We start from the raw sequence: 144179 nt of genomic DNA, 5'->3' as shown, positions 1-144179 counted from the left end.
AACCTTGACTGTCATGTAATAAGCTATGAAGAAATGTTACCCTTAGTATTACTTTACAGCTGGTGAAATACAGTGACTGGTGTAGTTAGTCCAGTTGAATAAAGAGATCCTGTGCAGTTAGTCCTGACAATTAAGCCTGTGAAAAATAAATATTCTGTCATTTCGTTTTAGACTATTTATGCTATATTAGCCTTTGACTGCAGAGCGAACATTCTGGATAGCACAGACTTCTGAATTGGGATAAAGAGAGCAAAAGTGTGATGTGCTTCCAATATGCACCAGGGGAATTGTCTCTTAGGACCTAGAATCAGGCCCCCATAGATAGTATCATGAGCCTGCCACAGCCCATAGTCACATGTAGAAGGGAATAACTCTCCCAAGAAAAATACTCCTTATCCCTTGAGAGGAGCAGAGAGGAGCATTTGGAAAGCACCTTGGTAGAGCAGAGGCATCAACACTTAGGTTTCTCTCTTATGAGGCTCACTTTCTCCAACTCTCATTATTGTTGTTTGCCTCCCTGTCTCTCCCCTCTCTCTCAGTTACTCTCATTTTACTAAAACATAATGTGTACATTTTATAGAAAAGTAGAAAACACGGATAAATAATAAATCTTCTCAATTCTCACTAGCCAGAAACAACTACTAATGCATTCTTGTTAAGTGAAAGTCCCTCAATCGTGTCCAACTCTCTGCGAACCCATGGACTATGGCGTGCCAGGCTCCTCTGTTCGTGGAATTCTCCAGACCAGAATACTGGAGTGGGTAGCTGTTCCCTTCTCCAGGGGATCTTCCCAACCCAGAGACCGAATGCAGGTCACCTGCATTGCAGGAAGATTCTATACCATCTAAGCGACCAGAAAAGCCCAAGAATACTGAAATGGATAGCCTATGCCTTCTCCATGGGATCTTTCTGACCCAGGAATCTACTCAGGAGCTACCAGGAATGCCCAAATTTTTATTACTTCCTCCAAATACTTTTTGTATGCAAATATATGAATGTTTAACAATAATATTATATATTATGGTTTTACCCAGAGTATACTTCACAGTATGTTATAAATAGGGGGCTTTTCAGATGTCTCAGTGGTAAAGAACCTGCTTGCTAATGCAGGAGACATGGGAGATACAGGCTCAGTCACTAGGTGGAGAAGATTCCCTGAAGGAAGAAATGGGAACCCACTCCAGTATTCTTGCCTGGAGAATCTCATGAACAGAGGAGCATGGCAGGCTATGCAGTCCATGGAGTCACAAAGAGTTGGACACAACTGAGCACACACACCACAACCATGCTATAAATAGTTTTTGTAAAGAGTTTTATTTGAACTATAGTGGTTTCTACATTCTTCTAAGCTATCTTATCCTAGAAATCTATTGTGGCAGCCATATATCTTTTGACTCACATAGATTTTTTTTGTCTTTTTCTACATATTTTAACATTTGGGAGGTTTACTCTATGCCTGTCCATTTTTTTTCCTTTTTTTTAAAGTAATTTTGAGGGAGAGTAATCTCAATTGTACAAGGATTCAAAATTAATTTTTAAATCATGTTATTTTATTCCTCAGATTATTCAGAATTAAGTCAAGTGAACTGGGGGGAAAAGCAACATATTCAATATTTGTTTAATCTTTCCACCAAGGCATGTGCTTTTTGTGTCCATTCATTCAAGCTTACTTCTAAATAAGTATCTGATAAGGGGTTCATCCCCAAATCATGTTAAGGAGCTCCTACAGTAGCTAAAAACAAAGACAAATCAAGTCTGATAAACTCATTTTACTATGTGCTATGGAGTTAAATGAAAGTTTCTCCAGAGAGGATATACAAATGGCCAACAAGTATATGAAAAAAAAAAGATCAATGTCATTAATCATCAGGAAAATCCATATTGAAAACACAATGAGATATTACCACACATCTGTCGAGATGGCTATTAAATAATAATAATAAAAAAAAATAACAACAAAAGACGGCAAATGTTGGGAAGGATGTCAGTCACTTGCACACAGTTTTTTGGAATGTAAAATAGCGCAATTGCGATGGAAAGCAGTACGGAGTTGCTACAAAATTAAAATTTTGTAGAAATTTTGCAAAATTAAAAAAATTCTACAAAATTAAAAGTAGGACTACTTGTCATATATTCTTGGGGAAAAGAATTATTTGACCATTGTGACAGTGTTCCCAAGGTAATAAGTAACTTTTTCTATGCTAATTCAATTTAAAAATGGATAAAATAAACACATGGAACAAAATGAGGGATTGATTTTAAGGAGACACATTTGTGGATTTTTTGTAAAATTTGAGCTTTTTTTTTTTTTTTGGACAAACTACAATTCAGTGTAACTTGCCAAAACCTGCTGACTTCAGTCTTAAGTAGTGCCAGGCTGTCATCAAATATCTGGTGGAAAAAATCCTAAGAGTAGATTTCTGAGCAAAAAAAAGTTTAAAAGATTGTCAAAGCAGGTCTTGAAAACCCCAATTTGTGAAGTAATAGTAAATATCCAATGACTTTTTTCCTTTCCATGTGCCTCTGGCTTAAAACTTGGTTCCCACTAGCATTCGACCAATCCTCCTTCTAATCTCTTTGGTTTTGATGGAATAGATGACTGGGTTGAGCATGGGAGGCACAAAGAGATAAATGAGGGACATGACTGTGTGCACAAATCGGGGGGCATGCCTCCCATAGCGGGCAGTCATGGACACACCAATCTTAGGAACATAGAATACGAGCACAGCACACAGATGTGACACACACGTGTTGAGTGTCTTTAACCGTTCCTCCCGAGATGCAATGGCAAGTACACAGCGCAGGATGAGCACGTATGAGAAGAGAATGAGTGCAGCGTCCAGGCCGAAGGTAGACATAACAATGATGAGACCGAAAATATTGTTGATGGTGATGTCACCACAGGGAAGATGGATGAGATCTGGATGAAGGCAGTAGGCATGAGAGAGTATATTGGCCTTGCAGAAAGACAACCTCTTCAGAAGGAGAGGCAGTGGGAAAATCATACAGAAGCTGCGGATGATGGCCCACAAGCCCATGCATACAACACGGGAATCTGTGAGCATGGTGGTGTAGCGCAGAGGGTTACAGATGGCCACATAGCGGTCAAAACTCATAACCAGCAGGACCCCAGACTCCATGAAAGAGAAGAAGTGGATAAAGAACATTTGAGCCATGCAAGAATCAAAGCTGATCTTCCTTAAGTGGAAGCAAAATGTGGCTAGCACGGTGGGCAGTGTGGAGAAAGACACACCTAGATCATTAACTGAGAGCAGGGATAGGAAGTAGTACATAGGCTGATGCAAACTCTGCTCCTCCTTGACAATGAAAAGGATAAGGGCATTGCCCACAATGGAGACAATGTAGAGGGTACCGAGGAGCAAGAACATCCAGTGTTGGGAGTTCTCCAGCCCTGGGAGCCCTGTCAGGGTGAACGTTGGCAACTCTGAGCTGTTGTAGAGGATACCTCCCATGCTGGAGGGACTTGTACTGTAAGACTTGTACTGTAGGACCACCACCTGTAGAGAAGACAGACGTACAGTTTATTGATGACCTATTTTAAGTCTCTCTTATGCCATCCAGACCCTTACTTTAGAGCTTAATCAATTTTGTTTACCACATCACTCCTTGCCCCTCTTGCTCCCCGTGGTTTCTGGAATTGTCTAAGTGTTTTCAGGTTATCCAGCTGGCTCAACAGGTCACATTACCTTCCTCTGTACCTGTGCCTATCCCCACCATGCTCTTCCTCACATTCAAAGCTATGAACTTGTTATCAATCAACAGGCATCACTTTGCACAAGACCTAAGACATCATTCTCCTGATGACTACTTCCTGGACTGTTCTGTGCATTCCAATTATTCATCAAACTGTAAACTTTTCCTTTTTCCATTCTCTCACTTTACTGTCTCTACTGATAAGTAACATTTGCTCATTATCATGACTCTCGGGCTTTCTTACTTCTACACAGTCTCCCAGTTCTTTCTTGCATTTATCCATACAGAAGATAGATGGACAGGAAGATATAGCTCCATAGAGACAATCTTCCAGACATACATCAAAATGCACTAGGACTCCCTTATATCCACTCATCTATTCATTCTTCAGTCCACCTTATGGCATTCATTTTCACCATGAATAACCTAATATACTAAAGTACTTTCTTAATAATTTCCTTCAGATCTAAATAGAACCTGTAAGTCACAAGACTAATAATCAGTTCTCTTATCCATGGCTATACAGATAATTGGCTCTTATGTATGTTTTCCATATCTTCAAATAATATTATTATGACTAAGTTCGAGACACAAAATTTAAAGATCACATTGCCATGTTCTTTCTTTTTATGTTGTTATTGTTGTTGTTCAGTCACTAAGTTGCAGCCCATTTTTTGAGACCCAAAGAAGGCAGCACGCCAAACTCCCCTGTTCTTCACCATCTCTTGGAATTTGCTGAAATTCATGTCTATTGAGTTGGTGATGCCATCCAACCACCTCATCCTCTGTCACCCTCTTCTCCTTTTGCCTTCAATCTTTCCCAGCATCAGGTTCTTTTCCAATGAGTTGGCTCTTCACATTAAGTGACCAAAGTATTGGAGATTCAGCTTCAGCATCAGTCTTTCTAATGAATATTCAGGACTGATTTCCTTTAGGATCGACTGTTTTGATTTCCTTGCTGTCCAAGGGACTCTCAACAGTCTTCTCCACAATCTGAAAGCATCAGTTCTTCAGCACTCAGCCTTCTTTATGGTCCAACTCACATCCATACATGACTACTGGAAAAATCATAACTTTGGCTGGCAGACTTTTGTTGGCAAACTGATGTCTCTGCTTTTTAATACCTTGTCTAGATTTGTCATAATTTTCCTTCCAAGGAGAAAGCATCTTTTAATTTTATGGCTGCAATGACATCCACAGTGATTTTGGAGCCCAGGAAAATAAAATCTGTTACTGTTTTCACTTTTCCCCATATATTTGCCATGAAGTAATGGGATCAGATGCCATGATCTTTATTTTTTAATGTTTAGTTTCATGTTCTCTTTCACCCTTATCAAGAGACTCTTTACATCCTTCAGCTACTATATTAAATGGGTCAAGATAAGGAAAACAATGACCCAGCAGCCTCTGCCAGCACTTTAGCCCATTTGTTATTTAACTTATATGCAGAGTACATCATGAGAAATGCTGGACTGGAAGAAACACAAGCTGGAATCAAGATTGCTGGGAGAAATACCAATAACCTCAGATATTCAGATGACACCATCCTTACGGCAGAAAGTGAAGAGGAACTAAAGAGCCTCTTGATGAAAGTGAAAGAGGAGAGTGGAAAAGTTGGCTTAAAGCTCAACATTCAGAAAACTGATCACGGCATCTGGTCCCATCACTTCATGGGAAATAGATGGGGAAACAGTGGAAACAGTGTCAGACTTTATTTTTCTGGGCTCCAAAATCACTGCACATGGTGATTGCAACCATGACATTAAAAGACGCTTACTCCTTGGAAGGAAAGTTATGACCAACCTAGATAGCATATTCAAAAGCAGAGACATTACTTTGCCAACAAGGGTCCATCTAGTCAAAGCTATGGTTTTTTCCAGTAGTCATGTATAGATGTGAGAGTTGGACTGTGAAGAAAGCTGAGCGCCAAAGAATTGATGCTTTTGAACTGTGGTGTTGGGGAAGACTCTTGAGAGTCCCTTGGACTGCAAGGAGATCCAACCAGTCCATTCTAAAGGAGATCAGTTCTGGGTGTTCGTTGGAAGGACTGATGCTGAAGCTGAAACTCCAATACTTTGGCCACCTCATGTGAAAAGTTGACTCACTGAAAAAGACTCTGATGCTGGGAGGGATTGGGGGCAGGAGGAGAAGGGGATGACGTAGGATGAGATGGCTGCATGGCATCACTGACTCGATGGACATGAGTTTGAGTAAACTCCAGGAGCTGGTGATGGACAGGGAGGCCTGGCATGCTGCGATTCATGGGGTTGCATATTCAGACACGACTGAGCGACTAAACTGAACTGATAGCCTCACACTTCAGATCCAAGAAATCACATTTTTATACCATAACAATCTTATTCTAGTGAATGCCATGGCTCTATTTCATTCTTTATTCTGGTTAGGATAATATTTCCACAGGGCAGATTTGAAAATGGCACTTTTTTGATTAGAAACCTTGAATGCCCCCTCATTATCAAACAGTTCAAACCTAACTCATAAGCCTAGGAATAAAGGTCCTCTGTGGTCAGTACTAAATCAATATTTCTGTTCTCAGTTCTCAACATTTTCCTTCAGTTCAGTACAGTTCAGTCACTCAGTCGTGTCCGACTCTTTGCAACCCCATGAATCGCAGCACGCCAGGCCTCTCTGTCCATCACCAACTCCCGGAGTTCACCCAGACTCATGTCCATCGAGTCAGTGATGCCATCCAGCCATCTCATCCTCTGTCGTCCCCTTCTCCTCCTGCCCCCAGTCCCTCCCAGCATCACAGTCTTTTCCAATGAGTCAACTCTTCACATGAGGTGGCCAGAGTACTGGAGTTTCAGCTTTAGCATCATTCATTCCAAAGAAATCCTAGGACTGGTCTCCTTTAGAATGGACTGGTTGGATCTCCTTGCAGTCCAAGGGACTCTCAAGAGTCTTCTCCAACACCACAGTTCAAAAGCATCAATTCTTCGGCTCTTCCTAAACATTTCTGATTGTCCCTGTATACAATATGCAGATACCCTTGATTTGGAGGGGGGTTTTTTTAGCACTACTTAGGGTCTTGCCAAGTGTCTTCCAAAGCAATCAGTCTTTTTATAACCATCCACCCCATTCATTTATTCTAAGAAATGAGTGAGGGAGTGAGGCGGTGCTTATTCTTAGAAGACATCTACATCCAAACTACAGCCTAATAAGGGAGAATCCCTGCAGAGAAAGGAATATATGAAATGGAAATCATGGCAAGATTTCAGAGAACAAGAATAACAAATGGAAAATAGAGAACCATAAAGTGATTCTTTAAAGTGAAAATACGCAGAAAAGAAATTTAAAAATCTGGCTCCTGTAAAAACAGCCTTTCTGTCTTCATATTGTCATATTATAACAATCAGAATTTCTAAGCTAGTCAAAGTGTCTCAGAGCCTGAGTCTGGAGTGTCTGACACTTCACTTTACCTACCTGAAAGATCTCTGTGCATGGAGGTTGCAGGGAAGGAAGGGCAATTGGGGCCCTGCCCATACCCCCCACCTCCTCTGCCAACTCCCTGGCTTGAGCAATATAAGGCTGTATCCATGAATTCCCTTGAGTATTTATCAGCCCAGGAGATCATGGACTGCTGAGAATATGGAGCGTCTGCTGTGCCCCTCCCTCACTGACTTGGTAGTTCATTGCTCAAAGGGATATTTAGAAACAGAATGATCAGAACTGGAAGTGACATGTAAGAATATTGTATCTAGTCCCTCATTTTATAGAAGATGTCCTTAAAACTTAGAAAGAAAAAGAGTTACTGCAATTTTATACAGCTTTTTAGTGGCAGAATATTTAAACCTACATCTTCTAAGTTAGTTTATGGCCTTTCCACTCTATAACTATGACCAATACCCACAAGAAATGCTGTGTCCTATCTGTGTCTTAGGCAGATATTATTATTATCTATATTTTGCACATAAGGAAACTGAGGCACAGTGAATTAAGTAAAATTTTCAAAGTCACAAAATATATAAGTGGCAGGACTAACATTTGAACATAGGTGCTCTGAACCCTTATGTTGTATGTCCATACTGTGAGTTCAGATGGTAAGTGCCTCTGTTTCCTTCTCCATGGATTCTTTCTTAGCTTACCATGGGACTGGCACACCAAGGATGCTCAATAAACAACCACTGAATGAGTAGACGTGACTTCTTTGTCACTTGGTATCTCCCAGGTCTCCAGTGAAACTAAGACCATCGATGTTACATATGTTTAACCAGAGAAAGCAATACACATAAAGGATAAGAATTGCAACATTTTTCAAAGCAGCACCACTGATTGAAATCACACCAACTTGGATTTGGGAATCAAAATGTCTGAGTTCACCTCCTGTCCTTCACTGACTAGCTATGTGATCCTGGTCAATTAATCTGTACTGTGCATCTTAGCATCTTCACCTCTAACGCAAGAATAATAATTTAGCTACTTCATAGGCTTGAGGATAAGACATAATGAGTGTTAATAATAAAACATATAATAAAATAACCTTTGAACCTTGACTGTCACATAATAAGCTACCAAGAAATGTTATCCTTAGTATACTTTGCAGCTGGTAAAATGAGCATGGTCCTTGCTGTGCTTAGACTACTTTAAATGACTGGTGTAGTTAATCCAGTTGAATAAAGAGACCCTTTGCCTGACAATTGGACCTGCAACAAATAGAAATACTGTTATTTTGTTTTAAACTAATTATCCTATATTATCCTTTGACTGCAGAGTAGGTTTCTGGTGAATTTGGATAAATGGAGCAAAAGTTTGAGGTGTTTCCACTATGCACCAGGGAAAATGAGTCTCTTGGGGCCCAGAATCAGGCCCCATAGACAGAGACATGGGCCCATCACAGCCCATAGTCACATCCGAAAGGGAATAGCTCTCCCAGGATAGAACCATTTATCACTTGAGAGGGCCATGTGGAAAGCACTTTGGTAGGATGTCAGCACGGGCACCAACACTCAGACTTCTCCCTTATGAGGCTCACCTTCTATAACTCTCAGGTTATTTTTATTTGCCTCCTTCCCTCTCTTTCTCTCTCTCCCCACCCCCTCACTCTCACTCTGATTTTACCAAAACTTGTGTACATTCTTTAGCAAAGTAGAAAACACAGATAAATAAGTAATAAATCTCAATGCTCACTAACCAGAAACAACTATTAATATTTTTTACATGTTCCAAATACTTTTTCTATGGAAATATATGAATGTTTAACAATATTATATCTTAGAATGTTTACCAACAAAATATCTTGAGAGTATGGTATAAAAACTTTTCATAAAATGTTTTATTTAAAATATGACTTTACAGTGGTTTATACATTCTTCTAAGCTATCTTATCCTAGAAACTATTGTTGCAGCCAGATCTCCCTTTTTGATTAGTAATTTTTTTTTCTTCATATTTTAACATTTGAGAGGTGAAAATGAAAGTCACTTCAGTCGTGTCTGACTCTTTGCGACCCCATGGACTATATAGTCCATGGAATTCTCCATGGCAGAATACTGGAGTGGGTAGCCTTTCCGTTTTCCAGGGGATCCTCCCAACACAGGGATTGAAAAGGCAGATTCTTTACCAGCTGAACCACAAGGAAAGCCCATTTGGGAAATCTACTCTAATTCTGTCTCATTTCTTCTTTTTTTTTTTTTTAGAAATGTTGGTGGCAGGGGGTGTGATCTCTATTTTACAAGAGTTCTAAATTAATGTTTAAATCATGTTGTAGTACCCAGATTATTCAGAATTAAGTCAAATTTACTGGGCGGGAGGGGAGGAATTGCACTTTCAATATCTTTCCACCAAGGCATTCATGAATGTGTCCATTCATTCAGTTTTACTTCTAAGTAAGCATCTGATGAGGGGTTCACCTCCCAAACATGTAATGAACTCCTACAGTAGCAAAAACAAAAACAGAAACATACCTGGTAATCACATTTTACTATGCACTGAGGAGTTGAATGGAAATTTCTCCAAAGAAAATATACAAAAGGCAACAAGTATAGGAAAGAAAATGCTCAGTGTCACTGATCATCAGGAAAATGCATATTTAAAACATATGCCTGTATGTCTGCATCTGTGCTCAGTTACTTCAGTCGTGTCTGATTCTTTGCAGCCCTATGAACTGTAGCCCACCAGGCTCTTTGGTCCATGGGATTCTCCAGGCAAGAATACTGGAGTGGGTTGCCATTTCCCCCTCCAGGGGATTTTCCCCACCCAGGAACTGAACCAACATCTCTTGCTGTTCCTGCATTACAGGCGGATTCTTACTGCAGAGCCACCAGGGAAGCCCCTATGAAAGCACAAGGGCTATTAAAAACAACAACAGAAGATAAGAGGTGTTGATGAGGACCATTGCACAATGTTGTTGGAAATGCAAAATAATGCAACTGCTATGGAAAGCAGTATGAAGAGTCTACAAAGAATTAAAAATAGAACTACCTTCAACATAGACTTGGGGGGAAAGACTCACTAACCATTATAACAATGGTCCCATTGTAATTAGTCATTTTTTCTGTGATGATTCACTTTAACCATGGACAATAGAAATGCATTGTGATAAAATGAAGGACTAATTTTCAAGATGTGCATTTTGGGATTAAAAAAGAAAATTGAACAATTATTTTTCTAAATTACAACCCAGTGTACCTCGCCAAAACCTTTTGGCAGATCTTAACTAGTACAAGGTCATCATATCTGGTGGCAGAAATACGAAAAGGAAGTTTAAGAAATTGTTAAAACAGGTTATGGAAACTCCAATTTATGGAGTAATAGTAAATATCCTTTGAGGTTTGGACTTTCCATGTTTCTGGCTTAAAACTTGGTTCCCACTAGCATTCGAACAAGCCTCCTTCTAATCTCTTTGGTTTTGATGGAATAGATGACAGGGTTGAGCATGGGAGGCACAAAGAGGTAAATGAGGGACATGACTGTGTGCACAAGTAGGGGGGCATGCCTCCCATAGCGGGCAGTCATGGACACACCAACCATGGGAACATAGAATATGAGCACAGCACACAGATGTGACACACACGTGTTGAATGTCTTTAACCTTTCCTCCCGAGATGCAATGGCAAGTACAGAATGCAGGATGAGCACGTATGAGAAGAGAATGAGTGCAGAGTCCAGGCCAAAGGTAGACACGACAATGAAGAGACCGAAAATATTGTTGACGGTGATGTCACCACAGGGAAGGTGGATGAGATCTGGATGAAGGCAGTAGGCATGGGACAGTATATTGGCCTTGCAGAAAGACAACCTCTTCAGAAGGAAAGGCAGTGGGAAAACCATGCAAAAACTGCGGGTAATTACCCACAAGCCCATGCATACAACACGGGAATCTGTGAGCATGGTGGTGTAGCGCAGAGGGTTACAGATGGCCACATAGCGGTCAAAACTCATAACCAGCAGGACCCCAGACTCCATGAAAGAGAAGAAGTGGATAAAGAACATTTGAGCCATGCAAGAATCAAAGCTGATCTTCCTTAAATGGAAGCAAAATGTGGCTAGCACAGTGGGCAGTGTGGAGAAAGACACACCTAGATCATTAACTGAGAGCAGGGATAGGAAGTAGTACATAGGCTGATGCAAACTCTGCTCCTCCTTGACAATGAAAAGGATAAGGGCATTGCCCACAATGGAGACAATGTAGAGGGTACCGAGGAGCAAGAACATCCAGTGTTGGGAGTTCTCCAGCCCTGGGAGCCCTGTCAGGGTGAACGTTGGCAACTCTGAGCTGTTGTAGAGGATACCTCCCATGCTGGAGGGACTTGTACTGTAAGACTTGTACTGTAGGACCACCACCTGTAGAGAAGACAGACGTACAGTTTATTGATGACCTATTTTAAGTCTCTCTTATGCCATCCAGACCCTTACTTTAGAGCTTAATCAATTTTGTTTACCACATCACTCCTTGCCCTTCTTGCTCCCCGTGGTTTCTGGAATTGTCTAAGTGTTTTCAGGTTATCCAGCTGGCTCAACAGGTCACATTACCTTCCTCTGTACCTGTGCCTATCCCCACCATGCTCTTCTTCACATTCAAAGCTATGAACTTGTTATCAATCAACAGGCATCACTTTGCACAAGACCTAAGACATCATTCTCATGATGACTACTTCCTGGACTGTTCTGAACATTCCAATTACTTACCAAGCTGTAAACTTTTTCTATTTCCACTCTCTCACTCTACTGAATATGCTGCTTATCATGACTCCCCAGCTCTTTCACTCATATTTAGTCTCCCAGTTTTTCCTTCCATCCCTCTAGTTAGAAGGTAGATGAATAGAAAGATAACTGTCCACAGCACTAACCTTCCACACTTTCATCAGGATGCATTAGATGCCCCCACTTTATCTTTTCATCCTTCTATCCATTTATCCTATGGCATTAAGTTTCTGCCTGAATAACTTAGTATACTGGAAGTCTTTTCTTAATAATTTCCTTCCAACTGAATTGTATCTAGCTACTGAAAACCACAGCATTAATAATCAGTTCTATATATCATGGAACTGGTTCTTATCTGTGTTCTCCATTTCTTTGAATAATACTGTAATTGTGCCTGAGACTAAGACTCAGAAATCCAAACATTATATTGTTTCTGTCTTTCCTTTACTTACTACATTAAATTAGACCACAGTCAATGAAAATACTGAACCCTAAGTGCATCTGCCAGCACTTTTCTGCATTTCCTTCCACTTACATTCTTATACTTTGTATCGAAGACATCACATTCGTATGCCCATAATAATGTCCTCTTAATGAATCTCTTTCCTCTATATCATTCTCTAATCTGGAATAGGTCTAATATTTTCAAAGGGTAGCTCTGCAAATGGGACCATTCTGATAAGAAAGTTTGAATGCCCCTTCACTACCAAAGTGTCAAAACCAAACTCACAAGTCTAGAGTTAAAGGTACTCTGTAGTCCAGTACTATATCAATATTTTTGGTCGCAATTCTCAGAACTTCCTACTTGTACCTCAAACACCCAGACTGGTTATCCATATTAATAATAGCAATATTCTTTGCTATTATTCAAACATTAACTACAGCTCCCCAGCTTCCAGAGTTTCCCAGAATGTCTGAACATATCTATTTAACCCATCATCTGTGGCCAAGGATCAACTATGCCCTCCTCTTCTGTTAAAATCTGACCAGTCATTGTAATGGAGATAACTGCTCTCCTCTCCTCACCACTCTCAGAAGCTGTAGATTTGCATCACTTTTTGTGCCTATTTCTCTGCCTGTTCTGCATTAGAGCTTCCTGTTATGGAGTTATGATAGTTCCTGTTGAATTATGAAACTTATCTCCCCTTCTGACTCACCAGCTTCAAGAGATCAACACTGACACTTATTCATTGCTTCAGTCCCTGCTGTGCTCAGTGCAAGGCCAAACACAGGAGATGCACTCAGTAAGTCACTGATCCCACAGGATTTTGATTCTCTTTGTTTGTAAATTGGAGAGGCTAAGGAACTTTGCTAATGGGGTAGTGAAAATCCAAAAGTAAACTACTGTGAAAACCCTTAGGATCAAATACTTTGCAACTCTGAGTTCTAAACCTGCTCTAAATCCACACCTCCAGGCTTTCATCTGGCTTTGTCTCTCTACCTGTATTAGGACTCCTCTATCCTTTTTTCTCAGGGTGCGTTTTTCCCTCCATTCTGCATTCTTAAAATCTCTTTGTTTTTCCTATATGCAAGCTCTTCCTAAACATTTCTGTATGCAATATGCAATATCCCTGATTTGGATAATTTTTTAAGCACTAAATAGAGTCTTGCCAAGTGGTTTCCAAAGCAGCCAGTGTCTTTGTATAGACCACCCCCTTCCCCACCGCCATACCAGTTTGTTTTGAGAAATGAATAAGAGTGCTTATTTATTGCAGAACATCTACCTCCAAACTACAGCCCATTGTAGTATCCCTGCAGAGAAATGAATATCTGAATCTAAAAGCATGGGAAGATTTCAGAGAACCAGAGGACTAAGGAGAAAATATAGAACCAGGAAAGTGAAAATATGCAGAAAAATTAAAAAAAAAAAAAAAACCTGACTCCTATAGGGACCGCCTTTCTGTCTTCAGATTGTCATAGCACTCAGGATTTCTAAGCTGAGTCAGAGTCCCTTAGTGCTTGAGTCTGGAGTGTCTGACACTCCACCTTACCTACCTGAGAGAGCTCATGGAGGGTGCAGAGGAAGCAAGAGCAGTTGTGGAGGCCCTGCCCATAACGCCTGCCTCCTCTGCCAACTCCCTGGGCTGAGCAATATAAGGCTGCATCCAGGAAGTCCCTTGAGTATTTATCAGCTCAGGAGCTCGTGGACTGCTGGGAATATGGAGCATCTGCAGTGTTCTTTCCTCTCTGACTTAATAGTTTGTTGCTTACATGGGTATGTGGGAATAGGAATGATCAGAACTGGAAATGACATGCGAGGATATTGTATCTAGTTGCTCATTTTATAAAAGAGATCATTAGAGCCTAGAAAGGAAAAGAGGCATCTCAATTTTATACAGTTTGTTAGTGGCAGAACATGTAAAACTAGGTCTTCTAGGTTAGTTTATGGCTTTTCCATTTTACAACTATGATCAATACATACAAGAAATGCTATATCCTACAAAAAGTGCTTAAAACCCATGTAAGTCAGCCATTTGGATTTATTATATCTTGTGAAATTCTCTCCTGGATTATCCTTGAAATTGACCCCAAGCATGATAAGAAGCACTGGTTTACTGTGGCTGACCAGACACATTGCATAATTACAGGTCAAATTATAAAAAGTATTTGGCTCGATTAAGAAAGTGTTAATGTATACAGCTGCCTTCTTCACAAATATTTATTGAACACCTACTAGGGTGACAACACAGGTAATGAGGATTAACTGATAAGGTTTTGAGCTCAGTGTACCTGAGCTTCAGTCCACTTACCTTGAGAAAGTTTCCAACATACATGCAGCCTCATTTCTTTACCTGTAAAATAGGTTCTAATTATACTTTAGTCACAGACTGATCAGGATGACTAAGCAACAGAAAATAGGCAAAAATATTTAACCTATTGGCTGCCATATAACACTTAATAGATGGTGACCAAAATACTGAAGCTCCAGTATTTTGGTCACCTGATCCAAACAGCTGACTCACTGGAAAAGTCCCTGATGCTGGGAAAGACTGAGGGCAGAAGAAGAGGATATCAGAGGATGAGATGTCTGGATGGCATCACCAATGCAATGGACATGAACTTAAGCAAACTTCAGAAGATGGTAAGGGACAAAGATGCTCTGGTGTGCTACAGTCCATGGGGGTCAGAGTCGGACATGGCTAGGTGACTGACCAACAAGTGGTTATTTAAACCCTAAACATTTTAAAGAAGATGTGGTACATATATACAATGGAATATTACTCAGCCATAAAAAAGAACAAGCTAATGCCATTTGCAGCAACATGGATTGACCTAGAGTGTGTCATACTGAGTGAAGTATGTCAGAGAGAAAAGGAGAAAAATCATATGATATTCCTTGCATGTGGAATCTACAAAGTGATACAACATGAACTTACAAAATAGAGACAGACTTAGAGAACAAACTTACGGTTGCCAGGAGGAAAGGGATAATTAGGGAGTTTGGGATGGGCCTGTACACACTGCTCTATTTAAAATGGATAACCAACAAGGGCCTATTGTATAGTACAGGGAACTCTGGTCAATGTTATGCGGCAGGCTGGATGGGAGGGGAGTTTGGGGGAGAATGGATGCATGTATATGTATGGCTGAGTCCCTTTGCTGTCTACCTGAAAGTATCACAACATTGTTTGTTAATTGGCTATAGCCCAACACAAAATAAAAAGTTAAAAATAAAATATAATATAAAAAGAAACTCAAACATTATGTCCTGAAAGTAAAACCACTGAGAGTGGGTATTAACCTAAGTATACCAAACAATAAGTTATTGAATAGCTTAAATAGCCCAGTTCTAGGAAGATACTGGCAGATATACCTAGAAGGAATAGTAATTAGTAGCAAAAGATGCATACTTGAACCAGATCAGGGAGGGTATAAAGGGTTGGGATTAGAAAGAACCTCTCATATACCTAATATTGATCTGAAACTAAACAGGTGGGAAAATGCAATAGCTTCTCAACAATCCCACTCATACATAAGTCAGATCAAAGGACTTAGCGCATCACCTAATATACCCCTAGATTTTCTCATAGTCACACTGATTGTCATGGGAAAAGGTCAGGAACCACCCAAGCCCTAATCAACAGGCATGGATTTATGTGAATTCTCTATTGTTCATTTTTCATTGGTCTTTTTTTTAAATTTTCTCAAATAAAAAAAAAGATACTTCATTTTTATTTATGACAAGGTCACAATCCCTACCCTACAGGTCTACAGTAGATATATGTTAACAAAAGTAACTATAAATCAAGTTATTTGCTTAGTACTAGACACAAATTTATTCCTGGGAATTTATAGATGAATCAATATAATAATTCATAGATCTGGGAGACTTCTAAGGAAACATTTATAATATCTCAGTGAAAGCGATAATAATAGATACAAGGAGATTTTAGAGAAGAACAAAGGAAGGGAATCTGCAATATTCTAGGGCAATCAGATGAGATTTCTAGGTGCATGTAATAGCTCTCCTGATTTTCAAAGAATGGGCAGATATTTTTAAAGTAAATGCAGTAGGAAGAATGTCAAAGGATGTCAAAATATGGCAGATGTAAAAGTATGAACACAGGTATGAGACCTTAAAAGGAAACACCAGAGAAGAATGGGTATAGAATTGTGTAGCTATATATTCAAAAAGGCAAAAGGTCGAATAACCCTCCACAGGACCCAGATCCAATACACTAATTCCTCCTATGCTCTATACTCCTCCAATCTTGTGGTTCCTGAAGGCTCTCCAAGAACCAGCAGCAATGGAGAAAATGTCTTCTCTTTCTGCTCCATAGAGTAAATATTCTGGCATTTGCTTCCAGTGGCTCAAGCAGACACATAGACTAGATGGACTCTGGACCCACTTCCAGCTCATAAAAGATGGGTGACCCTAATCTTGCTTAAAGAGACTAGGTATAATTCATCTTATAACTTTAAAAGAATGGAATATTAAACCAATAAAACTACATGAACAGTGGAAGTTAAATAATAGGAAGAGGCTAAAGAAGCCCAGGGTCTTCCCCTGGTAGCTCAGATGATAAAGAATCTGACTGCAATGTGGGAGACCTGCATTTGATCCCTGGGTCAAGAACATCCCCTGGAGAAGGGAATGGCCACCCACTCCAGTATTCTTGCCTGAAGAATCCCATGGACAGAGGAGCCTGCTGGCCTACAGTCCATGAAGTCACAAAGAGTCAGACATGACTGAGTGACTAAGCAGCAGCAGCAAAGAAGCCCAAAGCTCTCTTCAGATGTATCTGATGACCTGGCTGAGCAGAGCCCTATGATGGTGAGCAAATCACTGTAATCACAGTCCACACCAGCGAAAGTGGAACAGAGTCTGAGCCTTTTCTCCATGCTGGAAAGTTATAAATCCAGGCAGAGCCATTAACCTCCTACTTAATGTGCTAAATAGATAAAGACTGTCACCAGAAATCATCTGTTATTCCTCTTTCAGATGATGCAGATTTCTAAAGTCAAGAGAAGGATACTGAGTATCTTAATTTATAGAATGTGATGTGGAAAATATTAGCCCAGAAGTTCCCAAACAGCTTTTCACATGTATCTAAATGAGCCAAATTGTTGCTTTCAAGTCCCTCAGATTTAAAGAAGCAAGAAAAATACTGGCACTAAAAACATATCATCCACTTATTATGGCAGCAACTTCTTTATAAGTTATACTTGTAACAGAGCCAAAATCACTATACAGTAACATTCTTTCAAAGAATGTTTATTGATGCACCTATTAAAGGTGAGACACAATATTAGCACTCTATTAATCTATGGATATACTCTCTATAGTATATAAAGTCTGAGCAATATAAAAATATAAGATACATTTATGACATGTTTGAAGATTTCAAGTACAATTTATTTTTTATTCACTATATTCAGATTATAATGCATATAGTATTTACATAATAAACAATATGATCATTATATAAAATTATTCTTTAATGAGATTATGATCAGTTTTAGGGTAAAACATTGTACCATATGGTAATTCAGTGAAGCATAAAGAGATGGTTGGTATGCAAACATAATCATTTATTAACTCATTCCTCAACTACCGTATATGTTAGGTATGTTTCAAGCCCTTTGTTAGAGACTGAAGTGTACAAAGATAAATAAAACAGTCCCTGCCAAGAAATTGCTTACAATTTAGTTGAGGAGACAAAGTACCCAAACTTTCTGACATGACTATAGTACATTTCAAGTACAATTGAGACAGAAAGCATGTATAGAACAGTTCTACTCGGGATTCAAGAAAATCTTAGACAAAATACCTCTTCAGACTATGGCTGATGCACATGATATTTTGAAGCCAAACATTGAATTTTACATTGATTCTTGCTGAATAAAAATAATGAATCAATAAGTCATGTGTATTATTAAAATTATTATTACTACTTTAAAATTAAAAAATTTTAAACAGTTCATTTTATGTACTCCTTAAAACAAACATGTTAGGTAGATGAATCAGAGATCCCATTTTACAGATGAGGAAATTAAGACTGAGTTTAGTTCACTTATTCAAGAAGTCACCTCTATGGATGGATTAAGTAACCTTACTGTGGTGAAGATTTCACAGTACATATGTGCAGCAAATCATCACATTTTACACCTTGAACTTACTGCAAGTATATGTCAATTACATCTCAATAAATCTGGGAGAATACAAGAATAAGGGGAAAATATGTCACCTTTCATTTTCATTTCTCTCCGTTCAGGGAATTATGGAGCACAGAAGGAGAGGAAACATTTCCTAATATGAGATTCTGACTTAAGGAAATTCATTAATAATTCATATATTCATCTATTAATTTTTCACTCTTGATTTCCTTCTGCTATTCATTCATTATTGTTTACTCATCCTTTTTTTTCATTTATTCTTTTATATTGCTGTCACATCATTAGACACTATTTTAATGAAGGCTCTATAGTGGTCCAGTGTGGATGGACAAAGTTTTTGACACAGTTGCTCCTTTAGGGAGCTCAGATTTCTTGAAGGGAAGCAGATAGATATTAAAGAGTAGGAGAAAGTTTCAGGAGAGATATAAACAAAGGGTCATTAAGTTCAATGGACTTTGGCAGGGTCAAGTGCCTACATATTTCAGGGTCTCCCATGTGAAAAGAACATTCCCAGGAATCCTAAAATCTAGTTTTGACTGCTTAAATATTGTAACATTGTATTAGGGTGCTCCAGATAAACAGAACCAATAGAATATGTGTGTAACTAGATATCTTAAATTTATTATAATGAATTGGCTGTCACAATTACAGAGACCAAGAAGTCCAGACCCAGGAAAGTCAATGGTATAGTTCCTGTCCAAATTTGAAAGTTTGAGAATCCGAGAGCCAATGGTGTAAGTACAAATCTGAGACTGAAGGCAGGAGAAGACTAATGTCCCAATTCAAAAACATTCAGACAGAGATTCCTTTCTTATATACTCTGCTTTTTATTCTATTCAGGAATTCAGCAGTTTGCATAAGGCCCACCCATACTGGGGAGGGCAGTATGCTTTACTCAGTTTACCAATTCAAATAATAAACCCACCTAGAAATGCCCTCACTAAAACACCCATAAATAATGTTCAACCAAATACCTAGCCTTGAGACCTGCCGGGAGCCATCTCCCGGCATATTGCATATTGAATGCAGCACTTTCCACAGCATCATTTTTCAGGATCTGGAATAGCTCAACTGGAATTCTATCACTGCCGGGAGCCAGCGTGAGGAACTCCGCCCGTGGCAAAGGTCATGAGGAAGGAGGCTCGGCTTACGCAAAGGCGGGATCGAGCCTCAGGAGTCCCCCTGGAAATTCTCGAGCATCTACCCCCAAAACCAGAGTCTGCCTACTTTCTGCTTTGTGCTTTCACCTACACCTCTGACTTTACGGAGGGGGCTGTCCCCCACTACCTCTCTCTGAAAAAAGAGTTGACTTATAGCTCCAGTTAATAAAGTTCCTGGGTGTGATAGTGTTTCAACCTACAAACTCCTTTGGAAGTCCTCTAGCCTGCCTGAATAGGTTTTTCTGGCCACATGTGACTGCTCAGAACCTCCCAACTGGGAGAGGCATGAGATGTTCTAAACTGTCTAAATACAGAGTCCTTTGAGCAGTTAAAAGATTGATTAGAAATTGTATTGGTGAAGGGTTTTTCACTTTTTGGGCCAATGTTTGCTGCTAAGTCTCCATATCCCTTACCTGCTGTGTCCCTGGCAGTGTATTGATTAATATAATTGGTGTAAGTAGTAGCTTTAATGTTTGTAACCTTGGACCCTTGAGTTAATTCTTTTCTTGATTGAGCCCACCTCACCTTTGCCCTATAGGAATGCAACTTTATCCAATGCTTTTTTGGAGGCTGGCGCCTGACTTTAGAATAATTACCTTTAGAGAAAAATAAGTTTTCTGAAGAAAGGGTCTTAAAATGTTAACAGGCCTCCGGGCCAGAAGATGATGCAAATCACCTAAACTTTTGCATATGATAAGTTTGCAGGAAGAAAGCCTGGCTTACTGCATGACTCTACCCCTTCCCCCATTATCCTCTATGCATAACTTAAGGTATAAAAACTACTTTGGAAAATAAAGTGCGGGCCTTGTTCACCGAAACTTGGTCTCCCCATGTCATTCTTTCTCTCATCTTCTGGCTGAATTATTCAGCCTCTTTTCTCCACTGAATTTCCTCACTGAGCTATCCTCATTCTATTACTCTTTATATTTTTGATGAATATTTAAATAAATAGGTTGCCGATGCCATCTCTCCTTCAAATACCCTGGATCAGCCGGGGCTGGACCCCGGCAGAGGCCCAGTCAAATTAAATAAAATTAACCATCACAACTGTCGTACTCTAAAACTTTTCAAACAGCACCATAACAAGGTCTCTGGTTTCTGACAACATTGAAAATCAATCACCCAAGCTTAACTTGCATACTGGTAATGAAATGATAAACAGCCCATAATTATTCCAACTGTGCCTCTGTCTTTTTCAGAATTGTGCAGGCCCATAACCAGAAATCCCAGCCATATCACCAAGTGTCCTGAAATGAGTTCCAAGGAAAAAATCCCCTACCTTGTAGTGGTGTTTGTCATTCTCTAGTTTATTCTTAAAAAGAGACCATTTTTATGTCTCTAGAGAACATTGATATAGTTGATTTCTGGATAAAACCCAAGATGGTCCAGGCAAGAACTGGCCCAATATACTACAAGTTTGATCATAACATGTAAAGTGCAGAACCAGCATCCTCCAGAGTGACCCTCTCCTCTTTGGGTATCCAAATGATTTTGCCCCCCAACACCAAATCCTTCAGGGCTTCTAGATAAACCAGTCAGGACCTGACCCTGAAGAGCATCTTTAAAAGCTGTATCTCCTTTGTCTTAATGGAGTAGATGATGGGATTGAGCATGGGAGGCACAAAGAGGTAGATAAGAGACATGAGGGTGTGAACAGCATGGGGCAGGCCAGCACCAAAGCGATGTACGATGGACACACTCACCATAGGCACGTAGAAGATGAGCACAGCTAGGACATGGGACACACATGTGTTGAGTGTCTTGAGGCGCTCCCCTGGGGAGGCAATGGCTAGCACTGAGCGAAAGATAAGTACATAGGAGAGAAGAATGAGGGCAGAGTCCAGGCCAAAGGTGAAAAGCACAATGGACAGTCCGTAGTGGCTATTGAGGGAGACATCAGTGCATGCCAGCTTAATCATATCCACGTGAAGGCAGTAGGCATGGGAAAGGATGTTCCGGGGATGGCAGAAAGGTAGTCTGTGCAGCAGCAGTGGGAAGACCAGGATGAGAGCAAAGCTCCGTAGGACAGTACACAGGCCCATGGCCACAATGCAGGCATTGGTGAGCACAGTGGCATAGTGCAGTGGGTTGCAGATGGCGACGTAGCGATCGAAGCTCATGGCCAAGAGGATGCCAGACTCTGTCCAAGAGAAGAGGTGGATGAAAAACATCTGGGCTAAGCAGACATTAAAGGCAATCACCCGGGCCTGGAAGCAGAGGGCAGCCAGCACAGTCGGCAGTGTGGAAAAGGATACTCCCAAGTCGTTGACAGACAGTAGGGACAAGAAGTAGTACATGGGCTGGTGCAGACTCGGCTCCTCCTTAACAATGAGGAGGATCAGGATGTTTCCCACAATGGCGATGGCATAGAGCAGAAGGAGAGGAAAAGATAGCCAGGGCTCCATGGCCTCCGTTCCTGGGAAGCCCGTCAAGATAAAGAAGGGAGCATCAGAGACATTGATCTTGAAGTTGCCCATGAGAGGCTGGGGACAACTGTCATCAGCCAGTATGACTTTTTGGAGAAATTACATCATATGTCTAAGACTATATTGTTCCCAGGGAGGAAAAGAAACACTTAGGTTCATAAATCATGATTATTCATAGATTTTATTCTTAAAATACACTGGGAGGTTGACCAGGAGGTCATGAAATGCTAGTAGCTGAGAAAAAGAGTTCTTTCTTAGACATCTTTCAGAAAAGAGTCAATAAGTACTCAAGGTGGTTGACCAGCTCTTTAAGTCTTACTGGTAGTCTTCTAGTTGACTTCCTTATGATCATTATCACAGCTCCCCTTCAAATGTCCCCAGATTTCACAGTCATGATCTTAGGTACCTCCCAAGAGATGTAAACACTTAATATCCAGCCTGACAGACTGGGAACCAAGGGTGCAAGGAAGGAAAAGGAATTACTCCAGGTTTTCTTGGGAAGCAGTTACATGGCTAGAGCTGTAACTTAGTAATTCAGTTCCCATCCTGAGGTGACTTTGTGATCCAGAGTCCCACATTTCACACTGGAAGTATACATGAAGGAAGCCTGGGAAGTCAGCATGTCTCAAAAGGCATCATAGCTTTATTAGTACAGCATATAGAATCAGAACACACTGGGTTTGATTTCTAATGCTTTCACTTAATAGCACTGTGGCATTAGGTAGATTTCTTAAACTCTCTTCTTCAGTTTCTTTATTTTTTAGATAAAGATAAAGTAGAGTTGCCCTATGCATATGTGTATATGCTATATAAGATAAAAGGAGAGAGAAAAAAAAAAAACTTGAACTTGGAACATGTCCTATCCATAGTAAGAATTATAGAAGTACTGCTATTATTATCATTTAAAATCATTTTTAGATGGAAAATAAATTATATAGTATGCTTCCTTTGACAAGATTCATGGAATATATTTACATTAAACTTAAATATGCATTTTTAAGTCACATATTATCACATAATAAATTATGGTAGAGACAAGCAAAAGTAAATTGTAAAAGTTTAAGAAAAATTAGGAGAGAAAAAATTATAACATTAAAAACATCCTATCCATTAACTTATTTTTCCTATGAGTGGTTAAAAACAGCATTCTTTAATTTCCACAATAGATCATATTTTTTCATCTCACAGACTTTCAAATTTCAACCAGAGTAGATTATGAGAAATGTTTCCTTGACGCCGGACCAAATAAGGTTGTGAGAAGGGGTGCTAAAAGGGTAATCAATGCATCTTGCATTTTTTCCTTTGGTCTCTCGCACAGGGGAGTTTCAACTATCTGGGAAAGAAACTATATTTAGGAATATTTTATAATATTTCTGTGACATGTCCAAAACCCTTTAATACACTGTGATAAGTGACTCTGCCTATCTGTTTTAGAACTTGTTAGTTCCCCTTTGTCTCTCATGGATAATTTCTAACACTTCAGTGTAATTACCCACCACTGATTACTATTTTAAGTGACCCCTGGGGGAAATTTTGCTTTTTTTCTTCCAGAAGCTTAGTATCACATCAATGAAAAATCAGATTAGAAATCAGAGAGAAATTCTCTATCAGTGTGATAAGTGTCTGGAACAAAGTTTTCAGGGAATTACTGCTGAAGAATGGGGATGCTGAGTAGCAGCATTGGGTTTGAAGAATTAGGGAAGATGAGCCAGATAAGCCCTTGGAAACCTGTATAATGTAATGACCTCTCTAGTACACATAGAGAAACTGTCACTGAAGATTTTAGAGGAGACAATCTTAAGGACATGCGTGGGTCACCCACTTCTTGAGCACCCCACTCTTGAGTTCCACTTTATCATGTCACATGTTCTACTATAAGGAAGTCTAGAATTTCCTTAACTAAAAACTTCCTGCTCCAGAATAGGGCCAGTTTTAGTACCTCTTTCCTGTCCTAATTAGAGATGTTGCTTGAGTTCAGCAAGTGCTCTTCTCTGTTCCTTAATATTTTTTTCTCAACGTTCATGCCAAATAGAAAGTGGGGGCAGAAGATGGAGAGGGAAGTGATAGAAGGAGAAGGATTGAAGGGCAAGAAGAAACACAGAGAATGAGGAAGAGGCAGAGAACAGAAGGTAAATACAGGAGAAGTAACACAGAAAAGGGACAGCTTGGGTGAGAGAAAGGAAGTGTAAGACCAGAGAAGGGATTTTAGGTAGACAGTGGTTGGAAAATTAAAGCTAGAGAGGGAGAAGAAAAAGAAAATAAAAAAGAAGACAGAAGAACAGGGATAGGAAAATGCCCCAGCTGGACTCTGGTGCTCCAAGAGGATTGGGCTATGTTTTCTCCAAGCAAGGGCAAGGCTGTAGAAGATGCTACGCACATCACATTTTACAGGAACTGCCTCTCAGGCTCTGAGCCATGAAAGAGCTATAGTAAAGCCATAATGTCCCCAGCTAAACCCATTTGGGAATAGGCTCCTCACAGTGGGAGCCCAGTAGACACCTCTTGCAATCTATTCCCAAGGTTGTTTCAGACCTGTCTGCAAAGGCCAAGGCAACACAACTGTAACTGAGCAGGACCCTGTGGGGCCTTCCTAGGGCAGACTCCTCCCCCATGTCCTTTGCCTGCTTCTTTTTTGTACAAAAGCTGCAGTGTCCCAGGACTCCCCTGAGTTACAAAAAATTTGGCTCAAGAATTAATAATAATAATTGATATGAGCATGCAGTGACAAAAGTAGCAGTTGGGCCAGAACTGGTAACAATTCAATCAGAAGTATGGCAGTTACAGAATCTTTAGTTCCTCCCTGAAATACACAGTTGTATCTGATGCACATTTCCTGAGTGGTTAAACAGATGCTAAACCCCCCACCAAATGGAAGTTAACTACTGGATGACCATGAGCATGTAACCCCCAGTCTGGTTGGAGCCCAAAGACTGATAATGTTAACCCTGTGACACCGTCTTATACCTCACCATCAACCAATCAGAGAATTGTACACAAGCTGATCACAGACCCTGCAATCCCCCTCCCTCACCTTGCCTTTAAAAATGCTTTGCTGAAACCCATTGGGGAGTTCTGGGTTTTGAGCACTAGCTGCCCCAGACTCCTGCCTGGCACCTTCCTCCAACAATAAATGCTGAACCTTCCTTTACCACCAGCCAGCGTCAGTAGGTATCAGTGGACTGGCTTTACTGCCTGTAGGCAAGTGGACTTAAGTTTACCTTCAGTAACACCTTCTCTCCTCCCAGCTGAGCAGGGCTTAGCTGCCCCCACACCAGGTCCTCATGACCCCTTAGATCTTCTCCAGGATGGGTTCCAAGGGCTCTGAAAGATGAAGAGTATGGGTGCCAAGAATATAACTAATTCCTCCTGACCTTCAGCTCTAGGGTTTCTTTTCTCCATGCCAAGTCCCCCTTCTCTTCTTAAGGAATTTTCAGAAGCCAAAATGTAGAGTTGGTTAGAATTGTAAGTGATAGAAACACAGTAATCCTCAATAATACTCTGTGTTTATAATTTTCCTTGGACTCCATCAAGAAGTTCTTAAGCACTGTCACTTTCAATCTTAACAACCAAATTTGGAGAGAAATGTTATCTTCCCATTTTACTGGTGAGAGAAATTAATTGCCCAGGTGGTCAAATTAGGTTCAAAGTTATAATACCACTTGAACTGCTGGAGAAGGAAATGTCAACCCACTCCAGTATTCTTGCCTGGAGAATCTCACAGACTGAGGAGCCTGAGGAACTACATGGTGTCACAAAAAGTCAGACATGACTGAAGTGGCTGAGCAAAAGCAGAACTGCATTCAAACATAGATCACTCATTTAATCACTTAACATTTTCAGAAAACCTAATAAGAATTTTTATCCAGTAAAGACCCTGGAACATGTTTCATCTACCTGTTAATCATTACCATCTCTACCTTCTTTCCTTTTTATCCTTTTTTTCCTACTTAATTGATTGTCTTTCTGCTTGTGCTTCTCTCTGAAACATCCCTCAAAAATAGAGGAAACTAAAAAGGAAAAGAATAAAAGAAGCTAAATCAATCTTTCTCATTCTCATGATCACAAATTTCTGGCTTTCCCACAAGTCTACCAGCTAAGATCTGGGATACAAACCTGGCCCCTTCCTCTGTACCCTCCACCCAGATCCAGGGCTTGCCTTGTCTGTAGTATCACATATGTAAATGGATCCTAGGCAGTTGAACTTTCCAGTTTCAATGATTACACAATTCTATGATTTTTTAAAATTTTGTTATTAATATATAATTTATATACCATAAAAGTTGTAAATTCACTGTTTTTTAGCATATTTGCAAAGTTTGCAGAACATTTTTAATCACTCTAAAATGAAATCCCATTACCATTAGCAGTCACTCCTCATTCTCATTTATCCCAGACCCTGACAATAACTAATTTACTTTCAGTTTTTGTAGGCCTGTCTATTCTGAAAATTTTATTTAAATGCAAATTATTTATTTATTAGAAATAATTCTTCTTTAAATATTTGTAAACAAATTTTACGTGAAAATAAGTTTTTAGCTCTTTAGAGTATTTATTAATACCTAGCAATAAAAGTTCTGAGTCACTAGTAACTGTTTGAAATGTATATCTGTTTGAAAAAAAGCCTAACTGTTGTCCAAAGTGGTTTCACCAAAATTTACATTCCCACCTGCAAAGTATGAAGAATCCATTTTCTCCATTTGTTTCTAGCATTTGTTATTTTCTGATTTTGTTTTTTATTTTATTTTCATTTATAACCTTTTTAATGCATGGAGTGATATCTCATAGTGGTTTTGATTTGCATTTCCCTAATGATGGAGAAAGCACTGGCAACCCACTCCAGTATCTTGCCTGGAAACTCCCATGGACGGAGGAGCCTAGTGGGCTGCAGTCTCTGGGGTCGCTAAGAGTCGGACACACTGAGCGACTTCCCTTTCACTTTCCACTTTTATGCATTGGAGAAGGAAATGGCAACCCACTCCAGTGTTCTTGCCTTGAGAATCCCAGGGACAGAGGACCCTGATGGGCTGCCCTCTATGGGGTCGCAGAGTCGGACACGACTGAAGCGACTTAGCAGCAGCAGCAGCAGCAGTGACTAATGAAGCTGAACATCTCTTTTGTGCTTATTCACTATTTGTCTATCTCACTTTGCAGAAATGTATGTTCAAATCATTTGCCTATTTTTAATTGATTTGTCTTTTTGTTGTTGAGTTATAAGAGCTCTTCATATATTTTGGATATTAAATTCTTTTTTTATTAATCAATTTATTTTAATTGGAGGCTAATTACAATATTGTAGTGTGTTTTTTTTCCAGTTTTATTTATTTATTTTTTATTTTACTTTACAATATTGTATTGGTTTTGCCATACATTGAAATGAATCCTCCATGGGTGTACATGTGTTCCCCATCCTGAACCCTCCCCCCACCACCTCCCTCCCCATTCCATCCCTCTGGGTCATCCCAGTGCACCAGCCCCGAGCACCCTGTATCATGCATCGAACCTGGACTGGCGATTCATTTCACATATGATAATTTACATGTTTCAATGCTATTCTCCCATATCATCCCACCCTCGCCCCCTCCCACAGAGTCCAAAACACTGTTCTATACTATCTGTGTCTCTTTTGCTATCTTGCATACAGGTTATCGTTACCATCTTTCTAAATTCCATATATATGCATTAGTATACTGTATTGGTGTTTTTCTTTCTACCTTACTTCACTCGGTATAATAGGCTCCAGTTTCATCCACCTCATTAGAACTGATTCAAATTTATTCTTTTTAATGGCTGAGTAATACTCCATTGTGTATATGTACCATAGCTTTCTTATCCATTCATCTGCTGACGGACATCTAGGTTGCTTCCATGTCCTGGCTATTATAAACAGTGCTGCGATGAACATTGGGGTACATGTGTGTCTTTCAATTCTGGTTTCCTCGATGTGTATGGCCAGCAGTGGGATTGCTGGGTCATATGGCAGTTCTACTTCCAGATTGGAAAAGAAGAGGTAAAACTCTCACTGTCTGCAGATGACATGATCCTCACATAGAAAACCCTAAAGACTCCACCAGAAAATTACTAGAGCTAATCAATGAATATAGTAAAGTGGCAGGATATAAAATCAACACACAGAAATCCCTTGCATTCCTATACACTAACAATGTGTAAACAGAAAGGGAAATTAAGGAAACAATTCCAGTCACCATTGCAATGAAAAGAATAAAATACTTAGGAATATATCTACCTAAAGAAACAAAAGACCTATATGTAGAAAACTATAAAACACTGGTGAAAGAAATGAAAGAGGACACAAATAGATGGAGAAATATACCATGTTCATGGATCAGAAGAATCAATATAGTGAAAATGAGTATACTATCCAAAGCAATCTATATTTTTAATGCAATCCCTATCAAGCTACCAACGGTATTTTTCAGAGAACTAGAACAAATAATTTCGCAATTTATATGGAAATACTAAAAATCTCGAATAGCCAAAGCAATCTTGAGAAAGAAGAATGGAACTGGAAGAATCAACCTGCCTGACTTCAGTCTCTACTACAAAGCCACAGTCATCAAGACACTATGGTACTGGCACAAAGACAGAAATATAGATCAATGGAACAAAATAGAAAGCCCAGAGATAAATCCATGCACTTGTGAACACCTTATCTTTGACAAAGGAGGCAAGAATATACAATGGAGAAAAGACAATCTCTTTAACAAGTGGTGCTGGGAAAACTGGTCAACCACTTGTAAAAGAAGGAAACTAGAACACTTTCTAACACCTTACACAAAAATAAACTCAAAATGGATTAAAGATCTAAACGTAAGACCAGAAACTATAAAACTCCTAGAGGAAGACATAGGCAAAACACTCCAACACAAACCACAGTAGGATCCTCTATGACCCACCTCCCAGGATATTGTAAATAAAAGCAAAAATAAACAAATGGGACCTAATTAAACTTAAAAGCTTCAGCACAACAAAGGAAACTATAAGCAAGGTGAAAAGACAGCCTTCAGAATGGGAGAAAATAATAGCAAATGAAGCAACTGACAAAGAATTAATCTCAAAAATATACAAGCAATTCATGCAGCTCAATTCCAGAAATATAAACGACCCAATCAAAAAGTGGGCCAAAGAACTAAACAGACATTTCCCCAAAGAAGAAATACAGATGGCTAACAAACACATGAAAAGATGCTCAACATCACTCATTATCAGAGAAATGCAAATCAAAACCACTATGAGGTACCATTTCACGCCAGTCAAAATGGCTGCGATCCAAAAGTCTACAAGCAAGAAATGCTGGAGAGGGTGTGGAGAAAAGGGAACCCTCTTACACTGTAGTGGTTTTTGCCATCCATTGACATGAATCAGCCATGGTACTTATCAGGTATATGATTTGTAAAACTTCTCTCCCATTCTGTGGTTTGTCTTTTTCACTTTCTTGACACTGACTAAATACTAAAAATATATTTTTTATAAAGTCCAAATTATCTATTTTTCCCCCTTTGGTCCCTTGTGCTTTTGGTGTGTCATAAAATCACCATGTAACACAGGCACACAATGACTTATACTTAAGGTTTTTTCTAAAGATGTAGATTCATCTTACATTTAGATGTTTGATTCATTTTGAATTAAGTTTGAGAGAGGAGCCCAATTTCAGTCTTTTGCATATGGGTATCCAATTATCCTTGCTTCTTCCAAATCCCTAGAGCAATCCCCTTGGGTTTTCATACCTGAGAGTCACAGAGAGTTAATAAATAACTGCACTTACCAAGCCTGTTGACATGAGGAGGCTGGAACCCCCAAGCTAAGATGAACACACTCACTGAGGACAGATAAGACTTAAAACTGAGAAGAGATCAGACCTCAGATGTCATACTCAGATCCCACCATCCTCTAAATTATACTTGCACACATGCATGAAATCACAACTTTCACATCTCAAAAAAAAATTATATTCTGGAACATAATACCTGCACAAACCTCCACACACCCTCCCACAGAACCTCACACTCATTTGTGACATGCATTACAGAGTTCAACCTCAGTGCGCTTCACTTGTGAATGCATGCTAATCACACAGGTATGTTTTTTAATTGAAAATACTATGTTTTGAGAAAGAACTCCAAGTTCGGTGATTGAAGTTTATATCTTAGAAGGAGACCTCAAACACATAGCCATCATACTGACCCAGAAACAAGGCTGAGTGGGAAAAGTTGGAGACAATTCCCTCATTCCACCCAGAGTGGTGCTCTGGCACAATGTCTCTTTTCTGTGACTTTCCCTGGAAAGCAATCTTGATTATACCTAATCTTTCTGGTCCTCCTATCTATAGATGATCACAGAGTAGTAGATGCCTTAAAATGACCATTTGAAATCTTCCTCTGTGGGCAAGACTAGACTGGGTAAAGAGAGAAAGAGAAGAGACTCTAGCTCCCTTGTGTGGTACCCAAGCTTCTTTCCTTTAGTGGCTGGAGCCATCTGTGAAAATCTCAAAGCAGATAAGAGGAGCTTTTCACATTTATGTGACTCTTTGGAGTCCAGATAATGAATAACGGTATCATAGCAATGCAGATAATGACACTGGAGTGCCTTGAAACAAAAAGATAGAAAGTAAAATATTGGCCATATAAATGGACAGTTAAGTGAGGGGAAAACACCATACTTTGAATCAGGAGACCTAAGACTTAATTTCAGTTCTAAAGTAAGATATGTTATGATCTGAATTACATCAGTTCATTTCTCTGAACTTGGATTTCATTTTTCTAAGACAGAGATACAATTACTATATTCTGTTTCACTCCTATATGTGGCTATGGGACCAAGAGCTTGTAAAAAATGGGGAACACATTGTTTTTGGTGTACAAACTTAATAAAACTATATGCATTACCCTTCAATTAAAAATAAATAAATTTTTAAAAAGGACTATATGCTTTACTCTTTATCACCCATTAAAAAAGTAAGCCAGGTGTTTCCATTTCTAATTTATAAATACAAAAATTGAGTCTCAAAAATGTTGTGGTACTTTTTAATGCTAAATAGTGAATATGCAGAAAAGCTAAGATGAGGATTCCAGAATTGTTGCTTTTATAAACTGAGACTTCCCAGAGAAGGGAAGGGATTTTCTCAAGGTTAAGTAACACTCTTGTGACAAACTCAGAACTAAAGCTCAGGATTCCAGGCCTTTTACAAAGGATGCTTTCAGGTGTACAATGTTACTGAGGGAGGATGTAAATAATACTACCACTCTACAATAGTCATGTATTCACTCATCCAGGATGTCTACCGTGGGTGAATTTTAGGACACTCTACTCCTTCCCTCAATCTGCTTCTATCAGCACTTGGCATTCTTATCTGCTGTTATGTGCAACCATTAACTGGTGGGACTCTAAGACTTCAGGGTGACTTTGCGTAGTTTGAAGTGCTGTCTCCCTAGATAGCACGTCGACTACACCTCTTGCTTTCTTCCTCTGAACTCACATATGTACTCAAAATAATGTAGATATTCAGTTATTGAGTATTTGCATATATTCAGGCTGCCTAATCTCTTTATAGGCACTTCGGGTGAGACATAAAAATAAGTCATTTGGTGTGTATTTGGGCAGTTACCTTACAAACACAAAGTAAGCAAAATATTGTAGCATTAAGATAAGAAGTCAATACTATGTTGCTAAGAAGTTACTAGGATTAAGTCTTTTGGTGAATATTGATCAGACTTTCTAGGTACAGACACAGTCATGTTGTCTGGAGGTTGCAATTGCATAAGGATGCAGTCTCAGCTCAATAGGATTTTGGAAAGTGATGAATGAAGAGAAATAGACAACTAAGGACTAAGTTAGAGAGGGAAAGCTTTTGGAAGGCAAAGAGACTTGCCCAGAGTTTAAAAATTAGAGAGAAAGAAAAAGAAAAAGTCTCCTTGGGTAAAGGAAATACTGATATTGTAAACTTTAAAAAAGAGAGAGAGAGAATAAATATTCCTAGATGTATCAGGACAAAAAAACAACTGAAAGATGAGCAGAATGTGGTAGGAGATAAGTCTAGAGGGGTTAGACAGAGCAAATGCTTAAGTTCTTATCATGGTTCTTGGTATATAGAACTCAAAGCATGATTGATGAGTATAGGAATTAGCAGATGAAAAATTGATTTATGTTATAGAAACTTTTAAGATTCTTAAGCAAGTTATAACAATAAATATTTTTCTTAGCTTAAAAAAGATGACTTCACAGAAAAAATCATTTTATGTGAATGAACCAGATCTCTCATGCTGCAGGACAGGTGTACCCTCACCCCTTGGACAGAGCCCTTTATTTGACAAGCAGAATGCCAGCATCCAACATCAGCAATGATCGTCTCCCAGCCACTCTCTTCCTGACGGGCATCCCAGGGCTGGAGTGGGCTCATGTCTGGATTGCCATCCCCTTTTGTGCCATGTATATAGTAGCACTGGCTGGGAATGCCACCCTCATCCTGGTCATAGTGACAGACAGTGCCCTTCATGTGCCCATGTACCTCTTCCTTTGCCTCCTCTCACTCACTGACCTGGCTCTCAGCTCCACCACTGTGCCCAAAACGTTGGCTATTTTGTGGTTCCAAGCAGGTGAGATTTCCTTTGATGGGTGCCTGGCCCAGATGTTTTGTGTCCATTCTATTTATGCTTTAGAGTCCTCGGTTCTTCTTGCCATGGCCTTTGATCGATACGTGGCTATCTGCAACCCACTGAGATACACAACCATCCTCAACCATGCTGTCATAGGCAGAATCAGCCTTGTGGGTGTATTCAGGAGTATAGCTCTTGTCTCCCCCTTCATCTTCCTGTTGAGACGACTGCCCTACTGTCAGCACCATGTCATGACACACACATACTGTGAGCACATGGGCATTGCTCGACTGGCCTGTACCAACATCACTGTCAATATAGTCTATGGGCTAACTGTGGCCCTTCTGGCTGTGGGTCTGGATTCCATCCTCATTGCCGTTTCCTATGGCTTTATTCTCCACGCTGTCTTTCGTCTTCCATCTCAAGATGCCAGGCACAAGGCTCTGAGTACCTGTGGCTCCCACCTTGGAGTCATCCTGGTCTTCTACATCCCTGCCTTCTTCTCCTTCCTCACCCACCGTTTTGGCCAACGCCGAGTCCCCAGGCACGTGCACATCTTTCTGGCTAATCTCTATGTGCTGGTGCATCCTGTGCTCAACCCAATCATCTATGGGGCTAGGACCAAGGAGATTCGGAGTCGACTTCCAAGACTGCCTCACTTGTGGAAGGTCTCAGTATGAGTTCTTGCAGCAGTTGGAGATGAGAATGAAAGGTAAATAAGAAGGATAATTATCCAGCTACATTTACATAGATAAAGCCTATGATGTGATAGAAATGGTGATATGGGAGGAAGCACTTTATGAAGAATGATCTGATAAATGGGACATGTTAAGGATTACACTGAATATGCTCCTCAAGGTAATACGGTAGTTTCTGTATAATCTCAGAAGGGACAGTAGCTTTTCAAAATGCTAGTCAGTTCTGTTCTGGAGTGGACACTGAATCTCATGGTGGGTTTTTCTATTGGAATGTTAAGTGACAAAAAAAGAAAATCAAAGATGAAACATCTGGAGTGAACTTGAATCTGAACTCCGAAACTTTGGACAATGGTTAAGAGCACAAGATCTGAAATCAGAGGGCCTGAGTTTGAATGCTTTCTCCTTTATTGTTGGTTTTCTACTTTGAGCATGTTACTAAACATTTCTATGTCTATTTTGGTGAATTGTAAAATTGGGACAATGATTAATTATATCTAACTCTTGAATTATGGTGAGGATTAAATAAATTACTGAATGTATGTACAACATGTAGAACAATACCTGAAAATGCTCAATAAATAAATAAATGATTAAAAGCTTCTCTAAAAAGCTTCTGCACAGCAAACAAAACAAAAAGATAGCCTACAAAATGAGAACATATCTGAAAATCATATATCCAATAAGGGGTTAATATTGAAAATATGTAAATAACTCATACAACTTAACAGCAGAAAAACAAACAAACATATTAAAAGTGGACAGAGGTTCTGAATGGGCATTTTTCCAAAGAAGAGATTCAGATGTCCAACAGGCATACAAAAAGAGTTCAGTGTTACTTAATTACTACGGAAATAAAAGTTAGAAACACAATGAGATATCACTCATACTTGTTAGGATGATTAATATAAAAAATGACAAGACACTATTACATATAAAATAGATAACTAATAAGGACCTGCTATGTACCACAGGGAACTCTGTTCAATACTCTGCAATGCTCTATATGGGAAAAGAATCTTAAAAAGAGTGGATATATGTATTGTGTATGCATATGTATAACAGATTCACTTTGCTGTACACATGAAACTAACACAACATTGTATATCAATTATAGATAATTTTTTTTAAAAAAAGACACTGAGTCTGTTTTCCCAAGGCTCATAGAAAATCAAAAGAGATCAAATAAAATGATGATAATATTTATCCTTAAAATTATTTTTACCTTTATAAAAAGCTTCAGGATGAATCAGGTAACAAGTTGTTAAAGCTAAAAACTAAAACAGACAAGATAAACATGGTGAGGATATGGGGAAAGGGGGAACCCTGGGGCATTGTTTCTAGGAATGTACATTGATGCAGTCACAATGGAAAACAGTATGGAAATTCTTCAAAGACTTAAGAATAGGAAGACCATATGATCCAGCTTTTCAAATTTGGGTATTTATCAAAGAATACAAAAACACTAATTTGAAAAGATATGTGTGTGCTAGTCACTTAGTTGTGTCTGACTCTTGAGAGCCCATAGACTATACCCCACCAGGCTCCTCTGTCCACAGAATTCTCCAAGCAAGAATACTGGAGTGGTTTGCCATTCCCTTCTCCAGGGAATCTTCCTGACCCAGGGATCGAACCTGGGTGTCCCGCATTACAGGCAGATTCTTTCCCGTCTGAGTGACCAAAAGATACATAGACCACTAAGTGCACTGCAGTATTATTTACAACAGCTGAGATATGGAAACTAAGTTCCAATAAATAGATGAACGGATAAGGAAGATGCAGTGTGTATGTCGACTGGAATACTACTAAGTCATAAAAAAAACATGATATCTTTCCATTTGTGACAACATGGATGGACCTTGAGGGTATCATGTTAAGTGAAATAAACCAAACTGAGAAAGATAAATACCATATGATTTCACTCACATGTGAAATACACAAATAAATAAACAACCAGAGAAGCAAACCAATACAAACTAAAACAAACACATATATAGAGAGAAAAGAATAGTGATTACCAAAGAGGAAAGTGACTGGAAAAGGTTGGCTGACAGATGGAAACTAAAGTTTGATGCTGAGCAAGCTGCAGTGTACACAGAAGTTGAAATATAATGTTGTACACATGAAACTTATATAGGTTATAAATCAATAATATCTGTTTTTTTAATTAATAATATTTTAAGCATTTTAGGGCTTCCCTGGTGGCTCAGATGGTAAAGAATCCACCTGAAATGAAGGAGACCTGGATTTGATCCCTGGGTTAGGAAGATTCCCTGGAGAAAGGAAAAGCTACCCACTCCAGTATTCTGGTCTGGAGAATTCCATGGACTGTATAGTCCATGGGGTTGCAAAGAATAAGACATGACTGAGCAACTTGGCTAAACATTTGAGCCTAATGTTAAAGGAAACAAAAATTCCAACACACATAAAAATTACTATTACATGAATAAAAGAGTAATTATCATGAAAGACTCGTGTAAAAATATATGTGGGAAAATGGAGCAGAGTCAAGGAAACAAAGCAGTATATTAAATTCCTGACAGCTAAGAAAAGCTTGTTTATTTACTTTGAAATAAATAATGGTGAGTTAACGATTTCTAGGGCATAAAGAGTCCATACGGTCCACTTTAAATGGTCATATGGGAGTTTTAAATGTCAATATTCACAATATACTGAAAATTATGTCTATTTCTACCTTTTAAACTTTGAATGATAATTTTTAGTTGTCAAAGTTCTGAAGGGGGCATATACTGTTTTGAATATTCTTTTAGACACTCCAATGAAGACCACAGTTTGAAGTTATTCAAGAGAGGTCTATTAGAAGGAAAGTTACAGTATTCTGAAGTTATGGAGGAGAGAATAACTAGTCTTGGAAGGGGTTGATGGAAGCGATGCTTGTGCAGGACATGACAGATGGTTGATGTCAAGGGATCTTAGGTAATCTACCTGCAGCACTGATGTCATTCCCTATCAGGACTGGCTTCATGGGCATATGACCTGGGCAATTACATAACATCCATGCTCAGAATGGCCTCTGGCTTTCCTTACCACTCTGCTGTCATCATCATGAAATTCATGATAATTTTACCTTTGAACTTGTGTTTGTAAGTGAAATCTGATAGCACAATGATGTGTGCACAGGCCCACTACCATTACCTGCTGTCCCTTTCTCATGATTATCTCACCACGCCTCAAAAGCACAGAATTCTGGTGTACCCACAAGAGAGGGAGTTCAAGGAGACACACAGGAATAAAGCAAAGAGAAGAGAATGAGGATGGGGGAGGGGGAAGCAAGAAATTAGAAGGGAGAATAAAATATAATCCATCATACACTAGATGCTTAATTTCCACTTTCTTTGAAAAGTCATGAAGGAAAATTTCCCTTTCTTACCTCAGTTACTTTATCTACCTTCCTTTTCTTTCTGTCTCTCAAAAGGTGCACCAAATCCCTAGAGGAGTCCTCTTTGATTTCACACCTGAGCATCACGGGGAGAATCAATAAATAACCTTACTTACAAGTCCCTGGACCAGAGGAGGTGGGAACACAGAGATGAGCTGAGGACATATACTGAGCCCAGACACATCAGATAAAAGGTTACACATCTCAGCCCAGATTGCACATTCAGAGTCCTTTGCTTCCTTACTGCTCCCACTTGCACCTGCACAGAAACAGCTTTTACACACTTAAGTAACATTTTGTATTCACATACACACCTGCACAACCTTGCGTTCTATCCATACAGCCTCACACTCACATAGTACACACGCTCATAGGATTCAAACTCAATGTGGTCTACCTGCAAATGCACACCTGCCACACAGTTCTTGAAATCAGATTGCCTGATGTCTGTGTTCAGTGGAAAGACACAGAGCATAATTACTGAGGTCTTATGAGAGAAAGGAACCTCAAAGAACCAGATCCTGGACAATCTGGGAAGGATGCTCGCACTGTAGGCTAGAATGAAGCTCAAGTCCAATATCCTTATCCCATTGTTTCCCAAGGAGGAAAAATCCAGCTGAATTCTTATCTCAATCTTTTTCATCCTCAGACCCACAGATGGACACAGAGTAATGGCTGTCTTACTGTAACCACTTGATGTCTTCCTTAGGGGGCCATGAAAAAGCTGGGAAGAAAGGAGGCAGGAAGACGGTAGTGATTCCAGCCCTCTGCCCTCTACCATCCAAGCTTCTCTCCCCTGGTGTCTCAGTCCTGTGTACGGAGCCCAAAAGCATCTGATGTCTTCAGTGGAAGCCTCTACACAAATAGGGTGGGCTTCCTAATTCTCTTTGCCACTTTGGAATTCAGATAAGTAATAAAGTGATTGCAGCGTTTTGAATTATTGACATAATGCCTTGATCAAAAGACATAGGAATTCAGATATTGCTCATATTAATGGACATTTGGGTGAAGTAAAAGCTTGCAACTCTGAATCAGAACACATAAAATCTAATTTTAGTTTTGCAATTAACATGCTTTGACATCTGGATACATATATTCACCTCTCTGGACTTGGTCTTCCCAGTGATTAGGGGTTCAAATGGTAAGTATAGTCTATTATCTTTGTAGTATACAGAAAGTGTTAAAGAAACAAAGAAAGGAAGGAAGAGAAGATTATTTGGGATGTCCAAATTTGTAATCACATAAATACTATTTTAAGCTCTACCATAAAATCTTGTGAAGCTGGTAGATCAAGTGATGCCATTTCCAATTTAGAGACAAAAAACTAAAGGCAAAAAGTGTTGCAGCAATTGTTCCAATGCAGCAACATGAGCAGATAGAAAAGAGAGAGTCACTGCTCTTTCCAAATGAAGATTGGCTAGGAAAGAGAGAGATTTTTTTCCACTCACATATCAACTTTGTTACAGAAGCAGGGTTAAAATTCAAGCTTTTCCAAATTTCTACACAGACTTAAGGACACAATACAAATAACAGGGTCTGAACTGTGCAGATTCACTTATGAGTGGATTGTTCAATAATAAATACTGCAGTACTACTTACTGATCAGTGGTTGGTTGAATTCGTGAATGCTAAATAGTAGATATGATGAGCCACTTTATGAGAAACCTCTTATATGGAGGGCAGGTAATAAATTATATAAGAATCTTCAGCTGCCCAGATGATTGGCATCCATAACACCCTCATTGTTCAAGGGTCAACAGTATGCTATCAAGGAAGAGTGTCTGTAAATACTCGCTAGCCTTCAACAGCCAGAAACAGATTCTCTTTCAGGATATCTTCACTGTTAGCAACCTTGGGGCCACAGATTTTATCCCTTAGTCAGCCTCTGTGAGCACTTGGTATTCTGATCTAGCCAGGATATCCAGACATTACACTGGTGGGCATGCTGGACTTTGGCTGGCTTTGCCATAGTAGGGAGGGCTGTTTTGCCAACTAGCATGTTGATGTATATTTTGCTTTATTCTATTATACTTCTTGAATATTCAACTTGCTGTACATATTCAATCATGAGATATATAAGCATATTCATAATTTCCTATATTTTTTCTAGGCATTTCAAGTGAGATATACAAAGAGATTCTTTGGGTATATATCTGGGAAGGTGCATTACAAGCACACACACACAAAAACTGAACACATTATTATATCATTAAGTCTAAAAAGCAATGCAATGTTATTAAGTTGTCAAAATCGAGGCTTAATGAACAGTGACCAAAATGACTAGATATACTATTACAGTCAGTGTAGAAGATACCATAGCGAAGACATACTCTCACTCAATGGAATTTTGTAAGCAGAAGAATGGAAAAAAGAATGAGACAAGTATGGACATAAAAAATAAAAGGGTGTCAGGAAGACAGGGAAACTTTCACTGAAATTTAAAAAACATAGAAAAAAAGGGAAATAAAGAAGTCTCTGTAGGCGTGGGAAAAGAACACAGGAGATGACCCCTGAAGCATCAGGTTGAACAGATGCTTAAATACTTAGCTTGCTGCTTGGGATATAGAATTCAAAATATGATTGATGAGTATAGAAATCAGCAGAAGGGAAAGCATAAAATATGTGGAGGAGTATTTTAAGATCCTTAAGCAAGTTAATAACAAATATTTTTCTCAGCCTAAGAAAGACTACTTCACAGAAAGGTCATCATTTTATGTGAAGGAACCAGATCTCTCATGCTACAGGACAGGTGTCCCATCACCCTTTTATTTGCCAAGCAGAATGCCAGCTTCCAACATCAGTGATGACCGTCTCCCAGCCACTCTCTTCCTGACGGGGATCCCAGGGCTGGAGTGGGCTCACGTCTGGATTGCCATCCCCTTTTGTGCCATGTATATGGTAGCACTGGCTGGGAATGCCACCCTCATCCTGGTCATAGTGACAGACAGTGCCCTTCATGCGCCCATGTACCTCTTCCTTTGCCTCCTCTCACTCACTGACCTGGCTCTCAGCTCCACCACTGTGCCAAAAATGCTGGCCATTTTGTGGTTCCAAGCAGGTGAGATTTCCTTTGATGGGTGCCTGGCCCAGATGTTTTGTGTCCATTCTATTTATGCTCTAGAGTCCTCGGTTCTTCTTGCCATGGCCTTTGATCGATACGTGGCTATCTGCAACCCACTGAGATACACAGCCATCCTCAACCACACTGTCATAGGCAGAATCGGCCTTGTTGGGATACTTCGTAGTGTGGCCATTGTCTCCCCCTTCATCTTCCTGTTGAGACGACTGCCCTACTGTCAGCACCATGTCATGGCACACACATACTGTGAGCACATGGGCATTGCTCGACTGGCCTGTACCAACATCACTGTCAATATAGTCTATGGGCTAACCGTGGCCCTTCTGGCCATGGGTCTGGATTCTATTCTTATTTCTGTCTCCTATGGCTTCATCCTCCATGCTGTCTTTCACCTTCCATCCCGTGATGCCCAGTACAAGGCTCTGAGTACCTGTGGCTCCCACCTTGGGGTCATCCTGGTCTTCTACATCCCCGCTTTCTTCTCCTTCCTCACCCACCGTTTTGGCCAACACCGAGTCCCCAGGCATGTGCACATCTTCCTGGCTAATCTCTATGTTCTGGTGCCTCCTGTGCTCAACCCAATCATCTATGGGGCTAGGACCAAGGAGATTCGGAGTCGACTTCCAAGACTGCTTCACTTGGGGAAAATTTCAATATGAATTCTGAGCAGAGATCAGAAATGAGGGGGGAAAAAAGTATGTATGGCTATCTGAATGCATTTTCCTGGATAGAGACCTCTGATATAAGTGGAATGTGTTTCCATGCAAGGAAGCCCTGGAAGGCTAAAGAAAGGTGGAATGAACTGAAGTTGTTGATAATCACATTGACGATACCTTACTTCTGAGGCTCCTTGAGCAATTATGAATAACCCAGAAAGGTAATAATATTTTTACTTTTAGAAGAAGTTTTTAAATAGAAAAAATCATGTGTTGCATAAACCTCATTAGCTATGATACTGCTACTGCACAAAACTCCTAATATTTTTACCTTTGCCTTAAAGCATCTGTGATTTACTAGAAAGCAAAGCAGTTCCTGTTCTTAAAAAGTGTCTAGGTGCCACGGTGGGACTGTTTTCTGTGAGTCCTAGTAGAAAAGGACAAGAACATTTAATGTATATCTAATCCAAATCCAAGAAATTTGGGCAGTGATTAAAAACACATGGTCTAAAGTCAGAGTATCTGACTTATATACAATGGAATAATACTCAGCCATAAAAAAGTGTGAAATAAACCAATACAATATTGTAAAGTTAAAAAATAAAAAAATAAAATAAAAGAACTTCAAAAGAAAAAAAAATTTTAAGTGTGAAATAATGCTATTTGTAGCAACGTGGATGGATGTGGAGGTTATCATATTAAGTGAAGTAAGTCACACAGAGAAAGACAGATATTATATAATATCACTTGTATTCAGAACCTTGAAAAATTATACAAGTGAACTTATCTACAAAGAGAAATAGACTCACAGACTTAGAGAATAAATTTATGGCTACCAGAGGGGACAGGTTGGAGGTGGCAATAGACAGGAGTTTGGGATTGACATATATACACTGCTCTATTTAAATAGATAATCAACAGGGACTCACTGTATAACACAGGGAACTCTGCTCAATATTCTGTAGTAACCTAAATGGGAAAAGAATTTGAAAAAGAATGGAAAGAATAAAAATTAAATTTTTTGAACATGAAAAATAATGCATGTGCCAATCACTTTGCCACATACCTGAAATATTGTAAATCAACTGTACTTCGACTAAAAAAAAATGTGTGTGCATACACACACACAAAAAATAAATAAATTACATTAGAATATCTAGGTTTTCATCTTCCTTCTCCACTTACTAGTTTTGTGACCTTTGAGCATGCTGCTAAATATCTGTGCCTCAGTTTGGGCAATGATTAAATAGAGAATAATGTTAACATCTAACTGATAGCTCAGTTGGAAAAGAATACACCTGCAATGCAGGAGACCCCAGTTTGATTCCTGGGTCAGGAAGATCTGCTGGAGAAGGGATAGATAGGCTACCCACTTCAGTGTTTTTGGGCTTCCCTTGTGGCTCAGCTGGTAAAGAATCCGCCTGCAATGTGGGAGACCTAGGTTCAATCCCTGGCTTGGGAAGATCCTCTAGAGAAGGGAAAGACTACCCACTCCAGCATTCTGGCTTGGAGAATGCCATGGACTGTATAGTCCATGGGATCACAAAGAGTCGGACACGACTGAGTGACTTTCACTTCACTTCACTTCACTTCACTTCAATGTTGCAGTGAGGAATAGAGAAATCAATGAATGTCGAAAAGTTAAGACAGTGTCTAACATGTAAAATGCTCACTAAATAAATATGAGAAAGCTATGCAATCTCTCTAATATTGCTAGCTACATTGAAACATATTTAGGACTTTTTTATATTACTTCTCAGGCTTATTGTGATAATTATGCTATATAACTATATTAAAATGCTTAGTGCTTGGGATATGAATAGTGATCATTAAACTGTATTTTCTGCAAAATCAGCAGCTCAGTAAAATGGGAACTGGTTGCTTTTGACTTTAGTGGAATCCAAGAAATTGAGTGAATTGTATAAGGTATATCCACTCCAGTGGCAGTGATCTGGATATTCATTCCTGTTTACTCTCTTATCCAATGTTGCATAGCCCCTATATATTTTTTTTTAAATATAAAGTCAAGTTGGAAGATATCTGCCTAGATATTATTCTCCACATAGAGCAGATAGAAGTGCACAGCAGGGAGATACACACATCTTAATTCTTTAATCACTACACTTTTATTCTTGGATTATATTCTCTCACTTCTATATCTACATGCTTTTAAATAAGTTCAACATATATCTCTTACTTTTTCCTCAGCTCCCTTGTGTAGCTGACCTACTCCAGCCTTCTGCATCATTCCTTTGAATATCTGTCCTTTGCTCAACCCTTGGTCTTGTTTCTAGTGATCCTTCTGAAGAAGTTACTCCACAGACCACAACTATGATCCACTGATTTTAGCAGTCATAAGATTCCACACTTTGGGCAGAACCTTAAGTCTTTCCATCATCCTGATTAAAGTGATACAAATGAAATTATTTACAAAATAAAAATAGACTCACAGACTTTGAAGACAAAATTATGGCTACTAAAGGAGAAATGTGGCAAGGAGGGATACATTAGTTTAGGATTGATATATACACTCTACTATATATATAAATAGATAATCAACAAGGATCTCCTATACAGCACAGGGAACTCTACTCAATACTCTGTAATAACCTATTTGGGAAAAGAATCTGAAAGTAATGGATATATGTATATGTATAACTGAATCACTTGCTGTGCACCTGAAACTAACATAACATTGCAAATCAACTATACTCCAATATCAAATAAAAATTAAATTAATATTAATTTAAAAATAATAAAATAAATTCAAGCCTTTCCAATCTGACCAGATCTTTTTTCCCTTAATCGTCACTCTGAATCCCACACTCTCATCATCTGACTATCCTGTGCACAGAATAAGGATGCTGGAGCCAGGAAAATCAGCTTAGAATTTCAACCACAGGTGTGTGGGAAGTCACTTAACCCCTTGGAGTCTGTTTCTCTAGCTTTAAGATGAAAATAACTTTCATATCTTTTAGGAATTTCAAAGGAATAGCTATACTCTCTCAAAAGTGAATGGCTTCTCATTCTGACAGAGTGGTTGCTAGTTTTATTTTTATCCCCCAGCTCCCTGGGTTTTTGAGTACTCCCTCAAGTACTCTACATTGAAAGAAATCCAAGGAGTAACTTCTGAAATTCTCAATATTTTACTCCCAGTGAAAACTAACACTGACATTTAAGTCCTTAACTGTATTATATTAAGCAATACAGTCAATAATTTTAGTTTCATTTCCTAGAAAAACTGAAAAGCCAGTTTATCTTAATTTGTGGTTTTCAATTCTTTTTACATTTCTGTGTGTGAATAGAGGTCTGTGTGTTGGCTGTGTGTCAGATTGAAATTGTGTATGATTTTGTGATACACATCTACAACTGGTAGACATCCAATCAATAGCTGGTACTGAGTACAGATCATTTATCTTTGAGCCTCTAATTCTTGTGTCTGACTGAAAATTTATGCATAGGGCTATCAAGCTTATTTTCTACAGTATTATGATGATAGGACTGTGTGATATCCTCCATGTGTTCTAGTCTGACTTTAGGATTCAACTATACATCTCATGAACTGTATATTTCCTTGTGTTATTCTGGGGATTGATATATGCTCATGTGAACACTGTGGGAATTGATTCACCCATTCTGCCCAGCACCCTTCCTTCTTCCCTAAACCTTTAATCTCACTCCAACACTGATATTACAGAAAGGAGGAATTGTTTCAGCAAAGACCCTCCATCCAACCCTCTTCTCCAATTGTGGCTTTTTCAGCAGCATTTCACCTCCCCATGTTTTGTCTACAGAAATAATACGAGATGCAAGGACCACGCACTTGTTAATAGCCGGGTACATGGATCTAGCTATGGCCTTTACTCTGGGCTGATGACTTGTGGATGTAGCACAGGACTATTCTCCATAGTTTCCTATCTCTGACCAAAGTTCAGCTTTCACATACAATAAGTAACAGACGGAGGATTCTGCAGCCCTGGCTGCAAACTCTACTCCTTGAAGTTCTTCTAGGAATTTGGGTGGTGGGGGGTGGGGGTTTCTGTTGTTCTAATAATATTCTAAGGATAGAATGCAATAGTTCCTAGAAGGAGAAATTAATTTATAGAAACCAGTAGCTGCTACCAGCCGGGAGGTAGCCAAGTCCAGCTCCCAGGAGAACCGCCAACATTATTATTAAGGTCTGTTACTCCATTGAGGTGGATAGCAAAGGAGAAGCCCTAACTGAAAGGCAAGTTAAACAACTTTTCTGAAATATCAGGAGACAACCTCAAGACAGAGAAACATTGTCAAAGAATAGGTGGCTTTCAGAGTCTGTGAAGAAACCCATGGCTTCCAGGGAGAGCAAACGTCAGGATTCCTTCAGAATCACTGTGGAATTGGAATTGTGGTGATGATGGTAATGTTGGTGGAAAACTGCATTGCCCATTGGACAGGAGTAGATACTAAAAAGAACTCAGGGTTTCCCCCTACTCTGAGGAGATGGTTATGAGAATAGGTGAAGCCCAGACCCAAGGCTATGTAACATGATCCATCGCTCCCCCAAACATTCTCTTTGCCCACCTGCTCCGAAACTGACACAAGACACAAGATCCATGCAATCCTTTTTAATGTGGAATAGGTTTGGGATGTGAGGGGAGGCTGTGTGAGTGTGCACGTGATCTGAGCAGGAGAAATTCCCAAAATAAGCTACTCCCCCTCCCTCTCTTTCCCTTTCCTTTCCCTCCTCCTCTCCATGGGATGGTGCATTGCACATCAGCTGGAGGCACCTAGGCCTCCGGTATTCCCAGAAGCCTCTCAATGGCAGCATGAATGTCTCCTCCTGTGGCCATGAGGGCCTGAAGATTGGCATCACGATTAGCAAAGCCCATGGCCTTCAGATGCTCCAGTTCTTGCTGGTAGTGGTCTTCAGCAAGGGGACATGAGGACGATGAGGACTGGGTAGACTGAGGGCAGGCATTAGCCAGAGCATGGAGGAGCTGAAGAACAGCCAAGGTGGGCTGCACAGGGTCTGCTCTGTGACCCTGTCCTCCGCCCCTAGTTTCAGAAACTCCTCTGGCCCCATGTGGTCTACCTGGACACCATAAACATGGTCCCAACCCAGGTACCTCCCTGGACAATATCTGCAGGCCCTTTTCTATCTGGATCAATGCCTGCAGTGCCCGTGGGTTAGTGAGTATGGGAAGGAGTGGCATATGATGTCGCAGAGGGCTGCCTGTTGTCAGCTGGTGTAGCAGAGCTGGATTCTGCTGCAGGACATGTAAGCCTCTGCGCAAGACAGAGGGTGATGGTCTCAGCTGACTCGCTGGAGTGGCTTTCCCGATGGGCTGCTGGCTCTCCTGGGAGGGAAGATCCTGGCCTGAGTATAAGTCTGATAGTCCTGTCCTACAAACTGCATTGGCCTGGTTTGAAATCACAGCCCTTGCTTGAGCAGCTACTCCTGCACTGACTTCCTGTGCCAGTGGCCTGGCAGGTATGGAGACTGTGGGTGCCGTGGTGGTGATGTTAGGACAACTGTGGGGATTGATGCCCCTTCTGCAAGGCTCTGAATCTGGGTTGTGGCCTTTGGAGGCAACCAGAGGGGCCAGAGTGGACAGCATGAGATGCTGGATATCAGAGCAGACCGGACGCATAGCATTGTCCCCACCTGGCACTGCCTTCAAGGCTTCCAGCCCCCGCTTGTCCACCTGCAGGAGTTCCTGTTGCCGGGCCGGGTTCTGCAAGTTTTCCAGAGCCTTGAGAGCGGGCTCAGGTTTCGGTACTGGCCTTGAGGATTCAGGAACATAGCTGGCATTGGCTGGTTTCTCACTCACCGGACCTTGAACCACAGGGTCTTCCAGTGATGGCCCCATGGACTCAGGCACAACCATGAGGAGTTGAGCCAGCTGGCCAAAGAAGTCAGCTAATTCAGGAGAGGTCCGGGCCAGCTGGCCCAGCCTGGCTAGCATCCTAGTACTCTCTGAGGTGGATGGATCTGGACGATGGGTGCAGTGGCCAGCAGGGCTGGGCAGAGTGCTGGGACCAGGCAGAATGCCTTTCCCACGGCTCCTCACCACCAGGTGGACCGTGGTGCCATCAAGGATGCCTCGTTGGCTCAGTATGTCTTGATCCCGGAGGATCTTTCCAGTGAAGATGAGCACCAGTCTGTCAGTATCACAGTGAAAGCGTTTGGAGATCTGCTTCTTAAAGTGGCGGATGCTGCTATTTTCTGCCAGCATAAATTCCTGGCTGTCTTGTGGGGTCTTGACAGACACTCTGATGATGCGTGATGGTGGCTCCCGACCAGACACCAGCTGACTGTCCCCTGCTTCTTCCCTAGCCCGTGACATATTTCCTCGAGAGCAGAATTCAAGGCCCCCCGAGGACCTTAAGAAATCTAGATGTAGCACTGAGCACACCTGAGCACAGAGACCAGTAGGTGTCCCGTGATGTCTTCTCACCCAAGTCCTGTGGACACCACCTCCAAGTGTAGTCCCGGAGCCACCCAGCTCCCATGGGGTGGCAGCTGCCCTCTCCCGAGCAGGCTCAGGGGAGATGATGTCAGTGATGAGGTCACAGTTGAGAAGTAGACCTGAATGGGGGAAGGGCAGTAGTCTCTACCACCTGTCTAAAGTTGGCTTTCTATGAGATTTAATTTAAAAAACAGTAAAAATAATTTAGATGCTCCTGTTTAAAAACAGGACTTCCGAGGTGGCACAAGTGGTAAAGAACCTGCCTGCCAATGCAGGACACATAAGAGATGTGCATTCTATCCCTGGGTTGGAAAGATCCCCTGGAGGAGGAAACGGCAACCCACTCCAGTATTCTTGCCTGGAAAAATCCCATGCACTGAAGAGCCTGGAGGGCTACAGTCCATAGCCATAGGACTACAATCCATAGGAAAGACTGAAACACGACTGAAGCGACAGCATGCAGCACTTCTAAAAACATGTTTGGTGCCAATCTATCTCACTATTGAAAATCATACCACCTGGAGTTTGATAGATGAATATAGCTCAGCCAAAATGGTACTAATCTAATAACTAGCTTCAGTTAAGTTCAGTCACTCAGTCATGTCTGACTCTTTGTGACCCCATGAATCGCAGCATGCCAGGCCTCCCTGTCCATCACCAACTCCCAGAGTTCACTCAAACTTAAGTCCTTCGAGTCAGTGATGTCATCCACCCATCTCATCCTCTGTCATCCCCTTCTCCTCTTGCCCTCAATCCCTCCCAGCATCAGAGTCTTTTCCAATGAGTCAACTCTTCACATGAGATGGCCAAAGTACTGGAGTTTCTGCTTTAGCATCATTCCTTCCAAAGAAATCCCAGGGATGACCTCCTTCAGAATGGACTGGTTGGATCTCTTTGCAGTCCAAGGGACTGTCAAGAGTCTTCTCCAACACCACAGTTCAAAAGCATCAATTCTTTGGCCCTCAGCTTTCTTCACAGTCCAACTCTCACATCCATACATGACCACAAGAAAAACCATAGCCTTGACTAGACAGACCTTTGTTGGCAAAGTAATGTCTCTGCTTTTGAATATGCTATCTAGGTTGGTCATAACTTTCCTTCCAAGGGGCAAGTGTCTTTTAATTTCCTGGTTGCAATCACCATCTGCAGTGATTTTGGAGCCCAAAAAGTCTGCCACTGTTTCCACTGTTTCCCCGTTGATTTCCCATGAAGTGATGGGACCGCATGCCACGATCTTCATTTTCTGAATGTTGAGCTTTAAGCCAACTTTTTCACTCTCCACTTTCACTTTCATCAAGAGGCTTTTTAGTTCCTCTTCACTTTCTGCCATAAGGGTGGTGTCATCTGCATATCTGAGGTTATTGATATTTCTCCCGGCAATCTTGATTTCAGCTTGTGCTTCTTCCAGCCCAGCGTTTTTCATGATGTACTCTGCATAGAAGTTAAATAAGAAGGGTGACAGTATACAGCCTTGACGTACTCCTTTTCCTATTTAGAACCAGTCTGTTGTTCCATGTCCAGTTCTAACTGTTGCTTCCTGACCTACATACAGATTTCTCAAGAGGCAGGTCAGGTGGTCTGGTATTCCTATCTCTTTCAGAATTTTCCACAGTTGATTGTGATCCACACAGTCAAAGGCTTTGGCATAGTCAATAAAGCAGAAATAGATGTTTTTCTGGAACTCTCTTGCTTTTTCCATGATCCAGTGGAGGTTGGCAATTTGATCTCTGGTTCCTCTGCCTTTTCTAAAACCAGCTTGAACAGCAGGAAGTTCACGGTTCACATATTGCTGAAGCCTGGCTTGGAGAATTTTGAGCATTACTTTACTAGCATGTGAGATGAGTGCAATTGTGCGGTAGTTTGACCATTCTTTGGCATTACCTTTCTTTGGGATTGGAATGAAAACTGACCTTTTGCAGTCCTGTGGCCACTGCTGAGTTTTCCAAATTTGCTGGCATATGTGTGCAGCACTTTCACAGCATCATCTTTCAGGATTTGAAATAGCTCCACTGGAATTCCATCACCTCCACCAGCTTTGTTCGTAGTGATGCTTTCTAAGGCCCACTTGACTTCACATTCCAGGATGTCTGGCTCTAGGTCAGTGGTCACACCATTGTGATTATCTGGGTCATGAATATCTTTTTTGTACAGTTCTTCTGTGTATTCTTGCCACCTCTACTTAATATCTTCTGCTTCTGTTAGGTCCATACCATTTCTGTCCTTTATCGAGCCCATCTTTGCATGAAATGTTCCCTTGGTATCTCTAATTTTCTTGAAGAGATCTCTAGTCTTTCCCATTCTGTTGTTTTTGTCTATTTCTTTGTGTTGATCACTGAGGAAGGCTTTCTTATCTCTTCTTGCTATTATCTGGAACTCTGCATTCAGATGCTTATATCTTTCCTTTTCTCCTTTGCTTTTCACTTTTCTTCTTTTCACAGCTATTTGTAAGGCTTCCCCAGACAGCCATTTTGCTTTTTTGCATTTCTTTTCCATGGGAATGGTCATGATCCTGTCTCCTGTACAATGTCTCGAACCTCAGTCCATAGTTCATCAGGCACTCTATCTATCAGATCTAGGCCCTTAATCTATTTCTCACTTCCACTGTATAATCATAAGGGATTTGATTTAGGTCATACCTGAATGGTCTAGTTATTAGCTTAGGAAGGGCTAATTCTAGTCACCTATCTTGTACTAGGGCTTCCCAGGTAGCACAGTAGTAAAGAATCCACCTGCCAATACTGGAGACCAAAGAGACAAAGCTTCAGTCTGGGTCAGGAAGATATCCTGGAATAGGAAATGACAATCCACAAACCACTGTTCCTGCCTGGGAAATCCCGTGGACAGAGGAGCCTGGTGGGCTACACAGTCCATGGGTTGTAAAGAGTTGGACAGGACTGAGCATGTGTGTACGCACACACACACACACACACACACAACTTCTACTAAGTCACTATATACTACCTATGCCCTAGTCAGGCATAAAGTTTCTATTTCTATATGAAGAGACTCAAAATATGTATAATTAATCCACTCAGCCTCACAGGGGTCTTGAGGCAGCTTGCATTTCTGAGGCTCCCCAGGCTGGGTAACCCATCTGTTATACACGGTTTTAAGTAAGACGGCATAATGTTTGCAAAGAACTTGAAAATGCAGTTGTTCCCAGAGAGATAAACTATGATCTCAAATCCCAGAGGGTCAGAGCTAAAACAAGAGAAATTAATGAAAAAGTAACAGTTTGACTTAAGGTCTTTTTGACTTCAGTTCAGTTCAGTTCAGTTCAGTCACTCAGTCATGTATGACTCTTTGTGACCACATGGACTGCAGCACACCAGGCTTCCCTGTCTGTCACCAACTCCCAGAGTTTACTTAAACTCATGTCCATTGAGTTGGTGATGCCATCCAACCATCTCATCCTCTGCCATCCCCTTCTCCTCCTGCCTTCAATCTTTCCCAACATCAGGGTCTTTTCAAATGAGTCAGTTTTTTGCATCAGGTGGCCAAAGTATTGGAGTTTCAGCTTCAACATCAGTCCTTCCAATGAATATTCAGGACTGGTTTCCTTTAGGATGGACTGGATGGATCCTCATCTTTGACTGAAGTTACGTAATTTGAGGTATATATGACAAATAGAATTGTGCCTAGGGAGAGTACATATTTCAGCTGTAAAAGCAGGTAACAGTGACTGTCTAAGGCACTGTTTTGACTGTCCCGTTTACTTGGGGAGTAAATTCACCCCAAGAATTTACGCTTGGGGTGAGCCCCAAGAGTAAATTCTAATACCTGCAAAAATAATGTTTTTTCACTGTGAAGATGGGTACATCAAGCTGTCTGAGCCTTTTTCCATTATATACTTGACCATGTTTTTTTCCGATTCTAGAGTTTCAAAGGACTACAAAGGTAGGATTTGGTTGCCTAGACGCCCACCTCTAGAATATTGTTAGATGTGGGCAACATGAACAGCTAGATCCTCCTAAAACTACCACCAGACTCTTTTCTAAGGCATACATCCTGAAATAACTTTGGCACAAGATTAGCCAGGAAGATGGTTCTGGACAACATCTCTGGGTGAGATATACTGTTGCTATGTAATCAGGGGTATAAGTCTTGAGAAACAGGTTCCCAGACAAGGTTTGTTACAATTATAATCATTAGCATGGAGCCTAAGAAAAGCATTTCCATGAGTAACAGGTTGTGCTGTGTGATCATTAGTTCCTTAGGGAAACAAAGGCCAGCTCTTGGGTAAGATACATTGTTGCACAAGGCTTAAGGAAAGCATGAGCCAGAATGTTCACCTCCTCCTTACAGGGCCTTGGACTGCCTGCCTAAGCTTTAACTCTTTCCTCACCCCTTTTTTTATTTAGGAGAATATGGTTGGCAGGGAAAGGGGTAGAGAAATCATTCTATCATTTCTTCCTGCTGGTAAGGGGCACAGACAATAAATTGTTGAGGCAGCATATTCTCCTTACCTTTATATTGAGGATCTCTGATCCAGGAGCCCCAAGTAATAGCTGGAAGAGTCTGTGACAATCATAGGAGCTTGAATAATCATTTGTAACCTTAAATGCTTCATACTGCTTAGATACAAAATCCATTATACAGTTACAGATATAAGGAGCAAACAGCAAGAATAAGATGATTACAATTACTACACTCAAGATAGTTTTCCACCAAGGAGAGCTTGTAAACCATGATTGCATCTGTGACCAGAGTGAAACATCAAGGTAGTCCATTTTGAAGAGTGACCAGAATCTTTACATCACCATTACTTTGTCTTTGAAGTCATTGTATCCTTTAGAAGGAACAAACTAGACAAGTAGATTAAAAAGCAGAGACCAAAAATCAGTAAAAGAATTACTGTAATCAGCAGTCCAAGCAAGAATAGGAATCAGGTTACATTTGGTAGTAACTTTGATCTTGGTCTAGATACAGTCAACACTTGGGCTGCCCTGTTTATAAGAATGGAGCCATTTGGCATGTTCATATACATTTTGAATAGAGGTATAACAAACCCAGTTAGTAGTTGAAAGAGTGACAACCTGAGCCTTAACAGACAAAATAAATTTTACCATTTCATTTTAGGAGAATTAATCTGAACCACAACATACACAGCTGTTTTAAGGAGACTTATAGAGAAGGCAATGGCACCCCACTCTAGTACTCTTGCCTGGAAAATCCCATGGACGGAGGAGCCTGGAAGACTGCAGTCCATGGGGTCACTGAGGGTTGGACACAACTGAGTGACTTCACTTTCACTTTCATGCATTGGAGAAGGAAATGGCAACCCACTCCAGTGTTCTTGCCTAGAGAATCCCAGGGACGGGGGAGCCTGGTGGGCTGCCGTCTATGGGGTCGCACAGAGTTGGACACGACTGAAGTGACTTAGCAGCTTAGTAGCATAGCCAGGTAGCCAGTTGTCTAAGTTTGTCCAAGTAGGCTTTAGCCTCTTATTGTGGTATTAACGTATAAGCCAAAGTAGCTGTCACCATTAACAATTTTAGTGTTTTTCTAAGTATGAGAAGATGCAAGAATTTGGGTGCAAGAAAATCTTTACCTGAAAATACTTAACCATCCAAAGGCCTGCTTGGTCCATTTTTTTTCCAGAACACAGAGTGAGTGCCTAATTTCTGGTTTTCACACTGAACCCCTTTCAGGGGATGTTGATGGTCAGCAGCTGTAGTGTCCATGATTAATCTTTGTAGAGGCAGATGGCAAGTGCCAGTTTCCAGTCATAGGGCCCCTTTATGGCCATGAGTTTGACCATGGTTGGGGGGCATTTCATGACCATCTTGTCCTATGGTGCTGGGAAGGCTCGTTCCCAAGTCTATCACAGATTTCATCGATAGACCACTCAATGTCCTGTTACCAGACTAGGCCCTGTGACTAGCAAAAGTCTCTGGACAGCACCTGTCTCACTAGTCTCTTGGTCCAGGAAAATATTCCCGCATGTTGTTTCTTCTTATATACAGAGTCACACCATTATAGCTATGGATTTCATATGGAACTGTATACCATCATTATATCAGTGGCTCAGTCACATACTTGATCATGTAAGGGACAACACGTTGAAACAAGCAATATAGAAAACAATATAGTTAGTAGCAATAGTAAAATCATGAGTAAGAACTTAAGTCAAGAACTTAGGTATAGGCTAGTGACATCTCCGGGTCATCTGACTTAAGTTTGTTAAATGACTATAGCCTGCTGTTATTCTTCTGGGTGTAGATCCTGGAGCATCTGACCTTTATTCAAAGATGGGTTACTGAAATAAGCTTTAGAAACAAACTCAGGGTGTCATTTTTAATAACTGAATTAAACCTCTTAGCAATATAACAGAACCACAAGGAACTCAAAAGTGAATCTTAGTAAATGCAGTCCTTAACTCCTAAAACTAGAACTTAATATGCAGTGAAACATAATAGATGCTATTGGCCTGATATCATTTGGGTGGATTTTTCTTTTAGAGGTCCCCAGTATACTTTGAGATTTTTGTATATGTCGGGAGACAGTCTTTTTTACCTTGATGAGGCTGTTCAGAACCCAAGTGTCTCAATTTCTAGAGGGACAAGGCAGAGAGAAAAGAAAAATATTTTAATTTTACCCACAGGTGTAAATCACTAAACTGTTTTAAGCCATCAGTGACTTGAGAAGAATTTCTTTATATGTGAAAACAAAGATTAGAAGCCAGCAATATGTCAGACAAAAAATCATGAAACTTGCAATCATATTTAGGCATCTATTTAATCTCATGCAACTGATCCCTCTGTTCTGCCATCCTTGCCCAATGACAGAGGATGCCCGTGAAAGCGATAGTCTCCCAACTTGTGAAGTTTTTTTTTGCCAAAGTCGGTATGACCTGTCCAGCAAAGTGGGTGCTCCAATCACTGGATATTATAGAAAACACATTTTAACCATGTCTTCTCCATTGTGAGACATTAACCCTGAAGCCAGGAAAGGCTTTTTCTTGTCAAATGAAAGTGAGTTTGTCGGGGAGGAGCCAAGATGGCGGAGGAGTAGGACGGGGAGAACACTTTCTCCCCCACAAATTCATCAAAAGAGCATTTAAACGCCGAGTAAATTCCACAAAACAACTTCTGAATGCCGGCAGAGGACATCAGGCACCCAGAAAAGCAATCCAACTCTTCGAAAGGAGGTAGGAAAAAATATAAAAGACAAAAAAAGAGACAAAAGAGGGAGGGACGGAGTTCCGTCCCGGGAAGGGAGTCTTAAAAAGAGAGAAGTTTCCAAACACCAGGAAACCTTCTCACTGCCGAATCTGTGCTGAGCTTTGGAAGCACAGAGGGCAACATAACAGGAAGAAAAAATAAATAAACAATTAAAACTCGAAGATTGCGAGTCCTACGGTAACTCCCCCAGCGGAGAAGCAGCGCAGACGCCTACACGCGCCATTATCAAGCGGGGGCTGGGCAGGGAGGCGCGGCGTGGGCTGCATCGCTTAGAGTAAGAATCTGGCCTGAATACCCTGAGCACTATCTGAGCGAAATAATTTGGGCTAGCAAACCAGACTGTGGGATATCTACCATGCGAAAAGCCAGCCCTAACCTAAGACCGCCAGGCCCGCGCACGGAACAAAGAACTGAACAGAGATAGCCGGCTGCAGACCTTCCCCCTCCGGTGACAGGCAGCCAGAGCCGGAAGGGGGCAATCGCAGCCCCAGAGAGACATTATCTATAAAACTGTAAGCAGGCTTCTTTGCTAACTAAAACTTTTTGGGGGTCTGGACGGTTAACATCTGCCTGAGAAGGTGCGCCGGTTTTACACACAGATAACCGAGTGGCGGGGAGGCGATAAGTAGCAGCATTGGCGCTCGCCAAACACCTCATCACTTGAGCTGCTCGGACCTGGGAAGAGCACAAAACTCAGGCCCAACTGAGTCTGCGCCTCTGAGGACTACCCAAGTGCCTGAACCTGAGCGGCTTGGACCTGGGAGGTACATGCAACCCAGGGCCAGCCTCGGATTGTTCCCGGCGGAACAACCTAGAGCCCGAGCAGTGTGGGCAGGGAGGCTACACGCGCCGTGAGCGGAGGCAGACCCAGTGTGGCTGAGGCACTGCGAGCGCACGCCAGTGTTATTTGTTTGCAGCATCCCTCCCTCCCTCCCCACAGCGCGACTGAACAAAGAGAAGAAATACAGCTCCACCCATCAGAACACTGACACAAGCTTCCCTAACCAGGAAACCTTGACAAGCTACCTGTACAAACCCACACACAGCGAGGAAAAGCCACAATAAAAAGAACTCCACAAACTGCCAGAATACAGAAAGGACACCCCAAACTCAGCAATTTAAACAAGATGAAGAGACAGAGGAATAGCCAGCAGATAAAGGAACAAGATAAATGCCCACCAAACCAAACAAAAGAGGAAGAGATAGGGAATCTACCTGATAAAGAATTCCGAATAATGATAGTGAAATTGATCCAAAATCTTGAAATTAAAATGGAATCACAGATAAATAGCTTGGAGACAAGGATTGAGAAGATGCAAGAAAGGTTTAACAAGGACCTAGAAGAAATAAAAAAGAGTCAATATATAATGAATAATGCAATAAATGAAATTAAAAACACTCTGGAGGCAACAAATAGTAGAATAACAGAGGCAGAAGATAGGATTAGTGAATTAGAAGATAGAATGGTAGAAATAAATGAATCAGAGAGAATAAAAGAAAAACGAATTAAAAGAAATGAGGACAATCTCAGAGACCTCCAGGACAATATTAAACGCTACAACATTCGAATCATAGGGGTTCCAGAAGAAGAAGACAAAAAGAAAGACCATGAGAAAATACTTGAGGAGATAATAGTTGAAAACTTCCCTAAACTGGGGAAGGAAATAATCACCCAAGTCCAAGAAACCCAGAGAATCCCAAACAGGATAAACCCAAGGCGAAACACCCCAAGACACATATTAATCAAATTAACAAAGATCAAACACAAAGAACAAATATTAAAAGCAGCAAGGGAAAAACAACAAATAACACACAAGGGAATTCCCATAAGGATAACAGCTGATCTTTCAATAGAAACTCTTCAAGCCAGGAGGGAATGGCAAGACATACTTAAAATGATGAAAGAAAATAACCTACAGCCCAGATTATTGTACCCAGCAAGGATTTCATTCAAGTATGAAGGAGAAATCAAAAGCTTCTCAGACAAGCAAAAGCTGAGAGAATTCTGCACCACCAAACCAGCTCTCCAACAAATACTAAAGGATATTCTCTAGACAGGAAACACAAAAATGGTGTATAAATTTGAACCCCAAACAATAAAGTAAATGGCAACGGGATCATACTTATCAGTAATTACCTTAAACGTAAATGGGTTGAATGCCCCAACCAAAAGACAAAGACTGGCTGAATGGATACAAAAACAAGACCCCTACATATGTTGTCTACAGGAGACCCACCTCAAAACAGGGAACACATACAGACTGAAAGTGAAGGGCTGGAAAAAGATTTTCCATGCAAATAGGGACCAAAAGAAAGCAGGAGTAGCAATACTCATATCAGATAAAATAGACTTTAAAACAAAGGCTGTGAAAAGAGACAAAGAAGGTCACTACATAATGATCAAAGGATCAATCCAAGAAGAAGATATAACAATTATAAATATATATGCACCGAACACGGGAGCACCACAGTATGTAAGACAAATGCTAACAAGTATGAAAGGAGAAATTAACAATAACACAATAATAGTGGGAGACTTTAATACCCCACTCACACCTATGGATAGATCAACTAAACAGAAAATTTACAAGGAAACACAAACTTTAAACGATACAATAGACCAGTTAGACCTAATTGATATCTATAGGACATTTCATCCCAAAACAATGAATTTCACCTTTTTCTCAAGTGCACATGGAACCTTCTCCAGGATAGATCACATCCTGAGCCATAAAGCTAGCCTTGGTAAATTCAAAAAAATAGAAATCATTCCAAGCATCTTTTCTGACCACAATGCAGTAAGATTAGATCTCAATTACAGGAGAAAAACTATTAAAAATTCCAACATATGGAGGATGAACAACACCCTGCTGAATAACCAACAAATCACAGAAGAAATCAAAAAAGAAATCAAAATTTGCATAGAAACAAATGAAAATGAAAACACAACAACCCAAAACCTGTGGAACACAGTAAAAGCAGTCCTAAGGGGAAAGTTCATAGCAATACAGGCACACCTCAAGAAACAAGAAAAAAGTCAAATAAATAACCTAACTCTACACCTAAAGCAACTAGAAAAGGAAGAAACGAAGAACCCCAGGGTTAGTAGAAGGAAAGAAATCTTAAAAATTAGAGCAGAAATAAATGCAAAAGAAACAAAAGAGACCATAGCAAAAATCAACAAAGCCAAAAGCTTGTTCTTTGAAAGGATAAATAAAATTGATAAACCATTAGCCAGACTCATCAAGAAACAAAGGGAGAAAAATCAAATCAATAAAATTAGAAACGAAAATGGAGAGATCACAACAGACAACACAGAAATACAAAGGATCATAAGAGACTATTATCAACAATTATATGCCAATAAAATGGACAACGAGGAAGAAATGGACAAATTCTTAGAAAAGTACAACTTTCCAAAACTCGACCAGGAAGAAATAGAAAACCTTAACAGACCCATCACAAGCACGGAAATTGAAACTGTAATCAAAAATCTTCCAGCAAACAAAAGCCCAGGTCCAGACGGCTTCACAGCTGAATTCTACCAAAAATTTAGAGAAGAGCTAACACCTATCTTGCTCAAACTCTTCCAGAAAATTGCAGAGGAAGGTAAACTTCCAAACTCATTCTATGAGGCCACCATCACCCTAATACCAAAACCTGACAAAGATCCCACAAAAAAAGAAAACTACAGGCCAATATCACTGATGAATATAGATGCAAAAATCCTAAACAAAATTCTAGCAATCAGAATCCAACAACACATTAAAAAGATCATACACCATGACCAAGTGGGCTTTATCCCAAGGATGCAAGGATTCTTCAATATCCGCAAATCAATCAATGTAATACACCACATTAACAAATTGAAAAACAAAAACCATATGATTATCTCAATAGATGCAGAGAAAGCCTTTGACAAAATTCAACACCCATTTATGATAAAAACTCTCCAGAAAGCAGGAATAGAAGGAACATACCTCAACATAATAAAAGCTATATATGACAAACCCACAGCAAACATTATCCTCAATGGTGAAAAATTGAAAGCATTTCCTCTAAAGTCAGGAACAAGACAAGGGTGCCCACTTTCACCATTACTATTCAACATAGTTTTGGAAGTTTTGGCCACAGCAATCAGAGCAGAAAAAGAAATAAAAGGAATCCAAATTGGAAAAGAAGAAGTAAAACTCTCACTATTTGCAGATGACATGATCCTCTACATAGAAAACCCTAAAGACTCCACCAGAAAATTACTAGAACTAATCAATGATTATAGTAAAGTTGCAGGATATAAAATCAACACACAGAAATCCCTTGCATTCCTATACACTAATAATGAGAAAACAGAAAGAGAAATTAAGGAAACAATTCCATTCACCATTGCAATGAAAAGAATAAAATACTTAGGAATATATCTACCTAAAGAAACTAAAGACCTATATATAGAAAACTATAAAACACTGGTGAAAGAAATCAAAGAGGACACTAATAGATGGAGAAATATACCATGTTCATGGATTGGAAGAATCAATATAGTGAAAATAAGTATACTACCCAAAGCAATTTATAGATTCAATGCAATCCCTATCAAGCTACCAACAGTATTCTTCACAGAGCTAGAACAAATAATTTCACAGTTTGTATGGAAATACAAAAAACCTCGAATAGCCAAAGCGATCTTGAGAAAGAAAAATGGAACTGGAGGAATCAACCTACCTGACTTCAGGCTCTACTACAAAGCCACAGTTATCAAGACAGTATGGTACTGGCACAAAGACAGAAATATAGATCAATGGAACAAAATAGAAAGCCCAGAGATAAATCCACGCACATATGGACACCTTATCTTTGACAAAGGAGGCAAGAATATACAATGGATTAAAGACAATCTCTTTAACAAGTGGTGCTGGGAAGTCTGGTCAACCACTTGTAAAAGAAGGAAACTAGAACACTTTCTAACACCATACACAAAAATAAACTCAAAATGGATTAAAGATCTAAACGTAAGACCAGAAACTATAAAACTCCTAGAGGAGAACATAGGCAAAACACTCTCTGACATAATTCATAGCAGGATCCTCTATGACCCACCTCCCAGAATATTGGAAATAAAAGCAAAAATAAACAAATGGGACCTAATTAAACTTAAAAGCTTCTGCACATCAAAGGAAACTATTAGCAAGGTGAAAAGACAGCCTTCAGAATGGGAGAAAATAATAGCAAATGAAGCAACCGACAAACAACTAATCTCAAAAATATACAAGCAACTCCTACAGCTCAACTCCAGAAAAATAAATGACCCAATCAAAAAATGGGCCAAAGATCTAAATAGACATTTCTCCAAAGAAGACATACAGATGGCTAACAAACACATGAAAAGATGCTCAACATCACTCATTATCAGAGAAATGCAAATCAAAACCACTATGAGATACCATTTCACACCAGTCAGAATGGCTGCGATCCAAAAGTCTACAAATAATAAATGCTGGAGAGGGTGTGGAGAAAAGGGAACCCTCTTACACTGTTGGTGGGAATGCAAACTAGTACAGCCACTATGGAGAACAGTGTGGAGATTCCTTAAAAAACTGGGAATAGAACTGCCTTATGATCCAGCAATCCCACTGCTGGGCATACACACTGAGGAAACCAGAAGGGAAAGAGACACGTGTACCCCAATGTTCATCGCAGCACTGTTTATAATAGCCAGGACATGGAAGCAACCTAGATGTCCATCAGCAGATGAATGGATAAGAAAGTGGTGGTACATATACACAATGGAGTATTACTCAGCCATTAAAAAGAATACATTTGAATCAGTTCTAATGAGGTGGGTGAAACTGGAGCCTATTATACAGAGTGAAGTAAGCCAGAAGGAAAAACACCAATACAGTATACTAACGCATATATATGGAATTTAGAAAGGTGGTAACGATAACCCTGTATACGAGACAGCAAAAGAGACACTGATGTATAGAACAGGCTTATGGGAGAGGGAGAGGGTGGGAAGATTTGGGAGAATGGCATTGAAACATGTGAAATGTCATGTATGAAACGAGATGCCAGTCCAGGTTCAATGCACGATGCTGGATGCTTGGGGCTGGTGCACTGGGACGACCCAGAGGGATGGTATGGGGACGGAGGAGGGAGAAGGGTTCAGGATGGGGAACACATGTATGCCTGTGGTGGATTCATTTTGATATTTGGCAAAACTAATACAATTATGTAAGGTTTAAAAATAAAATAAAATTAATTAATAAAAAAAAAAAAAAAGAAAGTGAGTTTGTCAGGGAGCCGAGAAAAGCCAAGTGGCCATCTTGGATTTCCCGTAGCCCCAACTATTTGGTTTATAGCCATTGTTTATCCATTTTAAGCTCCCTGATGAGGGGTTAATTTTTGTAGAAGCACAGTGAGTTTTTTCTATGTGTGACATAGTTTGTTATCAAAAGCCATATTCCAAGAAAACTTTGTTCTTTTAACAGGGAGAGAAAACCAAATTCCAGCTTAATTCACTGTGAAACAATAGTTATTCACTTAGTTAAAGTAACGATAAGAATTCAAAGCTCAGGTTAATGTCTTAAGAAACATGTACCAAGCACAAAACTGTCTTCCACTTGTCACAAACCTTTTTTTTTTTTTTTAATACTTTCTGCACTTATTACATCCTTTGCCAGTTTTAGAGATGAGTCACCTGTAGGTTTAGACTTACTTTCTTTTTCCTTAATAGAATGTAATTCCATTTCTTATACCTTTTTATTAAAAACACACATCTTACTTTCTTTTAGCAATCATGAACAGTACTTTATATCATCATTTTGTAGATTGGAAAATATAAATCACCCAAAGTTATGTCATTTGTAAAAGTATCTTCACAATCTGTGTTAATGAGATCAATAAACAGACATCAATACCAGGTGTCAATTCAATAGTGAATATTTCCCAGTTTATACAAGACTGAAATTCATTTTGTTTAATTTTCTTGAATTTAGAACTGTTTGCTTTCTAAGCTCTTCTCCTTAGGCCAATTAAATACAGCTCACTGATCAATTAACCTTAAGCAATTTTGTCCAAGGATGGAGATACACTAAGACACATAAATCTGGACAGAGACCTCACAGTTTTCTGCTTAAAATTTAAAATGTCTCTTTGCATGCCCACCCCCCCTGCTTTTTTTCCCATTGGCTTGAAGTTCTACCAATTTGGTCATGGCAGGAGTCCCAGACAGAGTGGGCTATGTATCTCAAGGACATGACAAGAGTTAACTTCAGGTTTTTTCCCAGGTATGTTTCTGTTTCTCAGGCAGGGTTGGAGCTCCAAAAAAAGTATTTTAATAAGCCAGCTTTTTCCTAATTACACATGCAAAAAATACCTGCTTTGCAGTTTCAAAAAGATTTCATTTTAACCAGTTTTCTCCAGAGGCTGAAGAATATCATGGCCATTCAATGTCAAAAATGTCATCCTTCCTTTTTGTAGTCATAATTTCATATCTAAATTTTTTTTCTTTTTTTTAAATTTTATTTTATTTTTAAACTTTACATAATTGTATTAGTTTTGCCAAATATCAAAATGAATCCATCACAGGTATACATGTGCTCCCTATCCTGAACCCTCCTCCCTCCTCCCTCCCCATACCATCCCTCTGGGTCGTCCCAGTGCACTAGCCCCAAGCGTCCAGCATCGTGCATTGAACCTGGACTGGCATCTCGTTTCATACATGACATTTCACATGTTTCAATGCCATTCTCCCAAATCTTCCCACCCTCTCCCTCTCCCACAGAGTCCATAAGACTGTTCCATACACCTTGACAAGCCACCTGTACAAACCCACACACAGCGAGGAAACGCCACAATAAAGAGAACTCCACAAACTGCCAGAATATAGAAAGGACACCCCAAACTCAGCAATTTAAACAAGATGAAGAGACAGAGGCATATCTAAAATTTTTAAACCAGAGTGTGTTCAAGTTGGCTCTGATGACAGGGGTAGACTGGCTGATGAGATGTTGTACCAGCAGGGGTTGTCTCTCTGGGCAGGTGAGGTCTTCTCTTATAACAAAGAAAGCCTGTATATAAGGGACTTCTTCGGCTCCGGAGATCAAACTTACCCCAGTTTTTCTAACATACAATTCAAAGGGGTGGTTCTGGAACTGTTAGTTCCCATTTGTATGAGAGAAAAAAGCAGTGCCCAGTGCCGTGGCTTTTTTCTACTAGAGGCGTCCCTCCACGCTCTAGATGGTGTGGAGACAGGTCTTCCACCTAAGCTTCCTTCCCTGGCCAAAGTTAACCTGTCTCTTACTGACACAGGTGTCTCACTATCATCCCTCCCTGTTCTACCACTGAGGAGGGGTGGAGATGCACCAGGGGTAGACCTGATGGCATCCCAGATTGATGTCCAGTTTCTCACTATTAAAACCTTGCCTTGATTTCCCCTTTTCCTTTGGTGCCACCCGGGGTGGAACTGAGTAGCCTTCTGGAATGTCTCCCAAGCTAAGACCACTAGGGGAAACATCCATCTTTTATGTGCCTGTGGGCTGCCGTCTATGGGGTCACACAGAGTCAGACACGACTGAAGCGACTTAGCAGCAGCAGCAGCAGCACATCTTTGAGCATATTCCTGACCACAGTCGAAGCTGTAAGTCAAAAAGGGAGTCACAAAGGGATGAAGAGAAAACCCAAGATGTCCCTTCTGGGAGTTGCCACATGAGTCTATGTGATAACGAAGGAAGTGATAGAAGGCCAGCCTGTGAGGAAAAAATAATCTTTCATGTTCATGAAGTTTCAAGGCCAATCTTTCTATTCCTGTCCAGAAGATTGTACAAAAAGAATACCTAACGAGTTGAAACAAGACCACTGGAGGGCTTTCTGTGGTCCTCTAAGAGCTAGTGCTACCAAGGGAAAAAGCCTGCTGCATTTCCAATCTGCCCAAATCTGGGGTTCCCTGATCTGTGTCCTCAGGAATCTCATGCTCACCAGTAATGTCTCCTTCCATACAGTCCGGAGGCATAGCCATGACGAGAATTTGCCTCTGGGTCTCTGGGGTCAGGATGGTGATTTCCGATGAGAGATGACCCTGGAACTAGAGCTCCAGCTAGTTCCCTAATGTGTTCCTGCCTGCAGTGTCCTATAAAACTTGGAATGAGGGTCTTGCTAGAAAAACACAATAACAGCATGGATTGCAAGTCCCCTGAAAGTCTATAATCTGGCACATTAGGTCAGTAGCTTTAATTCCCCAAGCAGTTATGAAATGGTCAGAGAAACCAGGTAAAGCTGATGGGGAAAAAAAGTTCAGTGTGTATGCTTCCAAGTTAATAGAGACTTTATAGTAAAACAGCAAAAGAGTCCCAGCTCTGAGTAGTCTTACCTTGTCTTGAAAATCCTGGATGAGTCCCCAAGATGATAGCTTACGGTGAATTGTGAAAGTGCCACTACATTCGTGATCTCCGAAGAAGATATAACTCCGAGACCAAAGACAGGTCTCAGTCACTGACAGCTTTGTGTGCAAAATTTTATTTGGAGTGACAGGACCGAGAAAGCTTCTGACACAGACATCAGAAGGGGGCAGGAGAGTACCTGCCTCACTAGTTTAAGCAGGGCCTTATATACTTTTCAACTAGCTGCTGAGAATAGATAAAAAGAATACCTCAAGATTATAAGAATCCCACCAGACCCTTTCCCAAGGCATATATCCTGAGATAACTTTGGCACAAGATTAGCCAAGGAGAACGGTTCCAGGCAATGTTTCTGGGCTAGATATACTGTTGCTGTATAATCAGGGGTACAAGTCTTAAGAAACAGGTTCCCAGGCAAGGGTTGTTACAATTATAATCATTAGCATGGAGCCTAAGAAAAGCATTTCCCTGAGTAAGACATTGTGCTGTGTGATCATTAGTGTGCTGTGTGACTTAAGCTAAAGAAAGGCCACTTCTTGGGTAAGATATATTGCTGCACAAAGCTAGGAAAGCATGAGTGAGGATGTTCACTTCCTCCTTAAAAGGCCTTGGACTGCCTGCTTAAACTTTAACTCTTCCATGTAGAACTAGCAGATTAAATTAAAAAAAAAAAAAAAAAACATAGTCAGCTACAAATGGACACTTGCCATTGGCACATGTCATCTACCTCTACAAGGATTAAATTGTGTGCTGCTGCTGACCTGCAACAGCTCCTGAAGGGAGTTCAGGGTGGAGAACAGAAATGAGGCACTCTGTGCTCTGGAAAAAGTGGCAAGACAGGTCTTCAGATAACTATTTTCTGGAGCCAATTAGCCCAGTTTTTGCATCTCCTCATACCTAGAAAAGCACTAAATTTCTTCATGATGATGTCTGTTCCTCAGGACTAGCACAAACCCTTATCAGACCCTCTGTAAAAATATGTTCTTGATTTTGCATGTACCATTCACCAAATTCACCTATACACTTGCCTTCCCCCTACCTCTTTGGAGCAGTTTCTCAGAGTGATTAACATCTGAAATGCTGTGTCCCCGGCTATCTTGTGACTCTCATGTTGTTCATTTTTTTTATGCCAGAAATACACATGTACACATACACTGGATATAGTAATGAAAATATTTCAATCCAGTGTAGATAGTGGCAGGAGTCAGAGGTGTAAAAATTCCAATCAAATACCACAAATCCTGCCCCTTTTCACTTTCCATGGGTAAGAATTAAAGCTTTAATTAACTTGATTTACTGCAGCAGCTAAGATTGTAGACTCTGGAAGTACATTGTCTAATTTCAAATCCTGGCTCTATTATGCAAAAATTGTACAATTTTAAGCAATATACTTCCTCTCTGTCTATGCCTCAGTTTTTCTCATCTGAAGTTAGGAATAAAAGATAATTGTGTGGATTCAGATGTAAAGAGCTTGGATGAGGGGCTGGCTAGAGGAAAGCCTCAATAACATCAATTGTTTAAAATTAAATGTAAGTAATAAAACCCTAAGATATCCAGAAAAAAATGTACCCATGTATTTATAACAGAGATATTAGGGAAACATCATCAAATGATAAAAAAACATAAATGCGTAAAAACACTTTCTGGTTTTTAATACTTCTCTCTTAAATTGCTGTCCAGCTACTTGGCTGGCTATTTATGATGCAGATCAGCATTTCAAGCTTCACTGCTCTTTGGCCTGCTAGAAAACCTCTTGGTCTGAGGAAGGGGTACATTTTCTTCGGGAATATTCAGGTCATACTAGGCCCAGTATAACCAAAACTATGAGTCTGCTTCTCTTTCTTCCACCCAACCTCTTAGATAGAGTCCTTCCAAGGCCCAGCTGATGCAGTGTGAGAGTCAGAGCAGGGACTGCAACTATGACATCTCTGGAGGCCTGCCCTTTCAGTAACCTCAGCCTGCAGGCATCTCCTCTATCCTCTATCTCAAACTCCAAAACTGTATTTTTCCCTAGCAGAAGGCCTGTTCCTCTAAGATTGTTTATTTGATTCCTATCTACCTAGCCTCCTCAACCACTTTATGGGTCATTCACTTCTTCACTCATCATTCAACATTCATTTATTCAATAATTTACTGAATGTTTCCTACATCAGCTACTGGGTGGACAGTGACCTTCCCCACCCCAGGAATCTGCTTCCTTTGGACTCACCATGGAGCAGAACATAGGCTGATGAGTTCAGTCTCTGATGAGGCCCAAGCAAAGATTCCAAACACCCAGTCAACTGTAAAGGGCTCTCCATAGTCCAGGAAAAGAAAACAATCCAATAAATGAGAACTCTTTTCCCTACCCAGAACTTTTAGACCCAGATTTCCACCTACAGCCTTCTCTGGTAAGCTGAAATTTATGTCATATGAACCCTCAGGCTTTTCTTGGCCCATATGAAAGGCAGATAAAAGCAACATTTCTCTCCCTGAGTTTTTTCTCAGACCTGTCTGACTTCCAAGGGTTGAAATTAGAGATTACAATGTATAACTCTGGCAGTCAAAAGCAGCCCAGAGCCTTCTTAGTTACAAGAAATAAGACTTTCCTCTGCCTTTCGCCTAGCACCACCATAAACAACAGTTCATTGGATGTGGACAAGAACCCCTCACTGATGGGGAGTGAAGAGGGAGTAGAAAGGAGTCTTGAAGCCTCATGCTCCACTGGAGATTAAAACCTAAAACAATGGGAGAAAGTTGCCCTCAAAGCTCATTTTATCTCTAAGGCACAAGATGGTAGCTAACAGGTAAAAGCAGCTTGATCCAAGTATCCTAGGTTCCAGGCAGAGCTTTTGTTTCTCCCTAAAAGGACTCCGAATACTGAGTCTCTGACATTTAAACACATATACACACCATGGCCACTTTCTATTATAGTGATATTCTCTTTCAAAGACCCTTTTCTTTCCTTGACTGGATTATGCAAGTGTGCTTGCTAAGTCACTCAGTTGTGTCCAGCTCTTTGAGACACTATGGATTGTAGCCTGCCAAGCTCCTCTGTCCATAGGATTCTTCAGGCAAGAATACTGGAGTGGTTTGCCATGCCCTCCTCCAGGACATACTCCTGACATGGGGATGGAACCCACATCTCTTATGTCTCCTGCATTGGCAGAAGGGTTCTTTACCACTAGCGCCACCTGGTAAGCCCTGACAGGAATATAGCATTATCTTTTTTTTAACACATCTATGATAAAACTCTAACAGACTGTGTTTTGTGTGTATGCTCAGACACATGCCCAAAAGTTTGACCATGTGAAAGTGTACTAAAGTGTGAATATGCATTTTATGTTAGTGCATTACTCCATGATGTGTTTACCCATGTGAACCCACGGGCACATTTATGGGCTGGAAGCCATGGTTTACTCACTTGATAAGTGAATTGTAACACTTCTGCCCCAGAAGCATGTGGGTATCGGGAAGCATCCCCGAGTACAAATGGGTCTGAGAGACCGAAGGCACCTCCTGTGTCCTATGTGCACCCTCCCTCAGCACCTTTGTACATAATGACTTTTTTACTGGAATACTCTTCCCTCCTCCCTCAAAACTTTACCTACTTAATTCTTAGCACTTTCTTAGATTTTTAGCTTAGAGTTCACACTCACAAGCCTTGCCTGTCCCCATAGAGTAGATCAAGCCTCTGTTTTGCTATTTCACAGATCCCCATCTTTTATAACACTTATCATAGCTTGTGATTATATATAATGAGTACTGTTTGAACGGTTCCAGCTACCGTCATAAATTCATGAAGTCAGTATCATGCCTCTTTTACTCACATTGAATTCCCAACCCCTGGCAGAATGCCTAGCACAGGTTAGGTAATCAATTTCTGAGTGCAATAGTATAAGAAAGACAAAATCCAGGACAAGCTGGATCCATGGCAGTGGAATCAACTACAAATCTGGCTACCAAGGACAGTAGCTTTGTAAACACGGTGAGATCAGGGAATCTTAGAACTCAGCCTGATTCCTGCTCTATTGCTGTCTCAGGGATCAGGATCAAATCCAAAAATTGAGAGCCAACTGTAGGATAGAGTTCATGGACAATAAAAATAAGAAGCTGTGTCCACTTTTCAGTCTGGCTGGTGATAGAGAGCCTCAGAGAATGTGGTGGCAGCTCGAACAGGACACCAAATCTGGGGAACCTTTAGAAGGGCACATGGAAGGCTGCAGTTCTCAGCTCACCCTCCTGTGTTCCCTGGGCCTTTTTCTTCTAACCTCATACCTTTCAGTTTCCCCTCCAAGCCCTCCCATCCATGCAGAGCTAGCTCTTATCACCACCTTTCCTCCTATACAGTCCCTCTTTTCCCATAGCCCACAAAGAATCAGACTCAGGCAGCAGACGACATTGGAGACTGGATGTAATTACGTCTCAAGATAGGCATTAGCAGAACTCAGACCGTGACCCCAGGATGGTACAGTGACAGGGGTGGTTGGGTCACTTATAGCACCCCCACCTTGTTCTGGCTCTCATTCTTCCTCATTGACTCTGGAACAACATTGTCTCTGCAGTAAAGAGTATCATAGTAAATTTGCTTCATAGTGCAGCTGCATTCAAGAATGGCTGGGGGTGGGGGAAGTTAGGGACTGGAGCTATGGGAGGAAAGGCACAGAGGGAAAGATACGGTCTGAACAACTACGGCTCCTACAACTGCCTCAGCTTCTCCACAGCAGCATCCACGTCACCTCCTGTGGCAATGAGGGCCTGGAGATTGGCTTCAGGATTCAAGAAGCCCATGGCCCGCAGTTGGTCTAGCTGCACCCGGAAGTGAGTCTCGGGTGTCGGCTGCTGAGGATTGGTGCCTGTCAAGGCTTGCAACATCTGGAGGAAGGGGGTAGAATGGAGGCCCAGCTCCATAGAGCCCTGTGCTGAGGGAACCTCAGGAGCTGGGGGAGGCAAAGGATCCTCAGGCACAAGGGGACTCTCTCGAGGCTCTGTATCTCCCGCCATACTTCCCAGCCCTGTTAGACAAGGCATGAACCAGAGAAAGAGGCGAGGGGCTTCAGTAGCCAAGATCTGCAGACCCTGCTCAATCTGCAGCAGGGCATGCATGGCACGCGGGTTTGCCATGGCTGCCTGAAGGTGCAGCAGCAGTGGCAGTTGCCAGCGCATCTCGTCCTGCAGCTGTGGGGCCTGATTCATGCTGGTTGGCCTCAGAGATCTTGGATAAGCCAGTGGCGGTGGCCAGACACGCTCAGGGGTTCCAGCAGTAGCTGCTGTGGGCAAAGGTGGGGAAGGAACAATTTGGGTCCTATTGGCAGCAGGCCCCAGCCCGGAGACAAGATCAGGCATGTGGATGCTATGGCCAGTGGAACCGTTCCCTGCACCACCTTGACCTCCATCTTTTCTAGCACTGCTCTCCGTGGGATATCTCAGTAAGGCTGGGCAGGAGGGCTTTCCCTTGATTGCAACTGACTCCTTGGGGAGAGCCTGGCCTGACTCAGGTTCCTGGGATGAGGGTGAAGCTGGAGGAACTTGGTTTCCTGGTGGTGGAGGTGGTTGTTCGTAGCTTGGACTGAGGGTAGATGCCATCCCCTGCAGATAGGATCCCAGGGACTGGGGGGTCTCATGCAATTGTTGGAGATAGTCATAGAGCCCTATATTCCCTAGAATATTGGGAACCCTATTTCTAAGTTCAGATATATCCTGGTCCCCAGGCCTTCTGCCCCTCCTGCCAGCTGAGCCTGCATATGTGGAAGTCCAGGGATTGGGGAGAGGGTCACAGTTCTCCGTCCTTGAGGGTTGGCTGCTGCTGCTGGTTGCATTAGCATTAGTGGTGGCAAAGGGATTGCCACCAAACTGCTCCTGGACTGCATTGAGCATGGGGTCCATAATATCTGTATACATGGTTCGGAGCACATTGTAGCCACCCGGGATGCTCTCCAGGTTGCTGAGCGCCCGGTCCTGGCTGCGCATCATCTCTTGCATCATGGCAGGGTTACGTAGAAACTCCAGTGTCTGCCGCATGATTTCAGGATTGTTGAGAATGTGCCCAATCTCGGGGTTGTGCTGAATCAGTTGCTGCATACGAGGATTGTCAAGAACCAACTGGCGCACCAGGCCTGTGTTGGACAGCAGACCCTGGATGAAGGGGTCGTCAATGATCTGAGCCACAAATTCAGGCACAGATACATGCTGCCACACCAGTGAGCTTGGCTGGTCAGGGAAACCACCCAAGGTCAGGCCTAGCCCATTGAGGCCTGTGAGGACACCCAAGCTAAAGGTAGGTGGCCCATCTGCTGGGTAAATGGAGCTTGGCTGAGGGAGTGACCCAGGGCTTGGGGCTGGGGTAGGGACTGAAGCAGCTGGGCACTCGTTGCCCATGGTGCGACGCTGCATCTTGATGACCAGGTGGACGGTGAGGCCATCTCGGACCCCACACTGTGCCAGCGAGTCAGGGTCCTTGAGGATTTTGCCAGCAAAGATTAGGATCAGCTGATCAGGGTGGGCCTTAAAGCGCTGGGATATTTCTTCCTTCAGCTGCTGGATGGTGCAAGTGTCTGTAACTGAGAAATCCTCCTTGTCCTTAGGCGTCTTCACTGTCACCTTGATGAGGTGGGGATCCTGGACCAGTGCTGGGCTGCCCTGTGGCAGGGCCTCTCCACTTTTGGCCATAGTGGGCAGCAGGAGGCCCAGGTCTGTGGGGACACAGCTGCAGGGAGGCGGAGGGGAGACCGAAATCATCCTTTTGGGCAGTGGTGAAAGGAAAGGTGAGCAGGGGGAGGATTTGGGGTCTCAGAGTGGGGGAACTAGAGGGTCCACATAGAAGGGGCTATGAGGGCATGGAATAGGATGCCTTAGGAGGATTTGGGGTTGGAGAGACGGTGCGGATCATGGGAGGGAAATCTGAGCCCTAGGAAAGAGGTTGATAGTTGATGAATGAAGGGCAAGGGCAGCCTGAAGGACCTGGTTTGGGGAATACATACCGATCAGCTGTGGCCCCGTCCTTCCTCTTAAATAGGACTCCAAACTGCCCTCATCTTGCTGAACAGCCACCCCTGAAGCCTTCTACACCAGAGCCCACTCCCCCAGGTCACTTCTGTGACCTCAGCACTGACATCACGGCCTCATACAATGGATTCTTGAGACTTTTCCAAGGTACTTGGGATTCTTAGGGGCTTCATCTCCCCCCATCCTTCAACTCTTCTACTTCCTTTATCTCAATTGCCTTTTTCATAGTGAGGGTTCTGGGCTGACCCTTCTTTCTCAAGCCAAGTGTTCTGCTTTCACACAACCTGGTAGGTGGTATGTGGAAATTCAGACAGGGGGTGGACAATTAAGAAAAGCTTCTTGAGCCCTTATGTCCCCACGAAGACCCCAATTCAGCTACTTGCTAGTTGAGCCTCTTCTTGGCATTGTTATGTTCCTATGTCCTCTCTGATTCAACATTAGCCACGACAAATCAATCAACATATTGACTTTCTGATGAGTAGGATGTAGAGTATAAAAGAGAGGTTCAAGATGAAATAAACTTTTATTTTACCTTTTTCCCCTATTATTATTATCCCCCAGAAAAATTCAAGGAATGTATTGGCTATTTGTTGAGGTAAAAGACCAGGAAATAAGGTTGTTAAATAGAAAATTAAGTTCAGTCTATTTCATATCCAAATGAAATGTTAAGAAGGTAGTTCTACACTGTGAGGCTGACTTCATCAGCATCAACAGAGTATGTGGAGCGGTGTGTGTGTGTATATGTAGTAAAAGGACAGAGGTAAAAAGACTGAATTGTGGACAGTACGATATTTAGAAGTCTGAAAGATTGGATGAATTCAGCAAAGGAAATTGAAAAGAAATAAAACATTAAGTCAGAAAAGGAAATTAGAGAAAGAAGTCAAAGGACAAAGTTTCAAAAAAAGAGAAAGTAAACAAATGTGTCAAATGATTCTGGTAGGTAATAAGTGAGGACTGAGAATTGGCTACTGCGTTTGAACAAGAGAGACCAGTTAGACTGAGGGCCATGATGAGACCAAGTCTGGAAGAGTAGTGAGGCCAGAAAATCTGATTGGAGTGGGTTTTAAAGTAAATGGGTTGGAAAGGAAGTGGATCCAAGAAGAGTAAATGAGAAAAGGCTGATGGCTGCACAGAAATGGGGAATAAATCTTTTTGTGTGTGTTTGTTTCTTTGTTTATTAAGACAAGACAATTATAATATACTTTTATTTTAATGGAAACAATCCAGTGAGGAAGAGCACAGTGATGCAGGAGAAAGAGAAACAGTTGTAAAAGCAAATTGTTGAGAAGATAGAGGGATTGGAATCAAATGCCCAAGTGAAGAGCTTGATTTAGGATCCTGGACAGTTTATTCATTAAAAGAGGATGAAGGGTGGAGTATACAGGTATAGATGCAAGATAGTTGGTTGAATTAGTGGCAGACAAAGGTGAAAGTCACTTTTGATCACTTTTGTCTTCTTGTTGGAATAAGGAAAATATCATCTGAGACTGAGAATAGATATTAAAGGGCTGTTGAAAGTTTTAGAAGAGCATATAAGGTATGAAATAATCATCTCAAAGAATATGGCTAGAGCATTGGATCTCCAAGTGTGGTCCTTAAATCAGTATCATCAGCATGACCTGGAAATTGTCAGCTATGCAGAATTTGGGGCCTTCCTGTAGAACCACAGAATTGAAAACCCTTGGAATGAAGCTCAGAAATCTGGGGGTTTTGACACACCCTCCAGGTGATTTCTGATGTAAATTCTAGAAAAAAAGCATTAAAATAAGAAAATGTATTAGGCATACAAACAGACCAACTAAAGCCTTGGAAATGAATTTAAATAAGACTAGTCAGCACAGTTATATGATTTTCTTTGCCTACACAGAGATTGGAGAAGGCAATGGCACCCCACTCCAGTATTCTTGCCTGGAAAATCCCATGGACGGAGGAGCCTGGTAGGCTGCAGTCCATGGGGTCGCTAAGACTGAGTCATGGGGACATGACTGAGCGACTTCACTTTCACTTGTCACTTTCATGCATTGGAGAAGGAAATGGCAACCCATTCCAGTGTTCTTGCCTGGAGAATCCCAGGGATGGGGGAGCCTGGTGGGCTGCCATCTATGGAGTCGCACAGAGTCGAACACGACTGAAGCGGCTTAGCAGCACACAGAGATTAGGCAGGGTTGGATATAATTGTTATAACCATCGTGAGTTTGCTAGGTGGGTATTATATCAGAATAATTATGATAGATTGAGTAGTGTTGAAGCTAGAAAACTATGTTTGGGAACCTAAAGTAGGTACATGGAGAACATGTACCCCACTTCTAAGTCCACAGAGAAGGAAAGAAACAGTCATCACTGCTGGAGAAGCAGTCTTCTCAGCGAACACTCAGATATTAATCACAGCAAAAAGGTGAGGGAACATTGAGAGATAATGTTGTAGGTATGAGTTTCACTGTTGCTGAATTGCATCCTAAAAGGTAGAGTGGGAAAAACCGACAAGTGGAAACTGAGTCACATGAGGGAATTTCAGAGCATATTGAGAGAATCAGGAAGATAATCTGGAGACTTTTGGCTCCTTATGTAGACTGAGGATAAAATATTTAATTGGATTAATAGAGATATCTTAATGGGGAAGTGAAAAATCTGTTTCTAGCTATAATTTTCTTTCTTGAGGGGGCTTCCCTGTGGCTCAAATGGTAAAGAATCTGCCTGCAATGCAGGAGACCCAGGTTTGATCTCTGGGAGAAGGAAATGGCAATCTGCTCCAGTATTCTCAGTTAGATTGGAAACTGTCCTGCATTTCTCCAACTCTGAGTCTTTGTCACTCAGTTGTGTCTGACTCTTTGTGACCCTTTGGACTATAGTCCACCAGGTTCCTCTGTCCAGGGGATTTTTCAAGCAAGGATACTGGAGTGGGTTGCCATTTCCTTCTCCAGGGAATCTTCCCTATCCATGGATTGAACCTGCATCTCCTGTGTCTCTTGCATTGCAGGCAGATTCCTTACCCACTGAGTCAGGTTTTCCTGATGGTCCAGATAGTTAAAGAATCCTCCTGCAATGACGGACACCCTGGGTCAGGAAGATCCCCTGGAGAAGGGAATGGCTACCCACTCTAGGATTCTTTCCTGGAGAATTCTATGAACAGAGGAGACTGGCCGGCTACAGTCTATGGGTCACAAAGAGTCGGACATGACTGAGTGACTATCACTTCACTTCATTTCTTTGACCTGTTTCTTTTTGATAGGTCATGGTGATGGAGTGGGACCTTTGGCAGCAGATTTACTGAAGCACTGGGAGCTTAATGGAGCTTTCTTTACTCTTGCTGATGGTCATGTCGGGGCTGAAGGATGGGTGATCTGTGAGGACTACACAAATCTGAATATCCCTCACCTCCTCCACTGCTCCTGCCCTATTCCCAGACACCACTGTCTCCCACATGCTAGAACTAGTGTTCCTGCTTCCAGCTTTCTCTTCTACAACAGTGTTCCACTCTCAGCAGCCAGACTGACATACTGAACTACTCTATTCCTTCGCTAAAACCTAGCAATGATTTTCTTTTGTATTCATAGTAAAATCCAAAGTGATCACCAGATCTACAAAGCTCTTCGTGATTTCTAATAATTCTCTTTTCCCCCTTATTTTTTAGTTCACTCCTCTCCAGCTACACTGTCCCTTGTTATTCTTCAAACACAACAAGAGTACTCTTATCTCACAGCTTTTCCTCTTATGCAGCCTTCTCTGCCTGGAACAATGCCTGGAACAATGCCTGGAATTGTGTGTGTTGCTCTCCCAAGTCGTTGTGATTTCCGCTCAACTGTCTCCTTTCAGAGAAGCCTTCCTTTATGATCCCCCATTTAGAACAGCTTATCCACTGCATTTTTCTTTATAGCACTTATAAACACCTCAGGTAGCTATACATTCAGCTGTATTTCCTAGAGTAGGAAATGGCAACCCACTCCAGTATTCTTATCTTGAGAATTCCATGGACAGAGGAGCCTGGCAAGTTGTAGTTCATGAGGTTGCAAAGAGTTGGACACCACTGAACACACATACACGTATTTCCCTCTTTTCATATGAGTATGTTATGACTGTCTTCCCTACATGTGGGTCTATTTTGGTCTCTAAGCATTTGTGTGCAGCTGTCTATACACATGATTATGTGTACTGTGTGGTGACTTTATATGCCTATATATGTGAATCTTGGGCTGTTAGCCATGTGTGCATATGTGTTTGAGGTTATATGTGCATGTTCTTGGATATGTGAGCATGACATGATGTCTGACATATAATTCTGTGGGTGCAAATATGCTTTTCTATTTTAACATATGCATGTGGTTGTGGTGTGTGTGTGCTCACGCATGTATGGTACATGAGGTAGGGTTATTACACATTGACAGTTGACTTTTTCATAAAAAAAAAAAAAAAAGGCCAAACTTCAGATGGGGTCAAGTTGATGTAGCCATTTTATTGACAGATCTCTCAGCTATGGCCAATGGTCTATTATTCAGTAAAGAAAGCACTGTTTGGTTTTTCCCATTCTAGGACTTCTCCTAACCAGAAGCACCAGAAAAGATGAAGGCAGATGAGGTAGTCAAATGGGTTGGCAGGCAGGTAGCAAAGCAAATAGGTATGCCCAGTGGTTAGGATCCCTGGGATCTCCTGAGCTTCTGGATGGCAGCACTGGTGTCTCCCTCGGTGGCAATGAGGGCCTGCAGATTGGCATGATGGTTTGCAAATCCCATGGCCTGGAGATATTCCATTTGCTTGCTGAAACGAGTCTCAGGGGCTTGTAGAGGGTGGGAGGGGTCTCCAGCTAGGGACTGTAGCCTCTGTAGGACTGCTCCCGATTTGGGACAGGACTCAGGTCCTTTAGGCTCAGCCATATTGGACACATCCCAGGTCCAGGGCACTGTGTCAGGGTAGCTGCAGCTGGGTGCAGGAAGCCAACCCAGGCCCCATAGGTAGGGAGCAACACAGGGTAGAAGAACAGGAGCCTCAGTGGCCAACAGCTGCAGACTCTGCTCAATCTGCAGTATTGCTTGTGATGCTTTAGGGTTGGCTAGAGCTAAAAGCATATCGGAAAACTGAGTCTGCTGCAGAAATGCAGGCAGTTGCTGCCTCCACTGTTCACTCGGCTGGGGCACACTCATGAACAACATCATCTGGTCTGCCAGGGAAGGGTTGTTCAAGAGCAGTTGCATCATGTTTCCTTGGATCTGGGAGCTGGTCTGCTCATTTGATTGCTGGAGATCATCTAATTTCCGGTTAGAGCTATCTAGAGAAATGGTGGCATCTTTGTCTTCTGCCTGGGGCAGCTGGTTGAGCTCTCTGCTAGGTAAGGCTGGTATCCCAGTTGGCTGCTCCACAGCACTAGCATGACTTTGACCATTAGTGGAGTTAGAAGTACTGGCCCTGGAAGTATGATTTGCCATGTTGAGGGTAGAATTGACTGAAGTGATTGAAGATACACCTCGAGAATTAGCATAGATGACTCGGGCTGTAGGGGGCTGTGGGAGATGTTCCTGTTGTTCCTGGGATGGTGGTGGAGATGGGAGTGAAAACTGGACTTGCTCTGGCACTTGTCCTCCCAGAAGAGCTGTGAAAATGTTGCCCCCAAATGGATCTTGTGTGCTGTTGAGCATCTGATCACTGAAATCAGCAGAACTCTGACCTGAGGCACTGTCCCATCCTGGGACAGTCTCTAAGCCTACATATGACTGTGGGTTCGGTGGACTCTCAAGATTCTGTGCAGGTTGCTGGATCTGCATTATTTCCTGAATCACTGCCAGGTTCCTGGCCAGCTCCAGAGTCTGCCACAGGATCTCAGAATTGTCAAGGAAGTGTGAGACCTCTGGGTTCTGCTGCATCAATTGCTGAGTGTCTAGGTGTTCTGAGATGAACTGTCTCATGAAGTCTGTGTTGGACAGGAGTTGCTGGATGCTAGGATTCTCCAGTATCTGTGCTATGCGCTCTGGACTACCCACTTTCAAGTCCTGGGTATGCACCTTGGGCGCATCCTCTGAGAGAGCTGACTCCACTGGTGTGTAACACACACCAACAGATTGGTATACCCCACTACTGTTTCCTTTTGTGTTTTTGTCCTGGTGGCAGGGATGGGCTAGGGATCTGGAGCCGTTTTTGGACTTGATGACCACATGGATGGTGTGACCGTCCAGGATGCCCCTCTGGCTCAGCACATCATGGTCTTTGAGAAGGCGGCCCATGAAGACAAGCACTAGTTGGTCCATTTGACATTTAAAGTGAGCCGACAGCTTCTCCTTGAACTGCCTTACCGAGGTATCATTGGCTATCACAAAGTCTTCCTGCTTGCCTGGTGTCTTCACTATCACCCTAGTGACAACCGGAGAGATCTTCTTCTCTGCAGGCAGCCCTGAATGATGCCCACACTGGGCCATCCTGGGTGTTCGAGCGATGACATGCGGCATGGACCTTAGTGGGTGGGCAGATGGGGAGCAGGTGGAAGCAGGGGCAGAGGGGTGAGGGCGGGCAAATACTTCCTCTGGCCTCTGTTTCAGGTGTTGCGTTCTCAGGCCACAGGCTGGTTTCCTCGTTGCCCCAAAGGGGATGAGTGACCAGACTGGGGCCAGGTATTTTGTGATGTTGTACCCCCACCCCAGTTCTCCAGATACGGCCCAGCTGAGGCCTGTTGTGGCTACTAATTCATTCTTGATATAAAGTAGGCTAAGTGGAGATGACCCATGCCAGGGCTGCCCCTCCCCCAGCCCCACCCACCAAAAGCACAGCTCTTGAGAAAAGGGATATTGTGATGTCAACCCAAGCCTCACAGTCTCTGGCTGAACTAGTTGGGAAAGGAAACCTATTTGGGGACTCTGGGTCTTCATAATAAAAGAAAATAAGACACTTTTACAGGAAATAGAGGGCAAAGTTCTCAGAATACAGCTATTAAAAGTACAGACTGCTTAGTCATGGTTGCTCAGTCATGTCCGACTCTTTGCAACCCCATAGACTGTAGCCCACCAGACTCCTGTGCCCATGAAATTCTCCAGGCAAGAATACTGGAGTGGATTGCCATTTCCTTCTCCAACAGACTGCTTACATAGTCCATATGTTTCTCTGTGGTGCTGTGTGTGAGTCCCTTGTGGGGATATCAGGCTTGTGAATGAAAAGCTAGGTCTATTAAAACCATAGGTAAAACCATATACCTGTAGGTAAGAAAGAAATTTCTTCCACAAGAAGGAGTTTATTCCTTTTTTGGAGATCTGGAAAAAGTGAAGCCTTAGAAAGGAAAGGTGGCATATTGGTAAAGAACCTGCCTGCCAGTGAAGGAGATGTAAGAGATCCGAGTTTGATTTCTGGATTGGGAAGATTCCCTGGAGGAGGGCATGGCAACCCACTTCAGTATTCTTGCCTGGAGAATCTCATGGTTAGAGGAACCTGGCGGGCTATGGTCCATGGAGTCACAAAGAGTCGGACATGACTGAAGCGACTTAGCACATAGAAAGGAAAATGGAGCAAGACAAAAGCTTCTTAAGTGGAAGAGAAGGCTGTGTTTTTCTCTGTGTCAAGATTCTGGGATTCTAGACTTAACTGAGAGTGTTTCCATGGAGTGGGAAATGATTTCCTCTATCCTAGAAGTAGGAGTAGGGCTAAACAGGGAAAATCCTCCTAGAAGCATTACACACTGAAGGTGAATGAATCCTTCCTTGCTAAGTATTTTTTATTTGCTTATCACTTGGTCTTTTCTACACAGTGCTACAGCAGAACTTTTAAAATAATTTCTTTCAATGTCCTGGCCCAGTCATGAGTTGCCTACCTTTGTGTTGAAGCATTAAGGGGGAAATTTGTCTGTAAATCAAGAAGTGAGCATAGAGTTGGTTTAGCAGTGAAATTCCTAACAGGGCAGGATTAGGCATCTATAAGCCAACATCTTTTCTTTTTTATTTGGCTAGCAGATGAATTTTCTGTTAAAGGACAAATTAAAATGCTTTTGTTTATTGATATTTCGGTATGGATGGAAATATTGTATATGTAAGAGTGGGAATGCATGTCTGATTTGGATACAAGATTTGTAAATGTATGTATACGTGAAAGTGTAAGCATGAGACAGTGTGAGTGAAGTATTCTGGTATCCTCTGTGTGATTCAGAAGACTTTAGGGTCTGAAATCTTGAACATTCCATGTACCTGCATGGACAGAAGGTACATCATATCATCATCAGATACATACATCAGATAAGTACAAGCAGACGATCTTAGTCTGAGCAAAGAAACTAATGACAGTCAGCTAGCAGACTTTCTGCTATCATATCAAATGATTCCTTATATAGAAGGTCTGGGCCTTTAGCCCAGACCATGTCAGAGGTCATGTCTCAGCCTTCCATTGCTTAATTCCTAGAGCAGGATTCAGGTCTAAGGCCATCTCTCAACTGCATTCGAAGTGAAATTGATCAGGACAGTGAAACATTAATTTTCACACTAAGATACTGCCTCTTTTCTCCCCAGGTACAGCATAGGAGGTTGGGGATAAGATAAGAAACTTGCACATCTCACTTTAATGATCAACTCCCTTGTATCTTCAGCACTGGAACCAGAGGATCTCAGCCTCAGACATAGAGAATTCTAAACCTAGCTCAACAGACTTCCACAACTGGAAGAGTTGGAATCACAGTTTTCAAAACACAGATGAGATTTGTTTAAAAAACTATGAATCCAGCTCCTACACTAGGTTTCTGGTAAAGAGGGGGTAACATTGCCCAGCTAATGTTTCATTTCCCAATGAAACTTCAATCAGATCTCCCCAGACCACTATTAAAGAGCACTTTAATGTGCTGATTGAGATATTTATTGTCAAGAACTAACTAGATATAATCAATATATCCCAATCATTAGAGCTGATGGCCATTTTGAGGAATGGTCCACCTGGAGGGTGAGGTAAAGGCCACACTTCTATAAACACTCTCTCCTGAGGTCTCAGGGTCTGGAGGGTTTTTTCAGTTTGACAGCTTTGGGAGGTGCCCAAGCCCCAAAGGGCCTTTTGGATGGTGGTCTTGGTAACCTATGCTTCAGTCCCAGGAAGCCAGGAAGCATAAATAATCAGGAAACCATCGCTGTAGACATAGAACCTGTGATCAGAAGGTTAGTAATTAATGCCTTATGGTGTTTCCAGCATCTTATCCAGAATGATGCTGAGATGGCACTCCCAGTGGTATCAAAAGCATAAAAACTCTCCTCTTGGCCAATGCTCAGTGGGCGTAAGGCATATAGCGCCTGCAGGCCATGCAGGTCCCTGACACGGCTGGCTTGCACTGGCTGGTGTACCATTTCCTCTACCTGTAGAGTGCTGGCATTGAAATGACTCACGCCAGGTAACCCTTGGCCACCTGAGTGGCACAGGGCACCCACAGCCCTTTATCATCACTAGCAAAATATAAATCTTTCCAGGGCACAGCAGCGTGGGAGAAGCAGTTGTTGTAGGTGGCACTGGACAGCTGACACTGCACAGCTGACCAGGGTGTTAGAAGAAAGGTCCACCTTGGCCATGGCGGCTGTGCCATAGTAGTTAAAGTACATGAAGTTCTTGTACAAAGTATTGCCACCGCCATTGCCATAGCCCATTTTCCTCTCCTCATAGTTCTGCAGCAGTACCAGACCTTCACAGGATTTGTATAGCCAATAGTAGTCAAAGTACCTAGGCCAAGCCTCACACCAAGATCATCAGGGTTAAAAAAAGTTAAAAAAAAAAAAAAAGCGAGAGAGAGAAGCCTGGAACTTCCCTGGTGGTCCAGTGGTTAAGAATCTGCCTTTTAATGCAGGGAACATGGGTTTGATCCCTGGTCAGGGAACTATGATTCCGCATGCCCCAAGGCAGCTAAGCCTGTGCACCACAACTTCTGAGCACAAGCGCCACAATGAAAGACCCCAAATAAGACTCGATGCAACCAAATAAATAAATAAGTAAAATACTAAAAATAAAAAGACCAGTGAGTGTCCTAACAGTCGGGGCTTTGGGAGTCAACCAGAATTGACTTGTAACCTCCCTTCTTTTACTTATAATATATTATGACAACATATATCTGTAAAGAAAAAAAAATGTAACAGTAATAATATTAAAATCAACTGCAATGATGCCCAGTGGGCACTATACATGCATTATCTCATTTAATTATAGTAAAACACTGTAAGGAAAGTTTAAAGAGCCTTGAGTATAGAAGAATTTGTTCTTGAGATAGGACCAGGCTGGGGATACAACTGCTTTGTATTATGATGGGATTAGAAATTCCAGACAGTGGGTTTATGAAGGAAGCTTGGGGCAGTCTGCACTATCCTTAACTCATGAAATGAGCATTAGGAGGTGACCTGTCAGATCTTGGCCAAGACTATCCAGGGGCATGCTTAAAGTAGAGGAAGCTGAGCTGGGGCCACAAAGAAACCTGCATTTAGGGTAGAGTAGAGCTCCTTTGGAATAAACCTGGTGCAGAAGGGAAATTATCCTGGACTCACCTGGAATCTGCAGGCAGAGGGGCCACCCAGTAGAGGGAAGATTTGGGTTGGGTGTCGAGTCTTGGTCCCAGGCACTTGTCTTGTACAAGAAGTCTCTCCAATTAAGCTGTACCACAAGGGGTTTGACAGACTTCCTTCATAGCTCAGTTGGTAAAGAATATGCCTTCAATGCAGGAGACCCAGTTTCAATTCCTGGGTTGAGAAGATCTCCGTGAGAAGGAAATGGCAACCCACTCCAGTATTCTTGCCTGGAGAATCCCATGGGCAGAGGAGCCTAGCAGGTTAAGGTCCAGGGGGGTCACAAGAGTCAGACACGACTTAGTGACTAAACCACCACCACAAGGGGTTTGCTGACTTTCTGGAGGCCTCCATGGGCACAGGAACCTAGAGAAGAGTTCAGGTAAGGTATGAGCTAGGAGTGAAGCATATAGCACACTGGAATCAGACTATGAAAGTATAATAACTACGTGCGCATTTGAGTGAGTGTCCATATACTTGAATGCATTTATATGTGTATAAGAGAAATGATTTGCAAGAATAAAGGTTAGTGTGTATGTCTGATTGCTATACTGTGCTTAGTCACTCAGTTGTGTCCAACTCTTGATTATGGGTGTGTTTATGTCTGTGTACAGGTATGCTTACGTTCAAGAGTACATCTGTCTCAGTCTGCATCCCTTTGAGACATACCAACAAGGAAATGAAAGCTTTGTTCTCCATCAGGATCTTTACTGCCCACCTTTCAGTCCCCTCAGTACACCATAGTGAATCCTGCATCCCCAACTCTGCCCTTGGGGAGAGGAGACCTTGGGAAATTCAGTCTGAGGCCTCACTAGGGTGCAGGGGTGAACCAAGGTGTCTGGAGGTCTTTTCTTGTTCCTTCTCACTCTCACACTCCCGTAGCTTGTTCTCAAGGACATCCACGTCTTAATGGACAGCATGAAAGCTGCACTGGTCAGAGTTAGCCAGAAGCCTGAGTGTGAGCTTGGCATTAGCTACCTATGGAAATGCAAAGCCAGGGATGTGGGTCACAGTGTTACTCAGAACTGAACTCAGTTTCCCTTATTTCTCAGCTCCAGAAAGGAGATTTCAGAAATTGTCAGATTTTTGAGATTAGATAAAATGGAAGGCTGTAGAGGCAACAAACATTTATTCATCCATCCACATACTTGGCTCTCCAGTTGATAGAGGAGGTCCCTAGTCCCACCCACTTCTCCCCTGACTTTAAGCTGGAAAACCAACTCTTGGACTCCCTCCAGCTCCAGACACAGCAGAGTGAAAGCTGGAGTCTCACAGCAGGCAGCAAGGGCAGCAGGATTCCTGGATTCTAGGATGTGGTTCATCTCCAAGGCCTGGTTACTCAGATTTTCAGTGGCGAATGCATGCTCACTGACCTGGACATGGAGGGATGAACACTGTGGCTCATCCTCCTGGTGCCACACAGTCTACAAAACACCCTCATATTTGCCACCTAATTTGTTTCCAATAAGAGCCCTCGAGGTGAGCCCAAGGTGCTATCCCCATCTCATAGCTGAGGACAGTCATATTCTTTTCACTGAAAAAATAAAAAAAAGCTCGATCCTGCACCACCCACATTCTCTGTTCTTTTACCTGGTTATAGCCCCACTCTCAGGAGTAGTTTGTTGAGTTAATGAATGCACTGACTCATAGCTTGCAATCTGATCCTATTCCAGCAGCCTTTCCCAGAAGGTCCACGGGTAACCATTACAGAAAGCAACTGCCCATATCACACTGCTAATGCAATATTTTTACACTCATCCTCACAGCATCAATTCCAAGCTCACTGGCCTGGATCACAAGTTTCTCAACATATCGCCCCTATTTTAACTTTTCAGCTCAAACTTTCCTGTCTCCCAGGTCTCTTGCATTACAGGCAGACTCTTTACCATCTGAGCCATCAGGGAAGCCCTTCCTTTGTACTGGTCCTTCCATTTCCAGGCCTCCTCTTGTTCCATATGCTCTTCCCATTTCCCAGTGGATTCTAGCCATTAATTTATTCATTAGCATAGAAAGTACTTCTTGCATGAGACTTTTTATAAAATATGACTAGTGAGGATCCCAAAACAGTACTCAGGATCCATCCTCAGCTCTTCCTCTATCATCCAGGCTCATACCCATGCTGGGTCCAGGACAGGCTGTGCTTGTATAACTTACAGTTTGGCAGCCCCAACTCGAGCCTCCAGCACTCACCTTGGACAGCTCCTGCTCATACATGCCCATAAGCTTCTGGGCTGTACTTTGTAGCTGCTCCAACTGCTGCAGGGGGATGAGGTAGTTCGGAGGGTAAACCACACCATGGCATAAGCCATCCTCATGCACACAGACTGGTATACTACTCAGCCATTGTAAAACATGGCCACTAGTACATTAAATCGGAGAAGGCAGTGGCACCCCACTCCAGTACTCTTGCCTGGAAAATCCCATGGACAGAGGAGCCTGGTGGGCTGCGGTCCATGGGGTCGCTAGGAGTCAGACACGACTGAGTGACTTCACTTTCACTTTTCGCTTTCATGCATTGGAGAAGGAAATGGCAACCCACTCCAGTGTTCTTGCCTGGAGAGTCCTGGGGACGGTGGAGCCGGGTGGGCTGCTGTCTCTGGGGTCACACAGAGTCGGACACGACTGAAGTGACTTAGCAGCAGTAGCAGCAGCAGTATATTAAACATAAAAAAGTGGGAGAGAAGGCTGACCCTTCTCTGAAGTGCCTTTCTCTGCATAGGAAGTTACTCTTGACTATCCAGGCATCCTTCTGTCATGGGTTGGAGAGATCCTTGCCTTGATTTCTTGGAATTAAAGTGCAGTTCCCTTCCAGCTCTTATTGGTAGGGCCACCCTCACCCTACTTCATGTACTGGCTGGATCTTCACATAATGGAAGCAGACTTTTTCCTGATGCTCTGTAGTTGAGTGGAAAACTGATCTAAAGAAAAGTTTTAGGGGACCAGTATGAGAGAGTATGAGAGAGTCTAGTCAAGGCTATGGTTTTCCCAGTGGTCATGTATGGATGTGACAGTTGGACTGTGAAGAGAGCTGAGCACCAAAGAATTGATGCTTTTGAACTGTGGTGTTGGAGAAGACTCTTGACAGTCCCTTGGATTGCAAGGAGATCCAACCAGTCCATTCTGAGGGAGATCAGCCCTGGGATTTCTTTGGAAGGAATGATGCTAAAGCTGAAACTCCAGTACTTTGGCCACCTCATGTGAAGAGTTGACTCATTGGAAAAGACTCTGATGCTGGGAGGGATTGGGGACAGGAGGAGAAGGGGACGACAGAGGATGAGATGGCTGGATGGCATCACTGACTCGATGGATGTGAGTCTGAGTGAACTCCGGCAGTTGGTGATGGACAGGGAGGCCTGGCGTGCTGCAATTCATGGGGTCTCAAAGAGTCGGACACGACTGAGCGACTGAACTGAACTGACCTGATGAGAGAGTCAATTCCTAGACAGGTTGATAAGAAGTCTGGGGTCCCCAAGGTGCAGAAAGGGGTCTGGGGCTCTCGAGGAGGAGAAAGAAACAAATAAGTCCAGAGCTGATAATTGCAGAACAAACAACTCATCTTGCTCAAGGATATGTTTTCCCTTAAACTTTGTACCAAGGATTATATGACAACAATGTATCCTGCTTGAGGACGTTTTTCTTCTTCTTAAGAACCTTCTGAATAATCCTGTCATCTTAAAGTGTATGTTGTGTGAGGGGCTCTGGTAAGATCTTTCTATTGTTAGTTCTAATCCCATTATCTTAAAATGTATATTGTGGGAGTGGGTCTCATAAAACCTTTAAAACCTTGAGACAGTCTTTTGATTTATTGTAATAACCAATTTAAAAAGTATATAGCTCCCTTGCTAAGACTAGCAAGGGGGGCACTCTCTGGCCCCCTTTTTATGTCTATGTCAGAAGCTTTCTCTGTCTCTTTTCACACTTTAATAAAACTCTGCTACACAAAAGCTCTTGAGTGACCAAGTCTGGTCCCTGGTCCTAAAGCTAAATCTTCTTCAAAGATCATGAATCCAACACCGTTCACCGAAAGTTATCTAGTGTTAGGGCTTCAGCAATCCCATTATAGAGTTTTAGTACATTCCCACAAATTCACTTTGTCTTGAAGATGGCAGGAGTTCTCTATTGTCAAAGAAGGAAAGTGAATATTAACAGCATCATGGGGCACCAGAGTTAAAGTGACAAGGTATGACTTGTAATTGACATGTTATAGCTGAATGAACTGAGGTGCTGAGAATCTAAAAAACAACTTTACTAAACCACATGATTACTAGGTGGCCAGCCTACAAGTGCCCCCAGGTCTAGGCCCTGTACTCCTGAGGAGCAGAGCTCCAAGCTCTGTTAAGGGAGGTGTGTGATGTAGCAGACATGGTGAGTGTGGGAGGTAGCTCTCTTGCCTCAGCAGAATAGGGAGAGAGGAGAATTTTCTAGTGATGAGAGATGTGTATCTATCTCCCTTGCCTATCATCTTACTTACATTGTCACTCAGAGTCCAAACCCACTGACTCCAGAGCCAGTTCGATTGGGTTCAACATCTGGCTCCATGACACTGTGTGAATCACTTAGTTTCTCTGTGCTCCAGTGTCCTTGTGTGTAAATGAGGATGATTACTTTTATTTTAAGAATTATAAATGTATGTAAAGACTATCTTTGTTGAACTACCATATGACCCAGCAGTTTCACTACTGAGCATATACCCTGAGAAAACCATAACGCCAAAAGACACATTTACTCCAGTGTTCACTGCAGCACTATTTGCAATAGCCAGGACATAGAAGCACCCTAAATGTCCACTGACAGATGAATTGATAAAGAAGGTGTGGTACATATATACAATCAATACTACTCAGCCATAAAAAGGAACAAAATTGTGCCATTTGCAGGGACATGGATGGACCTAGAGACTGTCATACAGAATGAAGTCAGTCAGAAAGAGAAAAACAAATATCATATATTGACACATACATATATGGAATTTAGAAGAATGGTACAGATGAACCTATTTCCAGGGCAAGAATAGAGACATAGACATGTGGAGACAATGGGAGAAGGGGAGGGTGGGATGAATTAAGAGACTGGGATTGAGCAAATACACTACCATGTGTAAAATAGATAGCTAGTGAGAACCTGCTACATAGCCCAAAGAGCTCAGCTCTGTGCTCTGTGATCTACAAAGGTGGGATGGGGAGGGAGGCATCTAAGATGGAGAGTATACAGGTATACATATAGCTGATTCACTTTGTTGTACAGCAGAAACTAACACAGCAGTGCAAAGCAAGTATACTCCAATTTAAAAAAGACTCTGGAGTCATTTATGTCATTTATTATAATTCCCTATATTCATCTCTCCAGTCCCACTTTGAAGCTAGATGGACCAGAACTAGATGGAAAACTCCTTCCCAAATTGTTGGTTAGGCCTGTGTTGCCAGCTGGAGCTTCCTTACAGAACCTTTAAAAATTAACATGTGTGGCCATTGCTCTCTGGATAGTCACACCCAAGGCTTCTATGGCCCTGGTAGTTAATCTGGCTATGTCTTCAGCTTATAACCCTAACCCAGTAGCTTGGCTTTTTCAGATAATAAAGCAGAGGTTACATAGCCTACAATAGCCCAGGGAGCCTCCTTTATGTCCAGCATCCTGAGCTCAGGGAAGGGGCGGCAGACCTCTGCAAAAGACAGGGCCTCAGAAAATGGCAGGAGTACAAAGCAGAATCCTTCTCTCTGTCCCCTTCCTCCTTGTTTCCCTCTATCACCCTATGCCCACACAAACCAAAGGATAGTCAGAGCAGGCAGGGTATCTCATACCCCTTCCCATATGTCCCTAGGTCTCTCCACCTTCACTTTCTCCCACAACCTGTAGCTTCTTGAAAAGGATCAGGGCAGTGGAGAAAGCAATCCCAAAGCACAGAGCCCTGTTTCTACTTGCTTGTGACATTTCTCCCCTCCACCTATACCTGAGGCTGTCCTGGGGACACCTGTGGCAGCCACAGCATCATGGTCGGGAGGGCTGGGATAGGCTGCCTCTTGCACTAGCTGTAGAAGTGGAGTAAGACCTTTGAACGTCCCTAGGCTCTATCTCTGGTCAGAGTAAACAGTCCCAGAAGGAGGGGTCCAGGTTTGGGCATCTGAAGGCACTGAGAGTAAGTGAGGGTGTGGGGAGGATCTGGGGGTACGGTGTGGACGAAAAGGGCTGTGACAGCCAGATAAGTGCCTCCAAAGATGGGGTGGGAGTGAGTTTCTCACTAAAAACATGGTCTTTCTCATCCATTCCAAGCTGAGATCTGACCAGTCCTGCCGGGCCCTCCTGCTCAAAAAGATTAAGGCAAACCTGAGACATCTTGTGGGGGCCTTGAGATGAGTTATTTTCAGAGGAGATTATGGTCTTCCTATTGACTTCATTTACTTAGCCATGCACTCTTGGATGAGGGCCAAGCTGCATATCTGGGAAGACTGCTTTAGCTTATGGAGGAACCACTTCCCCTTTTAAGGAAAGGATCCAAGAGCTTAGGTGAATGCATAACTCCAGAAAGACATGCTCAGGGCTCTGTTGGGAAATCTTCAGTGAGGGATCATACCCTCAAATTTCACTTATAGATTATCATCCTCTGGCTCTCTGACCAAGGCCAGGGATCCATCTCCCATCAACTCCCCTGGCTGGGCCTTGCTATAACCATGGGGTCCAGAGGGACCATAGAGGTTAGGGAGATAAAAGAGGAATGAGTTGAAAGCCCTAAGTTGCATGGAGTGGGAAACCTATCCAGAATCAGTGTCTAGGAAGATGTTAATAGAGCTTTGGGGAGCAAGGAAAAGTGGAAGAAGAAATCGAGTGTGAAACAGGACAAATTGTGCTGGATCATCTCCCTATATTTAGTACTAAAGCTGATGTGTGGTACTAGACAGAAAAGCAGGAGAAGCCTCTGAGTAAAGTTAGGGAACACCTTAGGGAGACAGCCACAGTATTGTCCATTCCCTTCCGCTCCCAGAGACAATGTCTCTCAAGATTTAGATATGAATCACCCAGGTCAGAAACTGTGTCAGTTTCCAGAGCTGAGCTCTATTTTATTCCTATTGTGACATTTCCCCAGCTTCCCCTGTCTTCATCCCTTCAGTCAACACAGAGTTCCTGCTCAGTGTCACACCGTGTACACAGGCCCTATTCAGAGCCACCTTTCTTTCATTTATCTGGTTCTGGCTGGATAGAATGATAGAAAAAGACAAGACCCTGATGATCAGCCTGAGTCCTAGGCCTCCCTGTCTGCCACAATCCAGGCCCAACGTATGCTATGCATCTATGGAAATCATACAGAGTTAGAGAGAGGAGGAATAGTCTTGGCATCGTAGACTCAGGCAGGGAGAGGTCAGTTCAATGTGCACTCAGTACCACGCGCTCTCCCTTTATGGGAAGAGGGCTGGGGTGAGCATAGGGCCACCTAGTGGCAGATGATGGCAATGCCTTGGTTAGAACAGGCCAGCTTGACCAACTGAGGGAAAATGCTGCAGAAAACAGGGTGCTCATTTGTTCCTGTGAGCAGGAGGCCTCCTGTGGGAGGCCCTCTCAGGGCCCACATCCCTCACTGGTCCTGCCCAGCAGAGCCAAAACAAGTGCCTGAGCCTCTGAGCGATCTGCTGGGTCCAAACTCTGTAGACCATGGGGTTGAGGGCAGGGGGCACCACCACGTAGAAGTTAGCCAGGAACATGTAGACGTGGTCGGGCACCATATGGCGGCCAAAACTGTGAGCCAGGAAGAAGAGAGCGGGTGTGTAGAAGAGGGTTATGACACTGGCAGGGGCCCCGCAGGTGCCCAGGGCCTTGTGCCGGGTGCTGTGGGAGGGCAGGTGACAGACCACGTGGAGGACGAAGGCGTAGGAAGCACCTATGAGCCCTAGGTCCAGGACTGGAGAGAGCAGTGCAGTGGCCAGCCCGTACCAGACACTGGGGCATGTGTCGCCACCGGCCAATCGAGCCATGCCCATGTGCTCACAGTAGGTGTGGGGCAGGGCCCGCTGCCCACAGTAAGGCAGTTCTCTGGAGCAGGGCCACCGGGGGTGCCATGACACAGGCCCCACGGGTCACAGCAGCTACAGCCATGATGCCTACCACACGCAGAGTCATCAGCGCCCCATATCGCAGAGGCTGGCATATGGCCACGTAGCGGTCCATGGCCATGGCCAACAGCACCAAGGACTCCGCAGTGAAGGCCACGTGGGCAACAAAGAGCTGGGCTAGGCAGGACTGGAAGGAGATCTCACCTGACAGGCCCCACAGCCCGGCCAGAGCTTTGCGCACTGTGGATGTAGCCAGCACCAAGTCAGCTGCTGCCAGAAGCCCCAGTAACTGGTACATGGGTCTCTGAAGTGCTTTATCAGCTGCCACCAGCCCCAGTAGAAGGGTGTTGACCACCAGAGCTGCCAGGTACAGCAGGCACACAGGCACAGAAAGCCAGGCATGCAAGGCCTCCATTCCAGGTACCCCCAGCAGGACAAAGGTCCCAGACCCCAAGCTGAGCCAGGTCTGGTTGAGAACAGGCAGTGTGGGATCCAGCTCCATCTCCTGGTTCCACTTGGCTCTGTCACTGTAGGAAACAAAAGAGATCTTTCCGAGGTAATCACCAAGTATACAGAGATTTTAGACAGGTGGAGGTGAGGATGGGGACTAAGGATGCTACAGCATTTGCTGAGAGCTATCTTTGTGTCTGGCACTGTTCTAGGGCTTTGGCATACACTAATTGGCCACCTCATGCTAAGAGTTGACTCATTGGAAAAGATTCTGATGCTGGGAGGGATTGGGGGCAGGCGGAAAAGGGCACGACAGAGGATGAGATGGCTGGATGGCATCACTGACTCGATGGACATGAGTCTGGGTGAACTCCAGGAGTTGGTGATGGACGGGGAGGCCTGGCATGCTGCGATTCATGGGGTCACAAAGAGTCAGACACGACTGAGCGACTGAACTGAACTGAACTGAACCTACAAATTCCCTAATTGTCTGTGAGTTTGTCAATGTTCCCCTCTGTGTGATGGATCAAGGAATCGGTTTCTGAGAAGCTAAAAAACTTACTCCAAGTCATACATCTGGTACATAAAGGAACTGGAATTTGAAGCGAAACTCATCTGACTAAAGATGATGCTCTTCCAACAGTCTTCTCTTCATCAGCCCAGGCTCACGGAGATGTTGGAATATGCTTTTCCTGATCACCTATCCCAGAAAAAGTCATTCCTGTTATCTAACCCTAGTCCCTTTAATATTAACTGATGTTAAAGAGATTAAGCATCCATGCTCCCTCCATCCTGGGGGAGATATCAGTCAGAAGGAAGGAAACATGGAATGGCCATTTTCTACTCCATTCAGTGACAAGTGCTTAGATAAAACTCATCTTCCTAGATCCTTTTCCAGAGGACACAATTAGCTCAGACCTGTTCTCCCAACATCACAGTCCTCCAAGTCTGTCCAGTACTTTTTCCCAGCTGCCCAAGGCCTGTGGCATCCCTCCCTCCACTCCCAGCTCTGATGTACCATAACTGTATATACCTGGCTCATGGAACTTAATTTCTTCTTTGACTAGGGAAGATATCCATCCCCTGATTCTGCTTTGTGGTTCTTCTTTCTTCTGTCCCTTGTCCAGGGGGACATCCTCTGGTTGTACAGAAACTCAGTCTGAGGAAGTTCTGATCTCACTGAGGACACGGCAGAGCATCAAGGTTGAGCTGTAGGGGAAGGGACCAGGATCAGATGCCACATGGCAACTAGTAGTCACGTTAGAATAGTGGAGGGAGGAGGATTTTACTTACTTGGGTTTAAGTGGGTAAAGAACAATCTAGAAGAAGGAGCCAGGCTTGGGTTTTCCGTGTTCTGACTGAGGCCAATTTACACCCTCTCATACCCAATTTTATGAGACATAGTAACTGGTATCTTAACCTGGTCCTGGGACTGAGGAGTTTCAATCAGGTTAGCAGAGAATAAGGTTTAACCCTGGGCAAAGCTGTCAAGCTCCACACCATTTGTGTTTGCTCTAGCTTTCTCTGCAATATGCCTCTTGGACATTCTCTCACATCCCCACACTGACTCCTGCAGATTAGAGGCAGGTGAGAAACCAGGCTAGACTTTCCCACATGGAACTCTTGGCTGTGTATAAACCAGAGATTTCTCCCGGAAGATGAGGCTTTGCCAAGTCACGAGGATTCATTTTACTTCTTACTATGGGGTAGTCCCATGACTTCATGGCAAATAGATGCGGAACAATGGAAACAGTGACATACTTTATTTTGAGGGGCTCCAAAATCCTTGCTGGAGAAGGCAATGGCACCCCACTCCAGTACTCTTGCCTGGAAAATCCCATGGACAGAGGGGCCTGAAGGGCTGCAGTCTATGGGGTCGCTAGGAGTCGGACACGACTGAGCGACTTCACTTTATTTTTTCACTTTCATGCATTGGAGAAGGAAATGGCAACCCACTCCAGTGTTCTTGCCTGGAGAATCCCAGGGACAGGGAGCCTGGTGGGCTGCCGTCTATGGGGTCGCACAGAGTCGGACACGACTGAAGCGACTTAGCAGCAGCAGCAGCAGCAGCAAAATCCTTGCAGATGGTGACTGCAGCCATGAAATTAAAAGATGCTTCCTCCTTGGAAGATGAGTTATGACCAACCTAGACAGCATATTAAAAAGCAGAGACATTACTTTGCCAACAAAGGTCTATCTAGTCAAAGCTCTGTTTTTTCTAGTAGTCATGTATGGACGTGAGAGTTGGACTATAAAGAAAGCTGAGCACCGAAGAATTGATGCTTTTGAACTGTGGTGTTGAAGAAGACTCTTGAGAGTCCCTTGGACTGCAAGGAGATCCAACCAGTCCATCCTAAAGGAAGTCAGTCCTATTCAGGACTGACATTGGAAGGACTGACATTGAAGCTGAAACTCCAAGCTGAATTGAACTGAAGTGAACTGATATGGTGGCTCCTTTAGATCCTGGAAAACTTCTGCCAGGACCCACAGGGCATTCTCAGCCTTGACAAGGGAAGGAGGATGTCAACTCCCTCAGGGCCTAAGAACATCTCTCACAAAACCACAAAGCAAGCACAATCCATTCCCAGATGGGAGCCCTATAAGAAAGTCCTATACTTAGGATCTGTGGGCCCTACTAGCCCACTTCCTCTTGGAAAAAATCCCAAAGACACCATTCCATCTACAGCCCACACTTCTACCCTTTTAATATATTTTCATGGGCTAAGTGAAGGGGAAGAAGAGGAAGTGGGGGACTCCCCCTACTCCCATCCTCTAGCCTCAGCCTCTGCTCTGTGTTGGGTTCTCTACAGGCACAGCTGCACCCTTCTTAGCCTCCATCTGCCTGCTCTACTTTTCCTGCCAAGTCCTCCTCCTCATCGCCAAGTTATAACAGGGTATTCCCTCCAGCAAAGGGTAGAAAATCAAAAAACATATAAAGTGTAGCAGGAATCATTAAGAAAAAAAGAAAGCAGAGTGCAAAAGAGTTCAAGAAATTAATTCAAACAACATGTATCGAGTCTCAGTTTTCTTATATGATTTGGGAGTGAATTGATTAATCACTCTGAAACTTCCTTTAAACAGTTTGTAATCCCCTTCCTGATTTATGAGGAGATAAGAGTGAGAGAAAAACACATTTTCCTTGCTTCTCTTTATTCCCACTTGAGCACAGAGATTCATTACCCTGAGGCCAGATTACCCAGTCTCCAATCCTCATACTGCCACACAAAAGCTTTCTGACTTTAAACAAAATACTCAACTTCTCTATGCTTCAGTTTCTTTGTTTCTAAACCAGGGATAATAATTAACATATATAAAGCAATAACATAAGGTACAGTAGTAGCTTAAACACAGTAAATGCCCAGCGTATGTTAAGCACTACTGATATTTTTATCCTTAACCCTCTTGTAACTCTTGGAATCCATTCTTCTCATGGTCCTTTCTACTGCATTCTTAGTTCTTAATTTCACAATCTGACAAAACGTCCTTTATCAAATCTTAAAAAGATAAGGTGAGCAGGGACTGAACTAAGGCTATTTGAAAGTAGAATGGTCTTAAGTCTAGAAAAAAAGGCAGTAAGGGGGTGGAGGGCAGCTAAAAGGAGACTGAAGGATTCAGATTTGATCTGATTAGACCAAAGGAAAAAAAAAAATCCTTTGCCAATAGCAGACCCAAGCAAAGGAGGTTGAATACAAGACCATTTCTAAATAAATGAGGAATACGACAGCATTGTCTTCTAATCCAACTCCTTGTCCCTCACCTCCACATTTTCACTTTATTCTGGCTCAGGAATGGTGAGCAGGAGAAAGGGAGTGGTGGTGCCTTAGTCCCAGTTCTCAAACTTGATGTCCCCACTGGCCTGCTGCACGGTACTCTCCTGTGCATCCCAAAGTTGTTCTCTGAGAAAAAGTCTGAACACCTCATTTCCACCAAAACTGAGGGGCTTCTGGAAGCATCTCCTCCAGGATGGGCAGTTTAGTGGGACTTTTCAGTATTGGGCTTGAAAGTGAAAATGAAGTTGCTTAGTCGTGTCCGACTCTTTGCAACCCCATGGACTGTAGCCTACCAGGCTCCTCAGTGGAGGCTGAGCCTCCAGGCTCCCCATGGAATTTTCCAGGCAGGAGTACTGGAGTAGGTTGCCATTGCCTTAGGGGATAAAGACACCTTTTCAAGGGTCCCCTAACTCTTTCTAGGATGTGACTGATCTTGGCTGATGAATTCATGCTACTGATGGAACAGGGCTCTCTTACCTCTTTGTTGTGAAAGAGAGGTTAAAGATGAGGAACAGGCACCCAGCCTCCCTCTACCCAACACTTCTTCAGTCCCTGCTGCTCCAGCTTATCAATTCAGCAGTCAGCACATCCAGAACCTAGGAGATTCCAAAGATGCTCCTATGGTCAGCCTGGGAGAGAACAGGTGGGGATAAGAAGGACTTATGAATTTCTTCTCTGTGCCCCTCAGAGGGCCATGGACCCTGAGCCCCTACAGGGATTGAGAACCTGCTAGTCACAGCTGTGAGGTGTTAATGAGGAATTAGCAGAAATTTGTAATCATCTCCGCTGACTTTCCTGGTCCCCAGGTTTATATGCCCCACACGTTCAGAACCTGGGCAAAGGTAGAGACTGAGCAGAGAGGTCTCTGAAAACCCATTGGACAAGCAGCAGCAAACTCAGATGGAGATGAGCTATGCTCTACAAAAAAGCCAAGCCTAGTTGTCATCTAGAAATGGACAAGGATAGTCGTTTTGATTTAGCATTGTTTCTGCCTTACTCCTAAAAAGAGACATACCAGCTGAATGGAAAGAGGCTGGGCTTTTGAATCAGGCAGACCTGGCTTGAATAAAATTCCACTGTTAAGTAGCCTTGAAGAAGTTTCTTAGATCTTCTGATCTTGATTTCTTTCCTTTGTGCTGTGGTGGTTGGTGTATCTTCCCAAAGAAGTGGTTGTGAAGATAAAAGTAACAGGAGTAAATCACCCAGTAGGGTGATTTAATTAAGGAGAAATGGCAATGCATTCCACTACCTTTGCCCGGAAAATCCCATGGACGGAGGAATCCGGTAGGCTACAGTCCATGGGGTTGCAAAGAGTCAGACACGACTGGGCGACTTCCCTTTCCCTTTCCCTTTTCATTAATATAGCATTACTCAAGGCTATGTGGCTTAGAGTCATCCTGAGGAAAAACTCTGTTGGATCCACATCACTTTTGGACTCTAATAATAAACATTATTAGTTTCATAATGTTTCCCCTCCTCAAAAAAATGCATCCTTCCATTCAGAGGTACATAACTGTAGTACTTGCTAAGTTGCTTCAGTTGTGTCCAACTCTTTGTGACCCTATAGATTGTAGCCTGCCAGGATCCTCTGTCCATGGAATTTTCCAGGCAAGAATACTTGAATGGGTTGTCATGCCCTCCTCCAGGGGATCTTCCCAACCCAGAGATGGAACCAGCGTCTCTTATGTCTCCTGCATGGGCAGGAGGGTTCTTTACCACTAACTCCACCTAGGTAACCCTAATAGAATGAAGTAATAAAAGGCATTTCACAATATCTCATGTACAGTTTATATTTGCTTTTAGTTTGCATAAAATTATTTTGTGTTTATACCATCACAGAAAAAATTCATAGTTTATCAAAAATAAAAAATATATACTACTGTAGTTGTGGTTTTTTTTTTTATTCCAGAAAAGTCATTTCATGTTAGGTCTTTTCCTTGTGGAACATGTTCATACATATTCTAACCTGGAGTGTCTGAAAGCAGTTACTAAGTTATGGCCCAGAAACCGTAAATAACAAGCCCACTGTGTAAAGGAGACAGGACTTCTGAGTGAGGAATCCAAACTTCACTACTTGTGAGAGCACCTGCTTTTTCCCCTTTTGTCAATACAACGTAATCTCATATATTTAAGAGTTTAATGATATGGAAGTCCAAATCACAGGACAAGTAAAGCCGGCAAATTTTTCTTTTATAATTGCAACTTGAATATACAAATATTACCAGCATGATAATTATTTTATGTGTGATTTAAATATGAAAGTGATGTGAAGGAAAGTTATGACCAACCTAGACAGCATATTAAAAAGCAGAAACATTTCTTTACCAACAAAGGTCCGTCTAGTCAAGGCTATGGCTTTTCCAGTGGTCATGTATGGATGTGAGAGTTGGAATATAAAGAAAGCTGAGAAGAATTGATGCTTTTGAACTGTGGTGTTGGAGAAGACTCTTGAGACTCCCTTGGATCGCAAGGAGATCCAACCAGTCCATCCTAAAGGAGATCAGTCCCGGGTGTTCATTGGAAGGACTGATGTTGAAGCTGAAACTCCAATATTTTGGCCACCTGATGCGAAGTTGGCCGCATCAATTGGCCAACTTCAATTGGCCACCTCAATTCCACCTCATTGGAATTGAGGGCAGGAGGAGAAGGGGACAACAGAGGATGAGATGGTTGGATGGCATCATTGACTCAATGGACATGGGTTTGGGTGGACTCCAGGAGTTGGTGATGGACAGGAAGGTCTGGCGTGCTGCAGTTCATGGGGTCGTGAGGAGTCGGACATGACTGAGTGACTGAACTGAACTGAACTGATGTGAAGGAATAATTATTTTTTTAGCATTCTTGCTGACAAATACAACCAACTTAGACCTGTATGTAAAGCTATGAATGAAGGATACAATATGTAGTTTAGGGTTTAAGCTTGGTGTAAAAATACGTCCTGATAGAAACCTGCCTTCTAAGAAATCTGTATGCAGGTCAAGAAGCAACAGTTAGAATTGGACATGGAACAACAGACTGGTTCCAAATGGGGAAAGGAGTATGTCAAGGCTGTACATTGTCATCCTGCTTATTTAACTTATGTGCAGGGTACATCATGCGAAATGCCAGGCTGGATGAAGTACAAGCTGGAATCAAGATTGCTGGGAGAAATATCAATAACCTCAGATATGCAGATGACACCACCCTTATGGCAGAAGGCAAAGAACTAAAGAGACTCTTGATGAAAGTGAAAGATGAGAGTAAAAACTTGGCTTAAAAAAACACTCAGCATTCAGAAAACTAAGATCATGGCATCCGGCCCCATCACTTCAAGGCAAATAGATGGGGAAAGAGTGGAAACAATGAGGGACTTTATTTTGGGGGGCTCCAAAATCACTGCAGATGGTGACTGCAGCCATGAAATTAGAAGACACTTGCTCCTTGGAAGAAAAGCTATGACCAACCTAGACAGCCAGCATATTAAAAAGAAGAGACATTACTTTGCCAACAAAGGTCTGTCTATGTTTTTCCAGTAGTCATGTATGGATGTGAGAGTTGGACTATAAAGAAAGCTGAGCACTGAAGAATTGATGCTTTTGAACTGTGGTGTTGGAGAAGACTCTTGAGAGGCCCTTGGACTGCAAGGAGATCCAACCAGTCAATCCTAAAGGAAATCAGTCCTGAATATTCATTAGAAGGACTGATGCTGAAGCTGAAACTCCAACTCTTTGCCCACCTGATGTGAAGAACCGACTCATTAGAAAAGACCCTGATGCTGGGAAAGATTGAAGGCTGGAGGAGAAGGGAATGACAGAGGATGAGACGGTTGGATGGCATCACCAGCTCGGGTGGACATGAGTTTGGGCAAGCTCCAGGAGTTGGTGATGGACAGAGAAACCTGGCATGCTGCAGTCCATGTGGCCACAAAGAGTCAGATACGACTGAGAGACTGAACTGACTGATAGAAACAGTGTAGTTATGGGTAAACACACTGGTGTAGCTAGGAAGATTAATGAGCTTAATTACATCAGAATGTAAACGTAAAGGCTTGCTAGGGAAAATAAAAGCTAAGCTGAATGATGTATTTAGATAATCAGAATAAGGAACTGTATAAAACTTACTGTGTTAAATTCAAGGTTATTCTCTTTATTTTGTGATAGATAGTATGGAAGCTGATCAAAAACAAGTTTCTGCCTATGAGGAATGATGGTTATTATAGTGAAAAGCTCTATTAAGATGTTTGAACTATGGAATGAACTTTCATTATTTCTGCAAAAGAAGATGACCTTTTTTAAAATATATATATATTTATTTATTTTAATTGGATGTTAATTACTTTACAATATTGTGGTAATTTTTGTCATACATTGACATGAATGAGCCACGGGTGTACATGTGTCCCCATCCCGAACCCCCTCCCACCTCCCTCCTCATCCCATCCCTCTGGATTGTCCCAGTGCACCAGCTTTGAGTGCCCTGTTTCATGCATCGAACTTAGTCTGGTAATCTATTTCACGTATGGTAATATACATGTTTCAATGCTATTTTTTCAAATCACTCTACCCTCGCCTTCTCCCACAGAGTCCAAAAGTCTGTTCTTTATATCTGTGCCTCTTTTGCTGTCTCACATATAGGATCTTCATTACCATAAGATGACCTTTTGGTCCCATTTCTTAAGGAATTAAATTGGATAGACAGATTTTTTTTAACTTGACTCTCTATGGCAATATTAACATCCTAATGCTTTTATGCAACATACTTTCTAATAGTAGGTAAGTTTTAGAGGCAAATATGGAAGTTAGAAATTTTGGAGGTCAAAATGTCTCCAGAATGTTGTGACATATCCTTAAAGTAACAATAATTTTCAATAAGTTATGAGCTATATATTGCACATTTACAAAGACTGTCACTGAATAATACATTTAATAGAATGTTTTGAATTTTATTTTTTTATCAAAACAAAATCCAACATAAGAAACTCCAGGAACATAGGAAATTCCAGAAATTCAGAAATTACTCTTTAAACTGAAAGATCATTTGAATTCAACTGTAAAGTTTAGGATAAATTATTCAAACTGGCTACTAATAAAACTGAAGATAAAATGAAAGCATAGCTTTGCTGGAATAAATAAATAAAAGATAAGCAAATGTAATTATAGTGGTGTCATTGCTTTAAAATTATCTCTGCCATTTTACGTAATAAACCTTTGTCAGATAGGTTTTCTATTTATATTAGCAAAATAACTAATCAAACCAACACACAAAATATGATTTAAACAGAAATTATTTCCTAGAAGTAGTATTGTCATCAATCAAACCTGTTAGATAAATTAGCAAAATCAGTGTAAGCTCATTTGATACATTAAAATTTTAAATATTGATATACATGGCATTTGGAGAAGGCAATGGCACCCCACTCCAGTACTCTTGCCTGGAAAATCCCATGGACAGCGGAGCCTGGTAGGCTGCAGTCCATGGGGTCTCTAAGAGTTGGAGACGACTGAGCGACTTCACTTTCACTTTTCACTTTCATGCATTGGAGAAGGAAATGGCAACCCACTCCAGTGTTCTTGCCTGGAGAATCCCAGGGACGGGGGAGCCCGGTGGCCTTCCGTCTATGGGGTCGCACAGTCAGACACGACTGAAGCAACTTAGCAGCAGCAGCAGCAGCATACATGGCATTGCTTCAAAAGGTATATATCGGCTTTTAATATAAGGCTTTCGGTTTTCACTTATAAATTTCATTTAACTAGAGTTGCAGAATGGCAAAATCTCATGAAATAATTTGTTATCTACATTAGTCACCTGTATGCATTCTTTCAAGAAACAATGTGTACAATTTCTGTAAGTTCTTTATTTTTTTCCTCTGTCTATTCTGGTTTTATGCATTGTAATACATCTTATGCCTTTTGAATATAATAATAAAACAAGGCTTGTATATTCAACACATTTAAAAATTTTCTACTAATTAATTTTATTGTATTTAACAAAAGTATTAATCTACAGTTTGGGGGCATTAAAAAAGTGGTGACTCCTCACTGACATTTTGAGAAGAACTGATCCAGAGGTCTTTCTCTACATGTATCTTCATATATGTACATCCACATTTGTGATTCTGCAGCCAACTGAGCTAGAATTATTGTTCTGTGAATTCTGACTCATTCTTGGTGTGTCCTCCCAAGTTTAGACTTGGAGATAAAACAGTAAAAGCCAGTCTGAATATATAGTCACACCATATTCTTGAACCCAACACTACCAAAAATAAAGCTCACATTTCTATATCCATCTGAGTCCTATGCTTAACTCTCAACTAGGTTGCAAAAGGAAGTAGAAAATGTATGACTGATTTTTAATTTTCAAATACTGATTATAGCATCAAGCTACAGGACTATTCTTCATTTGCTGATACTCCAGTCAGTTCCCTACATCCACTGAAGGCTAGTTTATAAGCTCCCATATTTCTCACTGCACAACCCCTACAGCCCCTGAGCAATGTATCACCGCTAGGGATGATGCCTCCACCAATTTGCCCTTGCAAATATTGGAACAAATGGTTTCCCATGCAGGCTTAGACCATCCCTTCTGTCAGGGACATCCAATTCTCCTTATCCTTGAGGTTCACCTTCTTTGTGTTCCTTAAGGCAATCACAGAAATGAACTCTCCTTTAAGACAGTTACAGAAATCTTCCAGGAAGCTGTCTTTGACTCCAATTAACTGAGTTTGCTTCTTTATGCTTTCCTAGCACTTTAGCCTAATCATTGTGGTACCTTGTGATACATAAGATTATCTGAGTAAGGTACTTATTTATGTGATTTACTCCTTTTACTAAATTATATGCCTCTTGATTTTAGCAGGTTGTGTACTTGCTCAATGTCTCTACTCCCTGTTTATATGTATTTCCTTTCATATAACATGGACTTTGTGAATTCTATTGAAAATATGAAATAAACCATTTGTAAATTTAATAATCTAAGTTATTAAAGGTGTCAGGAACACATTTATCAATTCTTACTATTTGTGGAGTGGGCTTCCTGTAAAGAATCTGCCTACCAATGCAGAAACTGTGGGTTTGATCCCTGGGTCAGGAAGATCCCCTGGAGGAGGGCATGGTAACTCACTCCAGTATTCTTGCCTGGAAAATCCCATGGACAGGGAGTTTTGGTGGGCTATAGTCTATGGGGTCACAAAAGAGTCAAATATAGCCTAGCAACTAAATAATTTGTAGAGTCCAGTTCTAAATTCTGAGTGTAGGAAGATAAAATAACTAATGCCTCTATTGGCTTACAATGTTGTGCTAGTTTTAGACATCTTTAATATAAGAGATGGGAATTTGCAGAAAGGAATGGATACAGGACAAGGCAACTTATGTGTGAGACAGTCACCTGATAATTTTTGTATAATTATTCTTTTTTCATCCAAACCAAAACATGTAATTTCATTTATGGTCTGACATGGAATAGAATATTTATAACCAACCTCATCAGAAAGAGACATTAGCAGCTAGGACAGTAAATTTAAACTTAAAGGAAGAGCAAATCAGGGTTTAACCAGTTTTCTCCTCTTATAAACAGTAAAGGGGAGGATTTTACATTACACTGATGAGCTTGGGTTTGAATAGGATGAGTCTGACATGAGAATGTTAGTGGTAATTAGTGGAAATATTGAACAGCTAACATTAGAATGATGGTTTACAATCTGCAAAGCACACTCACTTACATTTTGCTTTTAATATTGGTACTGACCCTATGAGGTAAGAAAGCACTGAAATTCATCAGAAAGATTACATATGAAAACTAAGATACAGAGTTATCAGCAAAGAGGCCATAAAGTCATAGAAATAAAGAAACTCTCCTGAGAAGGCTAGAAAAGTTATAATAGATAACTAGCTCAAAGATAGAGGGCTGGAGAAGGAAAGGGAAACAGTCACTTCCTTTGTTGTTTTTTCTGGGTCATTAAGCTTCCAAGGGAGCCATTCGTGCATGTCAGTGAATAACCACAGATTCCAGTTCCTACCAGGATGAAAGAAGTATGTATTTTTAAATTATCCCAGCTCAGTCTCTATTTATTTACTTTTCCATCAGTAAATTTTTAAAAATATCATCTCTTGGAAAAATCCATGTTCTCAGTGAGATGTAAATAACCAGAAGAATAAGAGCTCATCTCTTTTGATATCCAACAGCATTTTTAGCAAGCTGGCACAAAAATACAGAATACTCACTTAGTCAACTGTGGCTTAATTGAAGATAAATACAGTTCACAAAAACAATAATGGGCTTTCCAGGCGGCTCCGTGGTAAAGAATCTGCCTGATGATGCAGGAGACCAGGGCTCAATCCCTGAGAGAAGGCAATGGCAACCCACTCCAGTATTCTTGCCTGGGAAGTCCCATGAACAAAAGAACCTGGCAGGGCTGCAGTCCACGGGATCTCAAAAAGTCGAACATAGCTTAGCATACAAAAACAATAAAAACTGCCTCTGATTCTCATAGATAATTTTTTTTTTTACCTTCCTCTGGAGTCTGTTTTCACATGAGTAAGGTATGTTATGTTCAGTGGGAATATCAATAGGACTTAGCAGATTCTTTTCTAGCTCCACATTTATGACTCCCTTGCCATGTGCCTTGGAAAAGTCATTTCACTCTAAGAGTTTCAGTTTCCTCTTCTAAAAATGATGTCTGGATGATTCCAGTCCCCCAGGATCTGGTCCTGCCCCTAATCCCTCACGCCTTATCCCACCTCACTCTGTTGTGACCACACAGACCTTATTTTTGGCCTCAGCTCATGTCAAGCTGTTTTCAGCCCCAGGGCCTTTGCATGTACTGCTGTTCTCTCTGCCATTGTCTTTCTCATCAAGTTTTAGTCCATCATTATATTTGGTTTTGTTTTTCTATTGATTATATTACTATTTGAAGGTAACACATTTATTTTCTTGCTCCTTATTTGTTACTCTCCCTGGAAAATAAGCTCCAGAGAAGCAAAGCAGAGCCTCTTCCATATTATTAATCCTGAATGCTTAGGACAAAACTTAAAATATATTCGGTACTAAATAGGCAATTCCCGGTTGAATAGACAATTTTCAAAAAACACATATTGAAAGAACTCCACATCTTTCTTTGATTATAACATGTATCTTCTCGATTCTAATGCTTATGACATTTGGGTGCATCTTACCTTGAATGTATTACTTTACTGTAGTTTTCCCATTTTCATCCCCAAACCTCACCGAAGAAATGTATTTTGCAATTGAGTCTTTTAATGAAGGAAATAGACTCTGTAGATAAGAACTCCACACGTCTTGCAGCCAATGTTGTTGTTTTTTTGTTTTGTTTTACTTTCATATTGGCTTGAGTTCTCACCTATGTATTGTAGGAAGGTTGTAGGAAGTCCAGCCCTCTTCTCAGATCTCTAGCTATTGTAGGGGGTCATTTTTCCTGAGCACTATCTCTGAAGTTAACTTTATCAGTATATCTTGGAGCCTAAAAGCTACTCTCCCTTCCCAAAAACCATGGCATTGATAAGTATATTCTCTTATTCCTATTATAGCAATGCTGATAGAACTCATTATTTATAACAGACTTGTACTAGAAGGCTTTTGGTGTCTAAGGATTGGACATTTAAAGTGAAATACATAAGCATAACATAGACAATAATTAGAATATATATTATTTAAAATTTCCTAAATCCATCTAATAATCTAATTTAATATTTTCAGTTTTAATCTCTTTTCTTTCAAGTCTTTGTCTGATTTCACATATTTTTCTCTCTCCATAACTGAAAATTTCAATTTCTGAATTGCTATTGATATTTTCTATTTAGACTAACTCAGCACTCTGTTTTCCCCTCCTTCTTCCAGACTGTATCCTGTGCAGTATCATATTCCAAAAATAATCAGGTCATCAAGGAGTATTTTAATATACAAAAATCTTTCTTACATATAAATCATGACATATTCATAAAACACAAAATCACTTGTAGACTATTCTTACTTTAAATAACATTTGCCTTTTAAAAAAATTCTTGCACATTAATATATGTTAAAAACTTCTCCTAACTTTTCCAATGTCTCCTAACATTTCCATAATGTACCCTTGATAGAAAAGAAAATGATGACCTTCTCTCTGATCTGCTTGGTCTTCATTCCATAAACAATGGGGTTGAGTGCAGGTGGGATAACAATGTAGAGGTTGGCAAACATGATGTGGAAAGTGTGGGAGACATTGTGTCCAAAGCGGTGGGCAAGGATGGAGAAAAAGGCAGGTGTATAAAACATGAGGATGACACAGACATGGGAACCACAGGTGCCCAGGGCCTTCTGGCGGGCTTCTTGGGAGGGGAGGCGGAAGACAGCACAGAGGATGAGTGTGTAAGAAACGGCAATGAGGATCACATCTGAGATGACTGTCATGATGGGAATGCAAAAGCCATACCAGATGTTGATGGAGATGTCCGCACAGGCAAGCCGGGCAACACCTATGTGCTCACAGTATGTGTGCGGTATGATGCGTGTCCTACAGAAAGGCAGTCGTATGAGCAAGAATACATCAGGCAGGATGATGCAGAAACTACGAAAGGAGATTCCCACCACAATCTTGATGATGGTCTTGGGGGTCAAGATAGTGTTGTATCTCAAGGGAGAGCAGATGGCCACATAGCGGTCAAATGCCATGGCCATCAGGATGGCTGAATCTAGGACGAAGCTGTAGTGGAGGAAGAACATTTGTGTGAGGCACCCTGGGAATGTGATCTCTCGAGCCCCAAGCCAAAAGATACTCAGTGTTTTAGGAATACCAGCTGTGGACAAGGTGAGGTCAGTCTTGGCCAGCATGGAGAGAAAGAAGAACATGGGTTCGTGAAGGCTACGCTCCACTAAGATTAGGTGGAGAAGGATGCAGTTTCCCACAATGGCTACAATATAGATGATACAGAAGGGAATTCCAATCCACACATGGGCTTGCTCCAGGCCTGGGATCCCCACCAGAATGAAGGGTCCTGGGTTGTCACTGCTCAGGTTGAAAAGGACCATGGCAGACCAGGATGGCACAAGTCCCAGTTCCTGAAGACAGAGGGTGATAAATGTTAGGCTCACTTGAGTCACTCTCACTTCCAACAGCTCATTATATAGCCCCAAAAATAAAGTGGCTGTCTAATTATAATTCAAAGTGAGACACTTTTGTAATGAAGAAAGATTGTTATGAAGATAGCAGGTAGCAGCAGGAGCCAGGTTGTCTCATATATGTTGGAAAATACAGTCATTCCCTTAAAGAGTTTATCTTATTCACTCTGGTTGCCTCTGATGATTTACACAGCTTTTCCAAGCAGTGTTCCATACTGACATGAATCACTTTTTATCCACAGTATACTGTTGTTACAAATTACCAATTTACAGGGCATATTTTTCTGTGGATTGATGGATTATAGTACACATGATGTTATGGACATTGGCAGTTAATATTGGCTTCCTCTGTCATTGCTGAATATCAATCTCTGTCCCCAGCAATTATTCATTCTTTTCCAACTTCATGATGACTGTTGTTCTTCTATTTGTGAGGTCCATACACTTTTTTGCTATTCAAAAACCTAATTCAGTTTAGCCAATACTGCCTGAATCCCACACTATGCTGGTAAACAGGTAAACCTTAAATTTAAACTTTGCTCCTCCAAAATTACTTTTTTCCAGCACTCTTTAAACTATACAGTTGTATAATATCCTAATGCTTTGGACTTAATAATAATTTTGGTCAAGATTTCTGTCCTAAAGCACAATTATTTCTTTGCAAATACATGTTCTATTGGATAGACACCAGGACATTTACTCTTAGATACACACACACTTATTAGTTCTTTGCCGGAGCCAGCCGGCAAAGTCGATCAGGTCCCGAGAACGTGCACGGCGGGGCTAAGAAAGAAACTAAAGCAAGAGACTACAAAGATGGGGTCGAGAGGTTCAGACACGTCACCACGAAGGGACGCAGTCTGACACCAGCTTTATTCAACATCTCATATTTATACAGAAAAGCGTGAGAGAGACAAAACAGTTAACATTTTTTCTTGGTTAGCCTATACATCTTACAAACAGTCACAAGAAATCTTGAGAGCATGGGAATGGCTCCCTGTTATTATTTCTTACACCAGATAACATTTCTCTGTGCGTGAGAAGTTTGCACAGAACTCCAGGTGCCTGCAGTAAATAAGCGCCTAATCTCTGGGGTGGCGGGACAGAGAGCTATGTTTGCAAGCAAACCCTCAAGGACTGAGGCAGCTCCCAGAGCTGTGTCCTTCGGACAAAGGACCCCGTTCTCACGGGCAGCTCCCCGCAGTTCTTAAAATCTCAAGCATACCTTGATCTATACTTGCGTTATTTCATACATTTTACCATCATATATTTACCCACACTCAATCTTACACAACAGGGGCATTGGTGGTTCAGTGGTAGAACTCTTGCCTCCCATGTGGGAGACCCCGGTTTGATCTCCAGCCAATGCATCATGGTCGTGTTTGTTTTGGGCTTCATTGGTGGTTCGGACAGTAAAGAATCCACCAGCAATGTGGGAGACATGGGTTCAACTCCCAGGTTGGGAAGATCCCCTGGAGAAGGGCATGGCAACCCATGCCAGGATTCTTGCCTGGAGAATCCCCATGGACAGAAGCACTTGGTAGGCTACAGTCCATGGGGTCACAAAAACTCAGACACAACTGAGAGACTAAGCACAATCTTACACAAACCCCCTTTTTGCTCTCTCTCTCACACATAAAGGCACACATCATACACACATACACTAAGAAAAATACAAACAAAATATTTCATGACAGAATTGTCTCATCGCCACTTTCTTTGTAATTTCCCAAAATATTTACTCTTGAGTTAATTTTGTAAAGACTAGGTCCTCGAAATTTTGCCATTTGCAGCAACATAAATGGAGGGTGTTAAACTAGGTGAAATAATCCAGATAGAGACAAATACTGTATGATATAAATTATATGTGGAATATTTCTTAAAAACCAACAAGCTACTGAATATAACAAAAAAGCTAGCTCACAGATATAGAGATTTCACTAGTGATTACCATGGGGGAGAAGGGGTAAGGGGCAATATAGTGGTAGGGGAGTAGGAGGTACAAACTATTGTGTGTAAGAGGCTACAAGGATATATTGTACTACATGGGGAATACAGCCAATATATGGTAATGACTGTAAATGAAGTGTAACCTTTGAAAATTGTATTACAAAAGTATTCACTTCCCAGGTGGGAATAAACATGAGCTGTTCACTTGAGATCAAGAGAAGGGTGGTAGCAGTAGACTCTCAAAACAAGAATGTCCACATACTTAAGCCCGCTTGTTAAGCTAGAGCTATGGATCCTTGCCACAAATCTAACAGAAATGACCAGAACAACACTTACCTTGGCCATCCTTAACCCAGCTGTTTATCTTTCTAATCATTTGAAGCATATATCCAAGAACAGGAGACCATAAATTCAGCTTAAAAATCTGAGTTGTTCAGGAAAAAACGTTGTAGCACTCAGTCCATGGCTCCTAGGAAATGGAGCCTTGAGTTTTTCATTCACTCTCTTTCTCTCAAAATCATATTTCGAACCAAACCTCTTCAAATAACCAGCACTCACCTAGTTTGGTTACTGGGCCAAATGCAGAGCAGAAAGATTATGGTGATAGGCACACACAAAATCTGCAAGAGGACCAGACATATAAACCCAAGAAAAAAGTGGAGATGGAAGGAAAAGATTGATAGGTTGATTCCCTGTTCGTGTTTTTTTTTTTTTTTTTATCTCCCCCCCCCCAACCCTGCCCCCACCCACCACCCGATCCATTGTTCAATGCCAAGAAGAGGTAAATAATTAGGGCCTGAGGGACTCTAACACCCTCTTTTTTTATCTTCAAGAGAAGACTGTAAAGATTACACTAACTCTGATGGGGCCTGTAAGCTAACACACCCTCAGGGTATATACAATTCTTTTCTGGGTATTTAATACTCTATTTATTTTTACATGACAATTAGGCATTAACAGAGGCATAGAACTACAGAGCTAGAATTATGTAATATGTATAATCTAATTATAAAGCTTATATATAATTATTAATTTTTATTTTCTGATAAGTTATCATGAAATATGCTTTGTTCTACTAGCATTTTTTTTCTTTTTAATTTATTTCATTTTACTGAAGGATGCTTGCTTTACAGAATTTTGTTGTTTTCTGTCAAACCACAACATGAATCAGCCATAGGTATATATTTAGCCCCTCCCTTTTGATGCACCCTCCCATCTCCCTCCCCATCCCACCCCTCTACAGAGCCACTGTTTGAGTTTCCTGAGCCATACAGCAAATTCCCGTTGGCTATCTATTTTACATTTGGCAATGTAAGCTTCCGTGTTACTCTTTACACACATCTCACCCTCTCCTCTTCTCTCGTTGTGTCCATAAGCCTATTCTCTATGTCTGTATCTCCACTGTTGCCCTATAAATAAATTCCTCAGTACCATTTTTCTAGATTCCGTATATATGTGTTAGAATATGATATTTATCTTTCTTTCTCTGACTCACTTCATTCTGTATAATAGGTAATAGTTTCATCCACCTCATCAGAACTGACTCAAATGTGCTCCTTTTTAAGGCTGAGTAATATTCCACTGTGTATATAAAAGTGCTGCACTCAATATGCCAGCAAATTTGGAAAACTCCAGCAGTGGCCACAGGACTGGAAAAGGTCAGTTTTCATTCCAATCCCAAAGAAAGGCAATGTCAAAGAATATTCAAACTACCACACAATTGCACTCATCTCACATGCTAGTAAAGTAATGCTCAAAATTCTCCAAGCCAGGCTTCAGCAATACGTGAACCATGAATTTCCAAATGTTCAAGCTGGTTTTAGAAAAGGCAGAGGAACCAGAGATTAAATTGCCAACATCCACTGGATCATTGAAAAAGCAAGAGAGTTTCAGAAAAACATCTATTTCTGCTTTATTGACTATGCCAAAGGCTTTGACTGTGTGGATCACAATAAACTGTGGAAAATTCTGAAAGAGATGGGAATATCAGACCACCTGACCTGCCTCTTTAGAAACCTATATGAAGGTCAGGAAACAACAGTTAGAATTGGACATGGGAAAACAGATGGGTTCCAAATAGGAAAAGGAGTACGTCAAGGCTGTATATTGTCACCCTGCTTATTTAACTTCTATGCAGAGTACATCATGAGAAATGCTGGACTGGAATAAGCACAAGCTGGAATCAAGATTGCCAGGAGAAATATCAATAACCTCAAATACGCAGATGATACCACCCTTATGGCAGAAAGTGAAGAGGAACTAAAAAGCCTCTTGATGAAAGTGAAAGAGGAGAGTTGGCTTAAAGCTCAACATTCAGAAAACGAAGATCATGACTTCTGGTCCCATCACTTCATGGGAGATAGATGGGGAAACAGTGGAAACAGTGTCAAACTTTATTTGGGGGGCTCCAAAATCACTGCAGATGGTGACTGCAGCCATGAAATTAAAAGATGCTTACTCCTTGGAAGAAAAGTTATAACCAACCTAGATAGCATATTAAAAAGCAGAGACATTACTTTCCCAACAAAGGTCTGTCTAGTCAAGGCTATGGTTTTTCCAGTGGTCATGTATGGATGCGAGAGTTGAACTGTGAACAAAGCTGAGCACCGAAGAATTGATGCTTTTGAACTGTGGTGTTGGAGAAGACTCTTGAGAGTTCCTTGGACTGCAAGGAGATCTAACCAGTCCATCCTAAAAGAGATCAGCCCTGGGTGTTCTTTGGAAGGAATGATGCTAAAGCTGAAACTCCAATACTTTGGCCACCTCATGTGAAGAGTTGACTCATTGGAAAAGACTCTGATGCTAGGAGTTATTGGGGGCAGGAGGAGAAAGGTACGACAGAGGATGAGATGGCTGGATGGCATCACCGTCTCGATGCACATGACTCTGAGTGAACTCCAGGAGATAGTGATGGACAGGGAGGCTTGGCGTGCTGCATTCATGGGGTCACAAAGATTCGGACACGACTGAGCAGCTGAACTGAACTGATGTAGAGCAGTGTTTTGAAAATGCTTAACACAGTGGGGGACTCACATGCACCTGCTGGAATGCCTGGCCAACTTCAGGATAATCTAATACTGCTTTTCTGAGTAAGGCCCCCAGGATCCGCACTCAAAAGCTCTTCAGTGGGTTTTTGTGCCTTTTATTTTGCCCATAAAATGAAAGTGGAGGACCCCATATATATGTGGATGAGAGCATAAAAACTGGGAAATGGGAAAGTTGGTTGAAACTCTATCTACTAGGATAGGAGTGGAACAAATCCTAGAAGCTATTTCCTTTGAAGGACAATGTGAAGATGACTGTTGGGTATCAAAGGGCATCCTCTTTGGGCCAACACTGGTTAAATATCCACTTCAGCTTCAAAACCATCTTGTCCCAGACTACATTCACTACCTCCCCAAACCCAGTTTTCAATGTTCCTAAGCTCTGCAAATGTCACACCTCACTAGTCACGTGAATTTTTTCAATCACATTATATTGCTGTTCCTTTTTAAAAGTCCTCTGAATCTATTCTCCTTTCTGTCTCCCTTGCCCAGTTACCATCATCTCTTACCTAAGTTGCTCTAACAGCCTCCTAAAGTGTCACCTTATTTCCTTTTTGTCTCCTTCAGTGCCTTTTCCACTTGAGGACAGACTGCTCGTTCCATAATGTTCATTCAATTATGTTTAAATCTCATTTTGTTCTCATTAGAGTTTTACTTGCTGTTTCTTCAACTTTTATATATTCTCATTCAGGTCTTTGGATATTTGTCACATTTTCATTACTTGAGACTCAACACAAGCTGATTTGTCATTGTTACCAAAAAAGAATTAATAAAATGTGTTTCTGTGGGAATACATCTAGGTTTGCCTGTTGGTACGGTCGGCCATTCTGTGGGCCCCGATCTCAATTTATACCTAAGAGGCTTTTCTCTCATAACTCTAAGGGCCAGATCAATTTTCCTGAGTTTGGTAAATCTGATCTTTCTGTCTTACATTTACAAAGATATTCAACAATAACACTGAATAGTGGACTTTAAAATTGCTCATATTTTTGTTTTTATCTCATCCCTAGGCAGGTTTCCTTCTGGTTGGACACTGAATACAAATAATTCTATTTTCAGTGTTTATGTCTAATATTGCATGACTATTAAAAACATCAGTTAAATGCCTACCAGTGTTCTGTTTGAGGTACTGTAAGTCAAATTTTCTTGGGTTAGTATTTATATAGGAAACGCAGGTACATTGAAGTCATGAAAAGTTCCAAATCTTACCTTTGGTGTCATCCATACCACTCAGGAGACATCGGTCATTTCTGACTATTGATTAAGTGCTAAGGGACTGGTTATTGGTGGATTTAATGAGTTTTATGTGAACACCTGGCTCATATAAAAGGTTATGTAGAACTTGCAACTTAATTTTTCCATGACTTGGTATAATAAAAAATAATTTTCTAGTGAATCAGTTAATGCTTTCCATTTAACTAAAACAGGAATATACTCTAGTGTTCCTGCTCTGTGTATTTGTAATTCACACCCTAAAATTTTGAACTGCACCCCACCCTTCACCTGCACTTAAATGATAGCAACAAATATGCTATTTTACACACCCATATTATGGTTCTGTTAGCATGACCTAGGAGAGCTGCCTTAACAGACAGTTGGTCCTGCTACATGAAGGAGTACAAATCAACTGTTTCAAAATGGAAGTCTCCACAATTCAATTACTACCATGTATATCACAATTGTTTAACTTGAAATTGTGCTACTCTTTTTTAAAATGGTTAATAAGAGATTAAATGATAAAATGATAAAGGTGGAAATTTCCTTCTTCTCTTCTAATATTTTGTACATGTTGATTTTTGCCCCTATCAGTTATTTGGACTCTCATTTCATTATTTTGTACAACATGAAATCCGAGTTATTTCACAAAGACTCCTTCAGTTCAGTTCAGTTATTCAGTCATGTCCAACTCTTTGCGACCCCATGGACTGCAGCACGCCAATATTCTTTGTCCTTCACCAACTCCTGGAGCCTACTCAAAGTCATGTCCATGGAGTCAGTGATGCCATCCAATCATTTCATCCTCTATCATCCCCTTCTCCTCCTGCCTTCAATCTTTCCCAGCATCAGGGTCTTTTCAAATGAGTCAGTTCTTCACATCAGGTGGCCAGAGTATTGGAGCTTCAGCTTCAGCATCAGTCCTTCCAATGAATATTCAGGACTGAGTTCCTTTAGGATGGACTGGTTGGATCTCCTTGCAGTCCAAGGGACTCTCAAGAGTCTTCTCCAACACCACAGTTCAAAAGCATCAATTCTTCAGTGCTCAGCCTTCTTTATGGTCCAACTCTCACATCCATACATGACTACTGGAGAAATCAGAGCTTTGACTATATGTATCTTTGTTGGTAAAGATATGACACTGAAAGATGAACTCCCCAGGTCAGTAGGTACCCAATATGCTACTGGGGAAGAGTGGAGAAATAACTCCAGAAAGAATGAAGAGATGGAACCAAAGTGAAAGACTCCTTAACCCTAGAGAAACTGATTCATTTCTAACTGAAGTTGGCTTTGCCTTTCTTCAGGGAATTGAAGTGTTAGGTGTTTCCTTGTTTAAAAAAGAATGCCCACCTAAGGAGGGTTATAGTGCATGTGAATGGGCAGGTATAGGGTCACTGCTGAATCCAATGACATCCTCCCACCACTTCCAAAGCTATTACAAACTCCATCATAAAAACAAAAGTTCTATGAATAATGTTTAATAACACAATTTTGGGATTTGTTGCTATCTTACTTAAAATTCCTGTAACTTTCCTTTTTACTTAGAATTTTAAACAAACTCTTGAAATGATCTAGAATTTTTTATCTTCTGCAATCTCATTTTTTGTTATTCCCTCTACCTAAAACCTACCTCACTTGATCAGTTTCCAGTTCCTTTAATGTACTGAGACTTTTTTTCAGCTCTTTGTTTTTATATATTCTAATTCCTTTGCCTTTTTTCAAACAAACAAGCGTACCCCGGTTTACTCATTCATAAATGTTCTTTTTTTATATTTCCAGATTTTTTGAGAATAATTGACAAATAAAATTGCATATATTCAAAGTACACAATATGATGATTTGATTTAGATATACATTGTAAAACATTCATCACAATCAAGTTGATTAGCACATCCATCGTATCACATATTTACCTGTGTGCAGTGTATGTGTGGTGAGAACATTTATGATCTACTTCCTTAGCTGACTTCAAGTACTAATGCAGTATTATTAACTAATCACAATGCTGTACATTAGATCTCCAGAACTTATTCATTCTATACCTGAAAGTTTGTATCCTTTGACCAATAGCTCCCAATGTCCCCCCACCCCATCTCTTGGAAATAAGTTTTGTATTCTCTGTTTCTATGTGTTCAACATTTTTTTTTAAATTGTTTTAGATGTCACATATAAATGATACCACACAGTATTTTTCTGTCTCTGTATGGCTTATTTCTCTTAGAATGATGCCCTAATCTATGATGATCACATATAGCAAGATTTCCTTCTTTCTTGTGACTGAATAATATTCCATTGTGTGTATATGTGTGTTTATAGTCTTGCTTGTTTATTTTTGCTGTTTTACTTGTGTTTTTGGTATCATCCAAAAAAATTATTGTCAAGACCAATGTGAAAGGGAAACACAAACAGACTCACAGATATAGAGAACAAACTTGCGCTTGCCAAAGGGGAGCTGGAGGTGGGAGGAGAGGAGAGATTGCCTGGGAATTTGGGTTTACCAGTTGCACACTATTATATATTGAAGAAATAAACAAGGTCCTACTTTATAACATGGAAACTATATTCAATATCCTGTGATTAAACCATAATAGAAAAGAATATGAAAAATAATGTCTATATATGCATATATATATACACACACATATATATACATACATATATGAATCACTTTGGAGTACACCAAAACTAACACAGCATTGTAAATCAACTATATTTCAATTAAAAAAAAATTTTTTTAAGTACAGCCTTGAAGAATTTTATCCTACATTAGCTTCTAGAAGTTTTACAATTTGTGGTTGTGTATTTACATCTTTAATTCATTTTGAGTTAAATTTTGTGAGTGATGCAACATCAGAATCCAGTTTTACTATTTTGCATGTGTCTACCCTTTTCCTAACACCATTTTTTAATTAGAGTGTCTTCTTTCTACTGGTATGCTTGTTGACCATATAAGGGAAGGTTTATTTCTTGGCTCTCTAATCTGTTTCACTGATCCATATGTTTGTTTTTATGCAATTCTATAAACACCATATTAATTTGATAACTATTGCTTTATAGTTCAAAGTCAGGAATTGTGATGTCTCCAGTTTTGACCTTCTTGCTTGAGATTGCTTCAGCTCTTCAGGTGTTTTGTGGTTCCATAAAATTTTAGGATGACTCTATTTCTGAAAAATATCTTTGGAATTTTGATAGGCATTGCTTTCAATCTGCAGATGACTTTGGGTCATATGAACATTTTAACAATATTAATTCTCCCAATTCAAGAACATAAAAAAATAGATACATGAACATGTATAACTGAATCACTTTGCTGTATACCTGAAACTGCCACAACATTGTTATCACCTATGTGCTGTGCTGTGCTTAGTCGCTCAGTATGTCCAACTCTTTGGAACCTGTGGACTGTAGCTCACTAGGCTCCTCTGTTCAAGGAGATTATCCAGACAAGAATACTAGAGTGGGTTGCCATGCTCATCTCCAGGGGATCTTCCCAACCCAGAGATCAAACCCAGGTCTTCCGCATTGCAGGTGGGTTCTTTGCCATCTGAGCCACCAGGGAAACCCAAGAATTCTGGAGTGGGTAGCCTATCCCTTCTCCAGGGGAACTTCCAGACCCAGGAATTGAACCAGAGTCTCCTGCATTGCAGGCAGATTCTTTACCAGCTGAGCTACCAGGGAAGTCCAATCACCTATACTCTAACTTAAAATAAAGTGTTTTAAAAAACAGCTAAAATATAGGATGCTACTTCCTCTCTAATTTAACTGAAAGTCAGTGCTATACAACAAGTAAATATTTCAAAGAGAAATAATGTCAAAAAATTCACAATGCAGCTACAGAAAGTATGAGACAAAAATAGTTGATAAAATGTATTGTTGCTTTTCAAACTTACTGTCAATGATCCGTATTTTTAGTAGTAGACCAAAAAACAACCAATAGTTTTATTATAGGGAAATATTTCATAAGTAAGAAAATAATATTACAACAAATGGTAGCAGATGCACAATAGATTATTATTTAATTTGGGTAAAATTATAAAAATCATGTAAATGTGCATATATATGATACAAATATATGCATATATATATATATATGAATGACAAGCTAACTTAATAAGAAAATATACCTATTTTTATCACTTAATCTGAAGGTGTTTAACATTCAGATTGAATGTTATACATTCAATGTTATATTGAAATATAATGTAAAGATCAATGTTAAAAAAAAAAGAATATACCTTTTCATTTACAGTTATCTCCCACTTTTTGAAAGTTTGCTTTAGACCACTTCATTTTTACAAAAGACCTATAGCAGTAACTGTTTTCACTAACTGAAAGAAATCTAAAGATGGATACCGCTTTAATGAAAAATGTGAAAATGGAAAACAATGTTCAGCGTTTCTTCTGTAGCCAGTCTTTGTAACACAGTGCACACCCAGAGCAGCAAGAGGAGCACCATGAAGCTCCTTCCTCAGGAATCGCACTCAGCATCTCAGTGTCAAGGCATCACAGCTTTGAACTGTGTCATTGAGAATCTATGCTTTATCTCAGTTTATTTTGTGACTCTGTTAGCCATATGCGTCTTAAGGTAATTTTGGCCTTATGCCATTCGGGCTTCTGAAAAGTCCTAAGGATGTTCTACTTTTGAATAATGGGTAAATCTGTATTTGTGTCTTCTGCATTTCTTTTATCAACATCTTATAGTCTTCAGTGCAAAGACCTTTCAACTTTTCTTCTTGAATGATGCCATCCATCCTCCCCTATGTGACTGACGTCCCATTATTCCCATTGTTTTCAGAGAAAATGTAATTTCTTTTAGGTAGGGCTTTTCTAAAAACCTAACTTGAAGCTGCTTTCCTCTGATAGTCTCTCTCACAAAGGCACTGCTTTTAAGATTTTGGTTGGTTTCTGTTTTAAAACAATGCAATCTAAAATTATATGTTCAGTTGGGTGTTTATATGATTGAGGCTTGTTTCCCTCACTGGACTGAAAGCTCCACTAAGATGAAGGCCATCTCTGTTTTGTTCAATATGGTGAAAAGAATGCCTAACACAGTGTTTCAGATGTAAAAATTTGTGTCACATATTTGCTAAATACTCTGGAATGAAAGAATGAGTAATGATTGCCTGAAGTCCACTTAGTACTCTGAATGCCCCAGAATATCTGGACTAAACCATGCTTAAGGAGTCTAGAATTATGTTGATTCCCCACTAAATTGTTAGCTGCTATCGAATGGAAAGTTAGGGTGTTCTAGTGCTCTATACTAGGATAATGGACTGAAGAATCCCATGAAGCTGTATATTATGTAAGAATGTGATTAATTATATTACTTGGTGCCTTTTTTCTAAGAAGTCTCTGAATATCTCTCTTTTTTCTCTTCATTTCAGGAATAAGTAGTTTTAGTCCCCTGAACACCTGACTTTTTATAGGCACTGTGAATTATGCAACTAAATATTGCTTAACTAGAGCTGAATTCTTGAACTATGTATAGTAAGAGAATGAGAACTCATAGCACATGGCAACTATATTAACTTTTTTGGTCTTATTTTTTAAAATATTTATCTCTGCTTTTCCCTTTTGCCTTTACTTTATCTCCTACTTATACTTCATAAAAATTTTTATTTCTGCAGATAATTTTGGAAACAACATACATGGCTAGGTCCCACAGTAAAATAATATATATTTAAATTTGAGCCTCTGAGTCCAAAGAACATATCGTTCATACTAAAATTTTATGTTGAGAATTACTGTGGAAATATAAATCTGGTGACCTGTGAGTGGAGGCATAACAGAGAAGATAAAGCAGAACAGGAGTAGAGAGACCATGCAGAACTCTGGTATTCTGATCCAGATAAAAACGGATGAGTGTTTGACCCTCCGTAGTAAGGAAAGGGGTACTTACTCTGGACTGGTAATCTGCAAATTGTTTAGAAAATAGGAGTAGACTTTAAGGTCAGATAGATATAGAAGAAAATCAGACATCAGCAACCTTAAGCACCCATCAAACACCAAAAATAGTTATTTCTCAAATGATTTAGTGACTAAGTGACTCACTATGAACAAGTCAGGCATACTGAATTTGAAGAGATAAAGAATAATATAAATTCAAAAAGAATAATATAAATACATTTTTGACATGAGACTACATGTCTTTTCGGATACAAAAATGAAGACTAGACTCAGTACTAACAGTGCTTCTAATTAGTCAAGTTTCAAGCCCACGTCTTAGTCTGTACATCTGTACATGCTTTTCTCTTACTGGCTGTGGAATTTAGCTTCCTCTGTATATTTCTTCTTAGAAGCCTTTACCTTCTCCATCTTGTTGGGCTTTCTCAAGATTGAGTGAAAAATGAGCTTTGCCTTTCATCATTGCCTTCTTCCTTCCTTTGTTCAAAATAAACATCTGCAATCTCAGTTGAATAATTTCATGATTATTTGTCATCTTTTCTTTTGTATTTATTTTTAACTGAAAGATAATTACTTTACAATATTGTGTTGGTTTCTGCCGTACATCAGCATGAATTAGCCACAGGTTTGCATATGTCCCCTCCCTCTTGAACATCCCTTGTCACTTTTTTCTTGATAAACATTGCTTATGTACTAAATACATGCCAGGACCTATACTTGATGCCATTCACAAACGGATTGTAGTAGCCAAACTGAAAGTCTAGGACCTCACAGAGTCATTAAGGTAGAAATTTCTTGCTCTATTATGACATAGAAATTACCATGATGTATAAACCTGGAAAAATTTTCAGATTCCTTAGAAATATCTTTATAAAGAAAAAAAGATACTGATCATTTTATTTATTTCATTTAAAGTTTTGTATCACACTAGAGCACTCAAAACAAATTGCCATTTTTTAGTTTCCAGAAACAATATTTAATATATACTATATATTATTTCTTAGACTAAAACTTTAATTTTTTGCAATTGAAATGACTGGGAAAACTTCTGTCAAAAATAATTAAAAAAACAAAACCACAGCCCCCTGCCTCCTAGATTTCAAGCACGTATCAATAGGACCTCATAGGAAAGAGCAGAAAAATGACTTTGTCTCGGATCTTCTTGGTCTTTACTCCATAGACGATAGGGTTCAGGGCAGGTGGGATGATAACATAGAGGTTGGCAAACACAATGTGAAAGGTCTGAGGGACATTGTGTCCAAAGCGATGTGCAAGGATGGAGAAGAACGCTGGTATATAGAACATGAGGATGACACAGACATGGGAACCACAGGTGCCCAGGGCCTTCTGGCGAGCATCCTGAGAAGGGAGGTGAAATACAGCACAGAGGATAAGGATGTAGGAGACAGCAATTAGAATCACATCTGAGATGACGGCCATGAGGAGAACACAAAACCCATACCAAATATTGATGGAGATGTCAGCACAGGCTAGTCGGGCAACACCTATGTGCTCACAGTATGTGTGAGGGACATTACGTGTCCTGCAGAAGGGTAGATGATTTACAATGAAAACACATGGGAAAATAACACAGAAGCTTCTGAAGGAGATTCCCACAGCAATTTTGACAATGGTTCTGGGAGTCAGAATAGTGTTGTATCTCAAGGGTGAACAGATGGCCACATAGCGGTCAAATGCCATGGCCATCAGTATAGATGAGTCTAAAACAAAGCTGAAGTGCAGAAAGAATAACTGTGTGAGACAGCCAGGAAAACTGATTCTCTGGGGACCAAACCAGAAGATGCTCAGAGTTTTTGGGACACAGGTGGTAGACAGTATAAGATCAGTAATAGCCAGCATGGAAAGGAAAAAGAACATGGGTGCATGAAGACTGTGCTCCGTTGCCATGAGAAGGACATTATTACCCACAATGGCCACGAAATAGATGAGGCAGAAGGGGATGCTGATCCAGACCTGGTGCTGCTCAAGTCCAGGAATACCCAAAAGGGTGAAGGCACCTGTGTTGTAGCCAGTCAGATTGAACGTGGTCATGGAGATCTGATGAATAGCTTCTGTGTCCTAAAACAAATTGTATGGAATGAACATTTTTAAAAAATCATATGGTAATTCTTCTTGCACCATTTTCTTAGGGTCGGCTTTTCTCTTTCTTATTGCCAAGAAAGAACCTCCCTTTTCTATTAAGACAATGCTCATCTCCTCTAGAAAGATGCTAAAGAACCAGTACTCCTGGTTATAATAACCAAGTCTCTCCAAGATATTCTTCAACATGCATAAAATGTTATTTCCATTTTAATGACTCAGTTTTCTCTGGGTCAATGTAATGTGTTGCTGTATAGAGAAAAATGACCTAACCACACACATGCTGAGAGACAGAAGGAAAATTAGAGAAGGAGGGGCATAATTTGGAAAATAAGATTTGTCCCATGGGCCAGATTCTTATCTTCCTCATTTTAAAAATAAAAACTAAAGCTCTGAGAGCTGTCTTACCAAAGATCTCATTTTTAGTAACTTGCAGAGCCAAGCACATTAGAGTCCACAGACAGCAGTGTTTTTTTGCTGCTGTCCCACTCCAGGTGACTTCCTCCATACCCTGTTAGACAAGGAGAATTGAGAGGAGCAGGAGGTATAGAGAAGTGTTTAAGGAAAGACAAAAACTGGAGCTGTAGCTTGTCACACCAACCTTATTGTAGTTGCAATGATTTCCCTGACACGAGAAAGTCTTGGGATTTGCAGACCATAATGTTCTCTGAGGCTGTGTTGTTTGATACCTCACCTTGGATTATAATGTAATAGCAGTTGCAGCTCACCCTCCAGCCCACTCTTAGGACTTAGTGAAGTGAGTGTAAGTACCTCAGTCATGTCCGACTCTTGGCGGCCCCATGGACTACACAGTCCATGGAATTCTCCAGGCCAGAATACTGGAGTGGGTAGCCTTCCCCTTCTCCAGGGGATCTTCCCAACTCAGGGATCAAACGCAGGTCTTCCTCATTGCGGTGGATTCTGTACCAGCTGAGCCACAAGGAAAGTCCAGGATTCCAGAGTCCTAACACTGCTGGAATGAGTAGCCTATCCCTTCTCCAGCAGATCTTCTTGACCCAGGAATCAATCCGGGGTCTCCTGCATTGCAGGCAGATTCTTTACCAACTGAGCTACAAGGGAAGCTGAGGCAATTATTTCAAGTGTGCTTTTTGATAAAGACAGAGATGACCTCTAGTGGAAGAAATACAGAATTTGTATATCCTAAATTCTGAGTCAAGATAAAAGCAAATAAGCAACCTCCATAACAACAGTTAATGTTTTTGAGAACATTCAGTGTACTTTATCTAAAGCTCTGTACATTTGATGCTCCTAACAACCCTAAGCCAAGAACATTACTCATACTTTCAATATATAGAAACTGAGGCAGGGAGAAAGTAAATAATTTGCCAAAGTCACGCAATGAGGAAATCAGTGTAGGTGTCTACACTACTTATCTCCAATCTACTCATCTTTAAACCCATGTGATTCGCATTTCTGTCCTCTCCTTTTCACTTCTGAAGTGCTGTCATGAAGGTCACCAATGATGTCTACATCCACCTTTTAGTCCTTGATGGACATCTCAGCAGCATTTGATACTACTGAGTATGTCTTCAATCTTTGAATCATTTTCTTAATGCTTTATCAACACTTTTGGAGTTTTTCTTCAACCAGTTGACATTTCAGCTCATCCTTTGATTATTCTTCTTTTTGGTGTCTCTTAAATCCTGACATTCCTCAAGTCTCTACCTGAAGCCCTTTTCTCTTCTGTCCATACTTTCCCTGAATTTTATCATCAACTTTATATTGTCACCTCCTAATTCTTTAGATCTCATTTAGATCTTTCAAGACACACATCTCCAACTGCACTCTGAAGATCCTCTTTTGGATAGATCATGGGTGCCTCAAATTTAACTTTTAGAAAATTAAAATTAAAATCTATTGTATTTCTTCAGAAATTTGATGCCCCCTACTTTTCTAATATATCAGAGACTATGAGTTTCATCCATTAAATGACCCAAAGCAGTAACTTGAGATTCATCATTTACACCTTCTCTCTTTAAATGCCCCACATTCAATCAATCATATTGATCTAATTATTTTAAATCTAAATCAAAAATCCTTAACATAACAACCAGGATCTCCAGAATCTGGTCCCACAACTTCTTCAGCTTTCATGTTAGAGCCCAAGAATGCTTGCCAAAAACCATATGAAAGATGGTGAATTACTATACCGCTTAATTTCCAAGGTGCCAGCTACAGTATTTAACTATTTGCTTATAAATTTTAACCTGCGTATTCACTGAAACTTCTATCTTTTCTCTGAAGACAATCAGGAATCAAGCCAGAGATAAACCATGTGGTGAAGGAGAATGAGACCACTGCCACTCTCTAAGGTTGGGCAATCACACAGCAAGGTGTTCAAAGCTATACCTATGCACTGATTTCTCATTCATTGATACTGCACCTCGCTGAACAATGGTCATTGTGGAAAAATAAAAGTCTAAGCCTGCAGTGCCCACTCTTCTAAAAAAAAGGAAACAGAACTCTCTGGTTTTTTTGCTAAAGTCCCTGACTATGAGAATTCCCCTTGACTGAGAATAAGTATTTTCATCCCTATTCTTATCTCCAAACAAGGCTAGGCTGTGCTGTTGCTCAGTTCTATTTATCATTCAAGTTTTTTTTTAACTTTTCATTTTATATTGGGGTATAGCTGATTAACAATGTTGTGATAGTTTCAGGTAAACAGCGAAGAGACTCAGCCATACACATATATGTAACCATTCTCTCCCAAACACCCCTCCAATCCAGATGCCATTCAAGTCTTAATTAAACCCCATGTACTTATGACTTATAAAAGCACTTATCAAAATTTATTGCATTTATTTGCCTACCATCTATCTTTCTTGAGTGTAAGACATTTTCATATTCATAGTTTTATCTGCTTATTCTAGTTGAATTTCTATAAAACACTTAATTTTTACTGAATAAATGAGTAATGTTTAAATCACTTACACACACAAGCTCCTTGCTACATTTGGAGCCACATCCCTCCTCATCCCACCTCTATTCTCCCTTCTATTAACTCTGTTTATTTAATGTGAATGTTGAAGTGTAGTTTAATGAATAAATAGCTAAAATAAATATATAATTAATTAAGAAGCACAGATATTTACACATATACCCAGAAGCACATGAAATCATAGGCAAAGTCTAAAAAAATCAAAATGCATCCAATGCTTTAGAATCCTCAGTTTTTAGAGTCAAATGTCTTGAATTTTCACTTAATCTGTGCCTTTTTTTTTATTACTAAACAAATAATTTGATTTCTCTAAAATTCCTGCTTCCTCATAGAGGAAGATTTTCTACAGGAGAGAAGTCCTCCTCAGCTCAATGACTGGAAAACATTAAGTTCTCAATAAATAGTGACTAGAATATAATACTATTATGATGGCAAACAAGGGCATATATATGTATGGATGGCATGTGTGCATGCTCAGTTACTAAGTCGAGTCCGACTCTTTGAGACTCCATGAACTGTAACCTACCAGGCTTCTCTGTCCATGGGATTCTCCAGGCAAGAATACCGGAGTGGGTTGCCATTTCCTAACTCCGAGACCAAACCCAAATCTCCTTATTGGTAGGCAGATTATTTACCCCTGAACCACCAGGGAAGCTGATATAGAGGACAGAAAGTGTCAAATCACACAAAAACCACAAAGTCTGAGTTCACTTTTCTAGATCCAAGCTCTCAGACCATTGGTTTTGGCTGCTGAATTGTGTCTGCCTGACATCCCAGTCTTGCTTGTTTTCTTTGTTTTGTTATCCGTTCTCATTTCAACCCTTAGACTTTAAAATCTGGCTCCCAGGCCTGTGGACTATCTCATGGGGAAAGCTGGACTGAGCCTACCTTATCTTTTCTTGCTCCTCCTCTGAGGTCCTCTGTATGTCTTTCAGTCAGTCTTCCCCAGGATCTGGCCTGAGCTGGGCCTGTGGCTTTCCAATCATCCCTGCCCTGCCCCCAAAACAACATTCACCAATCTCCAGCTCCTTCATGAGAATGGACAGAAATGACAATCTCAAGGTGCCAATCTTCTTCTTTCTTTCCTGGGCCTTCAGAGGGGACACTCAGGCTGTGGACAGCCGAAAGACAGCAGACATTAATCCAATCGACTTGTGGGAGGCCCCGTGAGACTCTTCCCAGGGAGTGTAGCTTATAAGGTTCTGAGGTCCCAAACGCTGGGGTGGACTGAGTCCCTATAGGCTCATGTCTTCCAGGAGAATCAGTGTCTCAAAGAGTTGAATCTCCTGGGAGCTTTCAAAATGGCTGTGAAAAACATCTACAGTGATATCCTCCATATTTCTTTTGTAAGTGTGTGTATGTATATGTGTACACATACACACACACATAGACTACTTTTTGATACATTCTTCTAGAAAAGGAAATTTAGGTTGTTTCCTTATCTTGGCTATTGCGAATAATGCTATAATAAATACTGGAGTGCAGATATCACTTCAAGATACTGATTTTATACCCTCAATATTATAGCTTTCGTATATATACCTCGGGGCTTCCCAGGTGGCTCGAGTGGTAAAGAATTCTTCTGCCAATGCAGGATCCACAGGAGACACAGTTTCAATCCCTGGATCTGAAAGATCCCCTGGAGGAGGAAATGGCAACCCACCCCAGTATTCTTGCCAGGATAATCCTATGGACAGAAGAGCTTCGCAGGCTATAGTCATTGGGGTTGCAAAGAGTCAGACACAACTGAAGCATGCATGCATATATACGTACAAGTGGAATTGCTGGACCATATGGCAGTTCTATTTTTATTTTTTGAGGAGCCATCATGCTTTTTCCATAATGGCTGTAACAATTTACATTATTACCAACAATGTACAAGGGTTTCCTTTTCTACACATCCTCACCAACATTTGTCATCTCTGGTCTTTTGGGTATTAGCTATTGTAATAGATGTGAAGTTAAATCCTACTGTGATTTTGATTTGCACTTCCCTGACGACTAGAGATGTTGAGTGCCTTTTCATGTGACTGTTGACCATTTGTTTTCTTCTTTGGAAAAAAAAAATGTCTTTTCAAGTCTTTAGCCCATTTTTAATCAGATTAAGTTTCAGTTCAGTTCAGTCACTCGGTCGTTTCCGACTCTTTGCGACCCCATGAACTGCAGCACGCCAGGCCTCCCTGTCCATCACCAACTCCCTGAGTTCACCCAAACTCATGTGCATCGAGTCAGTGGTGCCATCCAGCCATCTCATCCTCTGTCGTCCCCTTCTCCTCCTGCCCCCAATCCCTCCCAGCATCAAGGTCTTTTCCAATGAGTCAACTCTTCACATCAGGTGGCCAAAGTACTGGAGTTTCAGCCTCAGCATCAGTCCTTCCAATGAACACTCAGGACTTATCTCCTTCAGAATGGACTGGTTGGATCTCCTTGCAGTCCAAGGGACTCTCAAGAGTCTTTTCCAACACCCACAGTTCAAAAACATCAAATCTTTGGTGCTCAGCTTTCTTCACAGTCCAACTCTCATATCCATACATGACCACTGGAAAAACCATAGCCTTGGCTAGATGGACCTTTGTTGGCAAAGTAAGATCTCTGCTTTTTAATATGCTATCTAGGTCACATCTTTCCTTCCAAGGAGTAAGCGTCTTTTGATTTCATGGCTGCAATCAACATCTGCAGTGATTTTGGAGCCCCCAAAAATAAAGTCTGACACTGTTTCCACTCTTTCCCCATCTATTTCCTTAGTCAGTTCTTTATTATAATCATTTTTAAGTTGTATGTGTTCCATCTATATTTTGGGTGTCAACCTCTTTTGAGATCTATGGCTTACAAATATTTTCTCCCATTCCATAAGTTATCTTTTCATTTATATGATTGCTTTTTTTTTTTTTTTTTTTTGCTTTACAGAAGCTTTCTAATTTTATGTAATCTCACTAGTTTATTTTTGCTTATTTTACCTGTGTTTTTTTTTTGTGTATGTGTCATCTAAAAAATTACTGTCAAAACCAAGGTAAAAGCTTTTACAGTGGCTGACTTTATTTTTTTGGGCTCCAAAATCAATGCAGATGGTGACTGCAGCCATGAAATTAAAAGACGCTTACTCCTTGGAAGGAAAGTTATGACCAACCGAGGTAGTATATTGAAAAGCAGAGACATTACTTTGCCAACAAAGGTCCATCTAGTCAAGGCTATGGTTTTTCCAGCAGTCATGTATGGATGTGAGAGTTGGACTGTGAAGAAGGTTGAGCGCTGAAGCATTGATGCTTTTGAACTGTGGTGTTGGAGAAGACTCTTGAGAGTCCCTTGGACTGCAAGGAGATCCAACCAGTCCGTTCTGAAGGAGATCAGCCCTGGGATTTCTTTGGAAGGAATGATACTAAAGCTGAAACTCCAGTACTTCAGCCACCTCATGCTAGATTTGACTCATCGGAAAAGACTCTGATGCTGGGAGGGATTGGGGGCAGGAGAAGAAGGGGACAACAGAGGATGAGATGGCTAGATGGCATCACTGACTCGATGGACGTGAGTCTGGGTGAACTCCGGGAGCTGGTGATGGACAGGAGGCCTGGCGTGCTGCGATTCATGGGGTCACAAAGAGTCAGACACGACTGAACAACTGAACTGAACTGAACTGATAATCACCATATTGTTTTTATTACTATTGATTTATAATATAATTTGAAATCAGAAAATACTATGATTCCAGCTCTGAACTTTTATCGTGAGGTTGTTTTCACTCCTTTGTTTTTTGTGGTTTCTTGAAAATTTAAGATTACTTTTTCTATGCCTGTGAAAAATGGTGTTGGAATTTTGACAGGAATTGCACTGAATCTGCAAATGGTTTGGATTGTATGAACATTTTAACAACATTAGCTCTCCCAATTCAAGAACATTATACACCTTTCCAATTACAGATACCCCACTTTTCAAAAGTTTGCTTTACACCACTTAACTTTTATGAAACACTTATATCAATAACTGTTTTCACTAACTGAAAAAATTGGAAGAGGATTATTGCTTTTATCAATAAAGGTGAAAAGGGAAAATAATGCTCAGCATTAGTTTTGCAACTAACTGCCATAGAGGAGTGCACACCAAGAACAGCAAGACTGATACTGCAGAGAACCTTCCCTGGGAACTATTCTCAGCATCTCAGCATCAAACCTTCAGAGCTTTGTACTGTGTCAGTGAGCATTTATGCCTTATCTCAATTATTTTTGCATCCATTAGCAAGATGTGTATTAAGGCTATTTTTGCTTTACTCTATTTTGACTTACCAAAGGTTTCATAAGAATGATCTACTTTGGAAAATAACTGCAAACAGAGCAATGGACAAAAGATAAATCTCCAGAATATATAAGCAGTTCATATAGCTCAATATCAGAAAAACAAACATCCCAATCAAAAAATGAGAAGATGACCTAAATTGACATTTCTCCAAGGAAGACATACAGATGGTCAATAAATAACATGAAAAGATGCCCAATATCACTCATTATTAGAGAAATGCAAATATTTCTCTAATATTTTTGAGCAAGGTATCACTTCAGACCAATCAGCAAGGTATCATCTCAGACCAATCAGAATTGGCCATCATAAAAAAACTACAAGTGATAAATGCTGGAGGGGAAGTGAAGAAAAGGAAACACTATTGCACTATTGGTGGGAATGTAAATTAGTACAGCTCCTATGAAGAGCAGTATGAAAATGCCTTAACAAACTAGGAATAAAAACTACCATATGACCCAGCAATTCCACTACTGGGCGCATATCCTGAGAAAACCACAATTCAAAAAGACCTGTGTCCCCCAATATCATTGCAGCACTATTTACAATAACCAGGGCATGGAAGCCACCTATATGTCCATCAACAGATGAATGGATAAAGAAGGTGTGGTACATGTATACAATGGAATATTACCCAGTCAAAAAAGGAACGAATTTGAGTCACTTGTTGTGAGGCGGATTCACCTAGAGCCTGTTAGAGTGAAATAAGTCAGAAAGAGAAAAAACAAATATCACGTATTAGCACAAATATATGGAATCTAGAAAAATGTACTGATGAACATATTAACAGAGAAGAAATGGAGACACAGAGGTAGAGAATGAAATGCTGGACACAGTGGGGGAAGGAAAGGGTAGGACAAGTTGAGAAAGAGGCATTGATGTATACACACTCTTATGCAAAATACATAACTAGCGGGAAGCTGCTGTATGACACAGGGATCCCAGCTTGGTGCTCTGTGATGACCTAGAGGGGCAAGATGGGGTGGGGAAGGGAGGCTGAAGAGGGAAAGAATATATGTAATTATAATGGATGCTTGTTGATGTATGGCAAAGACTACCACAACATTGTAAAGCAATTATCCTCCAATTAAAAAAAAAGAATGTTCTACTTTTGGATAATAGGAAAACCTGTATTTGTGTCTTTTCACTTCTTTTATTAATGTCCTAAAGTTATCAGTGTACACGTCTTTTGCCTCCTCTGCCTGATTTATGCCATCCTTCATCCCGATGACTGACATCTCATGATTTTCACTTTTCTTAAGGAATATGCAATTTTGTTCAAGGAGGGCTTTCCTAAAAACCTTATTTAGATCTATTTTCCTCTAACAGTCTCTCTCCAAAGGCAATGCATTCAACATTTTGATTTGTCATCAATAAATATAGAAGCATCTCTTTCCTATAGATCATGCCATTTTCTTAATATGCAAAATCACTTGTAGACTGTTCTTGCTTTAAATAGCATTTGCTTTTTTAAAATTCTTATGACATCAATATATACTATACACTTATCCTAGCTTTTCCATTGCTCATTGGAACATTATTATGTCCTCTTGGAAGAAAACAAAATGGTGACCTTCTCTCTGATCTGCTTGGTCTTCACTCCATAAACAATGGGGTTGAGTGCAGGTGGGATAACAATGTAGAGGTTGGCAAACATGATGTGGAAAGTGTGGGAGACATTGTGTCCAAAGCGATGGGCAAGGATGGAGAAAAAGGCAGGTGTATAAAACATGAGGATGACACAGACATGGGAACCACAGGTGCCCAGGGCCTTCTGGTGGGCTTCTTGGGAGGGGAGGCGGAAGACAGCACAGAGAATGAGTGTGTAAGAAACGGCAATGAGGATCACATCTGAGATGACTGTCATGATGGGAACACAAAAGCCATACCAGATGTTGATGGAGATGTCCGCACAGGCGAGCCGGGCAACACCTATGTGCTCACAGTATGTGTGTGGTATGATGCGTGTCCTACAGAAAGGCAGTCGTATGAGCAAGAATACAACCGGCAGGATGATGCAGAAACTACGAAAGGAGATTCCCACCACAATCTTGATGATAGTCTTGGGGGTCAAGATAGAGTTGTATCTCAAGGGAGAGCAGATGGCCACATAGCGGTCAAATGCCATGGCCATCAGGATGGCTGAATCCAGGACGAAGCTGTAGTGGAGGAAGAACACTTGTGTGAGGCACCCTGGGAATGTGATCTCTCGAGCCCCAAGCCAAAAGATACTGAGTGTTTTAGGAATACCAACTGTGGACAAGGTGAGGTCAGTCATGGCCAGCATGGAGAGAAAGAAGAACATGGGTTCGTGAAGGCTATGCTCCACCAAGATTAAGTAGAGAAGGATGCAGTTTCCCACAATGGCTACAATATAGATGATACAGAAGGGAATTCCAATCCACACATGGGCTTGCTCCAGGCCTGGGATCCCCACCAGAATGAAGGGTCCTGGGTTGTCACTGCTCAGGTTGAAAAGGACCATGGCAGACCAGGATGGCACAAGTCCCAGTTCCTGAAGACAGAGGGTGGTAAATGTTAGGCTCACTTGAGTCACCCTCACTTCCAACAGCTCATTATATATCCCGAAAAATAAAATGACTAATTATAATTCAAAATGAGATACTTTGTAGTGAAGAAAGATTGTTAGGAAGTTGGCAGGTAACATGCATAAGCCACACAGTTTCATATATATTAGAACATACAGTTACTTTACCTAAAGAGACTATCTTATTTATTCTGGCCATGCCTGATGATTTATACGGCTTTTCCAGGGAGTTTTCCATATTGGCATCAATCATTCTTTTGATTATTCAGGGTACCTCTGTTACAAACTATCAATTTACAGGACATATTTTTCTAAGAGTTGGTGGATTATAGTTTACATGACTTTATGGACATCATTAAGGGATTCCCAGGGGCACTAGTTGTAAAGAATTTGATTGTCAATGCAAGAGACTTAAGGGATGCGGGTTCGATCCCTAAGCCGGGAAGATCCCCTGGAGGAGGGCATGGCAATCCACTCCAGTATTCTGGCCTGGTGAATCCCATGGACAGAGGAGCCTGGTGGTCTACAGTCCATAGGGTCACACAGAGTCAGACACAACTGAAGCGACTTAGCAGGCATGCATGGTCATCGTTAGTTAATATCAACTCCTTCTGTCATTGTCCCGAGCAATTATTCACTCTTTTCAAGCTTCATGGTGACTGTGCTTCTTCAATTTGTGAAGTCCACATCACTTTTTTCCATTCAAAATCCTCATTCAGTTTAGCCAACACTGTCTGAGTTCCTATACTATGCTGAAAAACAGGTGCAACTTAAATTTAAAAATCCCATACACTTCAGCTCATGGATTCTTGTTCCTCCAAAAATACTGTTTTCCAGAACTCAGTAAATTATACAGCTTTATACTATCCTAATGCTTTGGACTTAATAACAATTTTGATCAAGATTTCTATCCAAAATAGTTATTTCTTTGTAAATGCATATTCTATTTGATAGACATGTCCGCTGCAGGATATATACTATCTTAGATACACACATACGTAGTACTTAAAATTTCAAGAATGCCTTGATCTATACTCACATTCTCTCATATGTTTTACCATCATATATTTACCCACACATAATTTTACACAAACCTGAAATCCCTCTTCCCCCCTCTCTCTCACACAAACATACACATATCTACACATTACTACACATACACACTCATATGCCCACACCGTACACACCTATAACAAACACCAATGCTAATATAAAAAATACTGCATGATTGGATTGTGTCATTGCCAATTTTCTTTGTAAATTACCAAAATCTTGACTCTGGGAATAAATCTTTTAAAGACCAGGTCCTTGAAGTTTTCCTATCTGAAGCGACATGTATGGACTTGGAAGGTGTTAAGCTAAGTGAAATGAGTCAGACGGAGAAAGACGAATACTGTATGATATCACTTATATGTGGAGTTTAAAAAATACAACAAAGCTGTGAATATAATAAAACAGAAGTAGGCTCACTTATATAGAGAATAAGCCAATGGTTGCCAGTGTGGAGAAGCAGGGAAAGGGGCAATATGATGGTTGGGGAGTGGGAGGTACAAGCTATTGGGTATAAGAGGTTACAAGGATATATGGTACAACGTGGGGAAAATAGCCAATGTTTTTTCTTACGTGGACCATTTTTAAAGTTTTTAGTTTGTTACCATATTGCTTCTGTTCTATGTTTTGGTTTTTTGGCTGAGAGGCATGTGGGATCTTAGTTCTGGACCAGGGATCAAACCCACACTCACTGCATTGGAAGGCGAAGTCTTAGCCACTGGACCAACAGGGACGTCCCCATATAAGTGTAAATAGTTTGTAATCTTTAAAGATAGTATAAAAATTGATTCAGTTCCCAGGCGGGAATAAAGATGAGCTGTCCCCTTGAGGCCAGGAGAGGAGAGCAGTGAAGGTGATGCGGCAGCTGTAGACTCTCAGTTTGCAGGACAAAGATGTTTGTGACTCAGCTGCTCAAAGTATTATTAATGAACAAATGAACATTATGCACAAAAATAATGCTAGGTTCTTCAACATTCCTGATCCAGTAATGCATCTATGTAGAAAATGATTTCTATTCTAGGGATAACTAACCACAGCAAGGCCAAGGACTTCCAGGATCAGCACTAAGAGAAAGCTTGTGATAGCTACATGCCTCAGACTCCTAACCTGACAAGGTCAAAACGCATTCTCAGCTTTATCCCTACAGGCACTTTTTTAGCACATTCTTAGGCCCAGTTCACCATACCTTCCCTCTCCCAAGCCAGCACTTAGTGTCGACACTCTTCTGCTTTTGCCAAAGAAAAATCAGGTGCTCTGTTCTTTCTGACCTTCCCTTATCTATAAGCAAAATCACATGTCTTACAGAAACTCAAAGTCTCCTTTAGTGTCTCCGGAATTCATATGTTCTGGGTCCTGGGAACACAGTGCAGAGTTCAGACAGTGGCCCACAGACCAACCCCTTACATGCTAAGTGTGTGCATCCTCTGTCACACCTTCACTCGGTTCTCTTACCCACCAGAGGCCTAGAACTCACCCATGGCCAACGGTAGAGATTTAATTAGGATATGCAGCCTTTGTGCTGAAACCCCTCTTCTGCGCTGCTCACACACTCAAATAATACACGGCACCAGCACCCAGAAACCATATACTCTGAATCACAGCTCTTCCAGCTGGTCTGAAATCATCTTTTCTTCAGACATGTGTGAAGAAAGGTCTTCCCTAGTTTTTATATTTTCATGCACTCAAACACAACAGATGTTTCTACAGTCATGCAGAAACATTTACAGACACACACACGGGCACACAAAGTTAGTTCTGAGGCTTGTCGTTTCACAGCTCAGACAAATCTACAATGTGGGGCCATCTACCAAACAGCCTGGTCTTCTCAAAATGTCAATGCCATTAAAACGGTTGGGTACTTGGAGGAGGAAAATACTTTTCTAAAGTAAAATAAATTTTAGAGAACGCACAAGCAAATGCAGTTCTTGAATGAATTCTATTTAAATAAACCAGAAATAGAAGATAACATATAATTGGTGAAATTTCAACACAAACTAGGTTTTAGAAGATATAAACAGTATTGATTTGATTAAATGTGATTATGATAGATACACACACACACATACATGTACCCATATTATTTCAATAGCATATTGGCACAGAGTGGCAGTAGAACCAGAAGGTTTTAATCTCAATTCCATAATTTTCTAGCTGTGTGAACTTGGGCAAACTTAGTTGAACTATATGATCCTTCGATTCTTCATTTTTGAAAAGGGCCTAATATCTAATTCTTTGTTACTTTTAGGACAAAATTAGACATGTCCCTCAAACTACTCCTTATTTCAGTGTCTGACACATAGTAAGAGCACAATAAGATTTACTTTTTTATTGGATTATATTCTATATCATCTGGATGATCCCCAACAGTCAGATCACACACTGAAGAAGAAAACAGAAATAGACAGATGTATAAAAACTGACAAGAGTATCCAAACACTTAAAACTACTCCTCAAGTTAGGGCTGTGGGTCCTTGCCACAAATCTAACAGAAGTTGCCTGAATAGCATTTACCGTGGCCATTCTTAACCCAGATGTTTATCTAATCATTTGGAGCATATATCCAAGTACAGGAGACCATAAACCCAGCTTAAAAATCTGAGTTGCTTGGAAAGAAAGTTGTAGCGCTCGGTCTGTGACTCCTAGAACATGGAATCCTGAGCTTTTCATTCACTCTTTCTCTCCTAATTCCAACCAACCCCCTTTAAATAACCAGCACTCACCTAGTTTGGTTATTGGGTCAAATGGAGAGAATAAAGATTATGATGATAGACACACAGAAAATCTGCAAGAGGACCAAACACATCACCCAAAGAACTAAGTGGAGGAGGAAGGAAAGGACTAATAGACAGGTTGATCTCCTTATTTATTTATTTTTTCCTGGTCATTGTTCAATGAGGGGAAGAGGTAAAAAGTTAGGGCCTGAGGGACTCTAACACCTTCTTTTCTCACTCTCAAGGGAAGAGGATAAAGAAGACTATATTAACCCTGCCTGGGTCTGTGAGCTAACACTGTTCAGGGTATGTTTTTGTTTTTATATTTGCATGTGAACTCTGTGACTATAGGTATGTGGCCATGTGTGCCCACCTATCAGGCCACCTAGGTTTCAAGGTCATGCCATCACCATATAAATGACTTTGAACAGGAAATTGACATATATAATATAGTCCCTACTTCTAAAGATTATGGCTTCCTTGGTGGCTCAGTGATAAAGAAGCTGCCTGCCAATGGCAATGCAGAAGACCCAGCCAGGTTCGATCCCTGGGTTGGAAAGATCCCCTGGAGAAGGAAACGGCAACCCACTCCAGTACTGTTGCCTAGGAAATCCCATGAACAGAGGGGTTCAGCAGGCTACATACAGTCCATGGGGTCACAAAGAGTCCCCAGCTGAGCATGTATGGCCTCTAAGATCTTGGCAAGGAGATCCAGGATCAGAAGATCTCAAGATTATGTAAGGATTTACAAATTAGGACAAAAACGTGGGACAGTGCCTATGAAAATACTTAGCACAGTGGTGGATTCACAGTGGACCTGTTAGAAGGATGAGATGGCTCACCTCAGATAATCTAACACTGCTTTTCAGAGTGAGGCCCCAGGATCTGCATTACTAAACTCTACAATGAATTTTTGAGTCTTTTATTTTCCCCCAGAGGACACATATATACGTAGATGAGAGCATAAAAACTGGAAAACAGGAAAGTTGGTTGGAACTCCCACATGAGGACGACATGAGAAATGGTTTTTGAGTATCAAAGAGGGCATCCTATTTGGAACATCTTTGGCTAAATATCCCACTTTAGATTCAAAGCTACTGTGTCCCAGACTGCATTCATAACACCCCAAACCCATTCCTTTCAATGTTCCTAAGCTCTGCAAGTGTCACACTTCTCTACTTACATGAATTTTTTAACCAAATTACTGTATAATACTGTTTCCCCTTAAACATCTTCTGGATCCATTCTCACTCTGTCTTCCTTCGATCTGCCTGTTGATACTGTCAGGCTTTCTGGGGGCTCAGATCTCAATTTAGAACTAAGAGGTGTTTCTCCTACAACTCTAAGGACCAGGTCAATTTTCCTGAGTTTGGTAAATCTAGTCTTTCTGTCTTAAGTTTACAAAGACATTCAGCAATAACTCTCAAAGTGAGCTTTAAAATTGCTCATATTTTTGTTTTTATCTCATCCCTGGGCAGGTTTTCTTCTGGTTGGACACTGAGTACAAATAATTCCATTTTCAATGGCTATTTTTATATATGTAACATTGAAAGACTATTGAAAACATCAGTCAAATGCCTACCAGAGTTTTCTCTGAGGTACTGTAAGTCGAATTTTCTTGAACCAGAATTCACATAAGAAAAGTATGTACATTTAAGTCACAGAAAATTCCAAATCTTACCTTTGGTGTCATCTGTCCCTTTATGAAGACATCTGTCATTTCTGGCTATTCATTAGCTGCAAAAGAACTGGTTACAGGTAGATTAAGTGAGTTTTATATGAACACTTGGTCCTTACAAAAGGTTATGTAGAACTTACAACTTAATGTTTCCATAACCTGATGTTATAAAAAGAGTTTTCTAGTGAATCAATTATTGATTTCTACTGAATTAAAATAGGAATATACTCTGGTGTCCCGGCCCTCTTTATTTATAATTCATACCCTAAAAATTTGAATTACATCCCATCCTTCATGCCAACTTAAATAACAGCAACACACCAACTATAATTTTACATGTAAATCTTATGGTTCTGTTAGCATGATCTAGGAGAGCTGCCTTAATAAATAGCTGGTCCTGCTACATGCAGGAGTACAAATCAACTATTTTAAAATGAAAGTCTCCAAAATTCAATTACTATCATACATTAACAATTTCTTTAACTAGAAATTGTGTTACTCTTTTTTAAATGATTAAGGGATTAAGCAATTAAATGAAAGTGGAAATTTCCTTATCCTTTTTTATTATTTTTTACATGTTAATTTTGGCCCCTATCAATTACTTGGACTCCCACTTAGCTATTTTGTACAATAAAATAACTCTGTGAATCTGAGTTATTTCACAAGGACTCAGCCCCAGAGACAGGCATTCTATTGGATCATTTCTAACTGACATTGGCTGTGCCTTTTCATCAGGCTACTGAAGGCGGTAGGTTTTTCTTTTGGTCTCACCACATCCAGGTGCGTGAGAATGGGTGGTTGTTTTATCCAGTGACCTCCCTCTCCATTCCTCCCTCAAAACTATCCCAAACCCCATCATTAAAACAAAAGATTTATATATAATGTTTTATAATACAATTTGGGGCTTTGTTGCCACCTTACTTAAAATTTCTATAGCTTTAAATTTTTATTAAAATATTAAACAAACTTCTTAAATGATCTGGATTTTTGTACCTTCTGCAGTCTCACTTTTTTTTATTCCCTCTACCTATAGCCACTCCATCCCCATCAGTTTCCAGTTCCTTTAAAGCACTGAGCCTTTTTTCAACTGTGTCTTTATACATACTAATCCCTTTGTTTGTTTGTTCTCAGAAAACAAGCATACATTTTATATATGACATAAAAATAATAAGCAAGTTTATTCATCCATAAATGTCTGCTTTTCTTTTTTCCCAGTTTTATTTAGGTATAGTTGACAAATAAAACTGTAGATATTTAGGGAAGTCCTTAGTGGTCCACTGGTTAGGACTCTGGGCTTTCATTGCTATGGCCCAGGTTCAATCTGGTTGGGGAACTAAAATCCAGCAAGCTGTATCACGTGGCCAAAAAAAATATTGTATATATTTAAAGTGTACATGGTAGCTTTATATAATATACATTATTAAATATTTACCACAATCAAGTTAATTAACACATCCATAAAGTTACATATTTGTGTGTGTGTGTATGTGTGTGTGTGTGTGTGTGTGTGGTGAAAGTATTTACAGCCTACTCCCTTATCAGAATTCAAGTATACAATACAGTATTATTAACTACAGTCATAATACTGCACATTAGACCTCCAGAGCTTATTTATATAAAAGCTTATAGCTGAAACATTGTACCTTTGATCAACATCTCCCCATGCCTCCCAATCCCCATTGTACTCTCTGTTTCTATGTGTTCAACTTAAAGAAAAAAAATCTTTTTAGTTCACATATAAGTGAAACCACACAGTATTTTTCTTTTTTTCTGTATGGCTAATTTCACTTAGCACGATACCTTTCATCAGTGTAGATCACAAGCAGTAAAATGTTCTTCTTTCTTGTGGCTGAACGATATATCATTGTGTGTGTGTAATCTCATTTATTTTTGCTGATTTTACCTGTGCTTTGGCTATCATCCAAAAAATCATTGTCAGGATCAATGTACAAGTGCTTTTTCCCTTTGTTTGCTACCAGGGATTTTATAATTTATGCTCATATGTTTAAAACAATCTATTTTGAGTTCAATTTTGTGAATAATGTAAGATCAGAATCCAGTTTTATCATTTTGTTTGTGGATATTGTTTTTCCAATACCATTTATTAAATAGATTATCCTTTTCCTGGTGGCACAGCTATAAAGAATCTGCCAGCCAATGCAGGAGACACAGGTGAGGTAGGCTCAATCCCTGGGTCAGGAAGATGCTCTGGAGGAGGAAATTGTAACCCACTCCAGCATTCTTGCCTGGAAAATCCCATGGACAGAGGAGCCCAGCTTGGGGTCTCAAGAGTTGGACATGACTTAGCCACTAAATAATAATAGCAACATCCTTTCTCTATTGGTGCCCTTGTGGACCATATATGCGAGGACTTATTTCTTGGCTTTCTTATCTGTTCAGTTGATCCATATATCGGGTTTTTGTGCCATTCTATAATCATTGTATAATCAAGTAGTAATCACTTGATTACTACTGCTTTATAGTTTGAAATCAGGAGTTGTGTTGTCTCCAGCTCCTTCTTTAGATTGCTTTGGCTCTTCAGGCCTTTTGTGGTTTCATACAAATTTTAGGATGATTTTTCCTATATTTCTGAAAAATGCCATTAGAATCTTAATAAAGATTGTATTGAATCTGCAGATGTCTTTGGGTTGTATGAAGACTTTAACAATATTCATTCTCCCCATGCAAGAATATGAGATATCTTTCCATTTACAGGTATTCCACTTTTTGAAAGTTTGCTTCATACTCCTTTACTTTTACAAAAGACACTTTAGTAACTATTTTCATCAGCTGAAAGAAATCTGAAGAGAACTATTGTATTGTAGAAAAAAAAAAGTGAAAAGCAATAATCATGTTCAACATTTGTTTTGCAACCAGATATTATGGAACAGTGCACACCCAGAGCAGCAAGAGTGGTCCTACCAATCTCCTTTCCCAGGAATTACTCTCAGTATCTCAGCATCAAGTCATCATAACTTTGAACTGTGTCATTGATCATCTATACTGTATCTCAACTTATTTTATGCACCTGTTGGCAAGATGTGTCTTAAGGTAATTTTTGCTTTAAGCCATTTTGGCTTATGCAAAGTTTTATAGAAATGCTCTACTTTTGAATAATGGGAAAACTGGTCTTCATTACTTTTATAAATGTTTTATAATTTTCAGTGTACAGATATTTCACCTCCTCTGCTTAAATCATGCCATCCACCTTCCCCTGCTTGCCTGACTTCTCATGATTCTCATTGTTCTTAGAGAAAATTTTCTTTCTTTCAGGTCGGGCCTTTCGAAAGCCTAATTTGAAGCTGCTTTCCTTTGATAGTTTCTCTCCAAAGGCACTGCTTTTAACATTTGGGTTAGTTTCTGTCCATTTTAAAACTTAATGCAATCTGAAATTACATGTTCATTTGGGCGTTTTTATGATCAAGGTTTTTTTCCATCACTGGATAACAATTTCCACTAAATGGGGGACATATCGATTTTGTTCAATATGATGAAAACAATACCTAGCCCAGTGTTTCAGATATTAAATTTTGTGTCAAGCATTTTGCTAAACATTGTTGAATGAATGAATAATGATTGCTAATGTCCACTTAGTACTCTGAATGCCCCAGAATACATGGACTAAACGAGGCTTAAAGAGACTAGCATTATATTACCTCCCCACTAAATTGTTCAGTTCAGTTCAGTTGCTCAGTCGTGTCCGACTCTCTGCGACCCCATGAATCGCAGCACACCAGGCCTCCCTGTCCTTCACCAACTCCTGGAGTTCACTCAAACTCACGTCCATCGAGTCAGTGATGCCATCCAGCCAACTCATCCTCTGTTGTCCCCTTCTCCTCCTGCCCCCAATCCCTCCCAGCATCACAGTTTTTTCCAATGAGTCAACACTTCGCATGAAGTGGCCAAAGTACCGGAGTTTCAGCCTTAGCATCATTTCTTCCAAAGAATACCCAGGGCTGATCTCCTTTAGAATGGACTGGTTGGATCTCCTTGCAGTCCAAGGGTCTCTCAAGAGTCTTCTCCAACACCACAGTTCAAAAGCATCAATTCTTCCGTGCTTAGCTTTCTTCACAGTCCAACTCTCGCATCCATACATGACCACTGGAAAAACCATAGCCTTGACTAGACCGACCTTTGTTGGCAAAGTAATGTCTCTGCTTTTGAATATGCTATCTAGGTTAGTCATAACTTTCCATCCAAGGAGTAAGTGTCTTTTAATTTCATGGCTGCAGTCACCATCTGTAGTGATTTTGGAGCCCAGAAAAATAAAGTCTGACACTGTTTCCAATGTTTCCCCATCTATTTCCCATGAAGTGATGGGACCAGATGCCATGATCTTAAATGTTGAGCTTTAAGCCAACTTTTTCACTCTCCTCTTTCACTTTCATCAAGAGGCTTTTTAGGTCCTCTTAGTTATTACTAAATGGTAAGTTAAGGTGTTCTAATGATCTGTACTGGAATAAGGGACTGAAGAATTCCATGAAATTACATATTCCAAAAGAATGTGATTAATTACGTAACTTTGTGCCTTTTCTCTAAGAGGTCTCTGAAGATACCGCTTTCTGCTCGTCCTTTCAGAAATAAGTAGTTTTACTTCTCTGAACACTTGACTGGCTTCTAATGTATAGATGCTGTGAATTATGCAACTAAATCATGCTTAACTCTCACATAACCTAGAACTGAATTCTTGACCCATGTGCAATGAGAGAATGGGAATTCATGGTATGTGGAAACTGTATTAGCTACTTTTTTTATTTTTTAAAAAAATATCTTTCTCAGTTTTTTTGTTTGTTTGTTTTGTTTTACTTTTACTTTCTCTGCTACTTATACCTCATAGTATTTTTATTCTGCAAATAATTTTGGAAACAACATATGTGCCTGTGTCCCACAGTAAAAGAGCATGCAAACTTGAGTCTCTGAGTCCAAAGAATGTATCTTTCATACTAAAATTCTATGTTGAGAATTACATAGAAATGTAAATCTAGTGACATGTGAGTGAAGGGGTAATATCGAGGTGAGAACGCAATCCAGAATTTGAGAAACCGTGTAGAACTCTGATATTTTTATTCAGATGAAGAGTGATGAGTGTTTGACCCTCTGTGGTAAGGGGAGGGAATGCTCACTCTGGACTGATGAATCTAGAGGTTGTTTAGAAAAAGCAGTAGGATTTAAGGTCACAGTAAATATGGGAGGATTTCAGACATCAGCTACCACTGGCACCCATCAAACACCAAAAATTGTTATTCCTTGACTGATTTAGTGACTGAATGACTCACTATAACCAACTTAAGCATACTGGATTTGAAAAGACAATGAATAATGTAAACAGAGATACGTTTTTGCCATCAGACTACATTTCTTTTGGGATATAAGAATAAAGAAGAGACTTGGAGCTAGCAATTTTTCTAATTGGTCAAGTTTCAAACCACATCTTAATCTGTACATACTTTTTCATCTTACTGGCCATGGGAATTTAGCTTCCTCTGTATATTCTTACTTAGAGGACTGTACCCACCCCAACTAGCTTGGTTTTTTCATGAGATTGAGTGAAAAATGAGCTTTGGGTTTCATCATCACCTTCTCCCTTGATCTAAAATAAACATCTGCATCCTCAACTTAGTCATTCATGATTATTTGCCATTTTTTTCTAGATAAACAATGTTTATGCACCAAGAACATGCCAGAAGCCATACTTGATGCCATCCGACTGAAGTATCCAAACTAAAAATCCAGAACCTCACAGAGTGTCATGGTAGAAGTCCTTTGCTCTGCAAGTCATAGAAACTACTATGATGTATAAATCTGAAAAAAATCAGATTCTTTAGAAACATCTTTATAGAGAAAAAAAGATGCTGATTATTTTATTGTTTTTCATTTAAAATTTTACAATCAGCTTGGGGAAATAAAAAGAAATTTAAAATTTTTTGATTCCTAAAATCAAAAAGTTTCCTAGACTAAAAATTTGTTTTTTTGTAGCCGGAATGGCAGAGAAGATTTCTGCTTAAAATAATAAAGAAACAAAAAAAATCACACTTTTGATTAATAAGAAATTTTTTTATCAGTCCCTTCTCTGGGGTCAAAGTGACAGATTTAGTCTTTAAAGTGGACTAGGAACTTGCCCCTGCCGCCTAGACTTCAGGCATGTATCAATGGGACCTCTTAGGGTAAGAGCAGAAGAATGACTTTCTCTCGTATCTGCTTAGTCTTTACTCCATAGACGATAGGGTTCAGGGCAGGTGGGATGACAACATAGAGGTTGGCAAACACAATGTGAAAGGTCTGAGGGACATTGTGTCCAAAGCGATGTGCAAGGATGGAGAAGAACGCTGGTATATAGAACATGAGGATGACACAGACATGGGAACCACAGGTGCCCAGGGCCTTCTGACGAGCATCCTGAGAAGGGAGGCGAAATACAGCACAGAGGATAAGGATGTAGGAGACAGCAATTAGAATCACATCTATAATCACTGTCATGATGGGAACACAAAACCCATACCAGATATTGATGGAGATGTCAGCACAGGCTAGTCGGGCAACACCTATGTGCTCACAGTACGTGTGAGGGACGTTATGTGTCCTGCAGAAGGGTAGACGATTTACAAGGAAAACACATGGGACAAAAACACAGAAGCTTCTGAAGGAGATTCCCACAGCAATTTTGACAATGGTCCTGGGGGTCAGAATAGTGGTGTATCTCAAGGGTGAACAGATGGCCACATAGTGGTCAAATGCCATGGCCAGCAGTATAGCTGAGTCCAGAACAAAGCTGTAGTGCAGAAAGAATAATTGTGTGAGACAGCCAGGAAAGCTGATTTCCTGGGGACCAAACCAGAAGATGCTCAGAGATTTTGGGACACAGGTGGTAGACAGTGTAAGATCAGTAATAGCCAGCATGGAAAGGAAAAAGAACATGGGCGCATGAAGACTGTGCTCCGTTGCAATGAGGCAGAGAAGGACACTATTACCCAGAATGGCCACAAGATAGATGAGGCAGAAGGGGACGCTGATCCAGACGTGGTACTGCTCAAGTCCAGGGATACCCAAAAGGGTAAAGGAACCCATGTTGTAGCCAGTTAGGTTGTATATGGCCATTGAAATCTGATTAACAGGTTCTGTGTGCTAAAACAAATTATATGTAATTAACATATGCCAAGAAATAACCTCCCTTTGCTATTAACAGCGATGCTTATCTTCTCTAAAAAGATTCTAAAATACTAGTCCTCCTGATACTAAGCACCAGGTCTCTCCAAAGTCTTCTTCAAACTGCATAAAATGTTACTTCCATTTTAATGACTGAGTTTTGCCTAGGTTAATGTAATATATTGCTGTATAGATATGAGTATAGAGAAAAATAATCTAACTATAATCTGAGAAAAAAGAGAATTAGAAAATTAGGGTATTATTAAACAATTATTTGGGGTTGTGCTGGGTCTTTGTTGCTGCTCACGGGCTTTCTTTAGTTGTGGTAAATGGGGGCTACTCCAGCTGTGGTGCATGGGCTTCTCATTGCAGTGGCTTCTCTTGTTGTGGAGCGTGGCCTCTAAGGTGCATGGGCTTTGGTAGCTGCAGCGTGTGGGCTCAGTAGTTGTGGTCCCTGGGCTCTAGAGCCCAAGCTCAATAGTTGTGGCGTATGGGCTTAGTTGCTCCAGGGCATGTGGAATCTTCCCAGACCAGGGATCGAACATGTGTCCTCTGCATTGGCAGGAGGATGCTTATCTATTGTGCCACCAAGAAAGTCCAAAAAGTAAGGCATTTCAATTGGAAAAATAAGGAGGCAATTTATCATTACAGGCTCCTCCCATAGACCAGTCTCATAAAGTATTATCTCATTTAGAACAATCTTCTGAGATTATTTTTATTCTCTTGATTTTCTTTTAACAGAAACTAAAACTCTGAGAGCTATCTTACCCAAGATCTCATCTTTAGTAACTGGCAGAGCCAAGACCATTAAAGTCCACAAACAACAACACTCTACCTCAGGTGACTTCTTCAGTACTCTGTTAGATGAGAAAAATTGAGAAGAGGTAGTGGGTGTAGGGTTTAAGGAAAGACATAAGGAACTGTAATTTGACACACCAACCCTATTGTAGTTGTAATGATTTCCCTGACTCTAGAAAGTCTTGGGATTTGCAGACCATAATGTGCTCTGAGGCTGTGTTAATGTCTCACCATGGAGGATAATATGAGAAAGATATGTAGCCAGCCTCCAACACACCCTTAGGATTTAATAAGGCAGTTATTTCAAATGTGCTTGGGATAAAGACAGAGATGATTTCTAGTGAAAGAAATATAGAATTTATATATTCTAAATTCTGAACCAAGATAAAAGCAAATAAGCAACCTCTATAGTAAGAGTTCTTTTCCTTTGGAGAAAGAAATGGCAACCCACTCCAGTATTCTTATCTGGAGAATTCCATGGACAGAGGAGCCTGGGAGACTACAGTCTATGGAGTCGCAAAGAGTCAGATGCAACTGAGCAACTAACTACTGCAACTGAGTCACTACTACTACCATAGTAAGAGTTAACAATTTTTGAGAACTTTCATTATACTACACAAAACTAAAGCTCTTTACATGAAATCATTTCTATGCTCCTCTTAACAATAAGATAGATAAAAGCATTATCTATATTTTAAAGATATATAAACTGAAGCAGAGAGAAGGTAAGTAACTTGCCACTGCCACACAATGAGGAAATGGCAGAGCTGGGACTCAAACTCTAGGAGTCTTTTCCTAGACCACTGTGTATATGACCAAAATTCTCTATACAGTCTGTGGAAAATTGTATATACATGACATCTATACAGCAAAAGATTTAAATTTGGGCACATAAAGAAAACAGAAAACTGGAAACATATAGCAAATTAGTGTAATATTGAGCTCATCACTTATTATTTAAAATGTAGATGTCTGGGGCTTCCCTCCTGGTTCAGTGGTAAAGAATCTGCCTACCAATGCAGAAGACATGCATTCGATCCCTGGTCCATGAAGATCTCACATGCCCTGGAGTAACTGAGCCCCTGTACCACACCTATTAAGCCTGTGCTCTACAGTCCACGAGCCACAACTACTGAGCCCATGTGCTGGAACTAAGGACGCCTGCATGTCCTAGAGCCTGGTACTCCACAACACAAGAGTAGACTCTGCTTATCACAACTGCTACTGCTACTGCTAAGTCACTTCAGTCGTGTCCGACTCTGTGTGACCCTATAGACGGCAGCCCACCAGGCTTCCCCGTCCCTGGGATTCTCCAGGCAAGAGCACAGGAGTGGGTTGCCATTTCCTTCTCCAATGCATGAAAGTGAAAAGTAAAAGTGAAGTCGCTCAGTCGTGTCCAACCCTCAGCGACCCCATGGACTGCAGCCTTCCAGGCTCCTCCATCCATGGGATTTTCCAGGCAGGAGTACTGGAGCGGGGTGCCATTGCCTTCTCCATTATCACAACTAGAGAAAAGCTAACACAGCAACGAAGACCAGCACAGCCAAAAATAATATAAATAAATTAAAAACTTTTGTAAATGTAGATTTCTGAATTCTACAGAGGAGCCTGGTGGGCTGCAGTCCATGGGTTTATGAAGAGTCGGACAGGACTGAGTGACTTCACTTTCACTTTTCACTTTCATGCATTGGAGAAGGAAATGGCAATCCACTCCAGTGTTCTTGCCTGGAGAATCCCAGGACAGTGGAGCCTGGTGGGCTGCCGTCTATGGGGTCGCACAGAGTCAAACACGACTGAAGTGACTTAGCAGCAGCAGCAGCAGCAGCATACTTAAAAGCATAGGTATCAACGAAGTCTTTTAAAATAAAATCTGATTATATGTTGCTCACATGAAAAAGATCTAAAGCAAAGTACCCAGAAAGATAAAAACAAAAGGATAAACCTGGGACCATCAGACAACTTTATAGACAAAGAACACAAACCTTACAAAATGAAAATAAGAAAAGGTAAAGTTTACCTTTCAATGTATTAAATGAAACAACAAATACTTTTCACTATTAAGAGGAACACTCCTAAGTGAAAGTGTAAGTTATACTGCCTGTAGACATCCGTTCTTAGTACTCATTTAGTATAAACAATGTTTGTTAGAAATAAGCTATTCATTTACCCAACTTTTTTATTTTCTTATTATTATCTGTCACATACTTCCTTGTAATTCCCTTTATTATTTGAAGATATATATCTGGCTATTATCTGCAACAAGTTTAACATCCTTGCCCTTTACCTACCCAAAATTTTCCCCTCAAAGTAGCACAGCATCACGCTGGATGACTTTATTTTGTTACTGATGATCAGCCCACCCAATTCCAGGGCCATATCTTTGAAGTATTGTAACCCCAGATTGACTAACCTCATAAATCACAAATACGG

The 144179-nt window shown here is 40.9% G+C and overlaps 13 protein-coding genes across 13 annotated transcripts; 2 read left to right on the top strand and 11 right to left on the bottom strand.

The window, feature by feature from the left end:
• Window positions 1-2337: 2337 nt before the first annotated feature.
• On the bottom strand, window positions 2338-3728 carry LOC133261278 (olfactory receptor 51I2-like). Its single transcript, XM_061439782.1, has one exon. It carries the CDS (start codon window positions 3471-3473, stop codon window positions 2529-2531), a length of 945 nt encoding a protein of 314 aa, XP_061295766.1. The 5' UTR covers window positions 3474-3728; the 3' UTR covers window positions 2338-2528.
• A 6259-nt stretch (window positions 3729-9987) lies between these two features.
• Window positions 9988-12050, bottom strand: LOC133261277 (olfactory receptor 51I2-like). Its single transcript, XM_061439781.1, has one exon. The coding sequence runs from the start codon at window positions 11468-11470 to the stop codon at window positions 10526-10528; it is 945 nt and encodes a 314-aa protein (XP_061295765.1). The 5' UTR covers window positions 11471-12050; the 3' UTR covers window positions 9988-10525.
• Window positions 12051-21188: 9138 nt separating this feature from the next.
• Window positions 21189-22158, bottom strand: LOC133261276 (olfactory receptor 51I2-like). Its single transcript, XM_061439780.1, has one exon. It carries the CDS (start codon window positions 22128-22130, stop codon window positions 21189-21191), a length of 942 nt encoding a protein of 313 aa, XP_061295764.1. The 5' UTR covers window positions 22131-22158.
• Window positions 22159-32387: 10229 nt separating this feature from the next.
• Window positions 32388-33384, top strand: LOC133261275 (olfactory receptor 52D1-like). Its single transcript, XM_061439778.1, has one exon. It carries the CDS (start codon window positions 32413-32415, stop codon window positions 33367-33369), a length of 957 nt encoding a protein of 318 aa, XP_061295762.1. The 5' UTR covers window positions 32388-32412; the 3' UTR covers window positions 33370-33384.
• A 6039-nt stretch (window positions 33385-39423) lies between these two features.
• LOC133261274 (olfactory receptor 52D1) lies at window positions 39424-40522 on the top strand. Its single transcript, XM_061439777.1, has one exon. It carries the CDS (start codon window positions 39566-39568, stop codon window positions 40520-40522), a length of 957 nt encoding a protein of 318 aa, XP_061295761.1. The 5' UTR covers window positions 39424-39565.
• A 4586-nt stretch (window positions 40523-45108) lies between these two features.
• LOC133226748 (ubiquilin-3-like) lies at window positions 45109-47065 on the bottom strand. Its single transcript, XM_061380624.1, has one exon. The coding sequence runs from the start codon at window positions 46843-46845 to the stop codon at window positions 45286-45288; it is 1560 nt and encodes a 519-aa protein (XP_061236608.1). The 5' UTR covers window positions 46846-47065; the 3' UTR covers window positions 45109-45285.
• Window positions 47066-67920: 20855 nt separating this feature from the next.
• UBQLN3 (ubiquilin 3) lies at window positions 67921-70638 on the bottom strand. Its single transcript, XM_061380623.1, has 2 exons — window positions 70504-70638; window positions 67921-70229 (listed from the first exon to the last, which is right to left on the bottom strand). The coding sequence occupies exon 2, from the start codon at window positions 70190-70192 to the stop codon at window positions 68222-68224; it is 1971 nt and encodes a 656-aa protein (XP_061236607.1). The 5' UTR covers window positions 70193-70229; window positions 70504-70638; the 3' UTR covers window positions 67921-68221.
• Window positions 70639-74953: 4315 nt separating this feature from the next.
• UBQLNL (ubiquilin like) lies at window positions 74954-77248 on the bottom strand. The gene has a single exon (XM_061380621.1). It carries the CDS (start codon window positions 76957-76959, stop codon window positions 75154-75156), a length of 1806 nt encoding a protein of 601 aa, XP_061236605.1. The 5' UTR covers window positions 76960-77248; the 3' UTR covers window positions 74954-75153.
• An 11301-nt stretch (window positions 77249-88549) lies between these two features.
• Window positions 88550-94218, bottom strand: LOC133226745 (olfactory receptor 52B2-like). Its single transcript, XM_061380620.1, has 4 exons — window positions 93749-94218; window positions 90535-90710; window positions 90064-90201; window positions 88550-89578 (listed from the first exon to the last, which is right to left on the bottom strand). Exons 3-4 carry the CDS (start codon window positions 90114-90116, stop codon window positions 88984-88986), a joined length of 648 nt encoding a protein of 215 aa, XP_061236604.1. The 5' UTR covers window positions 90117-90201; window positions 90535-90710; window positions 93749-94218; the 3' UTR covers window positions 88550-88983.
• Window positions 94219-103257: 9039 nt separating this feature from the next.
• LOC133261273 (olfactory receptor 52H1-like) lies at window positions 103258-104284 on the bottom strand. Its single transcript, XM_061439776.1, has one exon. The coding sequence runs from the start codon at window positions 104270-104272 to the stop codon at window positions 103316-103318; it is 957 nt and encodes a 318-aa protein (XP_061295760.1). The 5' UTR covers window positions 104273-104284; the 3' UTR covers window positions 103258-103315.
• Window positions 104285-117566: 13282 nt separating this feature from the next.
• Window positions 117567-118665, bottom strand: LOC133261271 (olfactory receptor 52H1-like). The gene has a single exon (XM_061439775.1). It carries the CDS (start codon window positions 118525-118527, stop codon window positions 117586-117588), a length of 942 nt encoding a protein of 313 aa, XP_061295759.1. The 5' UTR covers window positions 118528-118665; the 3' UTR covers window positions 117567-117585.
• Window positions 118666-127361: 8696 nt separating this feature from the next.
• On the bottom strand, window positions 127362-128328 carry LOC133261270 (olfactory receptor 52H1). Its single transcript, XM_061439774.1, has one exon. The coding sequence runs from the start codon at window positions 128304-128306 to the stop codon at window positions 127362-127364; it is 945 nt and encodes a 314-aa protein (XP_061295758.1). The 5' UTR covers window positions 128307-128328.
• An 11482-nt stretch (window positions 128329-139810) lies between these two features.
• On the bottom strand, window positions 139811-140956 carry LOC133261269 (olfactory receptor 52H1-like). The gene has a single exon (XM_061439773.1). The coding sequence runs from the start codon at window positions 140901-140903 to the stop codon at window positions 139968-139970; it is 936 nt and encodes a 311-aa protein (XP_061295757.1). The 5' UTR covers window positions 140904-140956; the 3' UTR covers window positions 139811-139967.
• Between the last annotated feature and the right edge of the window lie 3223 nt (window positions 140957-144179).

The sequence above is a fragment of the Bos javanicus genome, chromosome 15 (assembly GCF_032452875.1).
Source record: "Bos javanicus breed banteng chromosome 15, ARS-OSU_banteng_1.0, whole genome shotgun sequence".
In the NCBI taxonomy this organism is placed as follows: Eukaryota; Metazoa; Chordata; class Mammalia; order Artiodactyla; family Bovidae; genus Bos; species Bos javanicus.
This window is presented reverse-complemented; position numbering and strand designations above follow the sequence as displayed.

Coding starts and splice junctions, on each gene's coding strand:
- UBQLN3 (XM_061380623.1), bottom strand. CDS start 70,192: ATGGCCAAAAGTGGAGAGGCCCTGCCACAGGGCAGCCCAGCACTGGTC.
- LOC133226748 (XM_061380624.1), bottom strand. CDS start 46,845: ATGTCACGGGCTAGGGAAGAAGCAGGGGACAGTCAGCTGGTGTCTGGT.
- LOC133261277 (XM_061439781.1), bottom strand. CDS start 11,470: ATGGGAGGTATCCTCTACAACAGCTCAGAGTTGCCAACGTTCACCCTG.
- LOC133261271 (XM_061439775.1), bottom strand. CDS start 118,527: ATGACCACGTTCAATCTGACTGGCTACAACACAGGTGCCTTCACCCTT.
- LOC133261275 (XM_061439778.1), top strand. CDS start 32,413: ATGCCAGCATCCAACATCAGCAATGATCGTCTCCCAGCCACTCTCTTC.
- LOC133261270 (XM_061439774.1), bottom strand. CDS start 128,306: ATGGTCCTTTTCAACCTGAGCAGTGACAACCCAGGACCCTTCATTCTG.
- LOC133261276 (XM_061439780.1), bottom strand. CDS start 22,130: ATGGGCAACTTCAAGATCAATGTCTCTGATGCTCCCTTCTTTATCTTG.
- LOC133261278 (XM_061439782.1), bottom strand. CDS start 3,473: ATGGGAGGTATCCTCTACAACAGCTCAGAGTTGCCAACGTTCACCCTG.
- LOC133261269 (XM_061439773.1), bottom strand. CDS start 140,903: ATGGCCATATACAACCTAACTGGCTACAACATGGGTTCCTTTACCCTT.
- LOC133261274 (XM_061439777.1), top strand. CDS start 39,566: ATGCCAGCTTCCAACATCAGTGATGACCGTCTCCCAGCCACTCTCTTC.
- LOC133226745 (XM_061380620.1), bottom strand. CDS start 90,116: ATGAGTTTCGCTTCAAATTCCAGTTCCTTTATGTACCAGATGTATGAC. Junction 89,579..90,063: donor TACCAGATGTATGACTTGGA/GTAAGTTTTTTA, acceptor TGTTTCCTACAG/TGACAGAGCCAAGTGGAACC.
- LOC133261273 (XM_061439776.1), bottom strand. CDS start 104,272: ATGGTCCTTTTCAACCTGAGCAGTGACAACCCAGGACCCTTCATTCTG.
- UBQLNL (XM_061380621.1), bottom strand. CDS start 76,959: ATGCCGCATGTCATCGCTCGAACACCCAGGATGGCCCAGTGTGGGCAT.